This window comes from Camelus ferus, chromosome 27 (genome assembly GCF_009834535.1).
Source record: "Camelus ferus isolate YT-003-E chromosome 27, BCGSAC_Cfer_1.0, whole genome shotgun sequence".
NCBI classification, from domain to species: Eukaryota; Metazoa; Chordata; class Mammalia; order Artiodactyla; family Camelidae; genus Camelus; species Camelus ferus.
Window position 1 is genome coordinate 11457806 of NC_045722.1, and position 114050 is coordinate 11571855.

Below are 114050 nucleotides of genomic sequence, written 5' to 3' on the forward strand. Positions count from 1 at the left end.
GGAACCATAAAAGATCCTGAACTGCCAAAGCAATCTTTTGTAGGTCTCTCTTTTGTTCTCTTTTCTTATGGTTTGATGACTAGAGAAGTTCCTTTACCATTTGCTGTAAAGCTGGTTTGGTGGTGCTGAATTCTTTTAGCTTTTGTTTATCTGTGAAACTTTTGATTTCTCCATCAAATGTGAACAAGAGCCTTGCCGGATAGAGTATTCTTGGTTATAAGTTTTCCCCTTTCATCACTTTAAATATATCGTGCCACTCCTTTCTGGCCTGTAGAGTTTCTGCTGAAAAATCAGCTGATAACCTTATGGGAGTTCCTTTGTATGTTATTTGTTGCTTTTCTCTTATGCACATTAGCAATTATTGAATTGTTCATAAGGCTGTGTTTCCTGTCTGTCTCCCCTGGCCTGTGGTGCAGTGAGACCATGCCGAACTTAAAAACCCCCATGCTCAATCAATATTTGTAGAATGAATGAATGAATGAACAAACCCTGAGGGTTTCAATCATCCTTGTCAACTAGGTGCTGCAAAGCTCTTTTCTAAGAGGGAAGGAAGTGGAGAGGGGAAATCTGATTGGAGACCCAAGCTAGGGAGAGGGGGTCTAGGATAACCAAGAATTGAGAGTGGGCTTTTGATATCAGAGGCTGTGGGAGCCAAGTGGAAAGGGGTATCAAAGCACAGAAGGCAACAGTCATTGTCAGCATCTTGCTCCAGCTCTGAAGCCAGGGGCCTGAGTGGGTAAAGCTGACTGGAGAGGGCCTGGCACATAGGCGTTCAGTAGGTGTGCATCATTCATATCAACAAAATAATCATCTGAATGGAGCTCCTAGGAAAAAGGAAAAGGGAAGGAATGAGGAATAATAGGAACAAAAATACAGAGAAATGAAAGTGCAAAGCATTTGTGTGTGGTCAGTGTGGTGGGAACCAGGGAGCATCGGTGGAAGAACTCTAGGCAGTGAGGCTGGAAAGAGGGGTTGTGGTCAGAAAGGAAGGGTCTTGGATGCTGTGTTAAGGTATCTAGATTTTATCTTGCAGACCAGTGATTCCCCAAATGTGTTTGTTAAATAAGATTACATACGAAGGGCTTCAATGTCAAGCAAGGTTTAGAACTGATGGAGTAAAAAAGTAAAAGATGTCCTTTACCAAAAGACTGCTTGGAGACCTTCATTTGTCTTTGGGTTTGGATTCTCTAAAATGGGTATGAGATAGAGGATTTCTTAAACTTATTTGACCAAAGAATGAAGATTCTAAGGGACAGACTTGGAGAAATGTTGCTGTAGTCACCAGGCAACTGAAAGGTTTTGAGGGGTGCAAAGTGATGGGGTCAGATTTGTGTTCTAGGCAAGGAAATTCTGTGTCCCAGCTGCCAGTGGGGAGAGAAGCAAAGTGAAAAGAAGAGGAAAGTAAATATACAATCAGCTGCTTCAAGGAGACAGAAGCAATGCACGTACCTGCCAGAGAATGGACCTCACCGACTTCACCGACCAACAGGGGGGCCGTCGGCCTAGGCTTAGCTTGGTTGCTGTCCCCATACTTCTAGATGGTCTGACAGGGGAAATGCAGAGTGCTGGAGAAAGATGGGTTTGAATGCATCTTGTGCCTGTGATTAATAGGAGGAGGCTGGCAGCTTTCTCCTTTACTCTGTCCTGCAGGCTTGGGTACCCCCCAGGTAGGCCAGCCTCTCACATTCAGTGTCCAGCCTCCAGTCCCTCCCCTGCCCTGCCCCCCAACCACCACTTCTTGCCCAGGTGCAGTGGGACCATCTCCTGCTCTCCTCTCCCTCCCTTGGATTGCGTTTGTGAATCCAGAATGATCTGAATCATAGTGGAGTTGCAAAGACTCATTTTCCTTGTACACCTGGAAGAAGAAGATGTAAGAATGTTCTTGACACACCTATATCAAGAATAAAGAAAACTATAATATGTAAAGGGAAATTCAGCGTAACAGAAAGCCCTGCCATCAACCTCCTGAGCCCTTGGAAGTGCTCAGAAGCCCCCTTCAGATCCCCACTGGAGTCTCCATCTGCTAGCTTAGTCTCATTAATTAAACTTGCTTTTTCTCAAGCATCAGCACTCATAACAAAGACAAGGTTTCAGATCCCAATTCTTTTTATTTATCATCCACGGTTGTAAGTTTTGCATTCTATTTTTCATTGCAAATATCCAAGCACTTCCACTATATTATGGATTAAATAAAAATTTTTAGGCTAGTCTGGGAACTTTACAATTAAAAATTCCCCCTTCCCTCTCAACCACATGGGTACAAATGTAATGAGTTAGAAACTGATTTACAAATGAAATTTTGGAGCATAGCTTGTCTGGAAGCTGTTAGGCACATCTCCATAACCACTCTTTCTTTCCTTCTTCCTTCCTTCCTCTCTTCCTTCTTTCCTTCCTTTTTTCTCTTTCTTTCTGACATCCAACACCTACTTATCCTGCTTCTTATAATGCATCCCAATATGATTTTGAGGGCACTACCCTTTGTCTCTCTAAGTCCATGCTATTGGGTGTATGTTGATCCCCACCCCCAGGGCCCAGCCAATCAATGCATCACATTTCCCACTGTCAGTGTTGAGCCAAGCCACGCCTGCTAGAGCCAGTGAAACTCAGTTGTTTGACTGACTAGATCACTGCCTCCCTTCTCCTGAGAGGGTGTGAGGTTTGGTGCTATGGCCGCCATCTTGCGGTGACAGGAAGTGAAGCCAGTGTGGAGGAGAGCAAAGCTGAGAAGCGGGACTTGGAGTCAGTCATCCTTTGATTCTCTGATCAAGCTGCACCTGAAGCTCCACCTACCCTGGGGTTTTAGCTCTGTATGTCAACAAACTGCTTAAATCAGTTTGGTTTGGGTTTTCTGTCACTTGGCAACCAAGGGGCCCTCTCTCGAACAACCATCGACTGCTGCCTTAGTGAGCCCCCTGGCAGACTCCCAGATCCCACACTTTTGATTCAAATACCCCACTCCTCTCTTTGGAGGATAAGCAGTGCACACACATCTTGCTGAAAGAAAGGGAACTGTTTTTAAACAGTGTGAGCTCCAGTCTCCTCTGTACTTCCAAACAGGCAAGTCACATATGTTCCCAGGTCTCCAGCAGACATTCTAGCTGATACCTGGCATCTGTCCTGAAACCCAGAGCAGTTCTCTTGCAGGGAAAGGCAGCCAGCCTCAGGCAGAAACAAGGTGACGGGACACTCAGGGTGCTCTGAATCTCCTGATGGCCAAACTGACCAGACATACCTCTTTTGGCCCAACTCCAGAGGCAGAGAGAATTCATGTCATGTTTGGAAGAACAGTAAACCTGGTAGGCAAGGTGGGGAGAGGCGGTTAAGGCAAGGGCTCAGGCATCACCCAGACCTGAGTCCAAATCCTCATTTTATCACACACAAACTATGTGCTGGTGGCCTCAGTTACCTCATCTGTAAAACAGGGCTAGCAGTATCCACTTCACAAAGTATTGGTGGGGACTGAAAGACATAATGGGGTAAAGCACAATGCCTAAAGTAAGCACCCACTATGTGGTGAACGCAATTATTATTATCATTAGATATCTTCAAGCCTGGTCTAACCTATATGCATGCTAAAGTATTCTGTTAACAGGAAGAGTTCTAAAGATGGAGAAGTAAAGGCTGGCCACAGTTTGGTTATCCCTCAGTTGGAACCGTGGGGTGAAGAACATGGACTTTAGTGTCAGACAAACTTAGGTTCAAGTCTAGCTGTGCCACTTACAAGTTATATGACCTTGAACAAGCCATGAGTGACATTTCTGGGCCTCTACTGCCTCATCTGCAAAGAGGGCATATGGAAACCTACTTCAGAGACTTGTGGTGAGGATGTACTGAGCTAAGCATGCACCTGCTTGGCACATAGTTCAAAGCTCAGTAAGAGGTGGGTACACCTTGGGTGTGTCCACAGGCAGGCGATGCAAGTGACAGTCCTTAATTATGTGAGCACAGGAATGAGGCTGCTGCTCCCTTTATTTAAGTGGCATTAATTATTCTTTAGACAAGGGATGTAATTTATGGTGAGAAAAAAGGAAGGGAAGAAAAAAAGAAGAAGGATGAGAAAACAGCATGTGCTGGGGAGGAGGAGCTCAGTGGGGAGACGTTGTCTTCAGATCGTTATGCAGACTGCTGCTTCCTGGAGTGGATGGCGGGAGCGCTGGCCCAGGTTGCGGAAGAGCTGGGTTCTAGCCAGTGCCTCTCCATCCAGAAACTTACATCCCTTTAGTCCTGACTGAGGCGCTTTCCTTAACTATGTGACCTTGGATGGGTCACAGCTTCTCTGAGCCTCATGTCCTATCTATAAAACAGAGCTATTAACACTGGTCTCTTTCACAGGATGCATGTGGGCATTAAGTGAAATGTGGAATGTGGAAACACTTCAAAAACTCTCCAGAATCCTTTATTGCCCCAGGTGGTCTTAATATTCTCTGTTTTGGGACCTGCCATTTTCCAGTGTACGGTATAAATTTTTAACGCACTTACCTCTGTTTTATGCCCTGGAGGACGTGGTAGGGAGGCGGGTGGGGCAGCAACAAAGAACTAGGTGTGCGCTGGGATCCCTGATAGTGGAAGTGGTGGGGTGGGGCTGTTAAATGGGACAGGGGCTGAGGGGGTGGAAGGGAGACAGGCTGATCGATTTAGGTGCCAGACAGACCTGAATCTGAATCCTGGCTTCCAGCTGGGAGACCTTGGGCAGATCACTTATGAACTTTCCAGCTTCCTTTTATTCATGGGGGTGAGAGGATTACTGTGAAGATGAAAAGAGAAACATGTTTAAAGCACTTAGTATGGTCTCTGGCTTGTTCTCCATCTCCATACTTCAAAATTTTTCATTTTATTACCAAAAGAGGAGAAATAAATCAGAAACTTGGGAATCTCTGAATCCAGCCTGGGTTAATTCAGAAACAAACACTTGATCCCCCCAGGGTGAATCTGATTTTCAAATATATTTGTCTTCCTTCATTTAATACTATTTGATTGGCTTCAAATGGTAAAGTGTGGATTCTTATGGTTGGAAGGGATTGTAGCTGTGACCCCAGGAATCCTGGGCCCTGCAGAGCTGCCTCAGTGCCAAGAAGGCCCAGCAGCCAAGGTTCCAGGGGTTTGTTGCTAAAAGAGGTTTGAAAACCTGACAGCGCAATGTATGACTCCATTATGGTGTTCCTCGTGTGAGGCTGAGGCCCTTCTTGGAAGAATCCTATAACAGTAGACTTCACTGCCTTTCTTTATTGAAGCAGGACTGTCCTGTCATGGTCATCTGTGTCCAGCTTTTAGATCAGAGTTCTAGAATTCTCCGTGGTTAAAGACCAGCTTCCAGCATAACCCACCGGAGCCCCAGGATTCTGCTTGATCGGCCCTCCTGAGGATGGGCTTGGGGGCTGAAGGCTTGTGCTAAGAAGCAGAAAGAGGAGGGAGTCCAGAATCCTTGAGAAGTCAATCCTCTTGTGGGTGATGGTCCTGGGGGCCAGATGCCTCTGGGACAGAGAACTCTGTCCTCTGTGAAACATCATGTTGTTATACAACAGCTGTAATTAATATCACCGAGGCTCTGAAAGACAACCTATCACTCTAATAAAAAATGAAGGTTAACTGGGCCCAATGTCCAGAGCCTGCAGACACTTGCCAGCCTAGAAGCCTCCAGCAGAGGGCGGTCACAGGGACCGGTGGTGTCCCCCATGCCAAACTGCAGGAAAATGCAGACTTGCCCCAACTGGTTTTGCTCAGCGGGAGTAGAGCAGGTACCAGGAGAACCAGGAGAACCCCAGGGGATATGAATCATTCAGAGAGGAGGCCTGGGAGTGTTGGGGGTGGGAGGAGATGGACAATGGGCATCTGCTTCAGGGTTGATTTCCTTTGACCTCCAACTTGCACATCTATTTGTCACCCCTTTTGTACTGATCAGGTTTCCACCCTGGTGCAGAGCACAGAGGCTCAGCCAGGCCTTCCCCACATACTGCTTCCACATTCACCTGCTGACAGCACCACTGGAAACACATCATGCTTCTGCTCCAGAACCTGCAATGACTCCCTGTTCCATGGTATCACGTGAATGTCTCTGCCTGGTATCAAGGCCTTTGACTATCTCCTCCCTTCCAGTGTGCCTCATCTCTACATGCACTGTTTGCTTTAGTTGCCTTGATGGCTCCCTGAACTGCCATCCACCTTCTCTTCTGCAAAATGACACTTAGTGCCCACCTCGTATTGTAGGGTTGCTGTTGTAAGGATTAAGTGAGAGAACACGTGAACCGCATGCCTCACACAGGACAGGCACTTACAAGAAGTGTTTGCAATGATGCTAATGATGCTTCTGCTGAACTAATTCCTTCTTTGGTAATGTCTCCCCTCCTCTTCACCCAGTCAAAAACATGTTTGCCTTTCACTGTTCAGCTCAAAGCTGCTTTTCCTCCCAGAAGCCATCCAGATTCACACTGGGTCAGTGGTTTACAAATATGGGGCACTTCAAAATCACCTGATTTTTTTTTATTTCTTTCCTTTTCTCCCCATTTTTGGGGATGGTTTTAAATTTTGTGTGTGTGTGGTAAAAAACTCATAACATAAAATTTACCAACTGAATCATTTTTAAGTGTATAGTTCAGTAGTGTTAAGTATATTCTCATTGTTGTGCAATAGATCTCCAGAATTTTTCATTTTGCAAAATGGAAACTCTGTACACATTAAACAAAAACTCCCATTTCCCCCTCCTTTCTTTTTTAGATTAAAGACTAAAGGTATGTATATACCGCATTTTGTTTATCCATCCATCCATCAAGGGACATTCCAGTTGCTTTCATCTCTTGGCTGTTGTGAATAATGCTGCTATAAATATGAGTGTGCAAATATCTGTTCAACTCCTTGCTTTCAATTCTTTTGGATATTTACCCAGAAGTAGGATTGCTGGATCATCTGGTATTTTTATATAAAATTTTAAGGAACTGCCATACTATTCTCCATAGCAGTTGTACCATTTTACATTCCCATCCACAGTAGTCCTTAAGGGTTACTATTTCTCCACATCCTGGTCAATATTTTGTTTAAACAAATGTTTTTTAAATGGGTGAGTTTCTGTTTTTCATGGTTATGAAGTAATATCTCATTTGTCTGTTTTTGCTTTTGCTGCCTGTGCTTTTGGTTTCATATTCAAGAACTTACTGCAAAATCTAATTTCATGAAGCTTTTCCTCTATGCTTTCTTCAAGGAGTTTTTATAGTTTTGGGTCTTATGTTTAGGTCTTAATCCATTTTGAATTAATTTGTGTATATGGTGCAAAGAAAGCGTCCAACTTTATTCTTTTGCAAGTGGATGTCCAGTTTTCCCAGCACCATTTGTTGAAGAGATTGTTCCTTCCCCATTAAGTGGTCTGGGCACCCTTGCTCAAAATCTTCTAATCCATTAACATGGGATGAATTTCTATTTATTTATGTCTTCTTTAATTTCTTTCAGCAATGTTTTGTAGTTTTCATTGTGTGATTCTTTTTTGGGTTGTTCGTTGTTAGTGTGTAGAAATGCAACTGATTTTCATGTGTTCATTTTGCATCCTGCAACTTTGCTGAATTTGTTTATTCTAACAATTTGTGTGTGTGTGTGTGTGTGTGTGTGTGTGTGTGATCTCTATGGTTTTCTACATATAAGATTGTATCATCTGTGAACAGAAATAATTTTACTTCTTCATTTCCAACTTGGACACATTTTATTTCTTTTTCTTACCGAATTGCTCTGGCTAGAACTTGCAGTAGTATGTTGAAAGAAGTGGGGAGAGTGGACATTCTTGTCTTGTTCCTGACCTTAGAGGAAAAGTTTTCACCATTGAGTGTAATGTTAGCTGTTGGCTTGTCATATGTAGCCTTTATTATATTGAGGTAGTTTCCTTCTACACCCAGTCTGTTGAATGTTATCGTAACAGAAGTATGTTAAATTTTGTCTAAAGCGTTTTCTGTATCAATTGAGATGGTCATGTGGTTTTTGTCTTTCATTCTGCTAATGTGGTGTATTACTTTGATTGATTTTTGTATGTTGGATCATCCTTGCATTCCAGGAATAAATTCCACTTGGTCATGGTACATAATCTTTCTAATGGGCTGTTGAATTTGGTCTGCTAGTATTTTGTTGAGAACTTTTGCATCAGTGTTTATCAGTCTATGGTTTTCTTTTCTTGTAGTGTCTTTGTCTGGCTTTAATATGAGGGCAATGCTGGCCTCACAGAGTGAGTTTGGGTGTGTTCCCTCCTCTTCAACATTCTTGGAAGAGTTTGAGGAGGATTGGTCCTAGTTCTTCTTTAAATATTTGACAGAATTCTCCAATGAAGCCATCTGGCCTTGGTCACATGAAGCTTATTAAAATGCACCTGTATCCACAATTAAATATAATTTGTATCTAACTATGTAAGAGTTGCATCGCTGTTGTCTGCTTGACAAATGTTAAATTTTGCAGACAGTTAAACATTTATTCATTGTGATTGTACTGTTTTCAGTTTTGGGGAGTCCATCCTTTTTGTTGGCTTGTTGTTTGTGTTTTAGGTTGCAAACACTTAGCTCAGCCTCGGTGCTGTGCCACGGGGCCTGGTGGTAGCAGCGGCATGGGGTGTGCCAAGGCCAGTGGGTGGCAGGTTCAGGAGCCTGTGTGGGCTCAACAGAAGGAGCTTTCTAACCATAAGAGAACTGCCTCCACCAGAAGAGCTTCCTATTCCTGGAAGTAATTTTATTTCGGGCCAACTAACATCTATTTAGCACCTAGTACATGCCAGGCACTGTCCTGTCACCAGAAATGCTGCAGGAAGAATTTCTGGTCTTAATAGGAAGAAGGAAAACATGGTCTCAGAGTCCTCCCGGTTTAATAATTGCATGGGCATGAAGGCACCGTCTAGCAGCTGCCACTCAAAGTGCGGTTCCTGGACCAGCAGCATCCGTGTGGAGCTGGTTAGAAATGCGAACCTCAGGCCCCACCCTGGACCTACTGAATCAGTATCTGCATTTTCACAAAATCCCAGGTGATTTGCTTCCGCATTACCTTTTGCCAAGCACAGCCCTAGTCCTGGGACAGCCTGCATTGCTCTTACCAGCAACAGTTAGTCGTGGGCTGACTACAGCTATAAGTTTAAGGACATATTGGAAAGTTAAGGAGGAGTGTCACCCTAAAATTAACTGATGACCACAAATGCATCCCCAGCCAGCAGCTCAGGGGCCCCGCTGAGTTGGCTGAAGGCTCTGAGCTGTACCGAGGCTCATAGGATGTTGCTCAGGCTGAGGGGCCTTGGTCTGGGGGCTGGGTAGGGAGGAGGCCTGCCGAAGGCTTGGTGCCAGCCTCCGGGCTCCCTTCTGTGCCCAGTGGGCCCCATTCTATCTTGAGTAGAGTCTCCTCAGCTGGCCTGGGGTTAGTATGGGGCTGCTTTGTGCTTTCTTTGATGTACAGGCCAAGGGAGCTGCTAAGAGGGGTCTGTCTTAGTGGGTGGGCAGAGTGGTGCCTACGTGGAGCCTGGGTAGGCTGGAATTCTGATTTTCTGTGCTACCCTCTGGGAGATGGGATGCCCCTCAGTCACTGACTCCCTAAGCATTTGCTAATCACCTACTGTGTGCCAGGCACTTTGCAAATATCATGTGATTAATCGTGCCACAATGTTTTATGGCTGGGAGCCAAGTCTTGGATTGGTGAGATGACTTGCCGAGGCTTCTCAGGGGGCTGCACTGCATGCCTGACCTGAGACTGCTGCGGCCTGGAGCCTGGAAGGCTTCAGGATGGTCTGGAGCAAGTGGCAGGGAAGGGATGGATCTAGTGGGAACTGAAGCACGTGGGCATCCAGCATGGGCCCTCATGGAGTTTGCAGTCCTGGGAGTGTTAGACAAGTGTGCACATGAGTCTGAGATAAGGCGGAGGATCTGGGAAGTTCACCTGGCTGCTGAGGGGGGGTCACAAAGTTGGCAAAGGTCGTGTCACACTCCTGGGGCTCAGCCAGGGTCTCTTTCCTGCAAGACCTGCACGAGGACTCACCCCGGCCTGCTTTCCAGCAGTTTCTTTTCAACCTTTCTGGCTATTGATTTTTAATATTAAAAATAAAAAAATTAGTATCTTACCTTGTTCTTTTGTCTTATTTTCATGTATATATTTTACTGTTCTGACTTGTACTATTCCCCATTATTTTTCCTTTTTCAATGATCTCATTTTACCTTCTGTCCTTTCAAACCTTTTAAGCCTTCTGGTCTCCTTTTGGATCCTCTCTTTAATTATGTTTATTGTTGAATTTCCTTTCAATTAAAAAAATCATATTTTTCTGACTTGAAAAGCACAATGCATTTTTATTGCTAAATGTTTGGAAAATATAGGAAAGGGTATAAAGAAGAAAATTAAAATATCTCATTAAGCTCTACTCTAGGGATAACCACTGTTATTGTATTATTCTATTCTTTTCAACTACTTTTTCTGCTCATAAACAATTCTAGATATTGCTTTAACCCTTAGTTTGCCATCTGTGTTGCAAATATTTTTCCATGATTTGATATACGTTGAAAAAGATTACTATTTTTTTTAACAGCAAACGTTGCATATGCTTGCTATGGAAACGACAGACATTACTAACAGGTCTACAGCAAAATTGCAGTGCGCCCTACTCCACCCCCTCACCCCTGTCCCTGGGAAAACTAGCCTGAGATAACCACTCCAAATTGTTTGGCATCCATCTTTCTAGACTTTGAAAATACATTTTCATGTGTGTTTTACACATACTGTTGTACTGGACATACTGTTCTGCCTTTTGCTTTTTCATTCAACAACACATGATGGGTATCTTTTGACATCATCCCTGAGCGGTGTGGAGGTGGGGTTTTGAAGGGACCGCAACCAGGAACCCCTGGAAGGTCACACTTGCCCATCACATGAAAGATTCCGAAAGGAGCTCATGTCCCTGGATCAGCAGCCAAATGAGGATCGAAGCACCATTCATTTCATTAGCAGAGCAAATGCCTGATGCGAGAGAGGCCTGGGTTTGAGAACCAGCACAAAATGTGGGCCCTGATGCTTCCATCTTGTAGCAATTACTTTTTACTGCACTTTGCACACAGGAGGTGAGTTTCAGCCAGCACTGCTAGGTGACAGAGGACTGGGGGTGTTAGAAAGTGACTTCTCCCCTTTCCTGGCTCCCTCTCAGGAGAGGTGCTAGAGCAGCCAGCTGGAGAGGGTGGAGCTCTGCAGGGGCTTTTCTGAGTCTCTTGGATTCCATTGTAGTGATGCTAACAACCAACACGGTTCTAAGTACGCGTTACATATGCTAACTCGGTTATTCCTCATAAGAGCCTTGAAAGGGAGGTAGTACTATAATACTATTTTAGGATAATAGTACTTTACAGAGGAGAAAACTGAGGCACAGAGTGGCTGACTAACTTGTCAAAGGCCACAGAGCTAGACAGATGTAGAACCTGGATTTGAAAGCAGGCAGTCTAAAGTCTGTGTTCTTCACTAATATGCTATTCTAGCTTACTAGCTAGTTTAGAGTTGCTTCTAGTTGTTCACACCATCCAGATCTAGCATCTGGGTTCATGGAATCACTTCTTCCTACAGCACGATGCCACGTTGCCACAGTGTCCTCTGGTTATAAAGTGATGACTAGACATTGCCTGTTGCAGTCACACTGCAACCATGTGACCATGCATCCTCATTTGTCTTCTGGGTCAGGAGGCTGAGGGCAATCTGAACTCGCGGGCCTGGCCACAGTCTCACACAGGACTCAGGGATAGAAGCTGGATGGTAGCACAGAGCCTGGGCTGAGTCTGGGCATCTGACTAGCCCAGAGGTAAGGGGGATCTGAAGCAGGTCAGCAGATCCCAGGGTGAGGGCAGAAGGTAGGGCTTGGCCAGGCCAGTCTCAAGGAAGCCTGAGAGTGATGAGAACATCAGGGTGTGCATGGAGGGGCTGCATAGGGAAGACCACGCATGGGCATGTCCATTCAACACAGTGACGCACCCCTGCTAAGCAGGACCCAATCTAAGCCCAGCAACTCCTCCTCCTCCAGGCTTGGGGGTGTGAGAGGAAGCGGCAGAGAAATCTTCCCTGCATGTAGAGCTAATGCATTCTTTTACACCACAGCACATCATGCAGTCAGAAGAATTAATTTACGAATGTTTAGGTTCTCTCTCTCTTTCTGTCTCTCTTTTGAAATACAGGCAGAGCTGCAGTGCATAAATTCCACTCCCTCTACCAAGTGCTCCATTTTCCCAGGTCTTCTTTCGTGACTTCCAATAAAGTTATTAGGCATTCCACATTTCCTCTTAAATTTATTCCTAGGTATTTTATAGCTGTTATTATTGTGAACTTATGGTGTTTAAAATACCTTTATTACAGTTTTATGTGTTTATATTGTCAAGTCCATCAACCTGTCCCTTTGTGCTTGCCAACTTTGATACGAGGCTTAGAACAGCCTTCTCCACTCTAAGATGTTGGAACTGTTTGCTTGTATTTCCTTCGAAAACTTTATGCTTTTACTTAGTAAGATTAAAGTTTTTTGTTTGCATTTAAATCACGTGGGGGTTTGTTTAGCATCTGGTATGAGGTAGAGCTCAACTTTATCTTCCCAACTGTTAGCCAGTTGAACCAATGAAATGTACTGAACTGCCTATCTTTTCCCCATTGACCGAAATCCCATTGTTACCACACATCAAATTCTTATATCTATTGAATCTCTTTCTCAGTTTTCTATTCCGTTCTATTGATCTGTTATTCCCAGGCTGATACTACAAAATGACTTTATTTCTTATTAGAAAAGCAATAAAGGCTTATTACAGGAAGATCAGAAAATACACAGACACAAAGAAATAAAAAACACTTGTGACTGCATCCAGGGATAACTACCATTTTACCTTGGTGTATATCACTCCAAATCATTTAATTTATGTAAACACGTATAAATGTATATTCATAGTACAATTAAGACCATGCCATAGAAATAGTTTTGTAGAACTTTTTCACTTTATGATACTTCAGTAATGTTTCCTTGCCAGTAAATCCTCTTCTTTTTTAAACTTTTTCATTGTAAAATATAATGTGCATACAGAAAAGTACACAAAACAAACATATTTAACTCAATGACCACAAAGTGAACATCCAGGTAACCACTACCCAAGATGAGAAACACACATTATTAGCACCTTGGAGGCCCATCTTGTGTTCTCTCTTTTTTTTTTTTTTTTTTTTTGAGGGGGGTAGGTAATTAGATTCATTTATTTATTTTTAAATGGAGGTACTGGGAATTGAACCCAGGACCTTGTGCATCCTCGGCACGCACCCTACCACTGAGCTATACCCTCTGCACAAGAACTACTATAATTTTTTTGGATATGTCTTCTGGTATATATATGCCCATTTTTCTATTGATTGTGTACCTAGCCGTGGAACAGTTAGGTCATAGCAGACACATATGTTTAGCTTTTATAGATACTGAAACAGTTTTTTAAATGATTGTACCCTCCCATTAGCTGAAAATTTTAGTTGCTTCATGACATGAGTTTTTCTAATTAAAAATTTTTTCAGCTTTATTAAGGTATAATTGACAAAAGGTATGTATATTTAAGGTGTATGATTTGATGTTTTGATGTATGTTTACATCATGAAATGACCACCATAATCAAGTTGATTTACCTATCCATCACCTCCCATAGTTACCTTTTTTTGTGTGTGTGGTGAAAACACTTAAGATCTACCCTGTTAGCAAATTTCAAGTGTACAATACAGTATTGTTAACTATAGTCACCATGCTGTACATGAGATCCCCAAATACACATCTTGCATAACTGAAACCTTGTACCTTCTGACCAACATCTCCCCACTTCCTCTACTCCCCAACCCCTGGCAACCACCATTCAACTTTCTGCTTCTATGAGTTTAACATATAAGTGAGATCATGAAGTATTTCTCTTATTTCACTTAGCATAATGTCCTCAGGTTTCATCCATGTTGTTGCAAATGACAGGATTTCCTTCTTTATTGAGGCTGAATAATATTCTATTCTATATGTCACATTTTATTCATCCATTCATCTGTTTAACATTTAGGTTGTTTCCATATCTTGGCTATTATGAATAATGTTGCAATGAATATGGGTGCACAGATATCTCTTTGAGATACTGATTTCATTTCCTTTGGATATATATCAGAAATGGGATTGCTGGATCATTTGGTAGTTCTATTTTTAACTTTTTGAGGAATCTCTGTAGTGTTTTCCATAATGGCTGTACTACCTTACATTCCTACCAACAGTGAACAAAAGTTCCCATTTCTCCACATCCTCACCAACATAATTTTCTCTTTTTGATAACAGCCACTCTAATAGGTATGAGGTGATATTTCACTGTGATTTTGACTTGTATTTTCCTGATGATTAGTGGCTTTGAGCAGCTTTTCATATTTGTTGGCCTTTTGTATGTTCTTTTTTGAGAAATGTCTATTCAGGTCCTTTGCCCATTTTAAAATCAGGTCATTTGTTTTTTGGCTGTTGAGTTGAGTTCTTTATTTATTTTGTACTCCATGAATCAAGATGTCCATTTCCCTTCTTAGATTTGGGAAGTTCTCAGCCATTTTTTCTTTAGATAGGTTTTCTGCCCTTTGTCTGTCCATTATCTGTCACTCTCTTCTTTCCTGGGATTCACATAATGCATATATTATTTCAGTTGATAGGATCCATAAATCTCAAATGCTTTCTTCACTCTTTTTCATTCTTTTTTCTTTTTGTTTCTCTGACTGGATAATTTCAAATAACCTGTCTTTGAGTTCACCGATTCTTTCTTCTGCAAGAATGAATCTGTTGTGAAGCTCACTGTTGAATTTTTCAGTTCGGTCATTGTATTCTTCAGCTCCAGGATTTCTGTTTGGTTCTTTATAAACTTCTTTCATGTATTGTTTTCCTGATTTTGTTTACTTGTTTATCTGTGTTCTCTTACAGCCCACTGAGTTACTTTAAGATGATTATTTTGAATTCTCTGTCAAGCGGTTCATGGATCTCCATTTCTTTAGGATCAGTTCCTGGAGCTTTATTAGTGTCCTTTGTTTTGTCATGACTGCCTAATTCTTCATGGTCTGTATAACCTTGCATTGGTGTCTGTGCATTTGAAGAAGCAAACACTTCTAGTCTTGACTGGTTTTAGCAGGTAAAGACCTTCTCCTGTTGAGTCCCCAGATTGAAAGGACTGCCTCTAGGGCTGTGGTTAAGTAGGGCTGGAGCCAGGTCATGGGGCTGCTTCTTGGTTCAAAGTTGGGTTTGGAGACAGTGGGCTTGTTATCAGAGGTGTGAATGGCTGTGGCTCCTGCTGGGTCCCTGAGCAGGCAGAACTGCCCCTGGAACCACATAAAGCAGGGCTGGAGCTGGGTCACAGGGCTGCTTCAGGGTTTGCAGTCACGTCCGAGGTCAGCAGGCCTGTTATAGGGGGTTCCTCCTAGCTCCTTTGGCAAATGGGGTTGATGGCAGGACTGTGGACATGTGGGGCTGGAGCTGAGGAGGAAAGGGCTACTTCTGGGTCCCGAGGGTTCTTATTCACCCCTATTCTCCAGAACTTAATAACTCCTAACTTCTTGACTTTAGTAAAGTCGTATCTGTTGTTTTGATTTGCATTTTTCTCATTACTGGTGAAACTGAACATCCCTTCATGTGCTTACTAGCCAGGTGTGTTTCCCCTTCGGTGCATTAACTAGCAAATCCTTTGCCATTTTAAAAACTGAGTTTCCTGTCTTCTTCTTGCTGATCTGCAGTTCTTGAATGTTCTAGCTATGGCTCTGTTCTTGGCTTTGCACAAATTTTTCTCAGACTGTCATTAGTCTGCTCACTTTGTCTACAGGGCACTCTATTGAACTCAAATCTTTAAATGGTCAAATGCATTGATTTTTTTTTTTTTGACCTTAAATTAAAAAAACTCTTGTTTAAGAGCTCCTTCCCTCCCCAAGGTTATAAAGCTATTCTGTTTCCTTCTAATAGTTTTTACCCCTGAACCTACCACCATGCCTCTGGGTCTCAGGGTCTCTCATCAGCCAACTCCCCTGCAAATTCAAACTTTTCTGTGAAAGCGTTGCCTTTACTTTCTTGCTCTAAACAAATTCTGACCCTCCCCGGAAATGCTGCTGAACCCAGGCTACTGAGTAGACGCTAAAGCACACAGGGATAAATTAGAAAGAGTCATCTCCTCTGGGCAACAGAGGCCCCAGGCACAGGAGTGGTGAGGGGAATGTGGACTGGATTTTTTTTCCTGCTTGCCCTCTTGCTGGGAATCTTTGTGCAAGGCACATTCCTGGCCAAAGTGTGGTTTTATTCTAGCTCTTGTCATCTTTTACCTCAAAAAGTTCAATTCCTAAACACTGTACTCGCTGACCACCTCCTCCCATATTTCATGCTCCATCAATGTCTCAACCCTGCAGTAACCTCCAATGCATTGATCACTTTCTCAGTGTACATCAACCATCTTTCTTCAGCCCCCTTCCACCAGCTACCCTCATTACACAGCTTAGCTTCCATTATCACATCATCATAGCCCCTTCCTTGCACTCTCAACTCCCCTGGCAAAACTCTCACCCAGGTTGCTTCAACCTTCCTCTAACTCTGTAGCTGCACATGAACTAACTGCTGAAAATCCATGATCTTGCTGAAGACTCTCACTTTTAATTTGTGACCAAACATCTCAACATTACTGACTATTCCTTCCATGAGGAATGCTCCTCCACCAGATGCTGAATGGCTTACTCCATTATTTAATTTAGGTCCATGCTCAAATGACCTCTTTAGAAAGGCCCTTCCTGATCATCCTCTGTAAAATCTGCCTCCTCCAGCACCATCTATCCCCCGTGCCCTGCTTTATTTTTCTTCATAGCATATATCATCTCCTAACATAATATTTAATTCTTGTTGTCTATTTTCCCCATCCTCCACTTGAGTGGAAGCTTACTGAAGTCTCCTTGCCTGTCCTGGTCCATGCTGTATCCCCAGCAGCTAGAATGGTCTTGTCACACGGGAAACACTCAGCAAATAATTTTGAAATGAACGAATGACGGTGGGCTCCAGAATGGACGTCCCAAAATATCAAAAAAAAAAAAAAAATTGTGGAGGTATGGCCAATATGGCCCTGAGCTCACCTCCTGCCATGGGCACACCAAAATTACCACTATTTGCAGAACAACTGTCTATGAGGATGACATGAAGACTAGCAGAAAAGATTTTCTGCAACTGAAGATACAAAAAAGGCACCACAATGAGATGGGGAGAGGGGCAAAAATGCAGCATAGTCAAGACACACACCCCGGGAGGTGACTTACAAACGGAAGGATAATCACAACTGGAGGGATTCTCCCCACTTACTGAAGAAGTTGTCTCTCCTCCATTATATATTCTAGCTCCCTTGTCATAGATTAATTGACCATATAAGAGTGGGTTTATTTCAGGGCTTTCTATTCTATGATCTATGTGTCTGCTTTTAGGCCATACTATTTTTTAATGTAATTTTTTTAGTCGATGAAAGTGTTTTCTTTCTTTTTAATTTTTAAATTTTTTTACATTTTATTGAAGTACATTTGATTTACAATGTTGTGTTAGTTTCTGGTGTGCAGCATAGTGATTCAGTTATATATATGCATCTGGTCATGATGGGGTAGGAGGTAGGGGTCTGTGTAGGCATGTGCATGATAGCTAATCCTAATCTTCTGCAGTGGGAAGTCAAATGATAATCTCCTAAAATGAAAAATCAAGGACTATTTTTTAATGCATATTATTTGGAAGACGTTTTAGGGGAGGAGAGAGTTTTCCTCCACCCTCACAGAGTCCCTGACTGGGTCTGAAAATTAAACTGACAAAGACAGACTAACTGGAGAAAAGCCTAAAAATCTTACTGAATTTTTATGTGTATATGGGAGCCTTCACAAGAGAATGAAGGCCCAAAGAAGTGACCAGAGCAGGAAGCTTTTATACCTTTTTAGATAAAGAAACAATAAATTTGTGAAGCATTGACAAGACAAAGGGGTTTGGGCTGGGGTTAGTAAATGGTGAAGGAGTAACTAGGCCGATTAAGTTTAGTTTAACAAGGTTTGTTTATACAGACTTCTTGGCCCTGAATTCCCCATCTCTCGTGATAAGAACGTCTTCTCCCCTTCCGGTGCATGGAGGGTACCTTGCACGTGAGAGATTTATGGCCTGTTTCACAGAGGAAGGGGGTAGGGGGAGGTCAGAGTGACCTTCCTGACTCTGCTGTTTTAAAAACAATTCCTTCAACTTCAAATATGTAATTTGCCAGGGTGCCATATTTTGGGTAGCATGTCCTGAACCCCATCAGGATAAATACCCAGAAAAAAAAAATATTGAGGTTAACAATGGTTGGTGTTCACCAGTGAGACTAAGTGGTAGGGTTGGAGGGAGACAGGGACTGCTGCTTTGCACTATAAGCCCTGTGGTTCTATTGCCAACTAAAAAGGAACGATTTAGTTGTATCACTGTAATAAAGGATAAAAAATTGAAAACATGAAAAAAATTATCTTCTATGCTGCCAAGAACTGAGGCCATTTTGAAAAATAATAAGATATTATAATAAGATACGGGGATAAAAATATAGTAACATGTTTCTCCAAAAAAAATAGACACGTGGCCAATAAGCACATGAAGAGATGCTCAACATCACCAAGCAAGAGGGAAATGCCGATTAAAACTACAATGAGGTATCACCTCACAACAATTAGGATGGCTACTATGAGAAAAACAGAAAATGAGTGTTGGCGAGTACGTGGAGAAATTGTAATCCTTGTGCACCATTGTTGGGAATGTAAAATGGTGCAACTGCTATGGAAAATAGTATGGTGGTCCCTCAAAAAATTAAAAACAGAATTACTGCATGATCTAGCAAGTCCACTTCTGGGTATATAACTCAGAAGCATTGAATGCAGGGTCTCAAAGAGATATGTGTACATCCACATTCATGGTAGCATTATTCACAATAGCCAAAAGGTGGAAGCAACCCAAATGTTCATCGATAGATGAGTAGACAAATAAAATGTGGCATATTGATATAATGGAATGCTAGTTGGTTTTAAAAAGATAGGAAATCCTGTCACATGCTACAGTGAAATAAGCCAGACTCAAAAAGACAAATACTATACAATTTTACTTAGATAAGGTACTTAGAGTCATCAAATTCATGGACACAGAAAGTAGAATGGTGGTTGCCAGGGGCTTGGGGAGGGGGGACATGGGAGTTAGTGTTTAATGGGTACAGAGTTTCAGCTTCACAAGATGAAAAGAGTTCTGGAGATAGATGGTGGCAATGGTTGTACAACAATATGAACATATGTGGTACCACTGAACTTTACACTTAAAAATGGTTAAGATGGTAAATTCAATGTTTATGTTTTTTACTATAATTATTTGAAAAGTGGTATCATTTTTCAATTACAACAGAATGTAAAATTTGGAACATATGAATATTATTAATAAACGGGCTTAAAACTGCTTAAGATTTTAATGAAACAAAGTAAAAGTTGTGTTATATATATATAAAAGATTATATTATAATCCAATTGTACCTTTAATAAATTGGTCCTTATGAAACTCAAATAGTATTGCAAATATACAGACCTATTGAAATTTTCTACTTAAACTTTCTGGGTAATATTTTCAAAGTATAATATTTCCCTAATTATTATTGACAGTAACAGTAACACATTATATTTTAATATTCACTTAATTCTATTTTTTTACCATCTTATGCTTTGGAGATTTTGGACAAAAACAATACTGACCTTAAAAATATCTTACTTTATCCCAGATTTGTGAGTAATTGGAAATCAATAGACTATTCCTGTGACAAAGACAAATAATGTCATAAATAAACTAAATGTTTACATTAAATTTTAAAATGAGTCTGTATTTAGCTGCACAACATAAAATGCAAAAGAGTTTTGTCTCTACTATAAAAGTGCATATTTCTCTAGATTCCAACCTTCATTACTCACATAAAACTCTATCAATAAATAGGTATTCTCTCTAATACGTCCCTAAGGGTAAATTAAGACATCTTTTCTTTTAAAAATAACCAGTATTGTGTCACAATGATGCTAATCATGAAAATCATCTAGACCTCTACACCCTAAATCAGTACTATAGTTGAGCTCAAATGAAAGGAAAAAAGATTCATGGACACAGCACAATCCCTACGTGAGATCTAACTCTGTGTTTTTGTCTAATGGTAAAATAAAGTGGTTTTTCCTAAGCTCAAAATGTTTTTTGGTTCTAGCAAAAGAATTAATGCGTTACTGGTTTGGGCTTAAAATTTTCCCATGTTAAGATTTAATTATGTTTTCAAATCAAGGCTTTTAAAACTACAAGTAAGATAATAATTCAATATTGTTTGCTATAACAATCTCTCACACATATGCATATATATGTGTGTGTGATATATATGGAGAGAGACAGGAAGAGAGAATAAACTTTCTTTGCATTTATCGCTCCTTATTTTCTGAATAATCAATTTTTAAACATTTCTCTCATAAACCACATTCTTTTACAAAGTTTAATACATTATGTTTCATACGTGTGATTGTATATGCATATATATAAATTGGGCCTAAAAAGGAACAACAAACAAATCAAAAACCTTGATAGTTCAGAAGAGGGAGGAGATAAACGTTTATATTTTTAAACAGTAGACAAATATAGAGAGTCTAGTAATTTTTATGTAGGAACTTTGCACATATAACCAGCACTGAATTAGAGAGAGGCCGATCTAAACTCGTATAGGATGGCTCAGGTTTTCCACCCATCTTTTATAAAGGAGATTTTTCACAGTAGCAACTAAACACATTTGCCACGTAAGGGTAAGTAGCAGAAAGTCTCCACCAGGTATAAATTGTAAGTTATTAGAACACTATCACCTCTAATTTGAAAAGAAATGCAAACAATTGAATCCAGCTATGCAAGCGTTTATACAATCATAGCAGAATCAGGAATTACGACCAATGCTTATCACCCGGTAGGTATAGTCACCATATGGCTACTGAGGACAATTCACTAGTTGTATTATCAATGCTGATATTACATTTCATCTCAGGAGAAAACAAACAAGTAATTATTGTTTTGGTCAGGATTTTCAGTTAAGGTTCATCACTCTATAAAATGAAAAGAATCACAAATTTAAACACTGACAACAAAAGACTTTTGAAAGACCCATCCTCCAGCCAGGATGCACTTGCCCACCAATGATATCAGGGCCATGAACATTACTAGTCAAATTATAAAGGGAATCTGCATCACTTGGAATTAGCAGGACCTATGGAATGCAAGATAGGATTCTGAAAAATAAACTGAACAAATTTTGCACAGAAACCTAATTCAGATGGCCAGATGCTTTGTCACTCTCCAGTCAACAAAAAGATGAAACTCTCCGTCTGCAGAGTCAGGACAAATCCCTTTTACATACTCTGTAGATACTTATGGAATGTAACTATAGTCATTGATCTGTTGAACACACTCTTGCATGTGTTCTTGAACACACAAAGAGAGTTTTATTTGGATTTATTGATTGTATTTGAACATGACTATATTCACAAGAATCTTAAACCACCCTATGAGACCCCCCCATCTGTGAAACACAACATTCCTTAAAACAATGCTATAAATATATTCACTATGCATGTATTTTCTTATGCCAAAATACAGAATGGATAAGCCAGAAAAATAAATAAACTTATTACCAATAGGAAAGGAAGGGAAGAGGGTGGAAGGGACAAAGGTATAAGTTATAGTTTTCTGAATATACCTTGTTTTGTAGATTTGACTCTAGAATTATGTGAATGTTTAACGTAAGAGTAAAACAAACTTCAATCAAAATGTGTTGGCAATTTGTGTCTTCCTTTCTTTCTTCTTGATCAGTCTTTCTAGAGGTTGATCAATTTTATTGATCTTTTGAGAGAACTAGCTTTTGGTCTTATTGATTTTCTCTGTTTGCTTGTCTCCTATTTTATTGATTTCCGCTCTTATCTTATTTCTTTCCCTCTACTTACTTTGAGTTTAATTTGCTCTTCTTTTTCTAGTTGGTGGAAGACTGATTTTAGAAATTTCTCCTTTTCTAATACAAATATTTACACAGCTATACATTTCCCTCTAGGAAAGTTGCCTATGTGTATGTATGTGGATGCGTATGTGTTTGTGAAGATTTTGTTTTTAAATTACAAACCCAATTTCTTTCATAGATACAGGAATATTCAGATTGTCCATTTCTTCTTATGCCAGTTTTGGTAATTTGTGTTTTTCAGTGATTTTTCAAGGGATAGCCCAGGTGTTCACCGCTACCCCTCCTCTTAAGCTGGCTGGAACCCATCTCCAAGCCCTGAATGAGCTATGGGAATAGACCAGCTCACAGCTCTCTTACAGCTGCTCTTTGCCTGCCCTGCAAATATGGACACTAAGTGTGTGCATAGCTGTAGGGTTGTCACTTCTCCCAGGATCTCTCGGTGGACAGAGCTAGGGAATGGATGTAAGGGTATTTCTATGTACGTATTTATATCTACATATATTCCTTTATCTATTTATATTGAAAACCATAAGTTCACATGATATCTCCATCTCCAATCCAACCCCGCAGGGTACACTGTAGCATTCTCTTTCTGTATTTGTAACTCCCTTCTCTGAGTGAGAAACTTGATTCCCATTGTCTTTGATACATTAAATTATACAATTAATCCCTTTGTATGTAGCTAGTCTATTGCTGCTGCCACCCTCCGGATCTCCCCTAGAAATGCCTTTCTTACTCACCTTGGGCTCTGTCACCTGACGAAGGATCACCTCTCCCACATGAAATCTATGTTGTTCAGATTTTCTATATCTTCGCTGAATATTTTCTTTTTTCTTTTTTTGCTGAATATCTTTCTGCTTGACCTATCAATATTCAAGAGAGGTATGTTGAAATCTCCCACTTTGATGATATATTTAAGAATTCCCCCACATCTTTATCAGTTTTTGTTTGTATACTTTATTACTTGCATACAAGATTAAAATTGTTATAACTTCTTGGAGAATTATGTCTTTCATAATATAGTGAACTTCTCCCTCTCTAATAATACTCTTTGTCTTAAAGACCATTTTATCTAATAATATGATTACACCATCTTTCTTTTAGTTTATGTTTACACAATGTTTTTTTCCATCCTTTTACCTTTAAGATTTGTGTGTCCTTATTTTAGGTGCATTTCATATAAATGATGTTTAACTGCATTTTTGAAAATCCAATGTCTGTCTTTATTTTTAAAAGGAGTTTAGACATTTAAAAATTATTTTAGTGATTAATATAATTGGAAGTGTTGGTAGCAACTAATTTATTATTTTGTTGCTTTTTCTCTTTTTTCATAACTCCTAATAAGACAATAGCCCATCACATTGATACTGTATTTTTACCGTTTAGTTTCATCTTAAAAGTGTTTTAAAGACAACTTTGATCACCTTTAATTCTTATACCTCTTGTACTATCTAGTATTTAAATACTTTATTTGAAAGTATTTCTAGTGTAGATTTTTCTGTGGCAAACCTTAGCCCTGGTATACCTGATGATTTTTTTTATCATGACTTCATATTTAAAAGAAAGTTTGACTGTATGTAAAATTTTAGGTCTCTAAATTCTTTTCCTTTCAAACGTTTGAAAAGAAGTTTCCATTGCCTTTTTGCCTCCAGTACTACTGAAAAATTGATGTAAATTGGATCTTTTTCCTTCGATAAAATCTGTTCTTCTTGTAAAACTTAAAGTTTCTCTTTGTCTTTGACATTCTTAAATTTCTCTATTAGTTCTCTAAGTGTGGGTTTTCCTTATTGCTCATTGGTCTGTGTGGCTCATTTCAATCTGAAATCTTTCATCTGAGTTTAATTCTGGTGAATTTGTCTCCATTATTTTTTCAATTACTTCCTCCTCTCCATTTTCCCCCCTCTTTCTAGAGTTTCATCTATTTTTTCCATTTAACTATGATTTCTATTGGCTATATTTTTTTTGTGGTAGGCAGAATTATGTTCTCCCAAACATGTCCACGGCCTAATCCCTGGAACCTGTGAATATGTTAAATTACATGGCAAAGGGGAATTAAGGTTGCAGATGGAATTCAGGTTGCTAATTAGCTGACTTTAAAATAGGGTGAGGATCCTGAACTATCGAGGTGTGGCCAGTGTAATAATGACAGCGCTTAAACACGGAAGAGGGAAGCAGAAGAGTCTGGGAGATACGGGGTATGAGAAAGACTCGACCAGGATGGCTTTGAAGCTGGAGGAAGGGGCCATGAGCTCAGTAACATGAACAGCCTCTTGAAGCTGCAAAAGGTAAGAAAATGGATTCTCCCCCCGAGCCTCCAGAAGGGAATGCAGCTCTGTCCACATCTTAATTTTAGCCCAGTGAGACCCATTTTGGACTTTTAAGTCCCAGAACTGTTGTTTTAAGCCACCAAGGTTGTGGCAATTTCTGATAGCAGCAACAGGAAACGAATACACTTTTTAAAATTGTTTTTCTTATTTCTTTTCCTACCATTTGTTGGAGTGATCACACTTATTTATTTATTATTGAAGTATCGTCAGTTTATAATGTGTCAATTTCTGGTGTACAGCATAATGTTTCAGTCATTCAAGTATATATACATATATTCATTTTCATATTATTTTTCATTACAGGATATTGAATACAGTTCCCTGTTCTATATGGAAGAAACTTGTTAATCACACTTCTTTCTTTTTTTTTTTCCTCACTGATGGTTTGCAAACTCTATATGCCATTTCTGTTATTCAGTGGTTACCTTTAATGTTTTCACCTTTTTCCAATGCTATATGTGCACTTAGTATAAAACTCTAATCATTGTATCAGTTGTTATGCAAAAGAGCCATCGCCTCCAAAGTCCCCCCACCAATTCTTCCTCCCCAGCGGAAACCATTTTCACTCCTTCAGCTGATTCTTCTCATATTTACTTCTTTATCTCCAAATAATATCTCCAAGTGATACCTCTATCAGTACTTCTTGATTTTTCACTTTTAGTCATCATCCGTTGACTTTCCACTGGAGAGGATGAAGATTGAACTCTCACTATTGGTATACATGCACGCACACACATATACATACCTTCCCCAACCTATTACGCTGGTAGGAGGTGGGAGAATGCATGAATAAACTTTGGTATGTTCATATAGTGGACTATCACACAGCTGTAAAAAATGAATAAACTACAGTCCAGGCAACAATAGGCATGAATCTGCACAGTATAATGATGAGTAGGCATTACATATGTGATAAAGCTATTTTAAAAAGCAAGGGAGCACAGGGAACTATATTCAATATCTTGTAAGAACCTATAACGGAAAAGAGTCTGAAGTGTACACCTGAAACTAACACAACTGCATAAATCAGCTATAGTGAAATAGAAGATAAAAATAAAAAACCAAAAGCAGAGGAATGAGAACACAAAATTCAGGATGGTGGTTACCTTTAGTTGGGGGAGACTCAGATGGGAAAGGCAAGAAGCCCATAGATAGTTATTGGCTAGCTGGATGGTGAATTTACGGGAGTTCCTTATATAAATCAATGCATCCATAAGCAAAGCAAAGTGAATAAAATGAGAGAGCATGCATAGGCTAAGCAACGAAAATGTGTTCTTAACTATATAAAAGTGTTCACAGTGGTACTGTGCATCAAGGCAAAAATTCTGGAAAATTAAGTTGTTTTCTAAATAATCTCCTGTCTTCCATTTTCTTTTTCTGGACTAATTATTTGACCATTGGACCTCCTGGATTGATCCTCTGTTTTCTGTTTTCCATCTCAGTGTCTCTTGGCTCTATTTTCTGAGAGATTTTCTCCACTTTAATTTCCAAATCTTCTTTTCTACTGTCATGTTTTTAATTTCCAAAAAGTTCATTTTTTATTCTCCAAATATTTCTTTTCTGTAGTATTCTTTCTTCGCAGTACATCCACCTCCAACTTCTACCCTAGGACTCAAGTTTCTTGGGTCCACTGCATTCTTTCCCACTTGTCCATCTGTTTATTGTCCTGCTCTTGTTCTCTCTACCATTCTCCACACCTCTCAGGTCTATGCTTTTAAAAAATATTTTGCTATAATTTTTATTGGTTTTTCAGGAATTTCTCTACCCTTAAAATTTTAATGCAAATATTTAGAACTATATTTATATGCCAGCTCTACAGTTTAATCTGAATTTATATCATACCTTCAAATAAAACAATTCTTTTACCCTTCTTCTCTCTTTGATTTCTCTCCTTCTTCCCACTTCCCATATTGAAATAATCAGAGATCCTCATTTCAGAGTTTTCTTTTAATCAGCACCTGCTTGGTCTTATCATAAAGTTTTACTGGCTTCTTTGTCTACTGGTCAGGAATGTAAGACTGACCACTTTTCTTAGAAAGACTGAGCCTTTCATGTAAGGATTATTGAAAAGGACTAAGATTTTAAAGGTAACTTTTTTTTTTTCACATTAGCCAGAGAATAGGACTTGGGAAAACCAGAAAAAAAAAACAAAAAACAACCCAAAAAACACTACATCTTTTCCTCCACATCCCAGCTATCGTATTGCATTTTGAGACCCTGCTACATTTATAAAAATGAAAGCTTGGAAGGAACTTAAATGTATTGCAGTAGGGGAATGGTTTAACAAGTTTCTACACGTACATAAAATATAATTTTATATGATTATAAAAATTATCTTTATGGATTATTTTAATTATACAAGTAGAAGTCATGGAATAAATGTGTATATACTGAAAGATCTCAGTTATATATAAAAAAATAGACTGGAGGAAATTCATTAAAATGTTAACAATAGTTATTTTGAATGAAGGAGTATAGGTTATTTTCATTCCTTATATTTCTGTTTTTTAAATTTTCTACAGTGAACATGTAGATCTGAAAAAATAATAAATAATAAAATTTTAAAACAAAATCTCACATAGCATTGTCACAGGTGGATTTCTGAAGCCCCTCGCTCTTCTCAAATCAACATAACCCAACTGTAGCAGGATGTGGGTGACCTGGCTGTGGGAAATGATAACTTTTCCCTGTTCCCCAATATCCAGCCCAAGTACGACAGTTTGTAAGGAAAAATCCACAGGATATCTCTATAACACCAGCCCTCAAAGCAGAAATACAGTGTTTCTCCAAGATCGTTCACAAATGTTATTTATTGTTTAACACCACTTATTTCTTTATGAATAAGCCAGTGAGGAATTTTCCAGTCAGACTGGCATGCATGCTGGCAGACTCAGGAAAACCCTGATTCTTGCATTCTAACCCTCAGAGATCATTTACTTCCCCATGGAGTATCTAAGACGAAGATTTAAATACCATCAAAATGTGACCAGATGTCCAAGCAGACAGCCAGAGAAGAGTTACAAAGGGGAACTTGCCCTGTCGGTTTCTTGAATATCTCACAGAGCTACAAAAATTAAAACAGTGTAGTACTACACGGACAGATCAGTGGACCAGAATAAAAAGCCAAGAGATATTTGCAAGTAGAACTTCCACATTAAAAGAGAAAAATGACACAACAAAGATGGCATCTCAAATAACCTTTGGGGGATGTATTTAGTTCTGAATATAAGACAAATCAGGGGAATATGAGGAGTTGTTATAGATTAATAAGAATTAGCTCATATTTAATAACTGTGGACTCCATGGCTTACATATATGCTTTCTAATACTGTCCTTGCTTTGGTTTTCTATTCTAGTTTGCAGAGTTTGGGTCTTAATTTTTAAACTTTTACTTAAATTTTAAAAGTTTAAAAAGGTAGTTGTGATAATTACAAAGTGCTATGGGTATTCAAGGGAGTGATAAATCACATTAGCCTTAGGAGATTAGGGCAAGCTTCAGAGAAATGGTGGCATTCCAGATGAGTCTTGGAGGATGAGCCAAATTTTAGGAGATGGAGATGGTGAGGGAGTGGCATTCCTGGTAGAAGGAACAGAAAATACAAAGGCACAGAGGCAGAAAAGAACTGGGCTTTATGGTGGCACAGGGAGTGGTCCTGTGTGGGTATACGTATTCATTTATTTACTTATTCCAAAATACTTGTTGAGGACCTAATATGTGCCAGACGCTTGCTTCTAGAGTTGGTTCAGCTGCTCAATAGCATCATCAAAGACTTTAGTCCTTTACAGATGTCTAGTTGTCCATTTTCTGTGTGTCAACAACAATCCCCACTGGGGACACAATGGCTGCAACGGCCCCTAGCATCAAATCCTCATATGACAACATGGAAGAAAGCAGTCTCCTCTCACCCGTCAATTATTATTAAGGAATAAACCTCAGCAGCCCCCAGCAGACTTCCCTGAGGCTCAGGCCTCCCACACCCATATCCAATTATTGAACTCTCTGCTTCTCACATTCTGCCGTGTTGCCTCTGACGGTTTGATAAATGGAGCTAGGCATATTGATTATCCATATGGCGAAAAAGTAATAAATTGTATCCCTTCCTCAGATCAACACACACACAAAAATCAACTCTGGGGGTATTATAGACCTAAATGCCAGAAGTAAAACTTTAAAACATTTACAAAAAAATACAAGGAATATCTCTCTAATTTTAGAATAGAGAAAGATTTCTTAACCAAGATGCCAAAAAATTCTAACTATGAAAGGAAAGATTTATAGGTTTCATTTAAATTAAGAGACTTATTCGTCAACACACTATAAAAAAATTGAGAGGAAAGAAGGCAGAAAATATTTACAATATATGTATCTAAAGAACTGCTGCCAAGAATACATAGAATGTCCTCAAATCCATCAAGAAAAAAATAAACAACTTTACCAGAACATGGGCAAGAGACACAAACATTTAATAAAAGAGAAAACACATATGGCCAATAGGCACTTGAAGAGTTGTTCAATTTCCATATTAATCAAGGAAATGAAAATGAAGACCATAATGAGACACTATAACATCTATGAGATTAACAAAAAATAAGAAATCTAACTATACCAAGTGTTGGAGAAGATATGGATCAATGAGATCTCATAAATATTGTTGGTGAGTGTGTAGATTGATTCAACTACTTTGAAATAATTTGGAATTATTGTGTACATTTGAGTATTCCTATACCCTATGACCCAATGACTCCCAGGTGGATAGCTGAGAGGACTCTTATACAAATGCACCAGGGGACATGAAAGTGTTCACAGACATATTGTGCAGAGTAGCAAAAGACTAGAACTGATACAATGTCCATTGGTAGGAGAATGAATGAATAAACTTGGGTATATTTACATGGTGGAATATTATATACCTCTGAAAATAAATGAACTCTAGCTCTAGGTGTTAAACAATAGGTATGAATCTGGACAGCATAATGCTGAGTGAATAAAGTACTCCTTAGATGACCACATAGAGTGCAATATACTTTTTTACAAGACTCTTAAACAAGGGAAATATATTGTTAAGGCAACCATATGTGCGATAAAACCATTTTTACAAAGGAAGGGCTATATGGATATAAAATCAAAAGCCCAGGCAACAGAAGAAAAAATAGGTAAACTGAACTACATCAAAATGAAAAAATTCTGTGCATTAAATGACACAATCAACAGAGTGGAAAGGCAAGCCATGGGTTAGGAGAAAATTTTGCAAAGCATGTATTTGATAAGGGATTAATATGCAGAATATATAAAGAACTCGTACAATTCAACAACAAAAACCAACCAAATTAAAAAGTGGGCAAAGGACTTGACTAGACTTGTCTCCAGAGAAGATATTCAAATGGCCAACAAGTACATGAAAGGTGTTCAACATTACTAATCATTAGGGAAACGCAAATCAAAACCACAGTGATACCACCTCACACACAGTAGGATGGCTATTATCAAAAAAATAGAAAATAACAACTGTTGGTGAGGATGTGGGGAAGTTGAAACCCTTGTAAACTACTGGTGGGAATGTGAAATGATGCAGCTGCTATGGAAAACAGTATGGTAGTTGCTCAAAAAAAAAAAAACAAAAAAAAAAACAAAAAACCCAGATCTACCATACGACCTAGCAATTCAACTTCTGAGTATATATCCAAAAGAACTGAAAGTGGGGGCTCAAAGAGATATGTGTATGTCCATGTTCATAGCAGCATTTTTCACAACAGCTAAAATTGCACTAGAAGCAACCCAAGTGTCTACTGATAATCTGAATGAGTAAACAAAAGGAGGACTATACATATAATGGAATATTAATCAGCCTTAAAAAGGAAGAAAATCCAGTCGCATGTTACAACATGTATGAGAAGATTATGCTAAGTGAAATAAGCCAGTGACGAAGGAACAAAAACGCTGTCTGACTCCCCTTACGTGAGGTATCTAGAGTAGTCAAAGTCATAGAAACAGAAAGTAGAATGGTGGTTGCCGGGACTGCAGGGGCGGGAATGGGAAGTTATTGTTTAATGGGTACAGAGTTTTAGTTCAGCAAGATGAAAAACATTTTGGAGATGGATGGTGGTGATGGTAGCACAGAAATATGAATGTTTTTAATGCCACTAAACTGTACACTTAAAAATGGCTAAGATGGGGGATGGTATAGCTCAGTGGTAGAGTGAGTGCTTAGACTGCACAAGGATCTGGGTTCAATCCCCAGTACCTACATGAAAAAAAAAAAATGGTTCAGATGTTAAATTTTATGTGATGTGTATTTTACCACAATTTAAAAAAATAAAAAATGAAAAGAGGCAAGGGAATAATAAGCACAAAATTCAAGATGGTGGTTACCTTTAGTTGTGGAAGGACAGAAATGGGAAAGGAGAGGCGCCAAATAGTTATCGGCACAATTCTAGTTGGGTGGTGGATTCATGGCAGTTCCTCATAGAAATGCAAACATTAACAAATCAAAATAAATAAAATGAAAGTGACCATGCATGGACTAAACAATGATAGAGTGTTCTTCTCTGAGAATTATAATCTAATTACATGCATTTAAGGACCAAAACGTAAAAATCATTTTTAAAATACTCTTTAAGCAAAGAGTCTATAAATCACTCATGATTTACTGTTAATATTTTTGCAGTCTTTGTATATGTATGTGTATACATATATATATATTTGTGCTAAAATTGGAAAATTGAACACTCTTGTAACTTTATCTTTTACCTAACAGTACATTGATAACATTTTTGCACATCATTGAATATTCTTTAAGAGTATTTTAAATATAGTCATAAAGTTCCATTGTATGGATATATCATAGTTTATTTAAATAAAAGACTATTGCTAGAATTTAAATTGCTCCTATAATTTCCCTATTATAACATGATAGGTTTAATATCCTGGTAGCTTAATCTTTGCATCTGTTCTTTCCTCTGGAGAAATTCATGGACATGGAATGGTTGAGGCAAAGAGATAATAAAAAAGTCAAGACCTTTGATATAAAAAAAGGCCTGTGATCCTCAGGAAAGGTTTACCAAGGCTCATTCCCACAAATAAAATATACAAACAATACACAAGTCCTTTTTCTCATATCCTCATCAATTCATGAGCTTTATAAGTTTTTAAATCCCTCCTAAAAAATCTTATTTCCCTGATGTTTTAATTTGCATTTCCCTGGTTACAACTGAGATTGAATATTAAGATCTTTTTCATAGTTTAAAAAATTAACTAGTTTTTAATTGAAAGAGTAATTCATGTACATGGTAGAAATATCAAACAGCAATAAGATACACTACAGAACATAAGTCTCCTTCCTGCCCTGGAGCCCCAGTCCCCCTGAGGCAGCCACCATGATCTGTTTCTTGTTTCTCCTTCCAAAAATATTATGTACATAAACAAGCACATATGCAAGAAGAAATGTATTTATGTATACATATATTTGCCCTTTTAAAACATGATGAGTACATGTTTTTAGAGTGAAATACAAACCCCTCAGACCTCATCTGTACAGATGTCCCCAACAATCACCACACTCCGACTGCACTGGCCATCTTTGTGGCCCTTGGCACCCTAAGTTCTTTCCTGTTTTGAAGGCTTTTTTCTTGTGCCCCGTTTCCTCAACTCAAATAGCACCTCTAGAGAAGTCTCCCCGACCACCTGTTCTAAAGCAGCCCCCCTGCACCCAACCATTCATTGTCACATCTCTTTCTTGCATTTCTTTCATAGCATTTACAACCATCAGAAATGATCTCCTTTCTGGGTTGTTTTATTTATTCATTGCCTCTCTCCTCTACCAGTATGCAAGCTTCATGACAGCTTGGATCTAAGCTGTTCTGTTTACCTCTATTTCTCCAGTACCTAGGACAGTTCTTAGCACACAGCAAGTCTTCATTTAATATTTACTGAATGAGTGATTGTTAAGCACACTACTTTACTTTGCTGTTCTTACTTAACTGCAAGTGAGAGAGTTAAATATTGCATACACACACACCTATATATATTATGTATATATATGCTTCATTCTTTTTTTATGGCTGCATAGTATTTCTTTGAATTGATGTTTCACAATTTATTAAGCCAGTCCCCCACTGATGGACTGTTAGGTTGTTTCTAGTATTCTATTTCAAACAATGCCCAAATATGTGTTATTTCACACACAAAGGAATATATTCATAGAAATTGTTTGTTCCTAGAAACTGAATCCCTGGGAAATAAGAGTGATGTGTTTATGGCTTATTTTATTTTATGGAGATATAATTGACATTATATTAGTTTCAGCTGTTCAACATAATGATTCAACATTTGTATATATTTCAAAATGATCACAAGACGTCTAATTAGCATCCTTCACCATACATAGTTACAGATTTTTTTTCTTGTGATGAAAGCTTTTAAGATCTATGTCTTTGTAGTTTTAATAGCATTGTCAGGTGTCCTTTCAAAAAAGTAGCACCAATTCACACACATATTTTCCCCAAAAATGTATGTGTCTATTTATTCATGTTGTATCCAAATCTGTATTATCAAATGTTCTGATCTTTACCAAACTAGGGGGAAATACAGATGAAAGCAAAAATTGGCTTTCACAGAAAATATAAGTGGCTTTTAAAACATGTTAAAAGATGCTTAACCACACTCAATAGTTTTATTTGCATATCTTTAATTATGAATGAGGATGAGCATCTTTTAACATGTTCACAGGCCATTTATAAAGCTAGAACAATTATTCTCTTACCTCCTTTTTTCATGCCATTGGCATGTCAGTGCAGAATTCAAAGAGGCAAATTTATTAAAGTTTTCTTTTACGGCTGAGACTTTAGGTTTTGTTTAGGAAAGCTATCCCACACTGAAATTATTAGGCCTTCTTCTGTTTTTTTTTTTTTTTCCTGGTATTTTCACAGTACTTTAAATTTTTTATCCTTATTGGGATTCAGCTGTCCTGCCACCATTTATTGATCTGTCCTTCTCTTCCCTGCCAGGCAGCAATGGCACCTTTATCATATACTGGTGTTTCATATGCACACCTACACCCTCCCCATGGGAATGTGGAGTCACACATGAATGACTTGAGATTTTATTCTGGGGAAGCCTAAGAGTCTTGAGGCATATGGTATGTGGAGGAAAAAGAGGCAAGTCCCTTTGAGAGGACCGAGAAAGGAGTAGTTCTCAAAACTATGAAGAGGACAGAATCTGGGGCTCTTGGTGGGGGGACTCTTGCCCTCTATCGCCAGGGCATCAGGAAGATGGCAAGGCCTGAAGGCGTTAGAGCTTGGAAAACATACAACCTTACAAACTGAGATTGCTAAGCCCGATAGATCAAAAATAAATGGACTTACACAATAAAACTATGATTTAAAAAAATAAAAAATAAAAAAAAATGGACTTAACATTCAATTCAGGACATTTTTTTAAGAACAACAAAACAAATGTAAAAAAACAAAAGGAAGGAATGTGTAAAGCTAAAAAGATAAAATAATGAATTAGGAAAGAGGAAGATGCCAGAACTAATAAATACACCCAAAGAATGATTTTTGGAGAGAAAAAAATTAAAAACTGGTAAATAACAATGAAGAAAAAAATGGCAAAGCACACTCATAGCAAGATAGCATACTAAGATACTAATGAATAATTTTTGTCTGTTTCATCTGTTCTGGGCTGAGAGAGGTAAATTAAAGTCTCCCATTTCTATTGCATTTCTAATATACACACATATGCTTGCGTGCGCACAATTTTTAATGACATTTCCCCTTTTTGCACCATTTCCACTCCCATTCCAACTCTTCTCTTCCCCACTCTTGTCCCCTGGTGCCCACTAATGTATTTAACTATGTGTCCTTGGTTACATACATCTCATCAAATGATATAATGTATTTAACTATGTGTCCTTGGTTACGTACGTCTCATTAAATGACAGTGTTATGGTCTGAATTGTGTTCCCACCAAAGTTCCTATGTTGAAGTTCTAACCCCTAGAACCTCAGAATGTAACTGTATTTGGAGATCGGGTCTTTAAAGAGGTACTTAAGTTTAAAATGAGGTCTTTAGGGTTGGCCTGATGTCCTTCTAAGAAGAGAAAATTTAGACACAGATAAATACGTGCACAGAGAAAAGACCATGTGAAGATGCAGGGAGATGATGGCTATCTAGAAGTTAACGAAAGAGGACTCAGAAGAAACCAGCTCTGCTGACATCTTGATCTCAGACTTACTTCGAGCTTCCAGAACTGTGAGGAAATAAATGTCTATTATTGAAGCTACCCACTCTTTGGTATTTTGTTATGGCAGCCCAGCAAACTAAGACATCCAGTGTTGGGATAGGGATGTGTTTGTTTTTTTAATTTACATATATCATCTTAGATATAGACTCAATCTGTTTCTTTTTTTCCGCCTTAGGCAATTTCTAAAAATATTTTCCTTTCGCTTGTCATATTTTCTACAGTGGATGTGTGTACTGATTTTTCTGTTTTTTCTTATTGTGGTAAAACATATATGACAAAAAATTGACCATCTTAACCTTTTTTCAGTGTACAGGTTGGCAGCGTTGAGTACATTCACATTGCTGTGAGGCATCCATCTCCAAAACTTTTTTTTTTCCCAAACGGAAACTTTATACCCATTAAACAGCAACTTCTTATTCCTCCCTCCCCTCAGCCCCTGGCAACCACCATTCTATTTTCTGTCTCTATGAATTTGACTACAGGCACACTTGGAGATATTCGTTTGGTTCTAGACCACCACAATAAAGTGAACATCGCAGTAAAGTGAGTCACATGAATTTTTTGGTTTTCCAGTGCATATAAAAGTTATGTTTATACTATACCATAGTCTATTAAGTGTGCAATAGTTTTATGTCTAAAAAAAATCAATGTATCTACCTTCATTAAAAAACACTTTATTGCTGTAGGATGCTAAACATCATCCGAGTTGTCAGTGAGTGATAATCTTTCTGCTGGTGGAGGGTGTTGCCTCCACGTTGATGGCTGCTGACTGCTCAGGGTGGTGGCTGCTCAAGGGTAGGGTGGCTGTGGCAATGTCTTAAAATAAGATAGCAATGAAGTTTGCCACATCGATTGACCCTTCCTTTCACAAATAATTTCTCTGTAGCAGGCAATGCTGTTTGGCAGCATTTACCCACAGTAGAACTTGTTTCAAAATTGGAGTCAGTCCTCTCAAACCCTGACGCTGCTTTATCAACTAAGTTTATGCGATATTCTAAATCTTTTGTTGTCATTTCAACCATCTTCACAGCATCTTCACCACGAGTAGATTCCATCTCAAGAAGCCACTTTCTTTGCTCCTCCATAAAAAGCAGCTCCTCATCTATTAAAGTTTTATCATGAGATTGCAGCAATTCAGTCACATCTTCAGGCTCCACTTCTAATTCCAGTTCTCTTGCTATTTCTACCACATCTGCAGTGACTTTCTCCACAGAAGTCTGGAATTCCTCCAAATCATCCATAGAGGTTGGAATCAACTTCTTTCAAAATCCTGTTAATGTTGACATTTTGTCCTCTTCCCAAGAGTCATGAATATTCTTAACAGCATCTAGAATGGTGAATCCTTCCCAGAAGGTTTTCTACTTACTTTATCCTGATCCATCAGAGAAATCACCGTCTATGGCAGTCACAGCGTTGTGAAATATATTTCTTAAATAACAAAACTTGAAAGTCAAATTACTCCTCGATCTATGGGTTACAGAATGGATGTTGTGTTAGCAGGCATGATCTTTGTACATCTCCATCAGAGCTCTTGGGTGACCAGATGCATTGTCAATGAGCAGTAATATTTTGAAAAGAATCTTTTCTTTCTTTCTTTCTTTCTTTTTCCTGAGCAACAGTGGGCTTAAAATATTCAATAAACCATGTTGGAAACACATGTGCTGTCATCCAAGCTTTCTGTTCCATTTATAACACTGGCAGAGTAGATTTAGCATGATTCTTAAGTGCCCCACAACTTCTAGAATGGTAAATGAGCACTGGCTTCAACTTAAAGTCACTAGCTGCACTAGCCCTAGCAAGAGAGTCAGCCTGTTCTTTGAAGCTTGACGCCAAGCACTGACTTCTCCTCTCCAGCTATGGAAGTCCTAGATGGCATCTTCTTCCAATAGAAGGCTGTTACATCTACATTAAACCCCTGTTGTTTAGTGTAGCCACTTTCATTAATTCATTTAATTACTTTTGCTCGATCTTCTGGACAACTTGCTGCAGCTGTACTTTGATGTCATGGAGATGGCTTCTTTCCTTAAACCTCTGGAACCAACCTCTGCTAGCTTCACACTTTTCTTCTGCAGCTTCCTCACCTCTCAGCCTTCATAAAATTGAAGCGAGTAGGGCCTTTCACTGGATTAGGTTTTGGCTTAAGGGAATGTTGTGACTGGTTTAATTTTCTATCCAGACAACTCAAACTTTCTCCATGTCAGCAGTAAGGCTGTTTCCCTTTCTTATCATTCAAGTGTTTACAGGAGTAGCACTTTTAATTTCCTTCAAGAGTTTTTCGCTTGCATTCACAACTTGGCTGACTGTGTGGTGCAAGAGGTCCAGCTTTCAGCCTGTCTCAGTTTTCCACATGCCCTCCTCACTGAGCTTAATTATTTCTAGTGGTTGATGTAAAGTGAGAGACATGGGACTCCTCCTTTCACTTGAACACTTAGAGGCCATTGGAGGGTTATTAATTGGCTTAATTTTAATACTGTGTGTCTCAGGGAATATGGAGGCCTGAGGAGAGGGAGAGAAATGGGCCAACAGACATTAGTTGAGCTGTTCCCATTGTCATAACATTTATTGAGTTCACTGTCATCTGGGTGAGGTTTGTGGCACCCCCAAACAGTGACAATAGTAACATCAAAGATCACAGATCAACCCTCCTTTTCTTGGTGGGGATTGGGCATATGGTCCTGGTCCCTGTAATGTATAGAGGTAGAGAGAAAGGGCTCTTGTCCCCTTGGCATCATGTCTTTGGCACTAGCAGCTTCTAGTCTGCTGGTTCTATCCTTAAGTACTAGGACATGAGGGGGAAAAAAAAAAAAAAGGAAAAACGGAGGAAAAAAACCAAGAGAGGGAAGAAAAATCACAGATCATCATAACAAATATAGTACTAGTGGGAAAGTTTAAAATATTGTGAGAATTACCAAAATGTGACACAGAGACACGAAGTGAGCAAATGCTATTGGAAAAAAGGTGTCGATAGACTTGCTCAATGCAGGGTGGCCACAAACCTTCAACTTTAAAAAAAAATGCAGTTAAGTGAAGAGCAATAAAAATGAAGTATGTCTGTACTCTAGGTACTTCATATAAGTGGAATCATATAACATTTGTCCTTCTGTGTTTGGCTTATTTCACTTAGCAAGTGTCTTCAAGGTTCATCTATGTTGTAGCGTTTACCAGTATTTCCTTCCTCTTTAAGGCTGAATAATATTCTACTGTATGTAAAAACCACATTTTGTTTATTCATTCATCCACTGATGGACATCTGGGTTGTTTACACCTTTAGGCTGTTGTGAATAATGCTGCTCTGAACATGGGTGTGTAAATCTCTTTTTGAGATCCTGCTTTCAGTTCTTCTGGGTAAACACCCAGAAGTGGAACTGCTGGATCATACAGTAATTCTATTTTCAATTTTTTGAGGGACTTTCATACTGTTTCCCCCAGCGTCTGCACCATTTTACATTCCCACCAGCAATGCACAAGGGCTCCAATTTCTCTTCATTCTTTGCCAACACTTGTTAATTCTGTTTCTGCTTTTGTTTTCCATATAACAGTCATCTTCATAGGTGTGAAATGAGTTTGTCATTGCCCCGCCTTTGTCAGTCTTTCCTTGCTCTGGGCCCTACTTGAAACTGGCAATCTTCTGAGTTCCCCAGCAAACAGATCGCAGCAGTATTTCCAAGGGTGTTGCATGCTGACTCCAATACCTAAGAGGCCCTCCAAGCACTGTGCTCTTTCTCCTGTGCAAGCTGCAACAGTTTCCCTTTTACTTTAATAGAAATGTCTCGGAGTATCCAAGAGTACTAAATAAAAATTTCACCAATGCGGCAGACTTTTACATTTTTGTGGGCTTTATCTCTCACTCTTTGTCACATATGTGTCTTTTCTTTGTCACATATGTGTCTTACTAGGGCATTTAGGGTACTTGCCAATTTTTGCTCACCAGGTCCAATTAGGATGATGTCATCAATATAGTGGACTAACCTAATGTTCTGTAGGATAAGATGGCTGAGGTCCCTGTGATGTGTTTTGTGACAAAGAGCAAGAGAGATGTCATAGCCCAAGAGAAAAATTGTGACTGTGTACTGCTGTCCTTCCCACATAAAAGCAAGCATATTTTTATTTTTTCAACCAATGAGGATCAGGAAGAATGCATTCATTACCTCTACAGCAGCAAACAAAGTACCAGAGGCTGTGCTGAGCTGCTCAGAGTAGACACCACACCCGGCAGGATAACTGAGAGGAGGGTATGCCACGTGGGTCCTCCAGAAGCCCACGGTGAGATGGGATTAGGAGTGCAAGAGGTTTGTTGTGAGGTAACACCGGTGACAACTCAAAAGAAGAGGAAGCAGGACTGGGCAGGCAGAGCTTTCAGACCACAATGCAGATCTAACACCTGTGAACAGAAAGTAGGGGAGGAAGCAGGATGGGGCAGGGAGAGCCTCAGAGACTGAAGTTGATCTTACAAAGTCCACGCCAGCCCAACAGGAGTTTCAGAGCAAAAATCAGCTTCGACAAGGTTGAACAAAAGGCTAAATTGAACAAAGATATGATGGAAGCCAGCACCCTTGCACCCTCTAAGTGTCTAAGAGTGGCACTAGTCTCTGCAGTTCCTCCCAGGATGTGGTATTACTTCTGAGTTACTCTATTGTCTAGGAGATGAGGAGGCAGTTTCACAGGCTTTTGCTGGTTCTTCCCATCCCTGGTCCTCAGGGGCATGGCCCCTGGTCCCCAGGTCAGAAAACCAACATAAGGTTACTGTTAGCTTCCAAGTAAATCTTTTCAAAATATTAATGTGGAAACTAGGGGAATTAGCACAGGGTCATTCCACAGTCCCACTGAATGGACAGAAAGATTGAGTTGGGTCAAAAGTCCATTTACTGCCTGACTTCCATCAGCCCATTCTGATAGGATTGCCATGATGGTTTCAGGTCCTTTGGTATTAGCTTCAGCAGAGACCCCATTACGGGTATCCATTATTCAACTCTATTCAACAGGTTTAAAGAACTGTTAAAGAACTGGATATCCCCTTATCCCAATGCATAGCTATTCAGTCAGTGGCCACAGATCCCTTTGCAGGACTGGCAGACTATTTATATATATACTTGTGGTGGTGCTTTGGGTATAATAAGAAAAATACTTAGTTTTTGTCCTGGTTCTTGGCACAAAGCTCCTAAAAACCTGGGAATTCCCTGAATGATAAGGGTGATAGGAGAATCATTTGTTCTCATGAGGTGAGTCTTAGTGCCCCTGAATAGCTTCAGGATAGGGGCTGGTCTCCAGAAAGACCAGGGCTTAATTAGAAACTTGGGACTTTTAGCCCCAGCTCCCAAACTCCAGGGAGGGGAGAAGGACTGGAGATTGAGTTAATCACCAATGGCCAGTGATTACATCAATCATGCCAATATAATGAAAGCTCCATAAAAACCCCTAAATGGTGGCGTTTGGAGAGCTTCCAGATTGATGAACACATCCATATGCTGGGAGGGTGGGACACCCCAACTCTAAAGGGAAAGAAGTGCTTGTGCTTGGGATCATTCCAGATCTTGCCCTGTGAGCCTCTTTATCTGGCTGTTCATTTGTATCCTTTATATTAACTGTAATAGTAAGTATAGCATTTTGCTGAGTTCTATGAGTCATTCTAGCAATTTAGTGAACCTGAGAGGAGGGGTTGTGGGGACCCCCGAACTTTGTAGCTAAGTCAGGGAGAACTGTAGGTAACTTGGGGATCTGAAACTTGAGACTGGTGTCTGAAGTAGGACACAGATCTTAAACGTGGAGTTTGATACCAACTCCAGGTAGCTAATGTCTGATTTAAATTGGATTGTAAGACACTTGGTGGGTCTCAGAGAACTGGAGAAATGGTTGGTGTGATAAAAGACCTCTTATTGTTCCTCAAGGGGACTTGGCTCCCCCTTCAGTGAACTCTGAAAACTGACTCAGGTTTGGGTATTGACAAGGGACCATAATTATCCATAACACTGGATGACATCAGCCTTTAACTCACTAACTCTAAATAAATAAATAAATTTCCTTTTATTTGGGAGTCTAATTCCAGGGTCGAACTACTTATTTACTCTCATTAACCTCAGAGGGCATCTCAAGATACCAGTGGCCCTCTGCTTGCTTGCTCACTGCCTCTGCACCTAGTCAGATGGTGGGTTCTCAGGTCTTACATAGTAAATCCCTTCTAACATTGCCCTCTCTCTTGGAGTCTTGTAGTGTGTGTCAAGGAAGTTCTGGCATCTCCACATACTATTAAGACCAGCTCCAGGGAACCTTGCTAGAATATTGAAGGCCACATCACAGGTGAATGCCCCATGTCAATAAATTCTCTCCAATCCAGCTTTATGCTCCATCCCCCCTAGTCATTCACCTCAGATCCAGTGCCACATGGCTTCCCTTCACTCCAGATGGCACATGTTGACCAGGTCCTGTGATTCCTTGGGTGGGTAAGCTGATCCTCTGGGAGGAGGGACTGTAACTTCCTGCTCAGGTTGTGGTGAGTCCCGATTCTGACTGTGGGCCTGGAGGCAATGAGGGGTGAAAGAGGCAGATCTTAAGAAAAGCAAATGACATCTTGCAAGGCACCTGCTTCCAGTGAGGTCTTTGCACTGTCTCCAGATTAGGGGAGAGGCTGCTCCTGGCCAGGAGAATTCAGGGGAATTTGGGGGTTCAAGGTGTTCATGCTCATGCACCCACTGTCCCCACCCCAGAGACCCATGCTTTTCCTAGCAGGGCTCTGAATTTGACAGATCTAACACAGCTGCACAGTCAGCCTCCTCTGGCAGCACAGTCCCCCTTACAATCAGCTGCAGACCCTGACTTTCAAAAGTTTGCCCTGAAGCTGCAGGAGATAAGAGTCTCCTTAAAAACTGCCATTAAGCTCCCCATGGCTTTTACACATCTCAAGTTGGCTGTTAGCTACTCTAAGCCTATCATTTTCTTTTTGCAGGTTTCTTATGCTGTTCATAAAAGCCAGCCTACTCTACATTTCTTATAATTATCATTGCCCCCCTACAATCAAATGCTACCTTCCATTTTCCAGCTCAGTTTCACCTTCCACCTGCACCTCATCCCAATTAAGCACAGAAGAAAACTTTAGTATTTTGGATGCCCCATCATGCTAAGCGTTATCGCCACCCACTTGCCACTAGCCATACTGTCCCTACTGCCAGTCAGAACAACAGGTAATCCAATTTCACAATCCTATCCTGAATGTCTTCTTTTAAGGTGGTGCAGTGTAGCCTTGAGGTGAGGTGTTGGGGATTGTCTCTGCATAAAGTCAGCTGGAGCCCAAGCAGCTTGGCTAGGACAGGATAGGTCAAAGGCACTGGCGGCCAAGAGGCTCCGATGTGGCATTAAAAGATGTCAGATACAAAGGCACATCATAGATTTTCTTTCCACACTAGGTTTACTCCATTTGCATTTATTGATGTAATGTGATGGATAGATTTAGTTCTCATTCTGGCATCTTGTTTTATGTTCTGCTTTCCCTCTTGAGTGCTTCCTTTGTTTTGCATCTTTTGCTCTGTGGTGTGCATGTGTTTTCTTCAGGCTATTTCACTGCATTGGCAGCAATTTAGCACACGATTTCTTCTGGAACCACCAGACTTTGTCAGGACGAGATGTGTCAGATATGCTAAGATGTGATCTTACGCATAAAAGCTAAGAGTCCACATGCACAAGCACTCCTGGTTTGTTTTACTGGTTACGTATTTGTGCCCGACAGAAATTCTGATGAATTCCATTTTGCTTTTCCATTACATGCACAGCTTTAGTGAGGACACTCCTAAAAGTGCTTCCGTTTCAGGTTAATGAGGACCAAATCTTCTGCTTACAACTTTCCCTGTTTGATAAGTGAAGGAATTTTCTACACATCAGCTTCTGGCTCCTTAGTTTCCCACCTTGTCCCTCCTATCCTCCCCACACCATCTGAGTGCCAGGCACTGCAGGGCACATTTCTACTGTGATGTGACCCCCGTGCTCTGCTCCTCTATGTCACACACTTTGTGCCCTACATCAGATGAGTCATCACAGAGGGTGGTAGGGCTCTCCTACACCAGGCTGGCTGGCAAAAACCGAATTATAAGTAGGAAGGACTATAGACCACATAAATCTATTCTGTAAAACCCAAACTATACGTATCTCATGTCAGCTTCCCCCCACTCAGATTCACTCCAACATCATCTGACATGAAGCAAAGGACAATTAGGGCAAGAAGAGATAGTGGTCTTAACTGACTGAACCAAAACTGCGTTACCTATGAAAATTTTACGAAAGCATATGCCCATGTGAACACACTGTTAGGGCCCTTCAACCCTGTCCTTAAAAGGGACCATGGAACTGATGGGTCCAAAGCTTAAACTGTCTCCATGTTGCACCTTATGGTTTATAATTTAGTATAGAGACATCATTAACCCACAAATAGGTGTAAGAAAGTCCAACAAAGTTGTTTTTTTCCCCCAAATGATTGATGCTTTTTAGGAAATACCAAAATTTTCAAAAGAAAAAATGTTCTTGTTCTTTTTTGTTCCCTGTCTTGCTGATGCCTGGTCTGCCTATTGTGCTGATGGGGTGAGGTGAGAGCCCAATAAGCAGAAGATCACTCTTATAAGAAAGGATTCAGAGCAGTGCTGTCTGATAGAACTTTCTGCAATGATGGAAATGTTCTGTTTCGGCACTGTCCAACATGGTAGCCACTGGCCACATGTTGCTAGCCATTGAGCCCTTGAAACGGCACTAGTGAGACTGAAGAATAGACTTTTAAATTTTATTTAGGTTTAATTAAAATGTGAATTTAAATAGCCATATCAGGCTGGTAGCTGCCATAAAAGGCAGGGAAGATCTGGAGCCATTTGAGCGGGAAGAAGACAAAGAAAGGGGAAGGAGGAGGTGGCGTGCCAGCCTTGTGGCTGTGACCAGCCTGGGGAGTTTTTTGGTTTGTTTGGGCTTTTTTTAACCATTTTATTGAGGTATGATTGACACACAAAAAGCTGAACATACTTAAGATATACAACTTGATGGATTTGGAGGTAAGTACATACCAGTGAAGCCATTGCTACAGTCTATGCTATAAACATAGTTTATCATCTCCAAAAGTTTCCCCAAGTCTTCTTTCTTTTGTGTCTGTGTGTAAGAACACTTAACATAAGATCTACCCTCTTAGTAAATGTTTAAGTATATAATACAATACTGTTAACTATAGGCACTCTGCTATACAGTAGATCTCTAGGTCTTATTCATCTTGTAAACCTGAAACTGTGCCCTGTGACTACTATCTCTCCATTTTCCCTCCCCCCAACCCCTGGCAACCAGCATTCCACTATCTGCTTCTATAAGCTTTACTAGTTTCGATTCTTCATGTAAATGAAATCACGCAGTATTTGTCTCTCTGCGTCTGGCTTCTTTCACTTTCAGGTTCACCCATGTTGTTGCAAATGACAAGGTTTCCTTCTTTTTTAAGCCTGAATAATATTCCGTTGTATACATATACCACATTTTCTTTTTCCATTCATCCATTGACAGACATTTAGGTTGCGCCCATGTCTTGGCTACTGTGAATAATGCTGCAAGGAACATGGGGGTGCACATATCCCTTTGATATCCTGATTTCAAATCCCTCGGATATATACCCAGAAGTGAGAGTGCTGGATCATTTGGTAGTCTTATTTTTAATTTCTTGAGAAAATCCCATGGTGTTTTCCATAGTGGCTGCACCCATTTACATTCCCGTCCATGCTGTACAAGGGTTCCCCTTTCTCAATATCTTTGCTAAAACATCGTTTTTTTTTTGACAATAGTCATTACAGTTGTGACATGATATCTCATTGTGGTTTTGGTTTGCATTTCCCTGATGATTAGTGATGCTTAGCAGCTTTTCAGATACCTGTTGGCCATGTTTATGTCTCCTTTGGTGAAATATCTATTCAGTTCCTTTGCCTATTTTTTGATTGTAGTGTTTTGTTGTTGTTGTTGTTGTTGTTTGTTTTTTCTATTGAGTTATGAGAGTTTCTTCTATCAGCCTGGGGAGTTTTGAAAAGACAGAGCCAAAGGGCAGTTCTGCCCAGAGGGGCTTCCCACTAAGGCTTTTCTATGTCCCTCTTTCTCAGAAGTTAGGGAGCAGCCAGGTAGGACAGACAGATAGGTGTGGGGCTGACTAATCCATTAGGCACAATGCCTAAGACATCAGAAAATATTTTAGCTTTTTTTTAAATTAGAAGGGAAAAAAGGCCAAAGAAAATGTCATAATATATATTAATATATTCATCTTTATGTCAACCCAGTCATAAAATATAATCTAAAAACATTTTTATGGGGGAGGGAGGGAGCCCTTGAAAACAAAAATGACTAAACCCCACAAAAGTCAGAATGTGTGGGAGGAGGGGGGCTTCTTCAGCTCATCTTGGGCTCCCAGGTATCTACCTGGCCACCTCCCCTTTGAAGGCTGCCCCAGAGGCCACACCTGACTTCACTAATGGGCTCCGTCTGCCCCAGGACTTGGCACAAATAAGTCAAATAGGAGAACCAAGGCTCTCCAACCATCCCGGGGTCAGAACAGACCCCTGCACCCAGGCTTGGAAAATGCGTCCCTATAATGTTACATACTTGGGCAAAGGACAGTAGGGAGCTGGGGAGGGGTCCAAGAACTGTGCGAATGCTCCGTTCTAGAGTGAGTTTATTAAGTCTTTACAACCCCTCTGATACTGACCCCGTTTTACAGAGGAGGAGGCACGGGCTCAGAAGGGTTGAGGAACTTGTCCAAACTCACACAGCTGGGATAACTTTGGTAGGCTGTTGATCTGACACCCAAGCCCAGGCTCCTTCGTTACAGACTCCTGGAACCCTTCCCTCAGCCACTGTGCGACCAAGCGCGGGGGTGGGGTGGGGGGTGCATAAAGAGCAGCTCTGTACTTACCACCCGGCCGTCTCTGAAGGCTGTTCCCTTTTTTGCATTCTTGCTCTGGAAACCCATCCTTCAGAGCTGATCCTATAGGCTCTCTGGGCCTTAATTTCCCCTTTGTGCGTGTGTGGGGCATGGGTCTTCCTCTAGTAACAAGGAAAGGGGAGCGAAATAGAAGGGCGTGGCTCCCCACCCCACGCCCACCCCACGCCCATCCCACGCCCACCCCACGCCCATCCCACGCCCATCCCACGCCCATCCCACGCCCCGGGCTAAGGCCCCAGCCGGGTCTTCCCGGAAGCCCACCTCCCACCTCCCACCTCGCGCACGGTCTCGCGGGAAGGAATGAGGCTCGGCCCCTTTAAATTCCGCCCGGGAACGCCCGGATCCCGGGCCGCGCCTGTCCCAGACCTGCTGCTGGGAATTGTGGTCCTCCCTGCGCTTCCCCCTGCGGTGCCCCCAACCCCGAGTGCCTGCTCCTTGCGCCGGGTCTCCAGGGCGCTCGGCGGCGGGGATAATGAGCCGCATCTACCAGGACAGCGTCCTCCGGAACAAGGCGGTGCAGAGCGCGCGGCTGCCCAGGGCCTGGGACCCCGCTGCCCACCAGGGGTAGGCTCCGCCCTCGTCTCCCCAGCGACTCCGGGGCTCGGCCTCTGTCGGCTCCCGAGGCTCAGCTTTGAAGCTGGGCTCCCTGATTGCGGAGGGTAGTGGGCCACTGGGGTTGGGTGCAGGTGGGAGGAAAGACGGGGCTCTCCAAAGGCCTCCCGGGCCTCCGGTCCACTCCTCCCATTGCTCCCCTTCGCCCCATAGCTGGAGCTCGCTCCCTAAGACACAGATCCGCGTAAAACTCCCCTCTTTTTCCCGTAACCTCGGGAGAGGGTCCAGTCATGACTCCAAAACAGGGCTCAAAAGGCGTTGCTTACTTCACGCCAACCTTTGTCTCTACCCAACCCCGGTGACTATAAACTCCACCACTTGCCACGCTGCCGTGCCTTCAGGCCTCTGCGCAGGCTGCACTCCCGCTCCAGAAGGGACAATGTCGTGCTGTGACCCAAACAGCGGGTGGGTGTTGGCTTGGCCAGGGCTAGGGGAGGGCAAGGCCTGCCTAGAGGCGTGTGTTGGATTCGGAGGGCCAGGCCCTGCCATCACTGACATGGCGGTTATGACAACTAATGGACCATTCCGTTTGCAATTACAATGCCAAAGAATTAAGGGGGTAAGAGGGTAAGGGGGGTGGATAGGGGCAAACAAGGTACAGGGAGTTTTCAATTTTCATCCCCATCCCTTCAGCTGTCCCCACCCCTCTCCTATTTCCATGGTTCCAAAAAAGGAAGTCACCAGGTTCTGCTATGAAAACTAGAATTGGGAAGCAGGAGTCCAGTTCCTCTCAATGAGAGACTTCCGAGTCTGGCTTTCTCCACTTCTGAAGTGGATATGAAAGAGAACAGGAATATGAAACTGTTTTAAAGCAGGTGAAGAGATACTTTATAGCAGCTTAGGGAACCCCCCACCCCCAATTTGGTTAAATAAAAAAGTAAAATCCTTTATATTTAGTAAATGCTTAATAGTTTACAAAGCACCTTAACATACATGATCTTACGTCATCATCATAGAGTGAAGTGGCTGTTACGCTCCCATTTTGTAGGTAAGACTGACGCTCTGGTTATAGTAGTCCCTGCAGGAGGGGCCATAGCTTGGTCTTGCAGCCTGACAATGTTCCTTCCTACTCCTTGGACGGTACCCCAGCCTTTGGGGGCCTCAGAGGAGTGGAGGCCCCGTGTGGAAGCACAGATAAAGGGGCTGCTCCGTATTTGTCAGGTGCCCAGTGAATCAGGGGCCAGGTGAACGGGAGACACACCTGGGACTTGGTTCTGTTCCAGTGCAGGCTCTGACCTGGGCCGCACTTGTGATTCTTTCCTGAGGACTGACAGCACTAGTTGATCCCTCGTTCTCTCTCATCTCCAGGGGAAATGGTGTCCTACTGGAGGGAGAACTGGTCGATGTATCTCGGCACAGCATCTTGGATGCCAATGGCAGGAAGGTGAGGATGTTTACTTAGAGCACCTACCAAGGCATCTCTCTCTGCTTGGCTCTGCCAGTGCCAAGACTTGGGGTCCAGCTCTTTCCCTGAAGGGCTCACAGGGCGAATGGGTGGGTTGGGAGATTAGCAGCCAAAAGGGGCCATAAGTGGAAGAGATCAGTTAGGATCATGTTGGGCAGCAAACAGATGGGAGGGCCAGCATTCCTGCTGAGAAGACAGATCAGGCCCTAAACCCAAGGGGTGTGTTTGTGGCCCGTACTGGGAGGGCTGAAAGCAGGGAGGAGGGAAGTGAGTGGTTCGGGACTCAGGATGCGGTGCTGTGTGGGCTGGAAGTCCCTCTGAAGAGGTCCTGTCACCTTCTGATGGGACAGATTTAGAGTGCTGGGAGGCTTGCTGGGTGGGCAGGATGAGTGGCTCTTTATTGTGGGGCTGAGGGCCCAGCTCCTGTCCTCTGGTCTGGTGGTCCCCATTGCCCCGGGGCCTGATGGACAAGGTCAGAGCAGGTTATCAGCCTATGTGGCTTCAGGGTCAGCAGTGACCTTCCCCAGCCTATGTGGCTGGGACATCAGGTGCACTTTGAATTTTTTGGAATTGAATTACTTTAAATGTACTGGTGGAGTTTGCTGTCAGAAGGTGCCTTGAATTGACTCCATTTGCAGAGTGGTGAATATTTTAAAAGGCACTCATTAGTCTTTTGACATCACCATGTGTGACAGGATGTTTTAGAATATTGGGTTTTTATAAAGCAGGTCACCAATGAGGACCTGGATCTCCACGTGTGTACAGGTGCAGGAACATTGGGGTGTGAGAAGGGTTGCTGTGTTCTGGGCCTTTGTTTCCAGGCTGAGTGTGAAATCTGCGCTGCTGACACCACCCAGGGTTTCAGTTCCCATGTCCATCCCTTTCTGTTCCTTCTCTCTCAGCCTCCTGGGGTCATCACCATGTGGCTTTATCACCACCCATCTCAGGGGTCCATGGACACACCTGGCATTCACTATCCTGGACTCGCCAGTGTTTCTTTCTTGAGTACTAGTTCTGCATTTCCACCTCCATTTCAAAAAGCTCCCCCACCAGATGTGCTGACCACCGTATCTCCTAGATCTCTAGAACTGAGCTTATCAAACCCCCTCTCAGAGGCCTGGGACTACACAGAACTGGTTTCTCTCCTGCATATCAGGTAACAGCCTCCCCTCCAGGCTCCGCACTAGTTTCATGCTAAGAGGTACTTTGCTGCATCCTCCCCTCCTTAGCACGCAGGTCAGCAGGGTGGGCGCACCAACCTGGAGCCCCCAGCCAGCCTGCCCAGGAGAGCCCAGCAGTAGCCCCCGCTGATGCGGGACTAGCCTGTCTTGTCTGTCCTCAACAGCAGGCTGTTCTCGTAGCCCCTCTCCAAACTTGCCTCCTCTGAGTTCCTCTTTCCTAATGATAGTGCAGTAACCCCCTACCCCACCCCTTTGCCCTCTCCAGCCACAAGCTTGCAAACCTCCATTGTGTCCCTCCACCCCTTCCGCAGGTGAGTAATCCTAGTCCTGTTGGCCTCCTACCTTGACCATCTTCCCGTCCCCTCCCTTCGTCTTTCCATGTCCACTCACCTCCCAGGGGCCTTCGGGAACTCAGCCTGTCCCCATCAAACCTCGCACTCGCCCTCGCCCTCCTGCCTTCTGGCTGTCCCCAGCACTCACTCCTGCCCTGCTGCTGACCTGTCTCCTGAAAGGCATCTCTCAGATCTCGCTGCTGTTCTAAAACCTGTCAGGATTCCTTCTAGTCTACCACGTAAAATCCAAACTCCAAATGCCAGCTCAAGGCCGGTCTTAAATGATCCCATTTACATCCCCAGCCTGGACTCCCACGAGGCCTGGAGGGGTCTTGCATTGCTCTAACATACACATGGAACCTTGTCTTTTATTTTACATTCCTGCCCAGGCTTTTAATAATCTTCCTTCATCCTTATTCCCACAGTTGCAGGTTTCTTCACCCTTTGAGACCTCACCTTTCCTGTTTCTCCCAGAAGGTGGTTTCCTTTTCTTTAATCTGTGGGAGCATTTCGGCCGCCTGTTTGATTAGGATAGCTGGCAGCAGCATTTACAGCACACTTCATACTTTACGCTGTGTTTGTCCCTTTGTCATCTCTCTTCCTCTCCCCCTTTTTTTATTTTTTGCATGCTTTTTTATTGAAGTATAGTCAGTTTACAATGTTGTGTCAATTTCTGGTGTACAGCATAATGTCTCAGTCATCCTTTGTTATTTCTTGAACCCTTACAACATGCCTGAAAGTAGACATCACGTTGTTTCCAGGCAACAGGGGAAACTGAGGCTAGGAGTGATTTGCTCCAGGACCCACATCCGTTGGAAGAGGCACAGTGGCTGTCCTCACTCACAACTCCATTTCAGTGTCCTTTCCATGGCATTCTGGATGCTTCCACTCCTGCTTTATGGTATTTGGAGTCCTTGGTGCTTGGGTTACAGTTTCCTGTATATTCTTTCTGTCTCTGATTGTGTGGAGGCCTTGGGAGCAGGCTCCGAGCCTGCCCTCTCTCGCCCATCTAGCGTGGTTCATCGTGGGTGGCAAGTGCTCTACTAAACACATGAATGAATGCATGAATGAATGAGTGAATATTGGGAGTGGGCACCTCTGGCCAGTTTGAGTATCTTTTGGAGCTGAGGTAGGATTCTAGGGTAGAGAGAGAGGTGGGGGAGGGCTGCAGCTGGAGCCCCGTGGGGAGTATGTGTATTGGAGGGTGAAGGGAAGGCAGCAGCCCCTCACTCTCTCTCTGCCCGGCCCCAGGAGCGCTACTATGTGCTGTATGTCCGGCCTAGTTGCATCCATCGCCGGAAGTTCGACCCCAAAGGAAATGAAATCGAACCCAACTTCAGTGCCACCAGGAAGGTGAACACAGGCTTCCTCATGTCATCCTACAGTAGGTACCCTCCGCCCTTCCTCCCTCAGGGCCCTCCTACACTGTGGCCTTCCTTTTCTTCAGGGTTTCTTGGCCCCTAGAAAGTGTCTTCTTAGCATGGGTGGCCTTAAAGCTCATGACTGGCCGAGGGTCCCCCACACACTCAGAAGATCTGCAGTGCCTCACCTCAGTCTTGAGGGCTGGGTTGCCTTCCCACTCCTGCTGTCTCCTGCAGTCTGGCAGACCCATCCATGAACCTACCTTTATGCGGAGCCCAGGCCTGGCTCCCATTGACCTTCATTTTCCTGCCAAAATTCTCATTTCGTTGTTGGGCCCTCTGTAGTCTCATTCCTCTTCCCAGTTTTGGCTGTAGAAGGACCTCCTTGCTGCCTGTCGTGCATGAGAAGTTTTTGAATCTGACTGGGAATATCCATCCCTCTATCATTTTATCCATTCTTGTTTTCAGTTGCTCATTAGTTATCTGAACATTTAAGGAGCATCTACCACATGCTAGATCCTAAACTACACACTGAGGGTCCAGGGACAAACAAGACTCAGACTTGTACTCGAGATGTTCTCAGTCTGGTAGAGGAGATGGACAGGCCATGACTGGAGCCTGAGGAGGGACTCTGAGTCCAGGCAGGCATGGTTGGGGGAGGTTCCCTGGAGGAGGGAACGCCAGTACTGAATCCTGAAAGACAAGTAGGAATCAGCCAGGTGCCAGGGCTTGGAAGGGTGTTTCAGGGAGGGGGCGGGTACCAAAGGCATTCTGGGAACTGAGTGCTCCGGATGCAGGTGAAGAGAAGCCATGCAGGGAGGGTGCTCAATCGAGGCTGCAGGGGTGCTCAGCAGTGGGTGCTTTTAAGCAGGTGAGTGATGTGATTAGATTTGTTTTTAGAAATTCCTGGGGAGGTGAAGAGACTGGAGACCAGGAGGCTGTTAGGAGGCTGTGATGGCAAGGGAGGGAGATAAGAGGGCCAGGATTAAGAACCGGTCAGCAAGGATGCAGAGACTGGGTAGACTCAAGATAGAGGAAGGACCATGGCTTCAGGGTTTGGATATGGGGAGAATGAAGAGGGGGTTGGGATGACCCCCGGCTTTGGGCTCGGGTGCTAGGTTTGAAGGGTGGAGTGCAAGAGGAGCAGGTCTGGGGAGAAAAGTTCTGTTTGGGACACATGCCATTAGCTACATGGTGGCACTTCCGGGGAGAGGTAGATGTCCAATGGGGACTTGGCGATACAGTTCTGGACCCCAGGAAGAGGGCTGGCTGGCAGCACACGTTACGGAGTCATCACACATGGGTGGTATTGAAGCTGTGCCAGTGGACGAAGTTCCCTGGGAGGTCATCCTGGGCACAGCAACAATGGGGGAGGGACAGAGAACGAGTCTTGTGAGGAGCAGGGGAAGAAACACTGGAGGGGTCTGAGCAGGATGGGGAGGGTATGTGTCTCTGAAGCCCAGCGAAGCCCAGGGGGACAGGAGTGAGGAGGTAGCAATGGGATCAGGTGCTGCCCAGGGCCCAGTGAGGTCGGAATTGGTAGCATCCAGTGGGCTTCACCCAGTGGCTCTGGTGGGTGAGGCAGGGTCTGGGGTAGTGGGTGTCCAAGCCAGAATGCAGGAAGGTGTTAAGGAAAGATCTGGGAGAGGAGGAGAGGCAGGTCCCGGAGGTGGGCGGGGTTGGGACCTGGGGCCCAGATGAACTGGCCTGAGGCAGGAGGGGGACACCTTGTCCTTTGAGACCAGAGGGAAGGAGGAAGGGTTTCTTTTGGTTATAGGTAACTTGATGGCTAGGTGGTGGCAGGGAGGTGAGTGGTCCCACCTCTGGCTTCTGTTACCTTGTGAAGCAGGCAGTGAGGTGGTTTATCGGGGGACACTGGGCAGTGTGAGGAGGAGCTGAGGAGATGGAGCAGTCTGAAAGTCCTCTGTGTGAGCTAGGTGTCTGGGGAATCCCAGAAGGCATCCCTGACGGAGCGGCAGAGGTTTTACACCGTGAGCAGGTGTGGTCCGGTCTTTGTGGCTGGCAGCCATCTGGTTATGCCTGTGGACAGCTGCAGGGTCACCACACTCCCAGCCCTGCGAGGCCTCACTTCTTAGTTTGGGACTGGGACCCGCGCCCCACCCCTAACCCGGGATTAGTAGGTTTGGGAGTTTCAGGGTAGGCAGGTGAGACGCAGTTAGAATCCTTCCTGAGCCTCTGCACTCTGCCTGGGCTGGGATGAGCAGGCCAGTAGAGAGTTTGGGGACCACCAGAGTTTGCTGCTGGTTCCAGCAGACCCCACCCCAGCCAGGGAAACCCTGAGAGCAGGAAGAGGGCCCTGCCTGGTCACTGGCGTCTCCGTGGAAAGGCAGAGTTGTGAGAAAGGCTTGAATCCTGCCTCTTCCATTGACTAGCCATGTAACCCTGGGCAAATTACATAACCTCTCTAAGCCTTGGTTTTCTCATCTGTGCAAAGGGAATAATAATAACATTAACACTTGGGGTGGGTATATAGCTCAGTAGTGGAGCACATGCTTAGCATGCATGAGGGCCTCGATTCACTCCCCAGTACCTCCACTAAAAAAAGCCAAAGAACCCACCCCCCCGAAAAAGCCACTAACACTTGCTGAGGGTTTGCTGTGCATCAGGCCTGGTGCTAAGTCCTCTACGTGCATTAGAAATTTCTTTTTACATCTCATGTCAGTCCTATCAGGTAGGTACTGCTTTTATCCCTATTTGTCAGGCACAGGGAAAGGTTAAGTGACTTGCCTGAGGTCACATAGCATATAAGCCGATTTGTACCAGGCAGCCTGGCTCCAGAACTTGTGCCCATAACTCCTCTGCCATGAGATCCTGGTGAGTACTGGCAGGATAGATATTCAGAGCCCTTCCTGCATGTGGCTGTGAGCACGTAAAACTCTTAGCCCTCACCTGGCTCCTAAAAGGCCCTCCCAAAGTGCTTGCAATATTATAGTGGTCATAACCCTCTTGTGCTGTGTGCTTGCAGAGGTGGAAGCCAAGGGGGACACCGATAGACTCACGCCCGAGGCGCTGAAGGGGCTGGTGAATAAGCCAGAGCTGCTTGCGCTGACAGAGAGCCTCACCCCCGACCAGACAGTGGCGTTCTGGATGCCCGAGTCAGAGATGGAGGCGATGGAGCTCGAGCTGGGGGCTGGGGTGCGGCTGAAAACTCGGGGCGATGGCCCCTTCCTGGGTGAGCAGTGCAGCCCTCACTGTGATCTGATGCTCCTTATGGCCTGTGGGGGCTCCTGGCCTCCTGTCCAAGGCTCCCCACTCTTGCATAGATCTCATGGAGCCGGCCAGGTCTGGCCTCCTTGGGGACATGACCCCTTGAGATTTATTCCTAAGTCCCAGGACAAGTGCCCTAGGGCTAGTAGCCTGGACAGTCTGGATCTTGGGGTGCTACCCAATCCCCTGGTTCCTGTAGGTGGCCTTTCCTATCTAGTGCTTGGGGGTCCCACCCAGGGCCTCCCTAAGCACACCCAGGCTGCAGAGAGCAATGGCTTAACCCAGGCCGAGGGGACTCAGCAGAATAGGCCAGCTCCCACTGTTTCCACCGCAGGGAGAGAGGCCATTCATCTTCTTCCCTTCTTTCAGATTCATTAGCCAAACTTGAGGCTGGAACAGTGACCAAGTGTAATTTCACTGGCGATGGAAAGACAGGGGCGTCCTGGACAGACAACATCATGGCCCAAAAGTCTTCAGAAGGGGCTGTGGTGGAGACCCGAGAGCAGGGGGACGGCGCAGAAGACGAGGAGTGGGTAAGTCAGGGGAGGCGACTGTGGACTTGGCATTGGTGTGGTTTATCTCTTGGCAGGAATTTTATATGTACGTTGGGCAAAGAGACAGCAGCATAAACTTTACTTCCTAGTGGAATTCCTGAAAGTGTTAGCATCAGGAAAATTCTTTCAAGGTATGAAGGATGACAATCTGGGACCTTTCTTTCTGGTGAGTCTGAACTGTGCTAACCAACAAGAGAGCCCCAAAGATTTATGAAAGCAGGAAACGAAAGAATGGAGTGCAGAGGGGAACCAAGGAGACTTAATGCCATTAAGGCTCCAAACATTTCCACTTCTAGTGAATACATTAGCCGTGTTGGGGCAACTGAGCAGCTGAATGAGCAGTTTTCTTTTCCCCCTTTGTTCTGGGCTCCCTGCCCAGAGTGGCTGGAAAATGGCTGACTTGGTCCTTAATAGTTTTTTTGGCCCCGAGGTCAGCCTCCTAGTTGATCCCCAGCCTATTCACAGTTGATTTGATTTTTTGAGGTATATTTCACCTGAAGATTTGAATTGTTGTCAAAAGGTCCCAAACTGAACGTTTAAAACACAGTGTCAGAAAAATGGGCTGTTTATCTAGGTGATGAAGATGAAGACGCTTGCCAGAGAAAGCAGGGGCAGGTGGAGTAGAGGGTCTGGATTCCCTTTTGTCTTAATAGAGTAAGTCTTGGACTGAAAAACAATTGGAGTTGCCAGGCCGGCTCTCTGGGCCAACTCTGAGATGAGGCCAAGGCAGGCCCCACTGGTACCACTCAATTGATGACTTGTTTGTTTGTCTGATGACTTACAGAAGACTCTTATGAAATGTGCTTTATTCACGTCTCTTTACCCCCAGGATGACTGAGGAGATGGAGTGCCTCCGGGGCCCACCAGCACTGTTGAGCATTTCTTCCATCAACTTTTACTCCGGAGCTCGAAGGAGAAGTCCACCAAGCCTTACCTGGTTCTTCCCCAAGGCCGCCATGGAGTACCCTTTGAACCAGCTCTACTAAAATCAAATCCAAGACCCCAACGTTAGCAGTGGGACCCGATGCTGTGGCTCATGGAGGGTCCTTCCTGGGATGTGAGTCTAGTCTTCCCAGACATTTTCATGATGGCCCTCGCCCTGAGTGGTAGCCTTGTTTCTGGAAGCAGCAGGGCAGTCAGAGGGCCTGGGCTTGGTCTTGGTGCAGAATTGGGGGAAATCCCTCATCTGCAAGCAGAGTAGCTCAGAGGAGAAGTTAGCAGGGCCTCCTTCCTCTGCCCTTGGTGTATTTCCTGCTTTCCTTCCACACCTGCTCCCCCTGCCCCACCCGGCAGCACTCTGTGTTGTAGTCTCTGCTCTCTTGCTCAGATCTCCATGTCCCCTCTGCCCTTTTCAGCCCACAGAGCTGCCAGTTCTTTATTACTCCTCTGATTCTCTACCACCTTGGGGGCTCCTGTCTCCTGACCTCCTTTGGCTGCTTTCCTGGGGATGCTCTTCTCAAGGAGGCCGAGGGCATTCACAGGTGTGGCTGGCTGGTCCCCATCTCTGACTCACTCTGCCAGAACACCGTTTTTTCTTGTTCTTTTGTACCTTGAGAACTTTTTATGAATGAGTGAATCTTCAGGAGAGGATTCTTCTACACTGACGGGGTTATTATCAAATGTAAACAGCTTTCCAGCTGAGCAACCTCCCTATAAGACAAAAGCCATATCTTTTTGGCCATGAACATTGCCTTGCTGGGTTGTGTGCCTGCACCCAGATCTATGAAGAGATCTGGAGTTGAAATCTACATGTCCTAAGAATGGGTAGGGACTTGGTGGGATGTGGCTCTTGCTTGCCTCAGAGGAAAGAGTGGGTGGTGGTAAACTAACAATATTATTGAGTCCCTTAATGTGTCAAACACAGCACTAGATGCTTTCTGTCATAATATCTATAGCCACTGACTGTTGAGTGCTTCTGGGTGCTAGTACTTGTGCCAAGCACTTGCTGTATCTTACTTAATTGTCACAACAATCCCAAGAGGCACATGTGATTATTATCTCCATTTTTTTCATATGGTTCACATGGTTTTCATGGTTGAGGTCCCAGCATTGATTGTCATGGTTCAAACTTTCATTTGCCTTCCTGCATGTTTGAGCCTGGGCTCAAAAATATGGCTGTGAGGCTCAGGATTAACACTTCCTTTAGGCCACCTGCAGTCACAGGTCACTACACTGCTCTTGGGTCTCTTCTGTTCTTGCTGCCCTTTTCACAGTTCACATCCTTGTGATCTCTCACCTCGGCTATTGTAGAAGCAGCCTCCTTGGTGTCCTGTGTCCGAATGGGGCTGGCTCACTCTTGCGCACACTGGGACCTCAACGATGGCAGTGGTCAGGGGAGGGGTTAAACAGGAAGAGGACTGGGGACCCTGACTGGAGGAGAGGCACCCAGTGAGGGCATCCTGCTGCCCAAAGCACTGTGGCCAAAGGGTTTGGCAAGCTCATAAGGGCAGGCCACTCTTCTAAACAAGGAAGCCCAGGGTGTCAGTAGGGAAAGCCCTAGGTAACAACTGGGCTTGATGTCTCGGATGGGTGGGGATGAGCTCCTGGAAGGAAAAGGCCATCGTGGCTGGAGCTCAGAGAATGGTGGGAGTGGAAGTGTATATGAGATGAGGCTGGAGGTCGGGTGTGGCACCTTCAGCATGTTAAGTATTTGGGGACTTTATCCTTAATACCTTGGGAGCCAGTGATCCTAGGGAGGGCAGTAAGATCTGACTTGATTATTTCAAAGATCACTTGACTACAGAGAAACTGAAGTTAATGAGCCCAACTAGGAGACTGCTGCAGTTGAGGGGTAGAGCCTAAAGCGGTTTGATCTATAGCAGTGGCAGTGGGGATGGAAAGAAATCTAGAGACAGGCAGAGAAGAGGCCCTGCAAAGCCATGGAGTTGGGGGAGTGGCCTAATCTGGAATATGCAATTTCTAGACATTGTCATTGCAATATTATACCAACACATAAAATTTGATAATCCTTTTCCAGTTAATGATATATAACCACTTTCTACATTGCTAGTCTTCATACTATTGTTTTTAATACTGACTACCTTAATAACTGTCATTTTTCCAAAATAGGGGTAATTAATTGATCCCTATTTGGAGTTGTGTCAAAACCTTTGTAAATTATAGTTTCCTCAGTCTCACCTGCCACACACACACACAAACGCACATGCACACGCTATATTTTGGAGGTTATTTCTTTAGGGATGGATTCCCAGGAGTCGGATTACTGGGAACCTAGGAATTTTTTGTAAAGGTCTTGTTATATTGCTAAATTGCTTTCCAAAAGGTTTGTTCTAAATTATAATCTCACCAGCAATGTAGGAGAGGACCATTTTCATGCTACCCTTGCCAGACATGGGTATGGTAATATTTTTAAAAATGGTATTTGGTAAGGTGAAAATAATACTTTATAATTTTAATTTTAAAGTTAATACTTTCATTTTAATTAGCCCATTCCCCCATTACTAGCAAGCTTAAACATTTTTTTTTTTCATGTTCATTTCCTAGGCTTATTTCCTCATTTGTTACTTGGTCCCTTTCCCCATTTATTACTGAGGGGGAAGGTCTTTTTGGTGTATCAGTTATTTTTATTTTAAGTATAACCATTTGCCATATTTTTAAAAACTTTTCCATTTAAAAAATTGATTTACAAACATAAAATCTTTATATAGATAAGTCTGTTGAATTTTTGTGATTTTTACTGCTTCTAAACTTCGTAATATATAGTCTTCTCAGATGTTAGATGCTCACTATGATTTTCTTGTATTCATTATCTGGTTTTATGTTTAACTCTGATCCACTCTGCCTTTAATTTGTGAGAGGGTATGAAGTGAGATAACTAAATTGCTTATTTTCAGATTGCTAACCAGTTATCACAATATATTGAATTCCTTCCTACTGTCAGGGTACGATGTCTTCTACATCACATATTAAAGTAATTTTATATTTAAATTATCCGTTACGTTTCAGTAAGTCTCCCTGTAATGACAATTTGAATTAGGTCTCACTCATTATTCTTCTGTTTTGAATTTTTTTTTTGGTATTCCTCCTCAACATTTGAAACATTTTGTAAGGTTTCAGTGCCTATTTATTGCCTTTGCATTCTTTTAAGTGAAAAACTCTGGCTACAAGAGTAATACATTTTATTTTAGAAAATTTAAAAAAGGAAAAAATAATTTCACCACCATTTAAAAACAATCACTTATGTAGTACTCAATTATATACCATGCACTGCTTCGAGTACTTACAAATATTGACTCCTCTTGTGCTATAACAACCGTCTGAAGTAAGTAGAATCATTTTTTTTCAAGTAGAAAAAAACCCCAGTTTTATAGTAAATGAAACGTATTATGTTTGTTTTACAAATGATGATACTTGCCCAAGGTGCCCAGGTGGTCAACAGAGCCAGGGTTTTAATTAGGGCATTGTGGTTGCAGAGGCCTGTGCTGTACACGACAATGCTGCCATTCCATCAAACACAATTATTATTCATATTTTGGTGTATATACTTACAATCTTTTACAAAGTTGGATGTCCCTGTACATACTTTGTGTAATCTTTTCACTTACAGATATGCCATGAACATTTCCCTATACCGTAAATCTTTCACAATGTGATTTTTTAAAAACAAATCTTTAATATTTCTCATATGCATGTGGATCAGTGCATTTAACCGATTTCTTATTTTGGAATAATTAGTTTGCTTCCCATTTTCCCCTGTAATAACACTGCTAAGGTGTACGTTCTTGTGGCTAAATCTTTTCACACGTCCACAATCACTTTACTATAAATTCTAAGACTGGAAATGCTGAGCCTAATGTTCTATATATTTTAAGGACTTTTAATACATGTTGTCAACAGCCCTCTGGGTAGGTGATTCTAATTTGCAGCTCTATCGCAGCATAGGGACGTGCTGCACCTCACCCCGAGTAAGTCATTAAAAGGAAATACAAAAACGTTACCAATTTGGAATCGCTGGTACCTTTTAAATGGAATTGCATTAAAGATCCCCTAATTCCACCATTCGCTATCATGGACAAAAAGCTGTTTTGCCCACGAGGCATCTATGAGATTCACTGCAGCATCGTATGTACATAATACTGAAAAATTAAAAAATGACCCTATCGTTCCCCGGAGAATGGCTAAATTAGCTGGCATCTCCACACCGCGGAACATTCTGCAGAGTTAAGGGGAAGGCAGGGCTGTATGTATTAACGCAGACGATGAGAAAGGGAGGCTCCTGCGGCGTCTTCACCTGGGAGCTGCTGATGGGAATTCTGCTTCTGGGTCTGCTTTTCCGACGTGCTCGGCTTTGCGTCAGGCCCCGGATTCTGCTGCAATCAGTCGGTCTGAGCGAAGGGCACAGAGCCTCGGGTTCCCGTCCTGCCCAGGCCCTGACTGGACAACCGACTCTGGCCGAGATGACTGCCCTCCCCAGCTCAGTGTCCGTACCAGCCCACCCCCGGCGAACGCGCCGCGCACCTTGCAGCCTCCTCCAAGGCGTGCCGGGAAGCCGGACTCTTCCTGGTCGGGGCTCTGGGCGCCAGGACAAGTTTCCGGGGGCCACTCTCAGCAGTGCACCAACCGGAAGCGTCCGTGTTGTGGCGGAAGGAGATGTTTTCTGGCAGCTGCCGGTGGTGAGAAGCGTGGCGGGCAAAGATGATTCAGGCGATTCTTGTTTTCAATAATCACGGGAAGCCGCGGCTGGTCCGCTTCTACCAGCGTTTCGTGAGTGCGGCCCAGTTTCCTCATGTCCTTTCGGGGCATCCGCGCCCCCTTCCCTTTCTTTGGCGCACTGGCGTACAGCCTGCTGACCACCTCGGGCTCCTGTATCTCGCGTAACCCTAAGACAGCCTTCCCCGGACTGGGGTTCTAGTGTCAGGCCCTCACCCTACGCCCGCTGCCCTTGCTCTTTCCCACCTCTTCCTGGACCCTGGCGTTTCTGTGCCATTTTGTGACACTTCTCCCAGGGTCTCAGGGCACTGAAGTGGTAGTGAGTAGGTGTGCCTCATTGACAACCTGAATGATTGAAGTGACTTTAATCTTGTTAGTTGTTAAACGCAGTTTCTCGAGGAGAAAGAAGTATGCAGCTTTTTAATGGTTTTGCTTTAGCCAGAGGATATGGAAAAGTGCTTTCTTGGAATTATTTTGCTTCAGTGTTGGCAGGGACTGCCCAGGGACTAGATAGCCTTCACGCTATACAGAGTTGAAGAAAGTCAGTGTGAAAGTAGGAAATGAGAAATTATAAATGCTGCCACATGAGGGCTCAGTACGTGATATGTGAATTTGCATTGTCCAAAAACATTCTTCTGGAAAAAAAAAATTATTTGCCTCCTGCGCTTCTCCCCCATTCCCCCGACGTTTTATCCCTTCCTGGCTAGATTTCAAAATGTTACATACATAATTATGGGCTGGTGAAACCATAGAAAGGAAAGTGTCAGAAAACTTTAGTGCAGGTCTCAGCAACACATTTTTTTACCCTTATGTCAAGTTAACAAACCTCTTTCAGATTTTACTTCCTCTTTTGTTAGATAGTAAAGAAAACAAAATTACCTTTTTCATAGAATTTTTTAGCTAGGTTATATTTTGTTAAATAATTATATCATTTTATATTAGCATTCAATAGCACTGTTCAGTTTGTATTTGCATTTGTGTGTGTGTGAATTTTTCCCTCAGGTTTTTAAAAGTGTTTTTAGATATGTTACATACCATACAGTTCAGCTTTTAAAAATATACAATAGAATGGTTTTTAATACTTCACAGAGTTATGCAACCATCTCCACAATTTTAGAACATTTTCGTTATCTCAAAGAGGAACCTCTACCCATTAGCAGTCTTTCGGTATTTCCCATTCAACTCCCCCAGCCCTAGGGCCTACTAATCTACTTTCTGTCTCTCTAAATTGGCCTATTCTGGACATTTCATATAAATGGAATCACACAATATGTAGTCTTTTATGATGGACTTCTTTCACTTTGTATGTTTTCAAGGTTTTTTTCCCATGTTCTAGCATGTGTCAGTTCTTCATTCTTTTTTTTTTTTTTTTTTTTTTTGCCAAGTTATATTCCATTGTGTGGAAGTACCATGTTTTGTCCATTCATCAGTTGATGTTTCTACCTATGGCTGTTGTGAATAATGCTGCTATGAGCATTCATGTAGAGGCTTTTATGCAGGCATGTATTTTCATTTCCCTTGGGTATATATCTAGGAGTAGAACTGCTGAGCCACATGGTAACTTTATGGTGAACATTTGGAGGAACTGCCAAACTGTTTTCTAAAGTGGCTGCACCATTTTACATTCCTATCAACAATGTATGAGTTCCAATTTACCTCCCTATCAACATTTTTATTATCTTTTTGATTAAAGACATTTTAATGGGTTTATAGTGGATTCTCCTTGTGGTTTTTAATTTCTATTTTCCTAATGACTAATGATGTTGAGCATCTTTCATGTCCTTATTGACCATGTGTATATGTTTGGAGAGCATAGGATTTTTATAAGAACTGAATTAGCTCCTGAGTGAAAATTAACCTTGAACACTGCAGAGTACTAAAAGATAGGAGGGATTATTAAAATAATTGAGATAAGTAAGCAATTGGTAGGTTGCCATTTTGTTGAATTCGAAATTAGGTGGCTTCACCATTTACCCCACTAACTACTGCCACTTCCCCCTAGAGTCAGATAAAAGGCTTTAGTTTGAAAGATGTTTTTGTTGGTTTAAAAAAGTGCTGATGCAAAAAAAAAAAAAAAGTGCTGATGCTTAGCATGCTTAGCATGTTTTGTATTTCTGAGTACACAGAGTTAATCCTTTACAGCATCCTGGCATCTGTGAGCTTTGTGAGTTCTTTAAATGGAAACCAGAAAATAGAGATTAATTTACTCAAACTTATAGTGACCAGTGACTGGCAGGTTTTCATTCATCCATTCAGTAAATACGGAGAGCCACTGTATACCCATGTTAAATCAAAGTTATGGAAAATAATTTCTGTACAATGACATTTTCCTTATTTTTTCATCTTTTTCTTTTAGATAACTAAGCATTTCAAGCCTAAATTCATGCTGTAGAAAGAAAGGGGTTAACTTTACTAGAATCTATTATCTGACTCTTAAGGCAAGTTCAATCTGAAGGTTTCCTTAAGCTTTGCTGCTCAAAGTGTGATCCCCAGACCAGCAGCATTGGTATCAGCTGGAAGCTTGTTAGAACTGTACTATCAGAACTTATCCCAGACCTACTAAATTGGAATCTGCGTTTTAACAGCATTCTCAGGTGATTCATTACACATTGAGATTTGAGAGCACTGGTGTAGAGCTTTTAATTACTTTTGTCTTAATGACTGATTTCTCCCTCTCATTATCCTTTTTTTAAACCATGCTTATTATGCAACTGATATGTACAAGTAGAAATCAAATGTGGGTTATCAACAGATTCCATCATAGTTGGGCTTTCTCATGTGTAGTAAGTGAAAAAACATATTTGTAGCTCTGCAATTGTTCAAAATTCTAATCTGTAAATAGAACATTTTCTGTCTTTCTCAGTAGTACTTTGTTGATAACACAGCATCTTAAATGTAATATCTGTATTACCAGTACAAAAGATGTCAAATTCAGGTTTTTAAAGCATGTACGCGATTACATTTTGACTTCATTGAAGTGTTAGACCTGTTGACATTTGTTAATTACCATGGCATAGATGTTTTCTAGGGTAAGACTAAATATTTCAGGACCAGGCCTTCTAGTTATTCTTTGACCTTGTATGAGAGGTTGTCAGTACTTCTTTCCTTGGTTGTTAACAATAAAGAAATATCAGCTTACCTGTCAGGACGGTAATGGTTAGAGACTAGATATTTAGGTAAATATACTCCATTTTAATCCCTTTAACAGAGCCTTGTTGTCCCTTTTTCCAAAGAGTCCCCTTTTATTTTTTCTCTACTCATCATTTTTATCTTTTCTGGACACTGGTACCAAATGTTCAGATCATTCCCAGCTTGGAAGCTCTTCCCTTCCTGTCCATCTCCATTGATGGGATGTAGTTTTCCCACTGATTCACTTTATTTCTTTTAATCCATAGCCAGAAGAAATTCAACAGCAGATTGTTCGAGAGACCTTCCATCTAGTTCTCAAGCGGGATGACAACATCTGTAACTTCTTGGAGGGTGGAAGGTAAATGATCAGTTTTCTCCCCATATATCCACTTTCATCATTATTGCTTCTTCAGGCTGTACTCAAGTGTCCGGTGAGTGCCTATGCAGCTTGAGCTGATCTTAGCACGATATGCTCAGGGAGAGACCCAGTTCTGTTTTGGAAGCAGATAAATGATTGTGCTTCAGATATTTAGGTGTTTGGTTTCTGGGAGGATGTGCAGAAGAAAAAGTGAGGTAAAATGGCTTTAGGCACCTCTGCCAAATTTGGTTGCCATTCACCTGGCAGAAATGGCCTGTTCGGCCTGTCCTCCCCCTCTCTATTGGGTCTGTTCTCATTCCTTGGTGCAGAGTTTCTCTTTGATATGTTCAGTTAAGATATGGGCATTAACTGTTTCCCATCTTCTACAGTTTGATTGGTGGCTCTGACTACAAACTGATTTATCGGCACTATGCTACCCTCTACTTTGTTTTTTGTGTGGATTCATCAGAGAGTGAACTTGGGATCTTGGACCTCATCCAGGTATGTGTAGCAGGTAATGATGGCAGCCACTTTAGAGAATTTGCACTGGATTTTTGAGTAACCATCGTATAGATCCTTTTGTCAGTCTCTATATATTGATACTGGTAAAAGTTGCTAGATGTCCACCAGATGGTGCTGTGAGAAAGCTCCTTAGAAACCCATAAAAACTTGCAGAACTTTTACTTTTGGATTCATTGGTTTCCCAGCCCTCTTAATGCCCTCGGTTTTCTTATATGATTCTGACACCAATTCCGGTGTGTATGTTCTCCCCACCCCAAACAATTAACTTAGTTCTCCATGTACACTAACCAGGTGTCCCACAAATTTACTCAGTAGTAAATTTGATAGTGTTTACTCTGAAACTATCTACCTGGAGATAGACACCAATCGTAAGTCCAAGTTGCCTGTCAACTGTGCTTTTGACTGATTGGCTATAGATCAGAGGTTCCTATGACTTCCTCCTCAGGTTTGATTAATTTGTTAGAGCGACTCACATAACTTTCCAGAGAAAGATTTTACTTACTAGTTTACCAGCTTAATATAAAAGGCTATAACTCAGCACCAGCCAGATGGAAGAGTGCATAGAGCAAGGTATGGGGAAAGGGTGCGGAGCTTCCACAGTCTCTCCAGGCATGCCCCTTTCCTCCGATCACCACATGTTCATCAACCTGGAAACTCTCCGAACCCTGTCCCTTTTGGGTTTTATGGAGGGTTTTTTACATTGGTAATTGATTACATCATTGAGCATTGGTAATTGATTCAGTCTCCAGCCTCTCTACCCTCCCCAGAGGTCAGGAAGTGAGACTGAAAGTGCCAAACCTCTAGTCACATGGTTGTTTCCCCTGGCAGCCAGTCCTCATTTTCAATTGCTTTCCAAAAAGTCCTTATTAACAGAACAAAAGACACCTTTATCACTTAGGAAATTCCAAGATTTTTAGGAGCGCTGTGCCAGAAGCAAGGATGAATGCTAAATATTTCTCATTATAAGTTACAACATCACATCATGTTTTGAAATTTTTTTCAACTGTCAAACCAAATGACATTTAAAAATGCATACTTTATATTTTCACTTGTAATTCTAACCTAAAACAAAGAAACTTGATGTTTTAGTTAGTCTGTGCATTCTTGATATAGGTAAACATGATTTTTTTAGGCTTTTGGAGAGTTAGAAATAGCTTACAGATTCTTTTCATTACCTTCATGGAAACTGAGATATTTGGGACCCTGCATTGGGAAACATTAATTTAGTACAATTCCATCATTTCATACACGATACTCTAGATGGGCTTCCTTTAAGTGACTTGAACAAGTCGCTTAAGTTGAAAGCACTCAAAAGAAGTTTGCAGTAGAACCTAATAACAACAATCATAGAAAAGAAAACTCTAGTTTTAAAATACAAACTTTACATGCTTACAATTGTATTTTATTCTATTAAGGTAAAATGAAAGAAGATAAATGTAATATAGGGACAAATAAATGGAAATTTTGAATGTGTATTTTTATTTCAAATACACTATACTCTTCTAAAGAGTGATGTTCTTGGACATAGCAACTTTAAAATTTTATTTATTTATTTACACTCATGTTCAGAAAATGATTTAAGATGATTAAAATTTCATAGCAAAAAATTTCGTATATCATATTCACTTATCATGCATAAAAGTATAAATAAATAATGAAAACATCTGGAAAAAGATTCCTGTCTAAGATAATTTTGAGTGCTTTCTTAACATCCGAGTCAGACTGGACATTGAGAGTCAGTGTGGCATAACAGAAAGAGCTCAAGATCTAGAATCAGAAAACCTGGGTTTAAGTCATGGATCCACCACCTGAATATAGAAGTTTGGGGCTGTAAAAATGGAAACAGACTTACAGATACAGAGAACAAATGAGTGGTTGCCAGAGGGTAGGAGGATGGAGGGCACAAAAGGTGAAGGGGGTTAAGAGGTACAGACCTCCAGTTATAAAATAAATAAGCCACAGGGATGTAATACACAGCTTAAGGAATATGGTCAATAATATAACTGTGTGTGGAAACAGACAGTTTGGTTACTAGACATATCGTGGTGATCATTTCATAATGTTTGCAAATGTAAAACCACTAGTATATCTGAAACTAACAATATTGTATGTCAACTCTATTTCAATTAAACAGTGAAATACTAGGTTATAGAATTCAATTGTGACAGCATACTTTATAGTATTGTAAACTGTAGAATGCTGTAGAAAGGTACATATAAAAGTGTATTAGAAAATAAAGGAAATATAACATATTTAAAAAATTGAGATGCAATTGTTAAAGGAAATGTACTTCAGATATCTATATTAACAAGACAAAAAGAGAAATGTAGTTTTATAATGTAATGGACATTTATTAAATACTTAGTGTGCACTGGATTTGGGAGGATAGATAAAAGGTGAAAATAATAGGAACTAACAGGTTTGATCTTGAAAAGGCATAAAATCAATTAACAGTTATCTTAATATAAAGAAGGTAAAAATCAGAAATAGAAAACATAAAAATATTTTTAGAGGGTGATATGTGTAGTTACATTGCCAGTATATTTGAAATAGCTGACTCCAAAAAAATAAATATCCAAAGTAGGTCCACAAAAAGACAATCCAACATCAGGATGAAATAAGAAAGGTTAAATGAAAAACTTAACTCCCTAGTAGACTCAGTGGAATTTTTAAAAAATGTTGAAGTATAATAAGACCTCTTTATTATAAAAGTTTTTTTTTTAGACTCACTAAAAAAAATCATACTACTTAAATGCATTTTATGGAGTAAATTGGTTGTGATCCAAAAGCCTCTCAAAAAGAAAATGTTAGTCAAATATTGCATGTTATTATTGGTATAGAATTATTAAATAAAATCTTAGCCAATAATCAGTTGAACCAAGGAGTCATGAGACCTGGCTCTTATTTTGGACTCTCCCATTAACAAGCAGCGTGGTCTTAAATCATTTACGTTTTGTTGGCCTTAGGATTATTGTTACATGTTTTGGCTCTGTGTGTGTTTGTTTTGATTTATAAGTATACTGGATGTTCTTTTCTAGCTCTAAAATTCTCTCTCTCAGGAATACTGCATACAAGAAGAATTATTCATTGTGTTGAAATAGTCTTTATTCCAAGGATACAAGTCAGTTTAACAATGAAAAATTTTCAGAGTCTCTATTACAGCAGTAAGAAAAATATGGGAATGAATATAATTTCATCAGTAGATGCTGAGAGAAATAATTACCCAAATTATATTTCTGAAATATTTATAAGTTGGAATAGAAAGCATTTTTGTTTGATTATTTAGTGTATGTTTATTTATTCAGTGTAAACTACTTACTGTTGAAGAGATAATACATTTACGTGGTTCAGAATTCAAAAGGCATACCAAGAGTATACAGTGAAAAGCATCTTTCTTCTCTTCTCCCTTAGTTACATAGAAACAGCCAATTTTAGTTTGAAAACCACGAGCCAGAGCCAGTGTTATCTCAGGGGAGAAATCCACAGGCATTCATGAAAACAAGGGTGTCTCTTACTGTTTATTTAAATTTGAACAAACATTTTTAATGAATAATAAAAAAATTAAGAAATAACAGCAAAGGAAGAAATTTCACTTACAGAAGTGACAAAGGATACTTAGTGTTTGGGAATTAACTTAGTATGGAATACTTGACATTGATTCCAGTGAAATTATAAAATCTTAAAGGAAAATGTAAAGGAATACTTGAAATAAGTGGAGCTAGAAGCCCTCCCCTTACTGGGAAGAGCAGGGCAAAGATGACAGTAGTAATCAGTAGTTTAAATGGGAAACCAAGTGTAAGTCCATCAGGAGATCTTGTAGAACTTGGAAGGAAAGTTTATCAGGAAAAATGAATGGCCAAGAAATGCAGAAGTATATTTTGAGGGGAAAAGGGCAATAATGAGGGATTGGCTTTACTAGGCTTCAGAATATATAATAGTTGCTGGTGAAATTCTTATCTACCTAGAGAATCCAAAACAATCAACTGGAAAACTATTAGAACTAGCAATAGAGTTCAGGAAGGGGCCTGGATACAAGTTTAACACATAAAAATTAATAGCTTTCCCTTAGCAATAATAAGTTAGAAAATACAGTATTTAAAAGGGACCCATTCACAATAGCTAAAAGTTCCATAAGATACCAAGGAATAAATAAGAAGTATGTAAGGTCTGTGTGAAGAAAACTTTAAAACTATACTGAAAATATGATAAAAGAGCAAAATAAAGGAATAAAACATACCCTTTGCCTATTGAGAAAACTCATTAAAATGTCAGTACAATTGACCCTTGAACATCCCAGGAGTTAGGGGCACTGACCCTACACTCAGTTGAAAATCCACATACAACTTACAGTGGGCCCTCCCGTATACCCCGTTCCTCTGTATACACAGCTCCTTCATGTACATAGTTCCATATTCATGGCTCTGTATCTTCAGATTCAACCAACTGGGGATTGTGTGGTACTGTAGTGTTTACTGTGGGAAAAAATCTGAGTGTAAGTGGACCCGCACAGTTCATACCTGTGTTGTTCAAGTCAACTGTACTTTCCAAATTATAAATTACTGAAAACCCAATCAGAATCCCAGTAAGATTATTATTGTTTTAAATTATTTTCATTGTGAAACATGTAAATACAGAACTTGCAAAATATGCCCATACATTTTGAAGAATGCCAATAAAATGAAACTGTCACTCAGATTAAGAAACAGTATGCTGCCAGTGCCTTAAAGCTCCTGTATATCCCCCCTGAATTCCATCCCCCTCATTCATTGCATCCTTCCTCAGACTTTTTAGTTCATCATTCCTTTGCTTCTTTTTGTAGTTTTATCATGTGATGTATATTCCCTCAATGATACTTTGCTAGTTTGGAAAAACTGAGTCTAAGTAGCTGTGTAAGAAAAGGGTAATCTGCCACTGCTAGACGAAAGCTCCCACAAGAAGATAAGCTGAACAGTGTCATGGTCTGACGTCAGTGTCCCTGAGTTTACAAGAGGCCCTCCTGGGGATGTCTGAGGGCAACGTCATGTGAATGAATCCCGGGGAAATTAGCCATTATTACAGAGCTTCCAATCAGCCATTATTCTTACGAATAAAAAACAAGGATAATCAGACATCTTAGGAAAAGCCTCTGACATGGAAGGTGGAGATTAAAATGAACAAACTGTAAACTACAACTCAGAGAAAATAGAAGCAAAGAACAAACAAAAAAAGGAGAACAATAAAGCCACAGAGAAATAGAAGATGACAAATGAAAATGGGCTGATAAACAAACAAGAAACACCAAGCAAAATGATCTCTTAGAAATTAAAAACCTGAGAGGAAAACAGGAGAGAAAAGATAAGAAAATGGGAGGTCCAATACCCCAGTATAAACAGCTCCAATAAAAGAAAGATTACGACTGTGGAAGGGAGGAAACTCTCAACAAAATTATTTGGTAGAATTTCCTCAAACTGAAGGACTTGAGTTGCTAAATTGTAACGGCTCACTGTGCCTAGCGCAGTGATTGAAAATAAACCCATATTTATGTGTGTTATCCTTACAGTGGATTTTCAGTCACTGTGAAATGTAAAGAGTTATAAATGGTGCTGTTATAAAATTATTGTATGTACTTTTTGGCATATATTTGTATGCATTTCTGTTGAGTAAGTACTAGGAGTAGAACTGCTATGTTGTAGAGTACTAGTAAATAATGTCAAATAGTTTGTTACAAAGTCATTGGAAATATAATTTCCATTTATATCAATATATACCCAGTCAAAAACTAAAAACATTCAAATGTACCATTTATAAGAGAAAATAGATAAATAAATTTAAGAATGAAATACTATACAGCAGTGAATATGAATAAGCTTTTATGACATGTAGCAACATGGAAGAATTCACAAGCATTGTTGAGTGAAAGAAGCCAGACAAAAGAGTACATGATATTATGACTCCTTCTATGTAAACTCAAGAACAGACAATACTAACTGTGATGGTAGGAACGAGGAGGGTGGTTACCTTTGGAGAGGGGGTACTGTCTAGCGGGGCATGAAGGGGGCTACTCGGGAGCTTGTAAAGCTGTATTTCAGTATCTGGATGGTGGCTCCATGATATACTCATTCTGAAAATTCATTAAGCTATACTGTTATCATTTGTACACTTTTCTGTTTAAATGTTATATTTAAAAGTTAAATGAAGAAGTTAAAATTGTAAGCCAGTTAATTAAGTTGATCCATGGAAAGTGATTTGAAGTTAATTGAAATTACCAGGACAGAATTATGTTAACACTATAATAATGAAAAAGTTTTTGTACATGTATACATGGAGGGTTGGGGAAAGGACATAGTATAAAGGCAGTTGTTATTTAAATTTGTTATTCTTTTATATGAATGAGTGCTTATAAAAGAAGAAAGAAAGCCACATGTGTCCGCTGGTTGTGTTGCAGTGCTAAAAACAAGATTGTCCTGTCTTCAGTTGTCCCCTTCGAATTGGGATAAATAGTGTAATCAGCTAGTGCTGGTAGGTTTGAATTGGTTTTTTGTTTTTATTTTTGTTTTTTGAGATTTATCACAAGGTAAATAGTATCTTGACTGCCCCCTTTCAAATGTGACATTTATGAAGATGTGAATTATGTATCTATTTCTCCTTATTTCCTAGGTTTTTGTGGAGACTCTGGATAAATGTTTTGAAAATGTTTGTGAATTGGATTTGATCTTCCATATGGATAAGGTACCTACTCTCTCAAACCAGGGTTACTAGGAAACTAAGAACCTAAGACATCTCTAGTCATCTGTACAGCTTCATGTTCTTTCTTTTGTTTTTTTTTTTTCACTCCAGGGATAGTCCTAGAACTTGTTTTATTTAATAACTTAAGTTTATAGTTTGGGAGTATTTTACTAAGATTTGTTACCAGTTTTAACACACATAAGATTATTACTGGGCCTATATTGTTTCATCTTTTCATCTTGTTTTAGGGCAGTAATATCACTAGAATGGCTATAAGGCTGACAGATAAATAGTTTTATGTGATTATGAAATGAATTTCCTAGGCATAGTCCAATGACAGTGAAGCTTTGAAATAAACACAGATGTTTTTGACTTAGCTAGTGAAATTTACATTTTTTTCCTAAAGGGTAATACAGTGACTAAGACATCAGTAACATAGTCTAAGGTCAGGTGATACTCTGTAGAGAAGCAGATTGTCGGGCAGAATTGAAGTGGCCCAAAGTACCTGTTTTCAGTTTTGCATTGCTAGCATACCTGTGATATGGCTTATGTCTTATGTCTTATGTGCCAGATTCATTATGGGAGATAGCCAGCAACGGGATAGGAACTGCCATATTTATTTTATTCAACTGGGCACATTCTGTACCCAGTGCTGTGCATTGGTAGAGGCTGGTGCATCTTAGGTTTACCTGGTCCTGGTTTCTCTTCCACTGGTTATTGTCACTATGTCCATGGCCCTTGGAGGGCAATAATGATTTTTAGGAGACTACTACTCATTACTAAGCCATGATCCTTTATTAATCTGTTTTCATCATGATGAGGTAGGTATTTTTAGATCCATTATTGCAATCCGGAGGGCTTTTTTTTCATTTTCTAATAGGTCTTCAGTCTCTCCAGGGTTCTCAGATGGCACTTTCTGAGCTAATGCAGTGAGTGCATTCTTAAGGTTGGGTGTCGGCATGGAGTAAAGTTTTCTCTGTCAACATCTGGCTTGGCTGTGTGGCCCCCTGAGCAGCCTGGTGCAAGAGAACCCCATTCCTTTTGTAGATACTTGACTTGGGGCTCCCTCATAGCCTCACAAGCCTTCCAGAGCTCACTGTTGCTTTTGAGGTGCTCACTCTCCCTTTTCATATGAAAGGATCTTAGAATCTTCAGAGACCTCTTACCCACCTCTTTGCAGGCAGTTAGCTTTGTTTTAGGCCTTTCAGTTGTTTAAGGTGCTTCTGTCTTGTAATTTCTGCCAAGGAGAGCCATAGCTGAAATCTGGTTTTCTTCTGTACTAGTGGGGTTAAGATAAAGAGACTTGAGAATATGGCCGGAACAGAGGAATTCCTTCAGTAGGCCTTATTGTTATTATTTTAAAACAAGTTTTTTGTTTTTTTTTTTTAAATTGTGAAATACAAGGTGTTACCTTGGGGTTACCATCTGGTTCAAAGCAGATTCATTTGCAGATGTCACCTGTTGTTTCCCAGGCCGGAGATGAATCCACATCTCAGATCATGGATTAAGGGACAGGTTTTTCTAGAGAAAGGGAATTCCCAAGCAAGGGAAGAGGAGGCACAGGTCTCCCATCCACGCATTGTCCCCATGGAGAGGTGTGTCAGGGCCTGTCTCTACTGGAGTGACTTCCCTGCTCCCCTCCTCACTTTTTATCAGGCAGCAGCAAGAATAGCCTTACCAGTGAGGAGATAACACAAACTGCCTGGATACTAGGGAACCTATAGTCGAGTGCCAGCTGTCTACAGAAGCTGTCTGTGAATGCCAGCTGCCCAACACACGAAAACTTAGGGGCCTATTGGGTGATACATCTGGAGAAGGCAATTGCAGGTCCTATGGAAGTTGAGCTTGGGTCCTTCGCATTTTAGTATACAGTTTAGAGTCAGTTTATGTTACACACGTGCGCATGCACAAATACATGCAGGCACGCACACACCCCTGTTGGGATTTTGATTAGAATTACATTGAGTTTATAGGTCATTTGAGGAGAATTTACATTTTTGCAATATCAATTTTATCCATTTCTTTAGGTCTTCTTTGCATTTTCTCAATGAGCTTTTACAATTTTCCCATAGAGATTTTACATATCCTTTATTAAATTTATACCTAGATACCTGTATCTAGGTATAAATTTTTTAATGATATTTTAATTATTTGGTTTTTGTTTATTGCTGCTATATAATATGGAAATACTTTATTTCTGTATGTTGATGTTGAATCCAGAGATTTTATTAAACTCTTACTAATTCTGGTATTTTATATGTAAACATTTTGCCTATTTCTTTTCAATCCTTGTACCTTTCATGTCTTTTTCTTGCTTTACGCCACTGACTAGGAACTCCAGTTTAATGTTGAATAGAAGTGGTGAGAGTGGGCATTTCATTTTGTTCCTGATTTTAAAGGGAAGCCTTACCCTGTTAGTATTTGCTATATATATATAGTGTTTGAAGTATAGTAGGTTTTGGGGTACATATTTTTTATCAGGTTAAGGAAGTTTCTTCTCTTCCTAGTGGCTAAGAGTTTTTAGTTTTGAAAGGGTGTTAAAATGTATCAGAAGCTTTTTCTCCATCTCCTGAAATAATCATGATTTTTTTTGCCTATTCTAATATTGTTTTTTAAATATTTGTAAGGATACCTGCTAAAGCAGTAAAGTAATTCCAACCCAGCTATTTTATTGGGCATTCCTTTTAAAGGAAATAAAAGGCCATAAAAATATTGTTCTTTAATCTCATATGTCTTATCTTCAGATAAGTTCTATAAAGTGTTTTGCTGCTGCTGCAGATTTCTTTTACAATTTATGAAACCATTTATTTTTAGTTACTCATATGACATCAGGAAATTATTGTCCATATCTCCTGAGGTCTTTGAAAAGCGATGATGCAAGAAGTCCAAATCTTACTGTACTCGCCTCTAGAATATCTGAAGTTGTCTTCCAGCAGGTGACTGTCTTTCAGCGGGATTTCAGACTTATCATTGCCCTCATATAGAGCAGCTGCTAATTCAGGCATATCTCCTATTGATAGTAGAAAACGGTCTTTTTACTCAGATAGGCAAAAGACCTGTTATGACGCAAATAGGAATATCATCTTGAACGCCATCCTTAACTGAAGAATCTCTCCACCTCACGTCAGGAACTCCCATCAGACCTTTACACTCTGTGTTGTGTTGTCATGGATAGCTGCCCCATTTCCCCTAAACAGGTGTGCCTGGAGGAGCAGGCCTGTGTAAGGACCAGATAGGACCAAATTTCTACTGCCCTGGAAATTTGTTTATTTCTAATCTTGAGATTTCTTTCTCAGCTCCTAAATTGTTTTTGTGTGTATCCTCTTTTTATCACTGCTTCTCTCTTCACCTGTTCTCTCACCCTTTCTTCCTGTCTTAAAGAAAGGTATATTCCATTCCCTTTCTAGAACTAAATACTCTTCCTGTCTCCTCAACATACATCATAATCTCACTCCTTCAACTCATCTCTGAGGTGTCTTTATTTGCTGCTTTTTCTGTAACTACAAATCTCCACAGATTGCCCCAATCTCTTAAAAAATCTAGCTCTTCCCATAACTGAAAAATTGTGCTCTACACTGGAAATTGACACAACATTGTAAACTGACTATAACTCAATAAAAACAATGTTAAAAAAAAAAGTCTAGCTCTTCCCATGCTTCTACTGCTCCTTTTAACTATAGTTTCATTTCCATCATTTCATTTAAGGGAAACGTCTTGAATCAGTGAGTGGTTTATACCCAGTCTTGTGTTTCTACTTCACCTGTCCCCTTTCTGGAGCCCTGTAGCCTGGTTTTCACTTCTACCCAAAATTCACTGACTTCCCAATCCCATTTGCCAGTCATCGCTGTCTTTAATGTCTCTGTGATATTTCGTGCTATTGATCATTCCATGGAGCACTGCCTTAATCCTTTTTTTTCTGTCACATAGAACCCTCCTGATGTTTTCTCTTACTCTCTTCCCACCTTCTACCAGTAAGTTATGATGTCAGTCATCTTTCACCTCACTCTTCTTCCTCCTGTGTTTCTATCTCAGGTCTCATCTGTTTCTTATACTTAAACTATTATCCACTTAGGTGGTTCCTAAATTGGTAATTTCTAGTCATGATGTGTGGCCTGAGTTTTATTCTTATTTTTCCAACCTCCTGAAGACATTTCTCTCATTTTATTCTAGTATCTTGTTTCTTCTTGCCACTTCTTATCCAAAGCCAGATTCAGCATGTGTCTCCTGAAAAATGTTTCTTCCCCCAACTTCCCTTTTCTAGTGGTGCTACCACCATTCTGTGTCTTGTACACTCAAAACTTTTCCTCCCTCTTCCTTGCCCCCAACAGCCAATCAGTCACTAAAACCGTTGCTTCTCATATCTTATATATATCACATATATATATGTGTGTGTGTGTATGTATGTGATATATATATAACCAGTAGAGTCCTTCCTATATCTTGTTCTTAGATTCACCAGTTATTTACATTTGTCACACTTGCTTTTATATCTCTTTAGATATAGTTTTTTTTCCCTGAACCATGTGAGAGTTAGTTGCAGACATAACTTTTCAACCCTGAATACTTCAGCAGACATCTCCTAAGAACAAGGACACTGTCTTATATAAAGTGTTGTGCATAATTCTCTAACATACTTAATTAGAGCATAATTAATTAATTAACCACAACATAATTAACATTCAGGAAATTTAACATTAATAAATACTGTTATTCAATATATAGTTCATATTTAACTTTCCCCATTTGTCCCAGTAATATCCTTTATCTATATGTATTTTTTAATCCTAGTTTCAATTATGGGTTAAACACTGTCTTTAGCTATGGTGTCTCTTGATTTCAGTTGTGCTATCAGGTTTTCTAACCGTATTTTATCTCTTCTTGTTGATGTTGCACACTGGAATTAGATTCGTTTTCCTATAGCACCCTTTAGCCTGGCTGCTCCCTTTATCACAGACCTGTTTTGGTTCCCCTTTATCAAGCTTGGACTCCCTGGCCCAGGCATTCAAGATTGTCCACAGTATGTCCCTATTCTGTCTTGGCTTCATTTACCATTACTTCCAGCCCGAGACCTTCTGCTCTAGCCAGAGTGCATAGTCATCATTACTTTGTAATTCCTGCCTCAGAGCCTCTGCCTACATTGCCTTTTCACATCTTTTTGTAACTTGAATCCAGCCTGTCATTCAAGGTGAGCTCAGATCCTATAACCCTAAAGCTTGTCCTGGTCACCCTGACCTGTCATAATATCTGTAGACAATATATAGTGCAACTTCTGTCCCTATGTACCTTAGTTTATGTAGATTTGTATGTTTTCTCAACTTGATTAGACAGTTCTTTTCTTTGTGTTTGCCCTTGTCTCACTGGGTCTAGCATGGTGCCTCTCACTGAGTGAGTTGTCTACAGGTGAGTATCACTAAAGAGTTCTCAGGTCTCTAGCCTCATAAGCTTGTTCGTGGTTTAAAATGCTGCAGGCTGGAGTAATGTCTGATTTCGTAGTCTCTGGCATAGTCCTCCCCTCTCCAGACTGTGCATGTAGAGCTTCCTTGCCTGGGCAGTTGGTTCCCTTTTGCTCTCAGAAATCCCCAGACACAGCTCAACAACATGACTGAGTTAGGTAGTGGTGTTAATTTTGGTGAATTGAGTTTTGTTCAAAGAAAACCATGTGAATAACCTAATGTTCTGATACATCAGCAAAGCTGGATTTGGAACTCAGTTGGGCTTTCAACATTTGGTCATCAGAGTCACAATTTAATGGCAGTGTCAAGGGAATTCATCCAGCCTTTTTTTAGATTTCAGTCTGTAATGGCGTGTCTCAGGAGAGTTGGAACATATGCTTTTGGGCAGGCCTGAGCACAAGAAACCTTGTACTATGGAATTTAAAATCTCTGCTAAATATAGGCTGCTGAAATGGGAAAATGCTGAGGGCTCAAAATTGAAATGAACTATTGAGCCCTAAGATGAAAGGATCATAAATAGTAGTAATGGATGGTGCTTGTTAAGTGTCCCTTCTGGGAGTAGAGGTTGTGATAAGAAAGCTCATAATGGCATCCACATCCCAGTGACACTGAGACCGATGTCCTGATTGCGTGTCTCCCAGATCAAGGAATAGTAAAGGACACAGGTTTTGTGTGTTTTTAGTGAGGGAGGAGGAGCTGTTTGGGCCTAGAAGAACACGACATTCTATTCGAGTTTTAGTTCTTGTGAAAGGTGCTAGTTGGCACGTCTGACTATCTCTCACTACCTGTTTGTCTTTCTGGATGTGCCTAAGAGAGCCGAGGGCACTGAGGCCTGCCTTCTGTCCCATCACATCCTGAGCCCTTTCTGCTGATGCCTGATAGATAAGAATTTTGTGGCAAATGTTTTTCAGAAACCAGTATCTTGTTCTCTCAGAACAGCTGAGAGATTAGCAATAATGATTTCTTTAATTTTTTCTAACATTTCTATACTTTGTTTTAAAAAAAGGAAAGAAAAGCTCAGACTGCTCCAAACCACCCTTGAAATCTGCTACAGTACACACTCTCACTTTACTTACTTGAACTTTGCACTGCTTCAATGTACAATCTCATTGATGGCCACTGGAAATTACAGGAACCTTTCTGGTTATTTCATCATTTTCTGTTACTGGTTAAGGGCATTAGGGTGACTGTGTACACAAAACGGCACAATTTGACCTTTAGAGCTGTTTGTTATCTGGCCTTTTCAATAAAACCTAGTGTTTGTCAAGATTGTAGTTATAGCAAAGCTTGTTATCAGTGATACTACTTGCTTGTGTTGCAGATAAAACAAGTTGTATATCACTCTGCTTGCTGATATGTAGGTGTACGTGCCCTAAAAGGCTGGAATGGGGATGCAGTTCTGCTGTTCTTGCTGTTACCCTTCACGATGCAGGAGAGAATCAGCTTACTCTGCGATGGAAAACAAAATTTCTTGATCCCTAGTTGAGAACCCTTTGCCAGGCTTGATACGTTTATCAATCTCGATAGACTAGATAATAGTATAACTCCAAATTTTCAATAGTTTTTAGCAGCAAGATTTATTTCTCTCTCTGACTGTGTGGCCATTGTGGTGTCTCTGCCGACTGTAGTCACTTGGGGGGCATCCAGCTGATGGAAATCTTCATCAGTGTGTACTTCCACCTGGGCACTTGTGTGTTGGCTCTCAAAGTGACACATCCATTGCACTCACATTTCACTGGCCAAAAGCCAGTCACATGGCCACACTTAAGGGCCTGGGAAGTGCAGTTCTACCATGTGCCCAGGATGGGGGAGAACCTGAAGTGGTTTTGAATATTGGTAATGATCAACACAGTTTTTTTCATTTATTTTCTTAAAGGAAGAACTGACATTTTTTTCAGTATCACTTTATAGGTGGGAACTTAGAAATTTAAGTATCAGAAAAGTAGAGGAACACTTGTAAGAAGGAAACACGGTTGAATCTTAGGAAAAGGCATCTCATTATCAGCTTTCAGTTTCTCTAATGGAATATTTGGCATTTATATCTTATATACTTCCCAAATGAATTTAAGGTGACATATGAAATTAAAATTCCCCAATAGGATAAATTGCTTCCATATCTGAGGGGCAGGGACCTCCCTCCTTACAGAGGTTTTCCTCAAATTATCTATTCTTGCCTTGGCCAAGGTACTTGGTACTTGTACTTTACCTTGGTAAAGTACTGTTGTCTGTTAAGAATGTTTTTATCTTTTTTTCTCTGATCATCAAACAGCAAACATTAATGAGGAGGACACTGTGTTATATGGAGGTACAAAGATGGAAAAGACAGTTGTTCTACCTGCAAGAAGTTCATAGTCCAACTACAAAGCTGAGTCACACAGACATTCCTCTGTCTTGGAGTAAGCAACCTTTTTAGAAAAGGTGCCGTAAATTGAATGATTTTTCAGTAGGCATAGTGTTACAGGAGGGAACTCTCATTTTGTACTACTTTTTATAGAAGTGATCACAAGCACTGCAGTTAGTCCAACATATATAGTATTTCCGCATATTATACTCCATAAAACTAAAGTGTATATAAATTATTTATACAGAAGAGTACAGTACCTAACCATGAGCTCTTTTACTTAATGATATTTAATCAGCAGTAGAGAAAGAAGAATGGGACTTTAAAGAAAGAGCTGTTTCTGAGACTAGGCTCTGATATGGAGGAGGGCAGGATGGATGCTGGTCCATCTGTGGCTTTTGGCTGAGAGTCTGGGGTCCTAGATATCAGAGCATGTTAGGCAGCCTACTCACTGAGTGCTGTGGCCCGTGCTGATTCTGGCAAGGCTGGACGAGCACAAGTGTGACAGCCCCAAATTGGATAGCTGGGGAAAAACGCTAGCAATTTGAGGCGGAAGATCAGTACCAATTGAGGAGAGTGATGAGACTGTATAAATTCCTGAGTAGAATACAGTCAGTCCTCTGCGGTTCCACATCCACAGTTTCAACCAGCCTCAGATTGAAAATATTCGGGGGAAAAAATTCCCGAAAGTTCTGAAAAGCAAAACTTGAATTTGCCATGCTGGCAACTATTTACATAGCATTTACATTGTGTTTATAAGTATTTATATAGCATTTACATTGTATTAAGTATTATAAGTAATCTAGAGGTTTCAAGTATGAGGGAAGATGTGTGTAGATTATATGCAAACACTACACCAGCTTGTATAAGGGACTCGAGCATCCATGGATTTTGGTATTTGGTGGGGGGTCCTGGAATCAGCAACCGCCCAGTGATACCATGGGAGGACTGTAATCATCAAAGGAAGTGGTAATCATAGGAAGGGAAATTAACATTGATTGGGTAACTGTCAAGTGCCAGGCATTCTGCTAGGTACTTTATGTCCAATAATCTTTAATAAACTAGACGGTGATAACCCTGTGTATGAACAAAGGCTAAAGATGTGGCAAGGGGTGGGGAGGAATGTGAACATGTGAACATTAGGAGGTGAAGGCCACAGGAGATTGGGAACTTTGTATAAACTCTGGCTAGACAAAGGGTCTGCTGGCAGAGGCATTCATGGCATTTTGGGCAGTGCAGTTTTTCATTAAATTGCTGATATCCCTGACCCCCTCTACTAAATGCCAATAGGCTCCCTACCTGATAAACTCCAATTGCCTTCTAGGGTGGAAGCAATACTGTCCTAGTTGAAGAGCACTAGTTTAGAGTGCAGGGTGTGTATATGGGATTAGTCCAGAGAAGTTTGAGGAAGTAGATGATGATCAGACTGTGGAGAGCCTGTCCTCTGCGTTTCTGAGTCCAGTAGACACTTCCCAGTATCCTACTCACTAAGCAATTTAGATACTTCCTCACTCTTAAAGCATTCTTTGTTCATAGTTTCATGATACACATTCACCTGATGTTTTTGTCTACCTTCCTGGCCATTTTATCTGGCGTTTTGGGTTTCTTACCTCTTAAATGGTCTTTCTCTTTTCTTTTAGATGCTCTCTTCTAAGGAAATCTCATTCAATCCCTTGACTTCAGTTTTCTTCCTGCTGGTGATTCCTAAAGTACCGTCTCAGCTCACTACACTTCAAACTCTTGTTATGTCCAAAACTGAATTTCCAACCTCCTTTATTTCTGAACTGACAGTTCTGACTCATCCTTTAGGGAAACCTTTCCTGACATTCCCCTCCTTGCTCGTAGACTGAAAGAGTTATACTTGTCTCATTCCCCCCAGCATCCTCAGCTGGTTTTGCCACTGCATTTAACACAGTGTGTTGTTTTTGCTTATTTGCCTGGTTAAGAGCACACATTCCATGTCTGGGCTTGAATCCTGGCTCTGCCACTTAGGAACTGTACGACTTGTGCCTTAGGAGCTTATGTGTGGACAGGAAATCATGATAGCACCTAGCCTATATGGTGGATGTGAGCATTAAATATATGGAAAGTGCTTAGAACAGGGCCTATACATAGTAAGTATTTCATTCTTTTGTTTGTTTGACAACCTCCCACCTCCAGATATTAAGGTAAGGATCACACTGTCTTGTTCACTGCTGTATTTTCAGTTATTACCACAGTACTTGGCACATATTAGTTATTCATTATTGAATTCATTTGTCCATGCACTATTCTAGGGAAATAGTTAATCAAACATTCCAGTTTTCATGAATCTTATATCTACTAGAGGAAAACAAAGTAAAATAAATGTTAGGTGGTGATAATTGCAGGGGAGAAAATAAGGCAGGAAAAGGAGCAGAGGAATATGGCTTGATATTTTATACAGGGCAGTTAGGGGAGGCATCTCTGATAAGATGCCATTTAAGCAAAAACCTGAAAGAAGTAAGAGAAGTGAGAGATATGTGGCTCCCTAGAGAAGCACATTCCAGGTAGATTGAACGAGTCCAAAGACCTTGGGGCCAGTATAGTTGAATGGAATTGAGAAAGAGGGGAGGTAATAGGTGATGAGGTAGGAATGGGGAAGGAGGAGCAGATAAATCATTGTGGGCCATTGTTGCAGAAGTGATTGTGAGAGTCACTGCCTCTGGAGAGGGGAGCTAGGTAAGTGTGGAGACTAACTTCTCAGAAATGTTGTACAGTGTGCATATGCCTGTTTAGCAACCTGAGTCTTTTAGTACAATCTTCTCTCTATATAAGTTTGATTGCCTAGTACAGTAAACAGTTTGAATTGCTCTCTGCTGCTCTGAGGCAAAGACTTAGCTTGAAACCAGATAAATTAATAGATTGTCTACAACTTATCCTTCACCCTATCCTAGGAACTACTGTGATTACCTCCGGAATACAGGTGGGGAGGTCAGAGAGCGTGTACAGCATACACCGAGAGTACGCCTCAGGGCATGTTAATGAGTCTGAAAGCAATGGATCTAGATGGGTGAAGACAGTACACTACATTGACATCTTCATCACTGATAAATCTCTGTGACCTTACCATCTTATGACCTCAAGAATTAAGGTTCACATTCTGTAGAAGACAAGTTGCTGAACCTGTTTCTGAGGTCGGCCAGGTCTGTACCAGGAGACGTTTTCAGCAGTCTGTGCCAGAGGGATGCCCAGGCTCATCCCCTGTGTTTTAACTACTACCAGCACTGAAAGGAAGTCAGCCTGAAGCTGAGCACTTGCTGGTTTCTTGTCCGGTCACTACACACATACGTCCCTTTAGATTTTCAGAATCCATATACCTGAATTTACCCTAAGAGAATCGTGTTAATGTTGGTTAGAGAAATCTCAGGGAAGGAATGGAAGTTTCTCTGCTGACTGGGCCTGACCCCTTGAGCTTTAAGACACTGCTCCTTTCCTGCCTACAGAGTGTGAGAAATGGGCACATTCCCCACAGGTCTGCTCCTGGCACCCTGCTGGCTTTCTCTTTATCTGTCCTTGGGCACTTATCTGCTCTGATACAAATGGCTGACAGATCTACATCTCATTCCCACCCAAGCTGAAGGCTTTTGTTTCCAGAAGTGTATAGCACCTTTCCAGCCGGGTGACCTGCCACCACTTCCAACTTAGTGTACATCAGTCCACTCATTTTCTCCTCTCTTCCTCACCTTCTTTTATGCCTGCCCCTTCACCCACTGACCCCCTCACCCATTGTCTTCTTAACTTTCCCAACTCTATCAGCAACACCATCTTTCTTCAAGGCAAGAAATCTCAGGGATGCCTACTTTGCCTTCTGTTTCCAAGTGGTCACAAGATGGTGTTGGTTCTTCTTTCAGTGTTTGCTTCAGTCCCACCTCTTCCTCTCCCTGTTCCTTTGCCTTCCCTTTTCTTCCCAGGTGACTAACATATCGGCTCTAGGTAATTATAGCAGCTATATCCATCTTTCCTCCAACCTTTTTCACTCATCTTAAGCTTCCATAGAAAACATTTCTCTCATTTTCCCTTCAGTCAACATTCTTCCCTCTGGCCTCAAAGGACCTTGGATTGTGGGACTTCTCATCCCTCAGACTCTCTGCTGAGGGGACACAGACCCCTCAGGCCCATCAGACATACCATACCTTCCTCTGTTTTTCATACATACAGTGCTAGTTCCTACCTCTTTGCCTTTGGCCATACCACATCCCCACTCTGAAATAATCCTCACCTTCCCCCTAATAAGCTTTCCAGACTTTGGCTCCCCGCTCAAGTTTTACATTTGATTAAGTCTTCTCTGAATCCCAGTATTGTTCTCCAGGCAATGTGTCTTCTTACTTATGCTTTGAAGTTTATAGTCCTAATTGTTTCCAGTAGGTTGTAAACTCTTAGAATAGTGTTGTATGTGATACTTTGTTGATTATCTGAATAGTACAGGGCACTAAAATATAGTTGATAGGCTAATTGATATAGTTGATTGATTGTCCAAATTCTTTGTGTGTTTTTTTTTTACTTCTCAAAGTACTTTTCTGATATAATGTCTCATTAATACAGCTAGAGGCCTATTTTTAAAAGCTAGATTCTAATTAGACCTTGACTTTAAGGTTATGACCTATGTATTCCCACTAGTGTCAGGTAGGACTCACTCAAGGGTGCCTTTGCTCCCGTGGGAGAAAACCTCTGGGTGGAGTCAGGAGGAGCCCCGTGCTCCCTGAGTGGGATTCTGCCTGAAGCGGCTTTGGAGGCTGCTTTCTGACTATACCAGATTCTAACGGTGAGACTTAGGAACCCTCTTCCAGACCTCCTTGTGCCTTAGTTTCTTCAGTTGTAAAACAGGAATGATACCATATTTCATCAATTCTTAGACTTCCCTTTTTTGTAATTTATAATTTTAGCATATCAAATCCAGATTTGTCTTATAGTCAGTGGCATTTCATTGTTTAATTAGCATTTCAATGTTTTCCTTTTTAGTGATACATGAAATAATGATGTGATTTATAATCAAGGAGTCTTGGCTTTGATGAAATACATTAACATCCACCATTCATGGTTATTCTGAGGATTGGAATTAGTAATTCTTTAGCTCAATAAATGATGATTTTTGTTTTTATTTTAATTTTTTTTCCTACTGTTCTCTCTCCCTCTAGTATTACCTCCTTAAATCCATCCTTTACACACCTGCCTAATGACATATTAAAAGTGTGTTTTTGACTGTCTAACTCCCTTGTTTGAATTATTCAATGGCTGTGTATCCCCCACAGCAGTGATTCCTAAGGAAAAGGAGGGCATGCTTCATTCCTTCCCCTGCCTTCCTCAAAACCCTTATGAATGTTAAGTGACACTGAGTGATTGAGAGAAGTATGTTATACAAGTGAATTTTTGTGAATGTAGAAACAGAGTTGAGGACCACTGCCAAAAGGATGGAGCTAAGGCCCTTTAACATCATTTACAAAGACCTCCAGGATCTTTCCCAGCCTGCTTCTCTGGCCTTACCTCTTGCCATTTCCTTTTTTGAAAGTCATGTTCCAGCAACACCGACTATTTATATAACTTGCCTTTAGGGATGTTACTGCTTTGTAAATTTTTGGCCCAGCATGTGAAGGGCTAGAGTGGGTAGAGTAGGGCCCAGGGCCATTCCAGGAGCAGTGCCTTAGAAGGAACAGGAAGGATGGGGATGCAGTTCATCTCCTTAGAAATGGGTTTGTGGATCTAAGCATGGCATTTGGGATTTTTTCTTGATGGTCAGATAAATTGTGCTTTACATACCTGACTGCCCGCCATTTGGTCAGATTAGAGAGAGTGATAGAATCCCAGGTGAGAGGGCAGGGACTTACTCTTTGCTGCTCCAGAGGACACAGGTAGGGCCAGGCAATGGAAATGGTTCCATGCACTTTGTAGCTCAGGACAGTTAAGAACTTTCTGACAGTTATTGTTGCTCCATAGTACACTGGACAGTTTAGGAACAGTAGTGAGCCCTCTTCACCAAAGTGAAGGATCTTTCTGTCTGAAGAGCCAAAGGATAAATTCCTGCATCGGGGAGGAGGTTGGACAAGATGACTTAAATTATAATGACTACATTAACTAGTATTCATCAGGTGCTCACTTGTAAGTGTGAGGCACATATTGGCTGAGTGCTTTGAATACGGTGACTCATTTATTTCCTGTATCATCTTATTTTCTCTTTAGAGTAGCTATGTCAAGTAAGAACTCTAGTTCTCCCCCATTTTACAGATGAAGAAATTGAGTTTTAGAGCTAGGATTCCTCAGTTTCTCCAAGGTCACACAATAATAAGTGACAGGGACAGAATTCAGACCCAGGACACTAATTTTAGAGCCTGTACTCTCCACGCTGCTCTGCTATCCTTGCTGTCCTCTCCTGCTTGAGCATCCTCAGTGTGGTAAGGAATGTATTTGGCTTTTTTTTTGTTAGCAGATAACCAGCCAGAAGGAGGATAAAATTCAAGAGAACAAGGCCTGGACCATTTCCTTTACCCAGTATTGTGCTTAGAATTCAGGATCAATATTGCCAGCAGGCAGGAAATGAGGGAAGATGAAACGGTAGACAAAAAAGAAAAAGTCCTACTAGAACATTTTAAGAAAATTACTTCACAGAGAACATTGACTCATAATAGAAATTTGTTTTTAAAAAAAAAGAATAGTATGCAGTGATTATACTTTGCTACAGTCAATGATACATACTCAAGAGCACAAAACATGAAACCAGTGAGAGGTCCTTTTATTAAAGAAGGAGAATTATTAGCAGAGCCATAAAGAATAGTTAATGAGTTACTGGGTGGTTTGCCATTCCATTCCCCCTGCCTGGGAGCCTTTTCTTCCATTTAGTTTAAGGCCTATCCTCATCTGAACTTCATATTTTGTACTTGGGTCATAGTACTTGTCACAGTTTTCCTTTTATTGTAGTTAATTCCATAAATATTTTATCTTCCCTGCTCTCTAAGCCCTTGGAGGACAGGGTCCACATCTTATCTTCATTTCTCCCTTCCAACTCTTAACATTCTACGATACTAAGCATATTTGAAAATAGACATTGTTTCAGATTACAGTCATATGGTGAAAATGAATGAATGCCTTGAACCTAATACATTATCTTGTGTATGTAACCACTTGGCAAAAAGAAAGAGAATAAAAATTCTTAATACAGAATGATTCTGCCAACAATTCTACTCCCTTAGTGTATGCCTGGAGTGAGTGTGAGATGGAAGAATTGAATCAGCTGTCACGTGTCTGTCATGTGCCTGTCATGAGCGTCTTACAATGTTCAGAGTGATTTTAATGCTTAAAGATACAATACAGATTTTCATTGTAACAAGTCAGCTGCTTCATCTAGTGCTTAACGGGGGCGAAAAAAGTAATCATTTCCGTTGGTGGAGGAAAGACTAGCCAGGTTGGACTACATAGATGATTGAAGGGATTTGGGGCTCTGTATAGTTTCCATCTTACTTGGTGACTTTAGAACTTAAACCTTATATAAAATGAGATTCCACAAGATTCATTTGCTTTTTTCATTAAAGTCTGTGTGATCATGTGAGTGAAAGACAAAGAAACAGAAAACCAGGAGCTAGGGACTGAGTCTTGTGGAATTTCAAGACAAGAAGATATCTGGAGAGAACCATGGAAATGTCCAGTCTAAAGACCAAGGAAGGTCAAAAGTGGTTCAGGAGACATTTTCCTGCTTTCTTTACTTTAGCAGAGCATACCAGGTTTCTGGAAGGCATTTTTATGCTCTCTTCCCCTTTTCATTTCTTTTTAAAGTGGATAATTTGGGAACTAGAGACTGACTCTGGGCAAAATGACTCTCAGATGATTTTCTCTTCCCCTATCGGTGCTGAGTCCATCTAGAGCGTCCTCCTACACTTTGGCCTATTAAGAGCGGCCACAGCCTCCAGCATGAACAAGGAGATAATGTGTACCCCCTCCTACCAACAATCTCTTCCCTCCTTACTCTCTGGAGGCCTTTCCTAGGAACTGATGAAACCACTCAGGCCAAGAAGGGGTAGAAAAAGTTATTAGCACTTAGTTTTTATATAGTAGACTAGATATCTTATTAGTGATTGATAGTTCTTTTTTAAAACTTGAGGGTTGCAGTATTGGCATCCTTGTGTTCCAATACAAGCACTGTGACCATGTTCTTTTGTATCTGACCAGTGTTTTATTGTCTTCTCTGTGGTAATAGTGGCTTTGAAAAAGATATAAGTATGGATAGGCAGTGGGGATGTGAGCCCTTGTCTTTTGTGGTACAACAGGCTTTTGTTGTACAAAAGCAAATGCAAAACACCTGGTAGGGATTGATCACGTTTAGAGATTCTATGGATGTGACTGAGCTTGGAGTGTGGTGTGCATTAATATGCCACTAGTGTCTTGGAAGATCTTACCTACGCTCACTGCCTGTGGAGTTCAGCTAGATGAGTTCTTGCCATCCCAAAATAGAACTGCACTTTACTATAGAAATAGCAGTATTCATGGAACTTAGTTGTAGCTGCAGGGGTCCTGTGTGGTACCACATTCCAAGTAGTATTTTGGATTTGAGTCAGCTTTTTTGTGCTGCTAGTATGAGAACCTTATTTACTATATCTATAGAAAAATACATTGTAAATTTAACACTTAAAAATAAAACCTTTGGAACATAGCCGACTTAATGTCTGGAGACTGAATTTTTACTAGAGGAAAAAGAGTAATGTTTGTTATCTTCAAGTACCAGATCGGTTTGCTTTTAGTGATTGTTGGAGGACGGAGGAAACAGAAACTGCCCACCGAACTGAGAAGCTATGTTGAGGCTGAAAAACAAGGCAGGCAGCTCTATATAGTCAATGGATAAGTTTATTACAGGTTAACTTATTCGCAGGGTGGGATCGGACAGTGATCCAGAAGCATTTGCAACTGCAGTCCACACTGCCAGGGGGCCTCTGGGACAGTTTTATAGTTAACCTAGGGTAGCGGGTGTACGTGCTTGGAAACAGGATGTGCATTTCTAATTCAAGATTTATAACTGGGTTACTAGTCTCATGGATGCCAGGTATACATCAGCAAAGGTCCTCATCATTGGGGATTAACAGAGCATAGAGGCCACCTGATCTTAATGATTATTAAACAGTATCTGTTACATACAAGGCCCCTGACAACAGAGAACGGATTTACCACACAGTACAGTCCTGAGTAGGATGAGCAGAAGGACAAGAAGAACTGTACAGGCCTACAGTGGTGTCACTTATGCTAATAGCCATACAGGGATGGTCTCTCTTGACCTGGCTTGGATTCAGGACTATTTTGACTTCAGTGAGAAATATAACCAAGGATGAACTCTTGAAGATCCTGGAATCCTCTGTCGTTAGATAGGGTTGTTGAAACTGATCTGTCTTATCTTCATCCCCAGCACTTCCAGAGTTGTGTCCCTAAGGAGCACCTCTATCATTGAAGTGACACTTTTATTTTCCTTCTTAGATTCTATCAATCCTGACATGAAAGCAGCAAGCTCATTTGAACCCACTCTTATCTGTAGAGGTTAACCCCTGTGTCCCAGGCAGTAGAGCGTGCTTCTCAGTGCCAGAAAGGGAAGCCAGGCCAACTCAAAAGGCCTGTGTCTCCTCAAAATCAGGACTTTTGAGCCAGATAAGCCAGCATTTATGAAGTACCACCATTAACCAAGCACAGTGCTCAGTATTGAGGACTCAGAGATGAGTATGACATAGAACCTGCCCTCAAGCAAAATCATAGTCGAGGAGGAGAGGCAGACAAGTGAAAAATGTGACAGTGTACTGAATTGGTGCCTCAGGAGAGATGCACGCTGGGCACAGCAGGATCACTGAGAAGAGGGTGATTATCTCAGCCTGGAGAGGTCCTTAGCCTTCCTTGAATTTACTTGGCCCAAGCCTTAGTATTCGTCACCTCAAATCTTGGAAGAATGATTTTTGTAGTCTCTGATTTTTACAGAACTGCTTAATGGGATCAGCAAGAAGAATGGTAGAGAGAGTGAGAGTTAGGGTTAGCAATTCTCAGCAGAGTCAGCAGTTCTACAGGCCCTTGTTCCAACTGCCATCAGGAAGTCTCTGCAGGTTAGACATTTAACTCTCCTCTGATGCTTCCCAGTGTTATTTCCCCCTTTCTGTGCATTTTCATAGTGAAACTGCTTATCAGGCCTTTGTTGGCACAGACCGTCTGATTCAAGCTCTTCAGAACAGGACAATCACACCTTCCAGGAGTCCCAAAGCTGTACCTAAGTACTGTTGAATGCTCAGCATGCACCAAATTTCTTTTTATTTTATCTATTAGTAAACTGGGTCACAGAAAAGCTCCCTTGGGGAGCCCAGGGCACAAACTTAAAGATCTCCATCCTGATCAGGACATTCATATTGCCTCTAGGGAATGAGATGGGAAAGGCCTCAAACATTTAGCTTATAGTGACAGAAAAGAATAGAGGGGCCAAATTGGATGCCTTGTGGATCCAGTTTCATAGAAGCAAGTACCTTCAAAGGAGGGAGGAGGATGTGACAACTTCTGGAAAAGAAAAATGAAGGGAGTGAGATGTCCAAATTTGTGGGGAGGAGAGAATAGTCTTGACAGCAGGTTAGACTGCCTTCAGAGAAATAGACATTTTGATTCTGGTAATCATTCCTCCTTTTTGTATGTTTTGGAGGATTTTAAGAGAAACATTTTAATGGGACAGAATTATAAACACCGGCTTTCACTCATTAAAGTGTGGCTGTAAGTTAATGTATCCTGATCTTGTGAAACACCAGTTTCCAACCAGCATTCTACCCACTAACATTTCTGATTCATCAACCAAGTTTCCTCTGTTGCCTCCTGTTAAAGATAACCTATTTATTAACTGAGGTTATCTTAATCTTTATGTTCAGGTGAAACTCTTCCTTGTTGTGATTACTCCTGGGATTTATCAAGAACTAAACAATCAGTAGCACTTTCTTTAAACTTTAAACACTTCTGAATGAATTTTGCTAACATTATTTTAGACGGTTGCTGAAATAGCAGAAAACTGTGAATTATTATTACTTGATAATTCATATTTGTTCAGTGCGCACTGTGTTAGGCTGGATTCAGGGCTCTTGAGGACCTTTACTTCTCTGCTTTCTTCTCTTTTAGTTTTTATTGCCACCTACATGATTCAGGTTTCAGATTTCTTTTTCCCCTCCCTGTGTTGGTTTGATCTTTTAACTCTCAGTATTCTCTGAGGTGTTTACCTACATTTCTCCTGGCATACTCTAGATCAGTCCATCAGTCAGCTCCTGCCATTTACAGAACCATTCTTTGTGATCTCACTGTATCTCTTTTTTTAGGTACATGAGTTTGGTACTATTTCTTGGCTGCCTTTTCCCCACACTCATGCTTGGCAACTTCCAGCTTTCTCAAGGCCCCCCTATCTTCACTCAGAGAAATGTCACCCATCTTTCATGGTCTACTTCATGTTCAGTGGAAGGAAGTCTTCAGTGACTTGTCAGATTAACATGGGCAGCTGGTGAGCTAATCCCTAGTTGCTCTTCCTTTGCTCATTTACACCACGGGAGTCACTTTGCTTACCAAAGGTCAGTTGTGATGGTTTCAGACCTGTTAATGCCAGTTATATTGGTATGTAATTATGTAATTTAACTAATATACAGATGAACCATGGGTGAGGCAAGAATTGTTCTGTGAAAACTAAGGTCAATGCTTTGGAAAAGCAAATTACTTTAAAAAGGAAATGAAATTGAATTAGGTATGGGCAGGATAACTATAGAAGGCTAGAGATGGAGGTAACCTAAAATCTAGAAAAATTCTGTACTTTCTGCTTCACAGGAGTGTGAGTTCTTCCTCTCCTTTAGAGAAACTGGAAATTGTAGGTGATGCATTATGGGTGAATTTTATACAAGAATAAAGGCCAGCAGAAAAGAGCTTGTTGGCCTTACATCAAAAGTTTGATGGCTCTCAGTGTTGTTTATAGCAGACAATTGTGGGCTTAGACTTTGGTGGGGAAGTCACAATAAAAGTCAAAATAACTATCTTTTATTACAGAGTTGTCGGTTTTAAGTGCTGTCCACTGGCTCTCAGTCATTGAGGATAAAGAAATCAGTATTAGGGGGATGGTATAGCCCAGTGGTAGAGTGCATGCTTAGCATGCATGAGATCCTGGGTTCAATTCCCAGTACCTCTACTAAATAAATAAACCTAATTACCTCCCTCCATTAAAAAAAAAAAAAAAGAAATCAGTGTTATTATTCTGTCTCCCTCCTTCACCCCCACACCCCCATCTCCCTAATTTTTGCTAGCTGTAGCTTTTCTGCATTGTCAAAGCATATAGCACTGACATTCTGTTGTCACTCTAATCCCGTCTTAGTCCTGCCATTAAGGAGATACAGTGCTCACTGCCAGTCTTTCTGCCATAGTTTTTCGATCACCTCTTGGTTGGCAGAAGTGTTTTCTTTTGTAGGTTGCTCAAAAAAAACCAAAAACAAAAACTCATAGGAACAATATTTCCCATTCTGTTACTCTTGGTTGACAGTCAACTGGGTGTAAAATTCTTGGGTTACGCTCTCTCTTCTTGGGAATTTTTGTCAGTATTGCTCCTTTTTCTGCTACTGTTGAATTTTTACTGTGGAAATTCTCAAGATTTTTGTCCCTTTTTTAAGTGATTTGATCTTTTGGCCTGGTTACAGAAATCCAGAATTCTCACCTTCAAGGTCTATCTCGGCACTCACTGTGCTGGGTCAGTTTGTCCCTGGGATACAATGTGCCCTTTCAGGAACATCTTGGGTTTTATTTTTGTCATCTTTATGAACTGAGTCTTTACACATTTGTTTCATTCCATGTTATTGTTTTCTTTTATGCATGTGTAGCATCTCCTTTACTGTCTTTCTGTAACTCATTTTCTCTCTATTCCTTATCACTCTTTCATTTTATATTACTTGCTTTTAAAAAAACTTCTCTCCTTTTTGTTTCTTCCTGTTTTCAGCATTGACTCCTCTCCCTTTTGTTCCTTCCAGTCTCATCTTCATCTGTATGTTTTTTCCTTTCCATTTACGTCTTCTCTTCTTGTTGTCTCCCTACCTCTCCCATAAACTCTTGCTCTTCTGCTTTGAGCTCTTGCTTCATAGTTCTCTTTTTTCAACTTTGCAAAATATTATATTTTATCTGCTCCATGGCAGCATTGTTCTGGTGTTGTAGTCTTAGTCTGCTTTTTGGTTTTCCTGTTTCATTCCTAGTTTACTTCTTGTTGTATCTTTATTTGGATCCTGTGCAGATTACATGTTTTAACTCATCTTTAAATAGGTGAGTTTTTCAGGGACTAGCTATTTGCAGGTTGCTTGTTTAGGGGAGGCGCCAAGTCTGTGTTCCAGGCTGGCTGCAGTTCTCGTGATTTCAGGTTCTGGATGAATTCCTTTGCCCTTTATCTCTACCTAGCCTAGAGAAATGGGCATCTGTGAGCTTTTCCACCATGCAAAGCTGATCTTCTCTGCTGCCACAGAGACCGGCTCTGTGAGGCAAGATTGTTTGGGTGGTTTCTCATTTAGCCCCAACTTCAGGTCCAAGGAAGTTCCTGTCTTCCAAAAACGGATTCTTTCTGGTCTCAAAGGATGTGCCCTTTACCTACAAGAAGTATATTTTTGCAGGTCTTCCTGTGTCCTCTTTCTGTAACATCCTTTCTTTTCCTTCTCAAAAGGAAAAGAGCCCTTGCTTGAGCGCCCTGCTTTTGACAGCTTTTACACCAGTTTTGAGGACTGGGATTGTGCTAATCTAATTTTGTTGAAAATGGAGATTGCATTTTTATTTATTTCTCCTTTTTGCCCATGAAACACATTTTGAATAACATTTTAAAATTATGATTTCATGATGCAGTGTTCAAATCAGAAGTCTTAACTGACGTTTTCTATTAACCAACTGCTGGTCCCCATAATACCCTATATTAGACCTTTTACTACTACACTTTCTCCGTAAAGTTTCCACCACCACACTGTCATCCATCCTCTAAGCCCCTAAAACCAAAGGCAGATGCTACTTAGACTTCATGAAAAGCCTTTCATTCATTCAACATGTCTGCTCCACAATAGTCTGAGATTCAGCTTTGTTGGGAAAACTTCTAGCTAGATGGAACCTGAACCCAAGTGTGAGCCTCATGACCAGAAAAGTATCCATGCTGAACCTGGTTTCTTATCTAAGCTAGAAGATATGGGATGAGGACAAGTGCAAAGGAATGGGCCTGTTTTGCCTCCAACGGAGCACAGGCTAGAGGATCTAGCATATGAAGGCCCTGGGAGATGAGATATTTCACATGGAAATGTGCTTGGATAGGGATTGTTCTGTCATAGCTGTACTGACTTAATGCTAGTCAGTGTTTATGATGGTAACACTAGTAATGAAAGCCATCATGATTTATTTAGAACTCAAGAGTGTGTGCCCGGCACCAAGCTAGGTGCATTACGCAGGTTATCTCATTCAGCCCTCACCACAGTCCTGGAAGGAAGCTGAAGCATGGAAAGGATAATTTGCCCAAGGTCACCCAGCTAACAAATAGCAGAGCTAAAGTGTAAACACAGTCTGACTTCAAATGAAGCCTGTGCCCTCAGCCACCACCACCCTGCCCTGAGTGAAAGAGATTTGTGTCTTGAAATGCCGGGATGTGGGGGAGTCCCCTGTGGTCTGACTTGAGAGGTGGGTGGTCCAGGGGGCTGAGGCATTTGTTGTGAATCAGGAGCCAGTGTCAGGTCTGACCACACACTGCTCCGGGAAAGCCCATGAGATTTTCTTTGGGGCCACACCCTACTTACTACAAAGGCCTCTACCCTTCTTATTTTTGCTTCTCCTCCAGGTACACTACATCCTTCAGGAGGTGGTGATGGGTGGGATGGTGTTGGAAACAAACATGAATGAAATTGTGGCTCAGATTGAAGCTCAGAACAGGCTGGAGAAATCTGAGGTGAGTATGCAGCAATCATTTTGCCCTGGCTGGTTAGAGAAGTCCTGGACAGAAGGAGGAATGGCTAATGTGTTGGTGTGGGTTGCTGGGGAACCTTACGAATGTTTTCTGCTTACCCTTTTTCTTCCTTGAGTCCATCAAAACTCATTGGTTTGAAGGCCAGCCCTGAAAATTAAACAGGTAAGAATAAGGCTAAAAGTGTGAATTGAAAAGCCAGATAGCACAGGAAGGCAAATAGCTTCTGGCTTGAAGGGTTATGGCCCATGTTTGTGGTTTGTAATTCCTCCTTTAAAAACCACACATTCACTGGAGGGACCCAGAATCCCCTTCTCCAGTTCCAATGTGGTTTCCTAGTTTGTGTGCCTATGAGTCCGATCTCCCAGCAGCCATTTCTCATGGTGTCTTTCAGACCTCAGAGTTGCCAATTTCCTTATTTCCAGTTAGACTTATAAAAAGCTACCGTAGAGTTTGGGCTGGGTTTGAAAATAACATACCCCAGGTCCGCCCCCACATAGTGCTGGGTTTGATACAAATGCTCACAGTAAATTCTACCTACCCTGAGGTCTCTCCATAGCCTTCATCAGCCTTACCAGGCAGTAGAGGTTACAGGCATAGACCTTCACACGTGGCAGAAATAGCAGAACAAATTACCTCTTTAATTATCTGAATGTCTTAAAGAGCTTCATCGCTTTGTGTAATGGAACTTGATCTTGCGAAACCAGGAATTCTTTCTGTGAGGACTGGCAGTCCTGCTGAAGAAGCTTTTCCAGACCGCAGCTATTGTGGCAACTTAGTTCTTTTAGAAATGCAGGCTGGGAAGCTTCCAGGAATAGTAAGTGAGTCAGAGGCAAGGGGTTTGGAAACCAGAAGAAATGGAGACTTGCTGGGCGAGGGTAGAACGGGAGTGAATCCTGAAAGTGATCAATAAGGAGAAATGGTTTTGAGAATGTCCTCGTCAGCTTCTCCCCTTCTTCACACACCAGGGCTGAGCCTGGAGCGTGAGGGCTGACCGTAGGCATCTTTCCTCTCTGTGTTGTTTCCAGACCATCTGTGTCTGTGGGTACACTCCACCTCCTACGTGTCCTTCCTCCCATCTTGTTGCCACATGACATTTCCAAAGCCGGCTCTTTTCCACCTCACATTATTAGTTGGCAGGCGGTTGTCCTAAGCTGTGACATTCCTTTTTCCCTTTGAGAATTTCCCTGTGATTACAACACTTGTCTCTAAGGGTCTTCAGTCTCTTAAGGAAAGGGTTTTATTTTGTTTCATAACCTGAAAAGTGCCCCTGATACGGAACATAACTTGGTTAAACCACCTCAGATTATTTCAGCAGGCATCTATTGAGCACCTACTATGTGCCAGGCGCTGTTGGCACTGGGGCTGTAATACTGCATAAGGCACAACCTGCCTTTAGGAGCTCAGAGTTTGGGTCCCTGTACCATGATCTCCCCCTAACCTAAAGGTTGTTTTGTTGACTACCTTTGAGGCAGTAGGAGGGAAAAATTAAAACTTGCATTTCTAGTGCTCAGTTTGGACATTTTCTAGGCCTCCTTCACTTGTTTTTTTTTTAAACATTAAACAGATGACACTGAGGGTTTGTCTCATACCCACCTTCACATCTCCTCAGGGTGGCCTTTCGGCAGCGCCCGCCCGGGCTGTGTCTGCTGTGAAGAACATCAACCTGCCAGAGATGCCTCGGAACATCAACATTGGCGATCTCAACATCAAGGTCCCCAACCTGTCCCAGTTTGTCTGAGAATGGAAGATGGCTGAACTGAGTTCTTGGAACCAGCAAAGCCAAGCCAGTCCTGCAGCAGAATCCACTCTGCGCCCTAGAGGAGTCCAGTCTCGGGCCCTGGCCCTTCTGTCCTGGAGCAGGAAGGAGTCCTGTGTCACCAGTAGCCTGTGCTCGCTCCTCACATGTGCAGCCTTGCCCTTCTCTCGTACACGTGGCCGCTGCAGATGTGAGGGGCTCCGGCTGCCTCGGTAGGGGTCAGGTGACCAAGCCATTCACCCCCTTTACCTCCCACGTGCAGCCACTCCTAGGGGTTGGGAACTGTAGTAAGAGGCCCCTCTGCTCCCAGAACTCTACCATAAGGACATTCTCTGACTCAAGTCTTCAAGCTTAGCACCATAAGGCTCCTGAGGTCCTGTAGAATTGACTTTCCTGGCAAGGTGCCGTAGCTAGAAAAGGGATGTGGTGAGTGGCAAACAAGGACAAGATTTATGAGAACCAGAATTGCCTACCTGCTCTCCTAGAATTGTCATACCCAGAAACCTTTTGTATAGCTTTCCAATCACCACCTCCTGCAGAGTGCATCCCCCCACTGCCACAGTCCCGGCTCTATCCCACAGGTGTTTATATGCAGGACACAGTCCAGTCACAAACCTGGTGCCTGCGCCCCCATTTCTGCCGATACAGAGAGCACCCCCCATAGCTAGAGGGAAGAGGCCCTGTATCTATAGAAGGCAAGACTGGCAACACGTGGAACATCTCAGAATTACAACTTCCCAGGTTTAAAATACATTCTCCTCATGAGGAGCAGACGAGTCAGCTGCTGTCTTATGAATGATGAGTCTTCTCCAAAGCCCACTGCTGTCTGTATCAGCTTCTGGAGCATGAGAGCCTCAGCTGGGATCACCCGTCCTGGACCTGACACAGAAAGGCTGGGGACACAGGCAGCATGCTGACTGAGACCTGCGGCAGTGAAGCATCTTCTCCCCAGTGTGCGAGGGATCCCTCCCTAAGCTTGCTTATGCGCATGCCCTGTTCTCCTCTGGTGACAGTCCCCCAGAGCTAGCTGTGGAAACATGTAATAAGGTATGATAAGACTTTCTTCCTGTGGTTAACTCAGAGCTGAAACTGCTCCTTGGAGTAGTGCCTCTTAGTCCTGCACTGCCTCAGAGTCCAGGTCTCAGATGCAGTGCTGAGCTACCTTGAGATTAGGGAGCTCGCTGCACCGTCACGGTCAAGTCTCCTCACCTGGGGACTTCTCGTGCCTACCAGCCCATGGCCCAAAATGTTTCCTCAAGCCTCCTGATGCTCTCGCAGAGCCCATGGGAGATGGTGCCCGACATGACCCTGTGTCAGAACCGTGTCTTTTCCCACTTTGAACACTGCTTCCCGTGGTTGCTGCCCTTTGCTCCCAGCAGCCTCTTGTCCTCACTCTTAGTGAACCTGTCCGGTAACCTCCGAGATGGGCGGTGCTGATCAGAAGGTAGGCCCTCATGTTGGCAGAGGGAAATGTAGGCAAATATATCTGATGTCGAAACCTCCGATATCATTCTTTTAAAGGGTTTAATTTTGGGGGTATTTTTCTAAGGTAGCCGGTGACAGCATAGAGTGTAAGAGCCACAGGGTCCTCCACATGCCTCCACTGAACTGGTGAGGAAACGGAACCCAGAGTGTTAAGTGTTGTATTGAGGGTCACACACCTAGAACCATTCTTCTTGAGTTAAACTTTATGGTTTATTGTATTGCTGCAGGACAGCCACATGTCCTGAATTTCCTGGGATGGTCTCTGAATGTTTTGCCTGTCGGAAACCAGTGATTCCCCAAAACTGTTGACCGGTCCTATAGACTCCAGCAGTGGGTGTCCCAACATCATCCCTTGTACTGCCTCTAAAAGTGACATAAAACTGGAGTCTGGTCTTTTATTTGGAACACTTGGTCCCTTTGGACAGGCCACAGTAATTGTTCATTAACTGCTTGAGGTTGCCTGAAAATCCAGCTAGCTTTCTTACTTGCTATCAGCAAAGCCATAAGCTTTAGTATGTTGAGGAAATCCTCACTGGCCTTTTTTTGGAAAGGGATACAAACATTGCTGCTGAAAGATGTCAGGTGTGAAAATAGGGGCTGGGTTTGAATTTGGGAGTCCTTGGCCCTGGATGGTTTATACTGAGAATTTCCTAAAATGGTACAGAACACTGGGTTTTTAGTGCTCACTGCCACTAATTAAAATCTAATATTCATCCATTATGCAGTTTCTAAGTGCCCGGTGAATGCCAGGCTCAGTTCTAGGCACTGAAGACAGACATGAGGCTCTGCCTCCTACTGTTGTCTCCACTGAGGATTTCTGAGTGCTCAGATTGAATCTGACTGGCAGCCTGAATTTGTGGAAAGTGTAGTTAGTGACTTTGTGCTATATGGAATATTTAAAGGACAATAACCCATTTCCCAAACCCAGCTGACCCCCTGCTGTCCATGTTCCAAACAGCCTATCTTCAAGCTGGTATAACAGAAATGCCATAGACCAGGTAGCTTAAATAACAAACATTTCTCACCATTCTGCAGGCCGATCCAGATCAAGGTGCCAGCAGATTTGGTGTCTAATGTGGACCCACTTCCTGGTTCATAGAGGGCCATCTTGCTCTGTCTTCATATTGTGAAGAGAAAGCTCTGAGCGCTTCATCCTCTTATAAGATCACCAATCCCACCCCGGGGGCTCATCCTAACCTAATTACCTCCCAAAGTCTCCATCTCTGACTACCATGACAATGGGAATTGGACTTATATGAATTTAGGGGGACACAGACACTCAGTCCATAAAGTGCACCTAATTACCCACCTTTCTTTTAGGCCTACTAATGGCCCTGTGCTTGTCACATTGAAGATTAAGTCAAGATGTCTCAAGTCTTCTCAGGTCCCTGTTATTCAGGCCTCTGCCACATGCAGAGCCAGCCTTTCCTCCCTACCGCCTCCACCTCCACGGAGCCAGCCTAGTGAAGCCCTCTCTGGCCCCAGGTTCATCAGAAAAGAAACCAGGGGAGTATGGCTAAAACCAGACTGCTGGCTAAACCCTGTCTTGTGAACCAGCCTTTAGTAGGGGGCTTCCTTAGTGTGATCCATGGGTTTCCAAATAGAATGCAGCAGTGATTGATGCCTGAAGATAAGAGATCAGGAGTGAGTGTGATCGCCAAGACAGAGAGCCACTAGGTAGGAGAGAGACCCAGTTGGGGGTGGGGGGTTGTTGGCTGCTCACACACATCCTGGTCTTCAGCTTCCCAAGTCTCCTACTCTGCCACCAAGAGGGTGCCCATCTCATTGTGGTCATTGTGAGCCTAGTGTCTGCATACCTGCGTATACCAGCACGTGGCCAATGCCCACAGGTTGCCGAATGACTGATTTCATGGTTAATCGTTGACCACTGGAGAACACTGGAGGGTCCCACATCTGCAGTGTTTTGGCAGCAGTTAGCAGATAGGCAGACAGGCCTCCTTTAAGGAAATGGTTCCACGGAAATGAGTAATCTTTCCCAAAAGACTGTTTAAGTTCTTTCCTATTTCAATGAATTACTGTTTTTAAAAGGAAATACATTCACATAGTTCAAAATTTAAAATAAAAGGTTGTTCAGCCAGGCTTCCATCCTGTTCCCCCAAATTTCTAAGCACCCCCATCCCTGGTAGGAACAAGTGTTTCCAATTTAAAAGATTAAGAAACAAAGCCCCTTGATTTTTATTACCAAAACTGAGTGTACCTTCCCAAAAGAGTTCTTTTCCATTCGATCTTGGCGGTTGACCTCAGCCCATTACAACCATGACGTCCTCTGTAGGGAGGAAGTGCCCCCCAGCCCACCCCGTACAAAGTGCACACCTATTTGAGCCCTCCCTGTCCTTGTTCTGCCTCCATTTTCCATGGCACTGACATACTATGTGTTTGGTTTGCAGTTATTGTCCCCACTCCTAGGAAGTACACCCATCAAGGGCAGGAGTTTTGCCTCTTGTTCAGTGCTGTGTCCCAGCTGCTAGGAATATGCCTGGTATGTATCACTCAATAAATTATCAGATCAGCAAATGGTTGAGGCAAACAGTAAGTCATTCTTACAGTAACTTGTAGCTTACACTCTCCAGGACCTCATGCTCAGTCAGCACTTTGGGAAGGAGAACCTTGGTAATGGTATTGGGAGCAGCCAGTAGGGAGGGACCAGTTGATGGCCTGTGGAGGACGGAGAGGAGAAAGGCAAAGCTGCTGACAGCGGAGCCCAAGTGACTGGAGGACCAGCAAGGGTGTTACTTGAGAGAGGAGGAAGGGTTTGAGAGGGAGAAAGCCCAGTTTGAATGTGGACATGTGAAGTTAGAGTTGCCTGAGAGTATCTGGAAGCAGATATCCACCAGCCAGCTGGGAATGTGGGAGTGGGCAGGAGAGGAAATGAGCATCCATCCCAGAGAGATGGTGGTTGAAGCCGTAGGGGTGAGTAATGTGGCCAAGGGATGAGAGGAGAGGGTTGAGGACACAGCCTGTGGGCAGAGGAAGGGAGAGGGGAGTCTCGACAGTGGAGCAACTTCAAGTTGATGGAGGACTTTCAGTGGGAAGGCTGAGAGGCCAAGGGCTGGGGACTGAGAAGAGATTACCTCTCTTAGTCTTGCTGTTGCCCCCACCAAGGAAGTGAGGGAACTTCGAAGGGGTGGTTCTAGCCTAGTGGTGGGGCAGATCTAAATTACAAGGTGGTCGTGTAAGCATGGATCACAATCCAGCTCTGTGACGTACAGAGCTTTGGGAAGGTCAGTGTCCTCATCCACAAAGGAGTACCAATAGCTCCTGCCTCGGGGGTTGTTTGAGGGATAACTGAGAATTGATGAAGACCACAAAAGACTCCATGAGCACAGGCTGCTGTCATCATTGGGGTTTTTGTAGAGGGATGGAAGCTGGAGTAGATGCAATTAGCTGGGAGACGTTTGGTGGCGCTGGGAAGGAGAGACTGCAGTCCGTAGTGCCAAGTCCTGGCAGAAGGCCTCAAAGGTGGTGCTGCGGAGGGATGATAGGGACAGTGGCTGCTGGCCTGGCCCCACATGTGGGGTCCCAGGCACATATCTAGAGGCCACCACTAGATAAAGCTGTAGAGAAAGTGGTGAAATCTCTGGAAAGTGAAGCTTCCCTTACAGTAAGGAATTTGAAGACATGGAAAAGCAAACGTGATTGGTAGGACCAGAAGTGTGGGGGACACAGCCTGGAACCCCCTTCCTCCAGAATCAGCGGGAAATGGAGAGGTCCCGCAGGCACAGTGGAAGGAATCAGCATTTAGCCAGGACCAGGGTGAGGGCCTCTGGCCAAGCAGACCTGGCCGAGAATTGGGGTCCTATAGGGACTCCATGCTTCCCATGAGAAATGGGATCTTTGGGCTTTTCCAAGAGCAAACCTTACCTTTTTGTTCAACTCTAACAGCAGCCTGACCTCCTGAGAGCACTTGGGAACAGGGATGCCTTCCCTTGCCACTTAGGACTGTGCCATGCCTTCAGGAGGTCAGGTTGAGGGTTGTCTTCTGCATCGATGAGGATGAATGCCCTTTGCAAACCCATGGGATAAAGGCACAGCTGAAGTGATAGAAAGAGGTACGGGTAAATATTAAAATTTTTTTGAGAGTTCAGCTTTTTGTTGAACATTACAAAAGTGGTTTAGTCAAAAAGCCCAAAGCCCATCTCATCAGACTCCTCAGCTTCTTCTTTCTTTGCTTCCACTTTTCTTTAGCAGGGTGGCAGTGGAGGGGGCAGGACCTCCTGCTGGGGCAGCACCAGCTGCTGGGGCAGGTCCCCCCACCCCTGCATGCAGGTGAGGCTCCCAACATTGACATTGGCCAGAACCTTTGCAAACCTGGCCAGAAGGGGTCAATATTTACACCAGCTGCTTTAATGAGGGCATTGATCTTATCCTCTGACCACCAGCACCTCATTGTCATATGGGATGAGGGCCGAGAAGATGCAGGCGAGCTCCCAGTCGGAGGCCAAGGTGCGGGCTGGTGCTGCACAGGCACTGCTGGGCACTAGTTGCCAGTTGAAGTGAGGGCCTCACCCCAACTCAACCTGAGCTTACTCAAAGGGACCAAGCACTTGGTGGCAGTTGAGAAAAGGGAGCTGGGTAAATTTTTCAAAGACGGGTCCATTGGCTCCCCAGACTCACGTGATATTCAAAATATTTACCAGTTGGTATGGCTCAGGCACTGACAGGTGAAGATTCCGAATGGGGGCTTGGGGAGGTTACTGCTGGGCCAAGATGCTTCTGCCCCCAGGCCCCTGCCTCTTCTGTGGCAACGGGGAGAAGCCAGGAGGCTGCCACACCTGGAGCTGCTGTTCGGTCCTCTGCTGGCCTGGGTAAGGGGGAGATAAAGCTTTGTTGGTTGCACCTGTGGTTTAGTGAGTCAGGCTGTCGCTTACTACTCGGGCACTGCAGTCGGAGGGACAAGGAAGCTTCTCATACCCCATCCCCAGACCCTCACAAGCTGGCAGTGAAACTGGAAGCCGAGAGACAACCACAAGCTCTGGACACACCCCCCACAGAAGGTCACCGCCTTTGCCCTGGGCGGCCTGGGTGTGAAGCTTTCCTCCAGTTGACCAGTTCTGAGTATTGGGCACTGGGTGCCCTTCCCTTGACCTCTCTCCAAGCCTCCGAGTGGCTCCTCAGCTGTCTGCAGGCCACACAAATCTTACTCTGGCAGGCATGAGGTAGCTGCAGGCCAAAGATGGCAACATGTACATCCTGGGAGGTAATCCTTTCTTGCTAGGGAAGAGCTTATCTAACTGAGGCAAGCTAGGATTTGAACTGACAATTGCTAAACCAGCTTTTCTCGAAATTCTTTTGTCTATCCGGGAGGTACAGCTGGACCTGCTTCCTCAGCACCAGTCTACGACGAGGTGGCTCCCGCTCAGATGCTGGACTGGGCACTTCGGGGTGTTTTCTGCTGAAATTCCCCCTCGTTTCTGCTGAGTTTCCCAGCCTCTACCTGCCTCCTGTCCACCAGCTGGGGTCTGGCTAGGCTCTAACCAACCCATCAGCTGTTTAAAAGTGTACGATGATGTTGCAAGATTGGAAGGAAATCCCTCAGTCCAAGGTCTGTGCCAAACAGGCAGGTGTTACCATGACGCTACCTGGATCGCGCTGGGCCTGGTGCAGGTTGGTCGCCTGCAGCGGGCCCTCCCTGGCAGGCCTCTCTCTGAGCTGCAGTGCCGGGTTTATAACCCTTTCCTGTCAGGTCCTTCACTCCCAGCCCCAGCCCAGCCCAGCCCTGCTGAGTTGCTTTGGGCTCCCGTGGCCCCAGAAAGGCCACAGACTCCAGGCCGGGCCAGGCCTTTGCCCTGGTGGTCCCCTCTGCCTGCCTTCAGGTCTTCCTCACTCCCTCAGTTCAGGAGAATCTCTGCACAAATGTTACCTTCAGAGGACTTCCCTGTCCTTCTCTATTTCTCATGTCACTTATCACCTGACATGAGTGTATGTAATGTCAACCTCTGTTTTTTCACTATTTTTTGCTGCTGTTTTGCTGTGCCTTGCACAGTGCCTGACCCACTTCAGCTGTCAGTAAATAAAATGATTGTTCATGAATGAATGAAGGAACACTTCTGCTCTTTCCCTCTCAACGTGTGTGAAACTCCACACCCACTCCAGACTTGAAGGCAGGAAGCTCTATGGGTTGGAAGTCATGGGGCCTGGCTTCTTGATTTCCTGTGTGAGCCTCTGAGTCATTTAGCTGCCAACTTCTGGTTGTAGGAATAGTGTACGAGAGCACACTTATCATCTAGGCATAGAGCCCTGAATGGATTATAAACTTGGGTTTAAATGGGTTTGAATCCTGGCTCCACCACTTGCCTGCTGTGTGGCCTTGGACAACATACCTAACCTCTCTCTGCTTCTGTCTCCTCATCTGTGAAATGGTAGTAAAACAGCTTCCTTGAATTAGTCAAGGTTCTTGGTTGCAAACAATAGAACCAACCCAGAAGCTTACTAAAATGGCTATGGGGAAGCACTCACAGGCTCAAAATGAAGGAGGGGAAGCCCAAAGCCAAGCTAACCTGGACAAAAGAGAAAAAAATCCTCCAGAACATGCCACCAGCACTGCCAACACTGAACCCCAAGGCCACAGACCCTGCTGGCCTTCCCTGAATAGACAGACTCCAGGTTAGTGCTTCTGATCAGTGAAGCTCAGGGCCAGGGACCAGGATGGCAAGCAGAGGAGGCTGGCCCCAGCATCACACAGTGGGGAGCTGGCTGAGCGAGGAAGAGATGCTGTCTACCACATCGCATGCAGAGGGTTGTCCTGAGGATTAAGAGTTAATCCAGAAGCTCATACACAGCTGGTGGGAAACCTAGCGGAATCCACTGGCATTAGTACATTGCTTATCCTATGACTCACTAATGCCAAATGAGTGTCCACCAAAAGACAGGAACAAAAATGTTAATAGCACTATGTGTAACCTCCGAAAACTGGGAACAACTAAATGCCCATCAAGAATGGAATGCATGAATAAGTAAGTACCCTGAAATACTGCACAGACGCGAGAAAGAGCAAACTAGAACTGCGCATAACAGCATGGAGAAATCTGACACAACGCGGGCGTGGGAAGCCAGGCAGAAAACAACGTAGGTTGTATGGTTTCCTGTATTTGCACTTCAAACACAGGCAAAATTGAATGTATGGTTTTAGAAGTTGGGACAGGATAGTGGGTGTCCTAGGAGGACAGAGAAGAAGAGGCAGGAGTGGGGTTCCTGGTGCGGGAATACTCACCTTACTGACCCTTTACTGAGTTCTTAATTTATGATTTTGTGTTTTTCTCCAGGCTTGTTATACTTCAATAATAACATATGGCTTTAAGAAGGGAATAAAAAGAATTTGTCCCTGGGAAGCACTGGAGATAGTGCCTGGCCCATGGGATGAGCTGAATAAATGTTAGGTCATTGTTACCATTATCCTTGTCACTCTCCCCCACTCCACCATGGCCCATCCCCCAGCACCGTCCTCCCAGGCTGGACAAGACCCACGTGTTCTCAGCCCTCACATCTGTACGGTTGAGAAGCGGTGCCGCAAGCACAGCGGGCCTGAGCATTTTTGTGTGGGTGGTGGGGAAAGACCTCCTGGATTGGCACAACTCATTCGCTCATCAAGGAATTAGCCAGTTCCTGCAGAGGCTGGGAGGCCAGCGACAGTGAGAACTGGGCCAATTAAGGACTTGCCAGTAGCTGAGGACAGGTGTAGAAACAGGTTGGGGAGGTGATGTAGAGCTGGGGCCTCAGAGGCAGGGAACAGTGTGGAGCCTCTCCTGAGGACAGCAGGAAGCCAGGGAGGGAGGGTCTGTGCCGTGTGTTTGTTGGGCATCGGTGGGGGAGGTGTATGTGTCCAGTTTGCCCTGGCTTTCGTGAGAAGAATGAATGAAAAGGGAGAAAAAAAAATTCCAGGAACCCAATTAGGAAGCCTGATCAGGTCAGGGTGGGACCGTAGAGGTGGAGAGAAGTGGAGGATTTGTGGTAAATTCTAGGGTTAGAAGTGACAGGACTTGGGGATCGTCATCCAGCACAGAGAGAAGCATGGGGAAGGGCGAGGCAGACGATGACCAGGAGCTTGGGTAGCCCCACCCATAACAGACCCTGCTCCTTCCAGCACCACAGAAGAGCAAGGTTGGGGGTGAGTGTAAGTTAGGTTTGGGGAGCAGAATGAGAAAAGACTGAGACACAGTGGGCAAAGCCTGTGAGGGAGAGGTCACGGGAGAGAAGGGAAGCCGTGTGCAGAGAGAATGCCCAGCTTACGGGGATGCTGCCCAGTTTAGGCAGCCAGCTCAGAGGAGAGGCACAGATGAGGTGCATGGGCCATGGGACGAGGGTTTCTGGGGCTCAGTGGGAAGTGGAGGAAAGGTTGACAGGGGGATGGGATGCATGCACAGAGTGGGCCATGGCCAAGATGACAGAGATGTGGGGCCTGGTGGGCTTAATTATTCTCTAAATTTCCAAATCAATGAGCCAGGCACTGGAGAATGGGAGGCCCCTGGCCCTTGGGCAGGAGAGAGCCCGGCCCAGGATGGTGGTGCATTAGGGGACAGCAGGCTGGATCATGTGTGTGGAGCCTTTGTGTGATCTCCACTCGTGGAAAGTTATCAACGATAATAGTGAATGCAGCTGTGGTAGATGCTATTACTGTTCAAAATATCTATTGCTTCTTTCTGAGAGAGCATGATGCTTCTCATGCCTTTGACATCAGGCTTGGCTACCTTACTTGCTTTGGTCAATGACCTGAGTGTGAGTGAGGTGTGCTACTTCTATGAGGAAACTTCAGGAGTCATGGTATGGTGCTACCATGTTCATTCTTATCTCTGCCAGGGGACCAGCATGTGCCAGATAAGGGCTGCTCCTTCAACCTGAGTCTTGGAGTGGAGCTGACTTGGTACAGAGCTGCAGCCAACCCATGACGGACATGTGGTGTGAGCAACAAATAAACCTTGTTGTTAGCTGCCACATTTTGGGAGCTGTTTGTTACTGCCACATAACATAGCCTCAGCTGACTGCTACAGCAACTCGTGGATTGCGAGTGCTTACTCTGCACCAGGCACTGAGCAGTTAATCCTAAAACAACTCTATGAGTGAAAGCAGTCAGACAGAAACGAGCACAGAGCATGTGATTCCATTTATATAAAATTCTAGAAAACATGAACTAATCTATAGTGACAGAAGGCAGATCAGTGGCTGCCTGGGGATTGGGTGGGAAAGAGAAAGGCAAGAGGGAGGGATTACAAAGGGACATGAGAAAACTTTTGGGATGACAGATATGTTCATTATCTTAATTGTGGAGATGGTTATATGAATATATAGAAGTCAGAACATACATACTTTAAATATGTACAGTTTATTGTATGTTAAGTAGACCTCAATAAACTGTTTCTAAAGGAGACCCAACTATTAGACTAGAATTCTAATAAAATTCTTATTATTTTACAGATGAGGAAAATGAGGCTCGTTGGGATTAAATTACTTGCTGAGAGTCACTCAGCTATTAAAGGTTGGATCCAGAATCTGAACCAAGTGTGCTTGAATTCAAAACCTGTGTCTTTTAACCATGAAGGAGTCTGAGTGGCAGGCCAAGTGTCCAGGGGTAAGGGTCCCGAGGCTTGAATGTGGGCTTCACAAGGAGCCCCAGAGGCAGCTCCTGCTGAAATGCAGCATTCCCCAAGAGTCACCACTGGGGGAAGAGGAGGTGGGCAGATGCTAGGCCTCACAGTTTTCAGAGCAGCCCCATGTCCCCTGGAAGAGAGGGCACAGCATGGCAGCAGTGGGCTTCTGGAGCCCCCTTGTACCCACTTGGGAGAGCTGACTTAAAATTTCAGGAATGTCATGAAACAGTTGTTAAACATAGCCATTATTAAAAATTATATATGTTTACAATTAAATAAAACATGTTAAAAACAAAGGTAATAATAGTCAGAACTTACTTCCTCCTAATCATGTTCCCACTGCCTGGCTGGTATTTACGCTCCTGGCGGTTCTGCACACACACTTCGTGTTTGTCAGGTGGAGGCGGTCTCTTCTCAATTCCACCTCTTCCGGCAGCTTGAATTCAGACTGGTGGGATTATTTACACCATGGAGATGGGAAAAACACTAAATCAGGGCTAACCCCTCATGTCCACCCACTGCGGGTTGTTAAGCATTTAATCATCGTATTACTGAACCCTAGGGTCTTGGGCAGGAGGCTCAGGTCTGGGTCTGAAGGAAGAGGCAAGTACAGACAGCTGGAGGCCCAGGGCTGCCTGAAATGATGGTGATGAAAAGGCTAGCATGCCTTGAGCCCTGCTGCCTGACAAATCTTTTGTGTATTCCCTCACTTAATCCGCACCACAACCCTGTGAGGTAAAGAGCTATTACTATCTGCAGATGAGGAAACAGAATTACTTGCCCAGAGTTACTCAGCTAATTAAGTGTCCCAGCCAGGGTACAAAGCTTGACCCTTAACTGCTGCTGTCCACACAGCCCCGCCCCATGAAGGTGCCAGTGTTGGACACAGGGTCTGGCCTAACTCTTTCCTGAAACCTCCAGCCAGGCGCAGGCCCCAGGTCCCCCAGGAGCCTGAAGTCGGCTTCAGCGACCACTCAGCCCACGGCCCCACTTCTCCTGTGGCAGCCTGTCATGGGGGCTACGGTTTGTGCAGAGCTGAGTACCAGGGAGAGGCCAAGGGCAGGCTGACCTCGTTCCAAAACAGCCTGGGCCTCTCAGGAGCCCTGGAGCACTAGGGGCCAAGCAGGGCTGGTGGAGGCCCCGTGCCTCCTGAGGGCTCTGGAGAAAAGAAATTCCAGGATGCCACAGCCTGAGGGGCCTCGCAGATCCTCCTTCCAGATTGTCCTCTTCATGGATGAGGAAGTGGAGAGGTCCCAGGGAATGAGAAAGAGCTGACTGTCCAGAGTCTGGGGTTTCAGAGAAGGGAGTTCTGGAAATGGTCTCAGGCTGCCAGAGCAAGAGAAGGAAGCCCTGGGAGGCCAGACATGTTGGAGCAGGTCTTCGAGGTGCCACGAAGGTGGGGCCCTCTGGGTGGGTGGAAATCATGCCTGTGATTTTCTCTCTGATGCTGGAGGTAGGGGAGGCTGCAGGACAGGATTGGGGGTGAGGTGGGTGTGCTTCAGGTGAGCCACATGGGGAGTGGGCTGAGGCTGGGGTGGAAGAGGCTGAGGCGGCTGAGGAGGGCCCCAGGGCCCTGCTGAGTGTAGTGGGTTGAATGGTGTCCCCTCAAAAGACATGTCCAAGTCCTAATCCCTGGAACCTGTGAATGTGACCTTATTTGGAAAAAGCATGTTTGATGTATTTAAGTTAAGGGTCTGGAGATGAGATCATGGATTATGCAATGACAAGTGTCCTTATAGGAGATACACAGAGGTGAAGGCCATGTGACCCCTATGCAGAGATTGGAGTGATGCAGCTACAAGCCAGGGACCACCTGGAGCCACCAGAGGCTGGAAGAGCCACTGAAGGCTCCTCCACCAGAGACTTTGGAGGGACTGTGGCCCTGCTGACACTGTCATTTCAGACTGGTGACTCCCAGACCGGTAAGAGAATACATTTCTGTTGTTTTCAGCTACCTGGTTTGTAGAAATATATTACTGAAGCCCTAGGAAACCTGTTAATGGGGGTGAAAATGGGCATGTTACAGAGATTCCTCCACTGCATGGGGCAGCGCTGGGAGGGAAAGGAGGAGACTGGCAGGTAGGGGAACGGAGGGAGAGCAGGGAGCACGGTGGGCAGAAGGAAGACCTGCAGAGGGGGGCAGACAGAAAAGACTGTGGGTGGGTGAGTAGGAGGTGAGGCTTGGAGCTCTCAGATGTGTGGAGGAGCCAGGGTCCGTGACGGAGCTCAGGAGAAGGGCACTTTCAGGAGATGGCAGGGCCTAGGAAGAGATGTGGGAGGGGTAGCTGAGGAGACAGCCCCTAGAGCTGAGAATTTCTGGAGAAAGAGGCTGATATGCCCAGGGAGAGGCAAGGCCAGAAGAGGCATGGGCCGTGCCAAGTGGGTCAAAGATGGACACTGCATAGATATCATCCACGGAGGTATCAATACTGAGAGCGCCTTTGGGTAAACATCATGCACCCTAGCTCTTATAGAAGTCTATAAGGGGTTATTCCCATTTCACAGACAAAGAAGTTGAAGACTTGGGGGGTAAGTAATCCTCCAAGGTAGTTGCCCAGCCTGTAGGAGTCGGACCCTGACCAGAACTACATGTCCGCCTGTAAAGCTAGCGTCCTTCTGAGCATCCTATCCTGCCCACGGGATGCTCCCAGGGCAGCCTGTGGGTGGGAGGGGTGCAGAGGGAGCACCAGGATGGGAGCCCGCCCAGGGGAGCAGGGCTTACTCTGCCTTCCTGCCCTGACTGGCCTGTCCCTCTCTCTTACCCAGCCTCAGGGACCTCTGTCCTCCTGCTAGGCTTCTAGTCCATTCTGTCCCTTCCACGCCTGGGACCCCACTGGGCCCAGCTTCACATCAACAACAGACTCTTTCCCACTTCCGGCCTCACCAAGACAGTTTGCTCTAAAAGCTGTTCTTTGTCTTTTTTTTTTTTTTTCCAAAAAATGTGTTTTTGATCAGTTTTATTGTAAAACCCAGACTGAATTCTTTTTTTTATTTCTTTTTTTTAACTGAAGTATACTTGATTTACAATATTGTGTTAATTTATGGTGTACAGCATAGTGATTCAGTTATACATATATATATAATTCCTTTCCATATTTTTTTATTGAAATGTAGTTGATTTACAATGTTCAGGTGTACAGCAAAGTGACTCAGCTACACATATACATACACATTTTTTTTCAGATTCCCTTCCATTGTATGTTATTACAAGAAATTGAATATAGTTCCCTATGCTATACAGTAGGTCCTTGTTGTTTATCTGTTTTATATATAGTACTGTGTATCTCTTAATCCCAAACTCCTAGTTTATTCTCCCCCTGCCCTTTCCCCTTTGGTAACCATTGTTTGTTTTCTATGTCCAAGAGTCTATTTTTGGCCAAGCTGAATTCTTGAAAACAACAACAATGAGAAAAAAGGAAAAAAAAATCTCAGCTCCAGGAAGTGCTGACTCCAGCACCGAGCAGCAGCTCTGGTTCTCTTCCCTCTCTCCCCCAAAACCCTCCCTCTGCCCACCCACGTGAAATTCTGGGTATCAAGCCTCCTAAATATTCCCTAACTGCTGGTTCTTTGAAGCCCCTCAGTCTCTGCCTGCTGGTTAGATCCTTTGACTCTGGAGAGCCTCTACCCCTCCCAGTGGCTCTCCCAGCCTCCCACCTGACTCCCCTTCAAGCTGGTCCCCACATGATCCCCAGAGGCTCACTGTAAAAGACAAATCTGACTTCATCATTGTCCTTTGCTCAGATTTCATAGAGTCTAAACTCCTTAATATGGCTTCAAGTCTCCAATGTCCAGTCCCTGCCCCCACCAGCCTCGCACTCCTCCAGGCACCTGCCCCACTGCCTTCACATATGCTGGGTCCCTCTGCTTGGGACACCCTTCACCTGTCCGTCAGGATAATCCAACTCAATCCTCAAGACTCAACTCAAATAGTTCCCTCTTTTATTGGCCCTCTCTTGCCCTCCCCAGGCAGAGTGGCCCTCCTCCCCACTGTCATGACAATTGTGTGAAACTTGGCTCATTCATTCACCTGAAATGTGTCAAGTCCCTTGCTAGGAACTGGGGCACAGCAGAAAACAGTACAGACCCAGCCCCTGCTCCACGGACATTATAATTATCTTTGCTGCTTTTGCCCAGGTAGTCCATGAGTCCTCCAGGACGGGTACCACCTGCCTGCACAGAGCTGAGCTTGGTACCCACAGGAAGTGTGTGCTCCTTAAGTGTTTCTTGACTGACTGATCGACCAGATGAGTATGTGAATAAACTTAACCCTTTCCATCTCCCCCTTTCAAATGCTTTTTATCTCCTTTTCTTTTAAAAATAGTATTTTAATGGTTTTGGTGGTGGTGCTGGTTGCTCCAAAAGTAGTACAGCAATTCAAAGAATACACAGGTGTACGAGTTAAAAATGGTAGTCCCACCCTCCCCTGCTCCCCCATCTCCTACTTCAAGTCTCCTTCACTGAAGTCAATTAGGTTAATCATTTGGCAGGTGCATTTTCACCAGCCCAACACTCATAACACTCTACAAGTCTACATGTTCCAAGAGAGTTCTTATGAAGATGGGACCATAGTTAATATGTTACTTTGGCACTTGCTTTTTTAACTTAAAAATATGCCAGGGACATCATTCCAAGGTAATATAAACAGAGTTAACTCCCATCTCTCTAACTGCTGTGTAATGTTTCCTGTGGCTGTTTAATACTTTGTTTAAATGAGGCTCTATGGATGCTTTGGCCTTTTTTCCCCTCTATAACAAGGAATAATGCAATAAACTTCCTCTTACACATCTTTAAGTTCTAGTTGGGTTCCCCCTGGGTTTAGGATAGCAGGGTTACTGGGTCAAAGAGGATGTGCATTTAAATTTGTGATAGGTCTTGCCATCTTACTTTCTCAAGCAGTCAGAGCACTTCACAAGAGCTCCAGGAGCATAGGGAAACATGAGTTCCCCACACCTTGGCCAGCTCTAGGTGTTACTAATAGTCAAAATCTTTGCCAATATCATGGGCAAAAGTTGCATTGTTTTGAAATTGTGTTTCCTGAATACAAGTAAGGTAGAACAACTTTTCATGTGATGATTGTCCATTTTTATTTCCTCTTCCTTGAGTTTTTGCCAGTTTTCAATTGTGACATCTTTATTTTTAAAAGTTACCTTGCAGGAACTTTTTGAACATTATTGACATTAATCCTTTGTTGTACGTTTTGCAAATTTTATAGTCTGGTGTAATAGTTGTCTTTTGCTATACAGAAGTTTGCATATACTTAAATGACTTTTAACTCTTTATTACAGAAATTTGTAAGAATACTCAAAGGTAATGAGAACAATATAATGAACTCCCAACATTCCCACTTCTGAGCTCCAACAGTGATCAAGATAAGGCTAATTTTCCTCCTAGTATGAAGTTTTCCTTTTGACATTGCTTATAGTGGTTTTTGCAATGCAGAGATTTTTGTTTCTGTGGAGTAAAATTTCATAGTCTTTCATTTTGTGGCTTCTGAGCTTTGTTTAATACTTAGGTCTTCCCATTCCAAAATCATTATTAAAACAAAACAAAGCAGATTCTTCTAGTACTTCTAAACATGATTTATTATTTTTTAAAAAGTGGCACAGCATTTTTTCACACGGAGGACCATAATTTATTTAACTAATCCTCAATTACTGAACATTAAGTTGTTTCTGATTTTCTCTGACTTTTTAAATCATTTGTATTATTGAGCAGCCAGCCCTGACTTCTCCCACCTCACCTTGATTATTTCAAAGCAAACCCCAAACATCAAATCAATTTCATTCATATATACGAAAGTTTTTAAATTTTTATATCGTAAAATCTATTAATCCTCTGGTATTTTTGTCTTGCACTTCTAATTTTATTTATATTTTGAATAGCCAGTGTATTCACGTGGTTCAACGTTCAAAAGAACAAAAGGATACATTGAAAAATCTGTTTCCCATACTGTTCTTTAGCTGTCCAGTTACCCACCTGGGAAAGAATCAGTGTTAGCAGTTTCTTGTGTATCTATGGGTCATTATATACATTATGTATAAGTAAATTATGTGTTTTTCTTTCTACTTTTAAAGTACAATTGACAAGCTACTTGAACAACCATCTGCACCCAACTTTTATTACTTAACAATAGATCTTGAAAATTATTCCATAGATAGCATCATATCCCTTTTTTATAGCTACATACATTCCATTGCATGGACATACAAGAAGAGTTGTTTTCCCATCTCTACTGGTGGACATTTAGGTCCTTTCCAGCTACAGACAGTGTTGCAATGAAAAGCCTTGTATATTCCCCATTTCGCTTGGGTATAAGGATATCTGTAGGATAAGTTTCCAGAAGTGGAAGTGCTGAGTCCAAAGGGACATGTGTTTAGATGTTTGATAAATATTACCAAATCGCCTCTCTCATGTGAGTCAGTTTACACACTTACCAGCAATGCATGAGGGTGCTTGTTCTCTTCCCACTCTTGCCAACATACTGTGTTACCAAACTTTCTGCTGACCTGGTAAGTGAAGAATAATATCTTTGGAGATACTCCTTCTGATGAGTTGTTGAGCATCTTTTTATATCTTTAAGGGCCCACTAAAATTTTCTGTTTTCCATTAACTGTTTCCTCATATCCTTTACTTATTTTCCTCCATTTGAGTCATTGGTGGTTCATTTTGAAATGATTTGTGGGAGCTCTTTACATATGAGAGAAATCAGCCCTTTGCCTATGTTCTGAGTTGTAGTCTCCAATCCTCCCCTCCCCCACCCCTGCAGTTTAAAGTTTTTCTTTCGACTTCCCTTGTTGTCGTTTTTTGCAACACAGAAATTTTACTTTTAATGTAGTCAAATTTATCAATCTTTTCTTTTGAGGCTTCAGGTTTTATATAATATTCATAAAGGACTTCCCCACTCTGGGATTTTTTTCTAAAAAGATTCTCCCATGGTTTCATTCAGTAGTTATGAAACATGATTTGTTTTTAATGGTGGGGTAGTATTTCATCATATGGGAAGACCATAATTCTCTCAACCAATCACCTATAGCTGAATATTTGGGCTTTTTTTTATTTTCCTAAATTATAAATAATACTGCAGTAAAAGCCTTGTCCATAAATACTCTATTCCATTAGGCTAAATTCCTAAAAGTGACCTTCACTTCTATCCCCAAACTTCCCTCCAGAAAGTCGGACTGCACTTCTGCCACAGCAGCATGTATTCTACTCTAAGGCAGAGAGGTAGGGACCCAGGGTGGAAGATTCTCTCGGGAGTGATAGAGCCTTTCTTTGGGTTGTCAGCCATAGAGGGGATTATGTCAAATATGCTGGAGGAGGGGGCCAGGCAGGGAGAGAAAGAAAACCCAAAGTAGCACTAGGATCTCATTCAGAGCCAATTTACTCTTACTTTATACACAATTCTATATTCCAATAAACTTGTGACCTGGCTTTTAAGAGCACAGCAACAAATTAGAAGGGGAAGTAAGGCTGCTACTTGGAGGCACCCTGGCCCACTGTGCTGTTTCCAAACGAAGAGCAAGTGCAAGTCATTCAAAAAGCAACCACTTTGGACCGTGTGGTACAGTGCTAAACTATCCCAGAGATCCCAGTAATGGATGAGGAAGAGTCAATTTGATTGAGTGATTTCCAAATTGCTTCTAAACCTGAGATTCTGGAAGGTATCTTGAACCTTTGGTAGGCAGAGTAATGCCCCCCTCCTCAAAGATGTCCTTGTCCTAATCCCTGGGTTCTGTGAATATGCTGTGCTATGTGGCAAAGAAGAATCAAAATTGCAGATGGAATTAAAATTGCTAATCAGCTGACTTTAAAATAGGAAGATTATCTTGACTTATCTGGGTGGACACAGTGTAATCACAAGGATCCTTAAAAGTAGAAGTAGGAGACAAAAGAAGAGTTAATGTC

General features: G+C 42.4%; 3 protein-coding genes, 1 long non-coding RNA gene, 2 other non-coding genes and 1 pseudogene across 31 annotated transcripts; 3 read left to right on the plus strand and 4 right to left on the minus strand.

The window, feature by feature from the left end:
* Positions 1 to 223: 223 nt before the first annotated feature.
* On the minus strand, positions 224 to 46666 carry LOC106730673. 26 transcript variants are annotated; one of them, XR_004315576.1, is made up of 9 exons: positions 46383 to 46652; positions 45475 to 45605; positions 40933 to 41083; positions 38720 to 38952; positions 22745 to 22867; positions 4480 to 4744; positions 3407 to 3459; positions 3233 to 3293; positions 1743 to 1855 (listed from the first exon to the last, which is right to left on the minus strand). XR_004315576.1 is itself a non-coding variant. In XM_032468931.1 (5 exons), exons 1-5 carry the CDS (start codon positions 45985 to 45987, stop codon positions 4742 to 4744), a joined length of 525 nt encoding a protein of 174 aa, XP_032324822.1. In that variant the 5' UTR covers positions 45988 to 46007; the 3' UTR covers positions 2394 to 4741. The 26 variants fall into 26 exon arrangements, 2 of the variants coding, with proteins under 2 accessions (XP_032324822.1, XP_032324821.1); XR_004315579.1 differs by having other exon boundaries at positions 4652 to 4744; positions 46383 to 46649; XR_004315581.1 differs by lacking the exon at positions 1743 to 1855 and adding an exon at positions 19735 to 19793 and having other exon boundaries at positions 2394 to 3293; positions 4652 to 4744; positions 46383 to 46654.
* On the minus strand, positions 13212 to 13283 carry TRNAP-AGG. The gene has a single exon. It is a non-coding gene; the product is annotated as a tRNA-Pro (tRNA).
* Positions 37213 to 37361, plus strand: LOC116660314. Its single transcript, XR_004315768.1, has one exon. It is a non-coding gene; the product is annotated as a small nucleolar RNA SNORA57 (small nucleolar RNA).
* Positions 45895 to 58128, plus strand: LOC102521861 (actin related protein 2/3 complex inhibitor). The gene is made up of 6 exons (XM_032468929.1): positions 45895 to 46068; positions 47425 to 47500; positions 50286 to 50418; positions 53382 to 53588; positions 53993 to 54156; positions 55007 to 58128. The coding sequence occupies exons 1-6, from the start codon at positions 45977 to 45979 to the stop codon at positions 55013 to 55015; spliced, it is 681 nt and encodes a 226-aa protein (XP_032324820.1). The 5' UTR covers positions 45895 to 45976; the 3' UTR covers positions 55016 to 58128.
* A 757-nt stretch (positions 58129 to 58885) lies between these two features.
* On the minus strand, positions 58886 to 67604 carry LOC116660188. The gene is made up of 3 exons (XR_004315583.1): positions 67594 to 67604; positions 65701 to 65703; positions 58886 to 59567 (listed from the first exon to the last, which is right to left on the minus strand). It is a non-coding gene; the product is annotated as an uncharacterized LOC116660188 (long non-coding RNA).
* AP3S2 (adaptor related protein complex 3 subunit sigma 2) lies at positions 59744 to 99091 on the plus strand. Its single transcript, XM_006192579.3, has 6 exons — positions 59744 to 59901; positions 63243 to 63334; positions 63724 to 63835; positions 70493 to 70564; positions 93177 to 93284; positions 94912 to 99091. The coding sequence occupies exons 1-6, from the start codon at positions 59833 to 59835 to the stop codon at positions 95038 to 95040; spliced, it is 582 nt and encodes a 193-aa protein (XP_006192641.1). The 5' UTR covers positions 59744 to 59832; the 3' UTR covers positions 95041 to 99091.
* A 1585-nt stretch (positions 99092 to 100676) lies between these two features.
* Positions 100677 to 102135, minus strand: LOC102521622 (annotated as a pseudogene).
* Positions 102136 to 114050: the final 11915 nt, after the last annotated feature.

Bases quoted from the DNA above. Each gene is read 5' to 3' on its own strand.
- AP3S2 (XM_006192579.3), top strand. From the start codon at position 59,833: ATGATTCAGGCGATTCTTGTTTTCAATAATCACGGGAAGCCGCGGCTG. The intron at 59,902-63,242 runs GTGAGTGCGGCC...TTTAATCCATAG, and splicing joins TCCGCTTCTACCAGCGTTTC to CCAGAAGAAATTCAACAGCA. The intron at 70,565-93,176 runs GTACCTACTCTC...CTTCTCCTCCAG, and splicing joins TGATCTTCCATATGGATAAG to GTACACTACATCCTTCAGGA.
- LOC106730673 (XM_032468930.1), bottom strand. From the start codon at position 45,987: ATGCGGCTCATTATCCCCGCCGCCGAGCGCCCTGGAGACCCGGCGCAA. The intron at 22,868-40,932 runs GTGAATGACTAG...GAATATTGATAG, and splicing joins CATGTGGCACTGGATCTGAG to GTCAAGCAGAAAGATATTCA. The intron at 21,261-22,744 runs GTGAGTAAGAAA...TGCATTCCATAG, and splicing joins GTCAGGTGACAGAGCCCAAG to GTCCTGCTAATTCCAAGTGA.
- LOC102521861 (XM_032468929.1), top strand. From the start codon at position 45,977: ATGAGCCGCATCTACCAGGACAGCGTCCTCCGGAACAAGGCGGTGCAG. The intron at 46,069-47,424 runs GTAGGCTCCGCC...TCTCATCTCCAG, and splicing joins GACCCCGCTGCCCACCAGGG to GGGAAATGGTGTCCTACTGG. The intron at 47,501-50,285 runs GTGAGGATGTTT...GCCCGGCCCCAG, and splicing joins TGGATGCCAATGGCAGGAAG to GAGCGCTACTATGTGCTGTA.